This window comes from Poromitra crassiceps (assembly GCF_964638095.1).
Source record: "Poromitra crassiceps genome assembly, chromosome: 12".
NCBI lineage: Eukaryota > Metazoa > Chordata > Actinopteri > Beryciformes > Melamphaidae > Poromitra > Poromitra crassiceps.
Window position 1 is genome coordinate 47,735,240 of NC_139632.1, and position 144,179 is coordinate 47,879,418.

The following is a 144,179-nucleotide window of genomic DNA, read 5'->3' on the forward strand; positions in this document are numbered from 1 at the left end:
AAAATCCTGTGGGAAACAGTGAACAACCTCTGCCAGGAGCCCAAAGACAGAAGACCTGAAGACCTGGGGTATAGGGGCTTTACTGTACTCATATAAGTGAATCATAGTATATGTGAAATTCAAATGATTGAAATTTCATTCCATTTTATCAGTGCAGTGCATGGTTGAACACTTCAAACGTTGCTTGCAAATCAAGTTGGAATGGTGATAAGCCTGTTTTGCTGGAGGTGTCTGGATATAAAAAAATGACGCCCTTCAGCCAATCAGAATTGAGTATTTATCTATAATAGAGTATCTATATTGGGGCAGATAACAGGCTCCCCTGCTCAGGCATCATGTGGAAGCTAATCAGTGACCCTTGACTTCTTTATATGGCCTCTATCTCTCTTTCCATCAGTCTTTTGGCTTCTGTCTTCCTCTCCTGACTGAAGATCTATCAAAAGCAGAGAGCTGAATAGAGACTCGAAATATGATATCGCACGCTCCTTTCTAGCGTCCCTCGCTGCCTTTGCACGTGCTCGCTCGCTCAACTGGCAATGCTCATTTCTAGCGTGCTCATTTCTAGCGTGCCTCGTTGGTTTGCCCTCGAGGTGTTGCCCGTTTCGTGGGGGTTTCGGCAAGAAAGTTCACATATTAGCATGATAATCCTTACGGATTATCAAGAAGAACCCATTTCCCAATCTGCTAAAACAAAAGAAAGTTTGATTTAAACCCTGAAACTCAATAGCTAAAGCATCGGAGATTTGTTGGACTAGGGCAATATTGTGGGTGATATGTGATGGTCATTTCTTTCACAAATAGACATTTTTACACCAATATCCTTGTTTCCATGTTTGTTTTTGCACACAAACGCACAAAAGGGACAGGCGAAAGCTTTTGCTTGCTTTGTTTATGTGCTTTCTTTCTTTTCAAATTATTTGTTGTTGGTTTTAAAACTAATGCAGTGCAGAGTCTTAAGCCGCCTACAGACTGTAAGACTTTAGCAATCTTATAAGTTAATTGAGGCCACACTGTGTGACGTTGGATCCAATAAACTTGGGTACGACGTCAGGTTCGAGTTCGATTCTCGCCTGGGACACTGTGGGCGCTGTGCTTGTGTTCCCCCCCATATGTTCAGTGCCTACTGCCCAGGTGGGTTATCTCGTCGTAAGGGCCTTTCTCTCTGTGTGGAGTTTGCATGTTCTCCCCGTGCTCCCCCAGGGGGTTCCTCCGTATATAACCCCCCCACTAAAAACATGCAGAAGATCAGATCGTCATCGTCATCCGACCAGTGACGACATCCGAAGTTGGTCCCCGGGCGCTGTACGAGAAAGCGACCACTGCTCCTGGCCTGCCCCTCGGAGGAAAGGACATGCCTGGATGGGTTAAATGCAGAGGACACTTTTCACCGGCCACCGTCAGCATGAGTGTGTTGTGGCCGCATGCATGTATTGTGGTGTTCGTGTGACAATAAAAGACGGGCTTGTCCGTTACGAGAGAGGTTTGATGTGCGCAGCCTGTACGATGACGACGCACATGTCTGTCAATACCTGTCAATCAGCAGTCCATACACACGCAAGAATCAAACGTCAGCAGCGCACCGCAGCTACACATCAATAGAGACACTGCGTAACGCGTCATCATTCAGAAACCACGCCCAAGACGGGGGGGAAAACAGAAACCCCCCCTCCAATCCTGGCGTTCTCCTATGTCGTGTGCATGGTTGCGTGTTGCACAAAAAGATTGTATATACGGAAGATGAACACTCCAACTTACTTCTTGACAGCTAGATCCACATTTTTCTTCTCGCCAATTCTCAATGGCTTCCTTGTTTTGCTCAGGAGTACAAAAAAACTTGAACTGGTGATTTTTTACATTTCCACACACACAACAGCTTTTAGCTATGTTTAACTCATTCTCTGCCAAGGTCATTTCGGTCTGTGTGCTCCCAGTGCCAGGATTTTGAGCATATTTCCTGATCTTCCAGGACCCACAGAATATTCTGTGCTAGGAATAAAATTACACAACATATCTCACAATAAAGCAGAGACTCTCTTCTTACCCCTTGTAAAAAACTGAAACTCTACCATGTTTCCTTGTTTAGTTACAAGCAGTGGAAGTTAGCTTGTTTTCACTAAAAAATGCCCTCCTTGCAACAGAAATAGGAGAAAAAGAGGTTTTTAGTGAAGGACACCGTTTCAAGAAGAACTCTCTTTTGAGCCTTTTATTTTTTGCCTCAGTGACACATCAGACACATTATACAGTATTTGTTTTCCCAAATAAATAAATAAAAAATAAAAAATAAGAGAATGTATTTGAGGGAGCTGTGTCGGTCCATCCCGCCCAGTGAGCGGTTACAGAGAGAGAGAGAGAGAGAGTCTGGCCCCTGGGGTTTCTTGACAGATGAGGCTTGGCCGCAGTATTTATCAAAGTATGATAAATATGTGCACAAAATCAAATAAATAATTTACTTTTACAGTTGCCATGTGGATTTTTAGCTTAGCTTGATAAAAGCATAAACAAATGGAACGAACCCTTATGTGGTCACACTCACACACTCTCTCTCTCTCTCTCTCTCACACACACACACACACACACACACACACACAGGAATAACGAGTGCTGTAACGTTACCTGCTGTCACGTTACCTCTCATAACTAACGTTAGCACAGAAGATCACACAATAGCTACGTTAGTGCTGTAAACTTTGAAATGTTTATGTGACACATGTTTCGCCTTGGTTGCTGGGGACGGGTGTGTGACGCGGTTTGACGCATTTGACGTATCCATGTGATTCCCCCTCCCTTGAGTGTGACAGAGCTCTCCTCTCTCAAGAGGAAATGTGAAGCGAGTCATGCCGGCGGCATAAGTTATAAACAATGCGTGACAATTATACTCGAATGTTGTGTGTGTGATCATTTCATCTCAAACGCGATTTTACCATCGTCATCGCTCTCTCCAAGTGGCACCCATTTCTCCTCCTCCGATTCATCTGTGTCAGACGGATCAGAACGCTGTGAAGGGGAGCCTTCTCGCCCTGGCGCTCCGTCGTGGAGCAACAACAAAAACGCCGGCGTCTTCCTCGCCATCGTCGCCATCCGAGAACGACTGGGTCGGACTCTGTTTCGACCACAGGCTCCACCCATAAATACTAAACTAGCGGGTTCCTTTTATCAGTTTGACCTGAAACAATGTCACAGGCTGGGAAAGTGTCTGATGTAATGTAAACAGCCAAAACATGAAAGTACGTCCGAGTACGTCTTTGGCACAGAACGCCATTGGTAAAAGTACGTCCGGGTACGTCTTTGGCAGAGAATGAGTTAATTCAAGGAAAATGACGCTCATGTGTGGAAATGAACGGAGCTTTTCCCCTGTGATGGGCGTGGCCTATTTCATGCAGTGTCTCTATACTGATATGATCATGCAGCATTTCTATTGGTTGTTATCAGACATCATCGTAGCTGTCACCCTAAAGTTCTGACAGTGTCAGAATTCGTCCTAGGCTATCTTCGGTCGTAGGACTGTGACATCGGGCCGTCTTTGAACCTCTCTCACTGCGCGACACAAGACGAGACAGAGTAAGATGGTTGACAGTGGTAATAACATTATGACAGAGCAACCAATGATCTCCCCCTCCCCACCCCTGCTTTGCTTATGTGCTAATAACCACGTTGCTCTCCTATCACTACAGTTTCCCATTGGCGTGAGCTTCACTGGACCCAAACGATTTCAGGTCTGAATCAAGCTACAGAAACTGAACACTGATAGAAGCTGCAACTGGTCCACAGCCAGGTCAACTATTACTGAGCCGTGCTGGGAAGAGCACACATGCTGGGAATAGAAAGCAGTGCTGCTAATGTAACTTAACCCATTGATACCTGATGCAGCATTTGTGTGTGTATCCCTTTAAAGCCGCGAACCGCGTTAACGCGGTTCGCAGTCTTAAAGGGATACGCACACAAATGAGGGATATACACACAAATGCTGCATCAGGTATCAATGGGTTAAGGCTCGTTTTAGCCCAGAGCCACTGCATTAGCTACATCATGTGCCTTGATGCAAAATATGCACAAGGCTAGGGGTGGGGGGGGGAAATCGATACACCATAGTATCGCGATATTTTGCCTGACAATATTGTATCGATATTTGGACGCCAAGTATCGATATTGCAATTATTTTTATTTTTTTGCAGGCCATGCTATGCCAGGCCACCGGGCATCTGCCCGAAGCGCCTGATGGTGCAGTCCGCGCCTGCAGTGGCGTATTGAGTCCAGAAGCTTAATAATGTAGCCTACATGTGGGGCCAAAACAAAACAAAACAAAACAAAAAAACACTGCATGTTTTACTTCTGGTGAGGTCAAGGAAAAGGTAGGAAAACGAGTTAGGAGTGACAATATATCGCAATATCGCAATATTCAATATATCGCAATATCGGCGAAATCGCAATATCGCAATAATATCGTATCGTGACTCAAGTATCGTTTTAGTATCGTATCGTGGGCATCTGGTGATTCCCACGCCTAGACAAGGCCCATCTGAAAAGGTATGAAAGACACTGAGAACATAGCAGAGGCAATAGCTAAAGGTAAGGAAAATGCCAGCATATGTTTGCCCTTCTGCTGATGAATTATGGAAGAGCTACCCGTCGTCTTTGCTTTTGGGCGGGACCGGCCTTCTGAGAGCCAGGCCTGTGACAGCACACACAGGCCTTCTGAGAGCCAGGCCTGTGACAGCACACACAGGCCTTCTGAGAGCCAGGCCTGTGACAGCACACACAGGCCTTCTGAGAGCCAGGCCTGTGACAGCACACACAGGCCTTCTGAGAGCCAGGCCTGTGACAGCACACACAGGCCTTCTGAGAGCCAGGCCTGTGACAGCACACACAAACCTCATTTACAGAAACCAGAGGGATTGTATGACAGCACAGACACATATATTTTTAATGACCTATTATCACAGTGAAATTGCATCAGGCTGTTTGGCAGCAGGGAGTGTGGCTGCACCTTGGCACAGGCTGAGTACAGTCCATCAGGCCTCCATCTTGGTGAAGAACTCTCCTCTATGGATTGAGAGAAGGACTGGGCACTTCAAGAGAGAGGAGGAGGCAGAGAGGAGAGGAGAGGAGAGGAGAGGAGAGGAGAGGAGAGGAGAGGAGAGAGGAGGAGATGAGAGGAGAGGAGAGGAGGAGGAGAGGAGAGGAGGAGGAGAGGAGAGGTGAGGAGAGGAGAGGAGAGGAGAGGAGGAGGAGAGGAGGAGGAGAGGAGAGGAGAGGAGAGGAGAGGAGAGGAGAGGAGGAGGAGAGGAGAGGAGAGGAGAGGAGGAGGAGAGGAGAGCAGGGAGGAGAGGAGAGGAGAGGAGAGGAGAGGAGAGGAGAGGAGAGGAGGAGGAGAGGAGAGGAGAGGAGAGGAGAGGAGAGGAGAGGAGAGGGGGCTGGAGGAGATGATGTGTGATTGGCTTGTTTTTCTCCCACATTTTCGCTGCGTTGCTTCTTTTTTACTGCTTGTTTACATTCGACTCTGGTCTCTTTCATCATCTTTGCTTCTTGACTCTTACACTTCGAGGGCCTAATGTGACAACCACTAAAAGCCATTGTAGCCTGCCTACCCACACAATGGCTACCCAGAATTGCATCATACTCAAAGATTTAACTGCACATTGTTGAATCCTCTATGACTCCTAAAAGTACAAACAAATAGAAAACAACACTTAAAGGTCCTATCTGTAGAGGGGTCTGGTTAATCAATCCTAGTGCAATTGTAGGCTATTTTCAGTTTGTTTTTAGCAAGTAAGTTTGTTGTCTTCTTGTTTTTGTGCTTTGCATTACATTTTTTCGATCTCAAATCGTTTTTATTGACGTAGTAAATTGTAGGCTATTCACTCTAAAATGGGCTCCCTCATGACTGTGAGAAAAGGATCATGTTGCTCCCTCACTCATGTGGCGATGCTCAAACCCGTTCATTTTGCACTGATTTCGCCGGTCACTTGGTCAGCTTGTGGAGGCTTCTTCCCTATACAAACCATAGCAAACATTAGCCAATCATAGCCTCGGAATTGACTGCACGAGCTCGCGGCGGGCTCCGCGGAGTTACATTTTTTGAGAAGAGCGCGGAGCTCCGTGCAGTCCCTCCACAGAGCCTGTGCGGAGCGCCGTGCTCGCCGCACAGAGCCTCCGCTCCGCCAACACCGGACACTCCGCAGTTAGTATAAATTAGCTTTGAGGAGGACATTTGAGTTGCCCAACACGCACTGGCTCAGATATCTACAAGTCAGGAACCTATGTTCGATCCAAGATTCGTGATTTTGTAGTTCTCCCAAATGAACGTGCTTTTTTTTTATGTGATGTTAATCCTCCCTCAATTCAGGCATCTTATCTCTAGATTTGTGTGTCTGTTTGATGACTGTATCAGGGCCCCTACTGAAAGGATCAGGGAGGCGTGGCAGGAGGAACTTGATGTTGACTTGTCTGAAATTATATGGGACAGGAGTCTATCCAGCCCTGCTCAATTCACCTCAGACACCAACTGATCCAATTTAAGGTCACTCATCGTCTTCATTATTCAAAGTCCAGGTTGCACGAGATCTACCCTTCTGTCTCACCACTATGTGATAGGTGTCAGGTGTCAGAGGGTACACTACCCTTCTGTCTCACCACTATGTGATAGGTGTCAGGTGTCAGAGGGTACACTACCCTTCTGTCTCACCACTATGTGATAGGTGTCAGGTGTCAGAGGGTACACTACCCTTCTGTCTCACCACTATGTGATAGGTGTCAGGTGTCAGAGGGTACACTACCCTTCTGTCTCACCACTATGTGATAGGTGTCAGGTGTCAGAGGGTACACTACCCTTCTGTCTCACCACTATGTGATAGGTGTCAGGTGTCAGAGGGTACACTATCCCATGCTTTTTGGTTTTGTCCTTCACTATCTGGATTCTGGGCCAAAATATTTGATTGGTACTCTAAGGCTTATAAAATAACCCTTCAGCTGGAGGCAGAGCTCGCCATCTTCGGCTGCTCAGAATCCTCTCTGCTCCTCCCTACGGCTATACAACAGTCACTGACACAGGGGATGAATATCGCCAAGAGACTCATTCTGAAGGAGTGGAAGTCCCCCTCTCCACCTTCTTTTCAGCTGTGGCTGACAGACATGGTCTCAGTTATACATATGGAGAGACTCCGGTTCCTTAGGACCAATTCATTTAGGAAATTCACAATCATCTGGGACCCATTTCTAGACTACTTAGATGAGGTTAAGAGCGACAATTAACTTGCTCAGCTGACTTCTCATGGACCCCTTGCACGGGATTCCACGCACATTTCTTACAAGCACATAGGCACTTGATGCGGCTGGTAGTGCCATGTTGTAACATTAATGTTGATATATGTATGTATGTTGTTGTTGTTTTTGTCTGAGCCTGTTTTTGTTTTCTATGTTCTGAAAATTACAAAATAAAATATGGGGGGGGGGGGGGGGGGGGTCCTATCCATAAGTTCTAACTATTACTGACACCGGCGGCCATTAGAGTAACTGCAGGCAGCGTGTGAACGTGTGAACAGGCACCATACCCGGTGCACAAAACGGCAACCTGGACAATTTATCGGTCAGATCAGCCTCGAGATGCCACATATGGAATGAGCTCACAGAGCAGGTGAAAGCCATTAAGCCACAGGGAAGCATGCAATAAGTTAAAAGAAAGTGGTTTGATTTAAAACAGCACACTATATAGAACACTGTATACTGTACAGTATACAGTATACAGTGCATTGACGGCAACAAGACAATAATCTCTCCCCCGCTTCTCCCTTCCCTCCAAGTTCAGATTATTTGGAACGTTGCAGCATTTTAGCACCTAGAAACTTTGATAAATCCTAATTTCTATGTATACGCATGCATACAAGGGATTTACGAACAAATTTGCAGAAAAATAGCGCTTGTTAAATGAGGCCCATGACTGCAGTGTATATTAGGGCTGGCACGGATCACAGATAATCCGTGACCCGTACGGATCAGCCCCCACGGTTCGGAACGCGGTTCGGAATGTCAATGGTCCACGCCCACGCTGATCCGAATGCGATCAGCGTGTTGCGGGCTGCACAAGATAACGAGAGCCACAACACACACAGTCCAATTCCATGAAGAGAGCTGCATTTCATAGGTCTATTGTACTTTGGAATAGTCTTCCAAATGAGATTCGCAACACCAGAGAAAAAGCCTGTTTTAACACGTTCACTGCCATTGACGAGATATCTCGGCTTACAAAATCCAACGGTTGACTGCCAATGACGAGATATCTCGGCTTAAAAAAAAAAAAAAAAAATTTGACGGTGGGACGTGGATCCAACCCTTTTACGTCTCCTATACAAATATTGGAGGTATTGAATGTGTATAATCTATTTTACCGACCCACTGAGTGGCGACATGTCTCTCCAGAGTAGAAAGAGGCGAGCCAAAACTGCAGGGAAAAGCGCGAGGAAGCCGTTCTCATACTGTAAAATGGATGGCGAAAACGCTTTCGCTTTCGCACTGACGCACAGCGGTGGCAACGGTGGGGGGTTCCAAGAATAGACTGGGTGCACACTTTGAAACACGCAGCATAAATAAGCGCAGAATCGCAAGAGCTTCATCAGAGCTCTCAACCGAAATGCCAAGAAACGAGCGAGCCCCATCCAGCGAGCCCCATCCAGACTGCCAGGCAGCAGCCAGGCAGCAGCAACTTGTTTGTGACAGACCCGCTGCAGAGCCAAGGAGGGCGGAGGAGAACGCCCACGGAGGGAGGAGTTTGAAGCAGAGGGGGGGTTTCCTGCTGTTATGGAGGAAATTACTGTTCAAAACTATTGTTTAGATGTCTGACGTCTTACTGATGCCAAAAATGAATGGTTAAAGTGACTGTTCTATCGAATTTCACAAAAAGCCGTTTATCTCAGAATAAATTTTCAGATGCTGAAACCATGCTGTATTCAACTGCTAATGCTTACATAACTACTAACTCTACAAACTAACTCTTTTAGACAGAGAAAGCACACATTCTATTAGTTCTTTTGAGATATTGTGTGTTCACAAAATCCTAACAGAAACGAATCCTCGGCTCTTGAAAGATGAGCCAGAATCCTCAAAAAAAAACCTAGGCAGAAGCTAACTACAGTATTGAAAAATGGCTGGCAGTGAATGTGTTAAAAGGAAACTTCGGCTTCATATACTTAACACTCAACACTCAACTTAACACTCTTACATAACAGCTTGATAGTGCTTTTTTAATCTGTTGTATTCTTATTGTTGATTTTTTTTATGCAATACTAGAGTTTTGTAAAAATGTTTTTTTTTCAAATTTTTATTAGTTCTTTGTAATACACTGATAACGTTTTATTATTGTATTAAATGTATTTTAATGTCTTGGACCCCAGGAAGACTAGCTGACGTTACGGCGTCAGCTAATGGGGATCCGTTTAAATAAATAAACAAATAAACACACACATGCACACACGTTTCACGAACACATTATCACCGGACGATGAAATGTTGCCTTGGACACATAACAACAAAACAACACGTAGCTTAACGTAGCATCTGCATCAACGTTATGTTTCCAGACTCACCCGGTCTGGTCTGTACCCGTGTCAAGTGACTACGTTAGCAAGCAACAGCCAGGAAGTTAGGCGCAGTGCCACCTAAAACAGGAAGTTGGGATGTTCTGCCTTCAGAGTAAAAGCATAAATTGTGTCACTTATGAGAAAAAAATATTTTTTGAGCTGTGCAGGGCAACAAATGGTTAGAGAAGTATAATAGTATTAAACAATCAAATCGAAAATCTAATTTTGAGAGAAAAAATCTGATATATATATATTTTTTGCTGATCCGAAAAATCCGTGATCCGTGGCTCAAAATCCGTCAGGCAATCCGATCCGTGGGTTTTCTGATCCGTGCCAGCCCTAGTGTATATGCACTGCACACTGTTCCTGTCTGTGGGATGTACTGGATGTAATCAGGATGGCCCCAGGCTGCAGGCATATCGTACTCTCCACTGATCACCACTGATGAGTCAACACTCAGTTCCAGGAGGTCAAGGTTTTTATCATCACACTGTCTCTCTCCTTCTCGTTATCACCCTCTCTCAATCTCACTCCTTTTAACAAAGACCTTCAAACAGAGCCAAGCTCCATCTACCTCTCTCTCATACTTGACTCGTCTCTCTCTTGGTCTATATAGCATCTCTCTCTCTCTCTCTCTCTCTCTCTCTCTCTCTCTCTCTCTCTCTCTCTCTCTCTCTCTCTCTCTCTCTGTCTGACTCTCTCTCTCTCTCTGACTTGTTACAGCTCAGATGTATTACTGCAATCTGTCAGTGCTCCTGTCTCGCCCCCTGACACATTCTGTGGCAGCCATTATGTATATGGTGTTGTTAGAATAATGCACACACACATACCCTGCACCTATAAAAAGATAAAGAAATGACTGTGTTGTGGCTATGAAATCCTATTCGCCAAAGGCTCATTATAAGTAAGAGAGTGCCGTATGATGAAGTGCAGCTCCGGGGTAAAGTAAGCTGCAGTACATAGTAAGCACACACTTATGGGTCTCAGCCCCATTAAAAATAGGGCTGCAACTGTGAAAATGAAATATATGGTTATCTAGCAAACTGAAATCTACTATATAACCCAGTTAACATCAGGAGTAGAGTTTTATATAGTGCACTACAAATATATTGTTGCAGGGTTTTGCAAGGATGGCTTTTATTAGCGATGTGGTTCAACTTCCAACTTCAGGGGTTTAAATGGGTTTAAAAAAAAATCTGATTGTGACTTATCTGGATTTTAACGAGATCTTTACTGTATATCTTTATGGTGGCATTTACTCACGTTGTCTACAACGTTAATATTATTTAGAGTAAATGTTGCTGCATACAGTAGCATTGGCAATATTTCATGCATGGTCCAAATCTAACTAGAAAAACAAAACCTGCACATGAAACACTGTGTATGGCTGCCTGCTCGTGCTCCACTAATTGAGATAGTTTGGCTGAACCCCTGAAGCCATCAAACATTCACAAAGGGCGCCACAGGGTTAAGGAAAAGGGTAAAGTAAAGGTAAAGGTAAAGGGTTAATGCACGACGAGGTGTAGATTATCACTTTTTAAGGGACGACGCGAGAGGCGTGAACCGGTTGCCTCCGCAAAGTCCCTTGCCAACAAAACAATAAGACCAGTCATTTATATTTCCATGTGTAATAAATAAAGCAATCTAAATGGCTAAATGTCTGTTATTCATACTGTAAATCAGTCTTCCATGAAATAAAATAGTCCCTCCCACCTGCACCACCCTCTGTTTTAAAGCCGACTCAAACGTTAACTTTATCACAGGAATGCAGGTTTAACGATGTTTTGCGTTCTACATTAAATGAAGACATTACCGTTTGGCTGCTTGCTTTATTTTGTATGATAGATACGTATTGGCCAAGTATATTAACATTTAAGAGCGAAGAGTTTCAGGAAGTGACGAGAATGGATTCAAGTGAAATGCAGAGAGAGTTGTCTCTGTCTCTGTCTCTCTCTCTCTCTCTCTCTCTCTCTCTCTCTCTCTCTCTCTGTCAAAGGCCCGGCTCGCGCCGGGCTCGCCCCCGAGGGAAATCTCCTCTTTTTCGCCGAGAAGAGCCTGGTGACGCGAGGTTAGAAATCTCCGAAACGAAAATCAAAATTGTAAATAAGAGTTATTTTTGATAAACTGAGCACACAGGGGTGATTTAAATAGTTACTTTGACCGACTCCATTTTTTTCTCAACTTCCAAAATTGTCATATTAACCCTTAACGGGGGTATAGAGCTCAAACAGCTCTCTTGATAACACTGTTGAAACTATGGCGCATTGATATGAATGGTGAACAGACCATTTGACTGAATGACTTTACCAACTGTACATTATCACTTTTTAATGAACACCCTGCAGCCAATCAGAATCGAGTATTCACCCAGACCATGGTATAATTAAGCAATATAGCATGAGAGCTAGTGTGTTGTGGCAAATATATCCCGCTGATCAGTTGTTATCCCACGAGGCCGCAGGCCGAGTGGGATAACAACTGATCAGCGCTGCTCGAAAAACGGTTTCCAAGTATGATAATATAAATATAATAATAATACTATAAGTCCGACTGGCATGGTATTCTGATAGAGTCAGTTGAAACACTACTGTAAGGCGGGACCTCTAGCAAGAAGATAGACGTGCGGGTGATTTGATTGGATCGTTCTGGAGACTGAAGTTGACATTGGCCAATCCTGGCGCTTGCTGAGAAGCTGAGAGCTTTCTGGAAAGCCCGACAGGCAGCTCGAGCGCAGCGCTGCATTCTCAGCGCTTGCTGAGAAGCTGAGTGCTTTCTGCAAAGCCCGACACCAACTAACGTTACGGGGTTAAATGCGGGGTTAACAGCCTTTTTTTGCAAAGAAGACATTAGCCCGCATTTATTCTTGTACAAAACATAATTTTCTGCGAAGTATTAGTAAAGTTATAAGCGAAGATCGATTCACAAGGATCTGACAGCTGTCTCCGCCATTTGTTTTTTTTGAGGTAACCAAAGGCTTTTAGTAAGAGAGTTGCCATGGCAACTCAATAACCCATGGCCATGGGTTATTGGAGTGGGCTATTGGATTTATACAATGGCTGTGAACCAATCAGATTGCTTGATTTGAGAGAGCCGTTTTATAAGCAAAGATAAATTCTGTTGTAGTCAGCACATTATACACTTACAGTATTTCGCTGTAAAACTAGTCCAATAACAAGAACAGTGAAAACAATTGGCACATTTCTGTGCTGGCTGAATGAATGAATGAATGAATGAATATTCAACACCAGGGCTTACTGGTACAAAAAAGTAGAAAAAGATGTGGAAATCAGTGGGTACGGTTTTCTTACAATTTACTTCTAAACCTAAACGTTTACAGATCAGTAAACTGTGCACACAGGTCAGTAAACTGTGCCCACAGATCAGTAAACCGTGCCCATATATATATATATATATATATATATATATATATATATATATATATATATATATACATATATATATATATATATATATATATATATATACAGTATGTATATATACAGTATGTATATATATATATATATACAGTATGTATATATATATATACAGTATGTATATATATATATATATATATATATATACACACTGTATATATATATATATATATATATACAGTGAGCCAGAGCTGTTACACACAGCTTGGCATAGAGTACCGCAGGGATAACGTATTTTTGTAGTCGGAACGCAGAAATCCCGGACTTCCGGGTTCTTCACTGTTTCTGTCTATGGGATTTTTGAATGGGTTTTTGGCGCGATGCTTCAAATAAGGTCTGTGGGCAACGCAAGCTTATTCAAATGCGAACCAGTGTTCAGCGACATAATCTTCACACGTGAGGACCACTTTTATGAGTTTTGAAGCGTAAATGCGAGCCCTAGAAGTAAAAAGCTCATGCTAAGCTATTCCAGAACTACACAGAGTGTCGCATAGGCTTCCACATCACGTCACCACAGCCAAATTCAACCTGGAGTGTTGTTGATGTGTGCACTGCTGTGCACTGATAGCCCGGGCTGAACCAGGTGAGGGAAAGAGAATTTCCATATTCGTCCTTTGAAGTGATGATGTTATTGACGTATAATATCCCTGTCGACTCAACAGTGTAGTCTCATTTAGCCATTTGCTAGCTAGCCGCCCTCCATTGTTGAATCATACCGTTATTTAATTTGTAATCAATTATTCCTTAATTAGCCTATTGCAGACAGCGGACAGACTCACTTTTAGTTTCTGATTTCTGTGTGCTGCTGATGTACAGTTCCTTTTTCATTCAAATAAAGAAGTGCTCTGAGAAGGTATTATTTGGCCTCCGTACTGTTTGCGGTTGGATGTTGTCCGCAAACATTTTTGAGATTTATCTATCTATCTATCTATCTATCTATCTATCTATCTATCTATCTATCTATCTATTTCTCTTTCCCACCAGGGGGCACCTGCAGAGCTCTGTAGAGAACAGCCAAGACAAGGCCACATTTTGATGCTTAATGACGATGGTAGATTGTGAAAGTCAGAAATAGATCACGTTCCGGTCCGTCATAGCTGCTGGAGCGGAGCGGAGCGGCAGCTGTTAAGTGTGGCTCCCCGTGTGGTCAGATGGCAGTGTAGCATAGCAGCATTGCGTCCTGAGATATTCCTCATGTGGAAAGAACACTTTCTTTGTGCTGGCTGAGCACACAGTGCAGAACACACACACACACACACACACACACACACACACACACACACACACACACACACACACACACACCCTGTTTTTCCTTTAAGAAGCAAACCCTGTCTGAAGTATCCCCCCCCCCCCCCCCCCCACACACACACACACACACCCTGTTTTTCCTTTAAGAAGCAAACCCTGTCTGAAGTATACCCCCCCCCCCCCCACACACACACACACACACCTTTTTCCTTTAACCCATTGATACCTGATGCAGCATTTGTGTGTATATCCCTCATTTGTGTGTGTATCCCTTTAAAGTGATACGCACACAAATGCTGCATCAGGTATCAATGGGTTAAGAAGCAAAGTAAACCCTGTCGGAAGTATACCCCCCCCCCCCCTCACACACACACACACACACACACCCACACACACACACCAGCACCCCCAAACAGTTAGATATTAGCGAGTAGCGACTGAACTTGGTGTTAACAAGAGGGAGAATTCCTGTGGGCCAGTGTGTGCCTGTATGTTTACAAGCACTGACAAGCCTGCCACAAATAATTCATCTTTTCAGAAAGAAGCAGGGTTATGGTTTGAATATTATTTCTGACAGAATAATTAAACATTAAAGGGCAAGAGAGATGTGCATTGTACCTTAATGACATCTGAATGGCGCAAAAATAAGCATACTCATTAGGGGTGTCAAAAATAATCGGTTATAAGATGCATCGCGATGCGGACGTGCACGATTCTGCATCGATTCAAATGTCAAAAATCGATTATAAAAAATAAATTAATAATAATAATAATAATCAAATATAATGGAAGTACATGCAGTTGTTTATTTTAATTATGGATCATAATACAATGCAATTCCAAATGCACTTTTATTTTAAAAGTAGCCACACAGTGAGAAAAAAGAAAGTGAGAAAAAATAAATCATGTAGGCCTATTGGGGGAAAAAAGTGATGCATCGATTTAAGATGCATCGATAATCGTAATCGTAATCGAATCGTAGCCCTCTGAATCGTAATGGAATCGAATCGTGAGGCCAGTGAAGATTCACAGCCCTAATACTCATGTACGTATGTAGTATCAAGAACTGATGTCACAAATGACCCATTTGATCCACTACTGTAGCAGTGTGTTTACTGTCTGCTGCCAGCTCTTTATATGATCAACAGTAGCAGTATATGAATGCCCATCTTAACACTTATCAATCTCACTGATACGAGCAACAACCAAGTACCTCAAATATTAATATATGGGACAAAAACTAGAACTATGGGAAAAGGCCAAATGTATTTGTATGATAGAGGTGATGCTTGGGGCACAACTCTACTGGAATGCAATGTGCTGCATTATGATGCTATGGATGGCTGTTTATTATGTGCATTATGCATTAGGTGTGTATATCAGCTGTGAAATGTGCCATGGCAAAACCAGCTCCAAGGGGAAACAGACTCGTACAGTGAGCTTATAGCGCCTCACCCAAGGATTGCTTCAGCCAGTCAGGCAGCAACAGCAAACAGCTGGTATAGATATACAGTCAATCTATACAAACAGATGGGATATACAGTCAATCTATTCACCTTATTCTTTGCCCATACAAGGACGCTTCTGCATGACGTCATTTCGTAATCGTCTTTCCGGTTTTAAACACGGAAGTAGATTAAGCCTACCGCAGTCATTTAGACTTGCCAAAAAGCTGTTTTCAAGCTAAAAAAAACAACAAAACTGTTTTAAAGTTTTAATATTTTTCGGGTGAGAACCTAACATATATGTGACCAGTTTATCAGAATAACGCCTATTGGAAATCTTTAACGAGCAGCGAGGACTGGGAACGCTGACTGTGCTGACACCGGTCGGACTAGCTATCTGTCAAACCCTACTGTAGTTAGGCTACTGGCAGTGAGAAAACACTGTCGACGTGCTTTTGTAACTAACGTTAAATGCCGACCGGGTACAGCCATCGGCTCCTCGCAGCAGTAACGTTATGAACATGTCACTGAAGTTGGCCGCAGTGTAACTTCTGAATGTTGCCAAACTTCATTCATACTGACGTTTTATTTTGAAAATGGCCGCCAACTAGCTCTGAACCAGAAGAACAAATACGTTGCGTGTAACGCGGAAGAGAGAAAAAGTGGGCGTGGTGAATAAGGTGAATACAAACAGCTGGGATGGGTTATACAGTCAATCTATACAAACTCTACTGTGATGTCTATGCATGGGAAAAAAAACATGTGTTAGCATCCAACATAGCTAAGTGAAGGTGTGCACATTCCCAATACTGTTCACAGTCCTGACCAGGAATCTGAACTATGTCCACTGGTGTAAACCTGTGCTTTTACTTTCCGCAAAACGGGAAAAACTGACGGAATCATGGGATTTGGTAATAAAAATGGAATCAACTGTAAAACATGGAATATTGCAGATTTTTTCATAATTTGGCTGAAATTGATAAAAAAAGTAGGCCTAATGATCAAAATCAAAAGTAGACCTAATTATTGCGGTAACCTAAATGATTTCATAAAGTAAAATAGGCCTAGAGAAATTATTAAATTTTCGATTGAGGTGTTTTGAGAGGGGGTGGGTCTTGCGTGGGAGCCTTACGCGATCCCCTAAACCTATAATAAGCTAACCCCTAAATTTAAATTTAAATTTAAAAAATGGAATTTGGAAAAAAATAAAATGCTGCCAACAACCAATGTTGGATTCTTTGAATAGATCATAAATATTATATCTATAGATACAAGATTATTGTGATCCAAAAATATGACAGTCTTGACATACTGGCGCTTCATTTCAAATGCATTGCTTCCAGTTTTGAAGCTGCTCAATCTTCTGAGCAGTGATGCTGGCACCATTCTTGTAATATCCAAAGGTATTTTGAATATATCTTTGCCAAGGTCTGTCTAATCCCCCACAGCTGTACATTGACAGCAAAAGACATCCATCCATGTAAGGCTGTCCCCCCAGGTGTAAATCCCTCAGGAGTCATGAGATGATATATCCCACTGACCTTCTCCTGCCAGTTCAACCAGATTGACACAACATCTCAAAGGCACATCTATACTGGAGGTCATACAGAGGCAGACTTAGACACACGTTTGATACTCTACCCGAGGCAGACAAATTTCAATTACCTGTATACGAGACACGGATGTGATTTCGGCTATCGCATGGCCCACAGGTTAGACTCAGCTGCCAAGTTGCGGCAGAAAAATAGAAAAGAACTCACCCACACACACACTGTCTTATGTGGAGGTTAAAAGCACTGCTGTGCACCATCACACCATTTAGTTCTCTATAGAGACACTCCATGAAATAGGCCACACCCATCACGGGGGAAAAGCTCCGTTCATTTCCACACACCAGCGTCATTTTCCTTGAATTAAACATAGCTAAAAGCTGTTGTGTGGTGGGGCTGCGCAGACAACAAATGTAAAAAATCACCAGTTAAAGTTTTTTTGTACTCCTGAGCAAAACAAGGGAGCCATTGAGAATTGGCAAGAAGAAAAATGTGGATCTAGCTGTCAAGATGCAAGTTGGAGTGTTCATCTTGCGTATATACGATCTTTTTGTGCAACACGCAACCATGCACGCGACATATAGTCTAGGGAAAATAAGGTTTGACCTTAAACTAATTGCAACAGAATTTATTGTCACATTTTTATGTTTATATTGATACCCGAAACACTGTAGTAAAAATCCCAGAAAATCCCATTAGTGGAAGTATGTTAAAATGACGTTTTTTTTTAAATGGCTGCCATTATTAAAATTGTGGCCATATCTTGACTCCAACTAGACCTAGAATTACAAATTTGGTGTCTATTTCCACATTTTTGGGGGCAAGGAATCCACAGAAATGGTTGTTGAGTCTCTAAGTAGAACAGATTTTTTTTCCTCATGTAGTATGAAGTAGTCGTAATACAACATGGCATTTCTCACAATGTTAGCTACAACTTCGTATTTGTTAATCATACACATTTTGAGTGATACCCTTGAGCATATTGAAGTGCTTGCCATTGGAGAAAAAAAAATTGTTATTTCCAATTAAAAAAGTGTTACGGTAATGAATTTATTCCCTCAGTGTCTCTAAAAGTGTCTGGAAATACATAAGAAATGAGCACATCTATCTATCTAAGGGAGCTAGGGCTCTGTCTGTTTGTCTGTCTGTCCCACTGATGACATCATCAGTGATGTCATAAATCCACTCACTCTCACACACAAAATATCAGTGATGTCATCAGTGATGTCATAAATTGTGACATCATCAGTGATGTCAGAGGCACTGTGATATCAGTCATGTCATAAGAGGTTGTGATGTCATCAGTGATGTCATAAAAGCAGTTGTGACATCATCAGTGATGTTACTTGAGCAATTGTGATGTCATCAGTGATGTCATAAATCCTTCCTGGCTGAGGCTATATAAGTGGTGGAAAACACAGCATACAAGTCAGTGTGGTACAGTGACACATCTGAAGGAATGGCTGTTCAAGCAGGACATGGTGACAGGCTGCTCTATGATGCCGTCAGGGCAGGAGACCTGGACACACTGAGGAGCCTGCTGCAGGAAGACCACTTCAGAAGGCAGATCAATGAGCGGTGTATTTATGGGTGGAGGACCCCTCTGCAGCTCGCAGCCTGGTGGGGTCATGCTGCCTGTGTGGACTACCTGATCACACAGGGAGCACAGGTAGACCTAGCTGATAAGGATGACCTCACACCTCTCAACAGTGCCGTGTACTACGGTCACCTGGACTGTGTCCGGATCCTCCTGGAGGCCGGGGCCGACCCTAACAGAAGCATACACGGCATAGACACCCTGACCCCTCTCTACATCAGTGCTTCCTACAACCACCTGGACTGCTTCCACCTGCTGCTCCAGGCTGCTGGCGTTCTGACCCGTGATGTGGCTTCTGACCTGCTGGAGGTGGTGCTGCGTAACAGGTGCAACACGGCCTTCGTCCAGCTGCTGCTGGACCACGGTGCTGACCCGGCCCTGGTGACCACAGAGCAGGCACAGCTGGAGGAGAGGGCGGATCCTGAGGCTCTCAGGGTCTTTCTGGAGGCCAAGAGATGTCCTCGCAGTCTGGCCCACGTGTGTCGGATCCAGATCCGCCAAGCGCTGGGCACACATCGCCTGAACCAAGTCCACTCCCTACCACTAACACAAGTGATGAAGGACTTTGTGCTCCACCAAAACTGACTTGAAGGACTGTCGGTTTATTTATTTTCATTTATAGATTTAGTTCTTCAGTGACTGTTTCAAACAACTCCAGGAGCAGATATTACCAGCTATACCTAATGATGTGATGTCACTTGAGCAACGACAACATCAGTGATGTCATCAGTGATGTCATCAATGATGTCATCAGTGATTATGTCATCAATGATGTCATCCTTCCTGGCTGAGCAGACTGGGTGGGTGATGTCATAGTTGTTGCTGTCATGTCATCGGTAATGTCATACATGCCAAAGTATAAATAAACAATTTTTCTGTCTATCTCTGTCTGCCTCCACTGTCCCTACTCTCTCCGCTTCTATGTTCAACTGCCATGTACTTAACCTGCTGCCTTCTGCCCCAGCCCTGTCATGAACGGCAGTGTTCTAATCTAAGCAGACTGGATTGCATGCAGCAGATGATAGAAAGCTCATCCATAAGAGACTTGAGACTTGACTTGGACTTTTGACTAAAGACTTGAGACGCGACTTGGACTATAGCTAAAAGACTTGAGACTTGCCCGGCCACCACCCCTTGCTGCGCAGCAGCTATAAGTTATGTTTTGTTTTGTTATGTTACAGTATGTTTGGTAGGGCTTTTCCCTAGCCCCGCCCCTTTCCTGACCACACCCCCTCCCACCTCCCACATACACTCCCCCCCGATACACCTGTCCATGCCCCCTACCCACCTCTCGAATCCAGACTCTCTACGACCTTCCTATCCCTAGCAACGGACCCTTTTCCCTAGCCCCGCCCCCTCCATTGAGCCGATGTGATGGGGCCAGTTTTGTATATTTTTATCTGTTCAGTTTTACAGAGAACTGCCGTCTGACTGTCCCTGAAGGCCACAGCTGTGGCCTAATCACAGAAAGTACCCTCACCTGTGCAGGCAGCACAGGTGAGGGTATATAAGGAGCCACAGTCAATGAGAGAGGTGGAAAAAGAGAGCAGAGAGGAGAAAGATGGCTGACTGACAGGAGTCCAGACGGAGGAGCGGCGGAGATGGGGAGCAGCGTTCAGCCCTGCCTGCGGCTTGGGTGAGATGCAGGTGTGAGCGGCTTGGCCGCTGAGTACCCCTCTCTCCAGGCGTACCTATGGGCGCACCGTGGCGGATTCACGGGGGAGAAGGAGAGAGGGGGAAGGCCCGGAAGCCGCTCCACCTGGAACTGGGAGCCGCAGGCGGGGTGGGGCTCCCCAGTCTCTTACAGATGCCGTTCCTCGTCCAGACGAGAGGGACAGAGGAAAGGACACGGTCGAGAGCCAGAGAGAGGGAGGAGAAGCCGCCACCGAGAGACGAGACGTTGTGTGTGAGCCAGGTGACGCAGATCTGAGACAAGGGTCATCCCACAGAAGAGCGACACAGAGACCAAACACAGACCGGAGCCGAGCGGTGTAGCGGTGACCAGCGCTGATCGCCAGTGAAAGCCAGGGGGAAGCCAAGGACCCGCAGCAGAGGGGTAAACGTTTCGACGAGCCCCTCTGTCGAGTTAAGTACCTGTTTTACCCCTGGCTCCGTCCTCCCTGCTTGCACTTTATTCAATACGGCGATGGCCGGATTTTAATACCATTTTAGCCTTTTAATATTTGTCACTTCCCCCTTGTTTTGATCGCGCCCTTTTATCTCCAGCCAGTTTTTAATCGTCCACTGTCCCATTTTAATTCCCCCCTGTCAAGCCCACCGGGACTCTTTTTTGGCCGTTAGAACAGCTCACTAACTCCTCAACCTCAATCGGAGTGCCGTGTTTATATGCATGTTTTTGAGCTTAATACCTACGGGTTCGTTTTTATAAGAGTGCAGTGGCTGTTGAAACGGATATATTTTTTGATGTGGAACTATGTGCATTGAGTGACAGTTAGCTGACGCTATACTTTGGCCCCATCAAGGGAACCGGAGGACCAGGACGGGAGACCAGAGCCGGAAGCAGCGACGATTGGACTCTTTAGCATAGTACTGGACTTGGGGCCGGGCCGGGGAAATCATTTTAATATATTTTTGTAATAAACATGGTTAACTTTTTACCTTGGGTTTTTAGTGGTTTTTAACACGTTAACTGCCAGCGACGTATGCATACGTCAAAAAAAATCCAGCGCTTCACTGCCAAGGACGTATGGATACGTCAAAAAAATCATTTTTTTTTTTTTGACGGTGGGGCGTTGATCAATCCCTTTTACGTCTCCTGTACAATTATTGGAGGTATTGAATGTGTATAATCTATTTTACCGACCCACTAAGTGTTGACAGTGCTCCCCCAGACGAGCGAAATCAAAGAAAAAGGGAGCAAGCCATTCCAAGGAAATGGCGAGGCGATTTTACAGTATTACATTCTCATGAAAATGGTTGGGGGAAAACGCTCTCGTTTTCACGCTGATTGCTGGCGATGCGGGATTGCAAATTTACATAATACATTACAGGTGGAACACACTTTGAAACACGCAGCATAAATATGACCAGAATCGCAAAAGCTTCTCTCAACCAAAACTCCCAAGAAGCGAGCGAGTCCATGCCGACTTCCTCAAACAGCAGCCTGCAGACAGGCACTGGAGAGCAGCAAAAGCACTGAGACTGTGACGGCCGCTGCAGCCAAGAAGAGGGAGGAGTTGAACTCTGCCTCTCGCTCTCTCCCTCTCTCTCTCTCTCTCTCTCTCGCTCTCTCTCTCTCCCTCCCTCCCTCTCTCTCTCTCTCTCTCTCTCTCCCTCTCCCCCTCTCACTAGGATTAAACCTAGAGGGAGAGAGAGAGAGAGGGAGGGAGAGCGAGAGGGAGGGAGAGAGAGAGAGAGAGAGAGAGAGAGGGAGGGAGAGCGAGGGGAAGGGAGAGAGAGAGAGAGAGAGAGAGCGAGAGGGGGAGGGAGAGAGAGAGAGAGAGAGAGCCAAAAATGAATGGTTAAAGTGACAGCTCTATCGAATTTCACAAAAAGCCGTTTATCTCTGAATATTTGTTCTGATGCTAAAACCATGCTGTATTCAACTGATAATGCTTACATAACTACTAACTCTACAAACTAACTCTTTTAGACAGAGAAAGTACACATTCTATTAGTACTTTTGAGATATTGTATGTTCACAAACTCCAAGCAGAAAATAATCCTCGGCGCTTGTAAAATGAGCCACAATCCTCAAAAAAACGGCTTGGCAGAAGCTACCTACAGCAAGAAAAAAACGGCTGGCAGTCAATGTGTTAACTCTGCTCACTCCTGATTTTAAAGAACCTGTGTGACCACCTCTTTTATTCTTAATGAGTTCCTAGTCTCTTTTAAAACTAGGTGGCGTTGTCGGCAACACTTTTAGAATATTAACCAGGTTTTTTATGTGGTTTTAGCCACGTTACACCGACCCAGATCAGATCCGCCCCAAAATGTAATAGGTTCTTCCTTGGCCCATGCTACACCCTTCCACCAAGTCTCATGAAAACCGGCCCAGTAGTTTTGCCGTAATCCTCCTGCTAACAGACAAACGGTCAGACAAACGGCACCGAAAACATCACCTCCTTTGTGGAGACAATGCCAATTTTGACAATGTTCCACTACTGGGATTTTCTGGGATTTTCAGTATGTTAAATTGGAAGGTTTCAAGAGCTGAATACAACACAAATAATTTCTGTTGCAATTAGTTTAAGGTTGGGTCATTTTTTCTCACAGATTCCCTAGACTAATAGGAGAACGCCAGGATTGGAGGGGGGGGGGGGGGTTCTGTTTTCCCCCGTCTTGGGCGTGGTTTCTGAATGATGACGCGCTTTGCAGTGTCTCTATAAAGCACTGCTGTGCACCATCACACCATGTATTTATGTGTTTCTCTATAAATACAAACAAAAACAAAAAACAAACAGCTCTGCAAGGCAACCAATTTTTAGAGAAGTATAATAGTATAAAAAAATCGAAATCGAAAATCGAAAATCGAGTTTTGAGAGAAGAAATCGTCAATTAAATTTTTAGGCAAAATCGAACAGCCCTACGTGGAATATATTCCCTCCAGCCATGCCGCAGCAAACATCTTATTCATCATCAACAGGACCTTTCAATAGCCTCTGTGACTGCCCTCCATGAGCCTCTCTGGAATCATCTCACAGGCACAGGTGGGTTCTTCCACACATGACGCTTCTGCAGCTCATTTAAGCAGAGCCTGCTTTTGTAGGCCATATTTATGAAGTCAGTCACGTTCTTCAGCAACAGTATTTAGACCACCAAACCCCCATTCATTCATAGTCACGTTGTCAGATGCAGTAACGTCATCTATCGTGCCGTCAGTCACTGTAACAGCTGCCTCCATCACATACGTCAATCAAATCATAATAATCTAATCAATAATCATCTTTCAAATACCATTTAAGAACGTATTACTTAGCAGATGATCAATAGTCCAGTTTTTGGTTATGTGCAAATTCCAGGTTTTCCATATTCACAATTGTATGTACATTGTGTAATGCTCCACTAATTTGTATAGTACATTCTGTCACTTTGTCCTTAATATTTACTACTCAGCTAAAGTAACAACTCAAAGTGCAAATGTGTTCAATATTACACATAATATGATGTTTATGTATCTGATGAATAACATGTAAACGCTACACAAAATGTGATGGTGTATATATGTATATAATGCTTATGATGTATTGTATTTTGGACCGCAGGAAGATTAGATGGTGCCACAAGCATCAGCTAATGGGGATCCTTTTTTTCAATCAGAAGAAGAAGAAGAAGAAGAAGAAGAAGAAGAAGAAGAAGAAGAATCAAAAGAATCAGAAGAAGAAGAATCAGAAGAAGAAGAATCAGAAGAAGAAGAATCAGAAGAATCAGAATCAGCAGTGGGAGATGGCAGCAGCGGATGTAAACTGTGGGCCTGGATCATCACACAGGGGACACATTAAGCACAGGGCTTTGCCGGGGTAAAAACCTCTGCCTAGGATCTCCGCGGCTCTTTATGACTAACATGGAATATTGAGCAGAAGAAGTGCACGGTGGTCCTCTGAAGATCTAACTACTGAATTATGTATATTGGGGCACTTGTATAAACTGAGCAAACCATGTATTTGCCTGCTCCATCTATTCCCTACTGCACTCCGCTGCTTGACCTTCCTCTCCAGTACCTACGCTATAGACTCTATACCATCTAGTATAGAGCATTTTAATGTCAACACAATCCATTGTTGTTTGCCTCTGATCCATTCAGCTCTCACACCTCTTTGCTGGAGTCCGAATCCTGCATCTCCTCTGAGATGTTTCTACTCCTGTATAAGACTGAGGAGCTGCCAGAGAGAAGGTGCTGGTCTCCTCTGAGATGTTTCTACTCCTGTATAAGACTGAGGAGCTGCCAGAGAGAAGGTGCTGCTCTCCCAAATCACATGCTGGTGTGTGGAGTGCATGATGCATACTATATCACATGCTGGTGTGTGGAGTGCATGCATACTATATCTATTGAACGTCATTTCAGTGGACAAACAGCACAGTTAGCAATAAAGGTGGCCTTCAGTGACCTTGTGTATTTATTGCATTTTGTGCCAGTTCAATTGCCAGATGAAGTGTACAGGGAGCGCATACAGTACTAACACGACCGCATTACATGTAGACAACCGTTTCACCTGAGCCTCTATGGTTGTAACCTCGAAACAAACAATCTAAACTTACAAAACTCTGCAATGCATGCAATGGAAATGAAAAGACTGTTTTGTTTGGTAACATGTCAGCCATGAGCAGCTTTGTGAGTAAGCCTCCATTTCTTCAGAGACATAACTGTTTCTCCATCCTCATCATTAACCCAACAGAATAGTCTCTCTCCCAGTCTCACTTCCATGTTTGAACTCATATATTTCTGGATTGCCACACAACAAATAGACTATCGGTGGTTTCACTGCAATTCTGTTGCTAGGCAACAGTTTGGACCCTAGTTTATTCCCTGTCAGCTATTGTATTAGCAAACACGGCAACAGGAAATAAACTGGGCTCCATTTAGAATATTTATGTTGTTAAGTTGAACATGTCTATTATATATATATATATATATACTATATATACACATTTAGAATATTTATGTTGTTAAGTTGAATGTGTCTATTATATATATATACTATATACTATATATACACATTTAGAATATTTATGTTGTTAAGTTGAATGTGTCTATTATATACTATATACTATATATACACATTTAGAATATTTATGTTGTTAAGTTGAATGTGTCTATTATATATATATACTATATACTATATATACACATTTAGAATATTTATGTTGTTCAGTTGAACGTGTCTATTATATATATATACTATATACTATATATACACATTTAGAATATTTATGTTGTTAAGTTGAACGTGTCTATTATATATATATACTATATACTATATATACACATTTAGAATATTTATGTTGTTCAGTTGAACGTGTCTATTATATATATATATATATACTATATATACACAGCAGCTGAAAATAGACCACACGTAATCTTTCTCTGCAACGCGGTGGACATAATTAAAATGCTTACCAAAGTCCCCAGGGACAAAGATGTCGTAGATACAGCTCTGTCCTCTGGTGTAATTATGTGGGTAGTTTGGGGACAGCACGGTCCCCTCTGATCCTGTGGAGTGACCTCCGCATGGAGCTGTGGCCACAGGAGGGGGAGAAAACACACAAACACAGTTTACAACTGTGAAACAAGCAGGCTACAATACCTGGGGAAATGAGGCGATAAGAATAAAATCAGCAGATCCATTGTAACTGGCACAAGTGCACAGGTAAGCAGTTCATACTAGGAAATAAGATGGAAAAAAGTCACCTTTGAACTTCTAACTGCTGACAAATGCAATTTTGGCCAGCCTGCCAAAAAAGTTTGACGTTTGAGAGACACATTTGGGACCTTTTCAGAGTACTACTCAACAGTATCTGCAGCCCTCAAGGAGTACCTCCAAATACTGCAGGAGGTGCTTACCTCCAAATACTGCAGGAGGTGCTTATACCTCCAAATACTGCAGGATGTGCTTGCCTCCAAATACTGCAGGAGGTGCTTATACCTCCAAATACTGCAGGAGGTGCGTATACCTCCAAATACTGCAGGAGGTGCTTATACCTCCAAATACTGCAGGAGGTGCGTATACCTCCAAATACTGCAGGAGGTGCTTATACCTCCAAATACTGCAGGAGGTGCTTATACCTCCAAATACTGCAGGAGGTGCTTATACCTCCAAATACTGCAGGAGGTGCTTATACCTCCAAACACTGCAGGAGGTGCTTACCTCCAAATACTGCAGGAGGTGCTTATACCTCCAAATACTGCAGGAGGTGCTTATACCTCCAAATACTGCAGGAGGTGCTTATACCTCCAAATACTGCAGCAGGTGCTTACCTCCAAATACTGCAGGAGGTGCTTATACCTCCAAATACTGCAGGAGGTGCTTACCTCCAAATACTGCAGGAGGTGCTTGCCTCCAAATACTGCAGGAGGTGCTTATACCTCCAAATACTGCAGGAGGTGCTTATACCTCCAAATACTGCAGGAGGTGCTTATACCTCCAAATACTGCAGGAGGTGCTTATACCTCCAAATACTGCAGGAGGTGCTTATACCTCCAAATACTGCAGGAGGTGCTTATACCTCAAAATGGGAGGGCTGACGACCACCGCAACAGAGACTGACGGCTGGCAGAAGAAGCGGCTGGCAACTGTGCACGTGTCGGAGGAAGCATGGTGCTAGTCTTGGCTCTCCCCAGATCGGCAGAGGGTGGAGCAGCGACCGGGGCAGCCAATAGGACGGTAAGCCACTCTCACAAATCTGGGTCAGACCCCGGTGGCGCCCGCAATTTTTCCGCCAGAGAAAAATTTGCCTTTACTTTTTTGCTGGATCTTTTTTAGCCATATTTGGAGGAATATCTCATTTTAAACACACCAGTGTTATTGTCTATTGATTGAATTTATCTCTCTCTCTCTCACACACACACACACACACACACAGAAATTAGGATGTGTCAGCCACTAACAAATCAACACAAGGTAGCAGCTTACATATCAATAAGGATAAAACAAGAAATAGCCATCAAGAAAAGCACAGCAGCTCACAGTATGAATGAATGAATCACAGACTGGTGCACATTTTCCAACGTGACATAGACTACACTGCTCTATAGATGTAAATCACTGACAAGACTCCATAACAAAGAGAAACCCAACAGTTAAAGCTAGTAGTTACCCATTAGAAGTCCATGCCAGAGCCTTGCGCCGCTCCTATGAACTCCATTGTCAACATTACTACGTTAGCATTTGAGCTAAACGAGCTATCAAAGCCAACCAAAACCTAGAAGCCCTGGCACCCACTGCGCTGTAGTTTATTCAATAAACAGAGATTCTCCTCTTTTTACCCACACTTATTTTGCGCACAGAATGGCAACTATACCGGCTCCGGTGAGCTTACTTTCTTTTTACGGGCGGGTAAAATATCTCTTCCAGCAGCTGTTTGAGCTTTTCTCTCTGCACCAACATTTCCTGCTCTACTGGAGACATTTGCGCTTCTTTTGTCCATCACGTTGCCGCAAGTTCGGCCCTTATTTCTGCGCATTTCCGAGTTAATTGACGCGCGCTACTTTAAAGTAAATTCTGGCGATACAATTTTCACTGGAAAGGAAAGTTTCTTGTTCTCTTGTTGACATGAAACTACGGCAACTCACGAGGTCCATTACTCTCTGCCTTAAAGGGCCAGCGGCAACAAGGTGAATGTCTCTCTGTCTGATGTGGCACTGCAGATCCAGATTCATGTTAATGATGATCAATGTTCATTTTGATTTAAGACACTAGACAGGCTTATTTCTGACAATCAATAAAGCGTATAATGTTGTATTAAGGATGTATGAAAGACAGAAATTGAAGTAAAATTTAAGAAAAAAAATAAAAATAAGCACCAATTATTTACAGCTATTTAAAAAAGTGCAGCTGCCCCCCCCTTGTTGTCCTGTTAACTTGTCATTAAGTCATGTAACTGCTTGCTAAAAACTTGACATATGTATTGGCTTGTGTATGCACAGGCTTCTGTTTGTTTGTCAGTTGATACTGGGGAGACAGGCTGGAGGGTGTAGAAACTTTGTTAATAGGCTGTATTATGGTTTATTTCAGTCTGTTGATTACATCAATGAATACTACACAACTTTAAATGTGTTGTTGTTAGTGTGTGTTAGTGTTGTTTCATGAAATGGCCCCAAGTATCTGTAAATCAGCCATTCCCAACCTGTGGGCCACCAAATCATTTGCAAAACATTATCATCTCCATGAATAAAAGAAGAAGAAATTATTATTATTATTATTATTATTATTATTATTATTATCATTATCATTATTATCGATGAGAAATGCATTTCTCCATTGTCGAATGATATATATATATATATATATTTTGTAATCAATTATTCATTAAGCCTATTGCCTATTGACAGTCCCTCATTGTTAGCTTCTGATTTCTGTGTGGTGCTGAAGGACAGCTCCTTTTAGCGTGCTCTAAAAGTGCTCTGAGAAGGCATTGGCATCCGTACTGTTTCTGGTCGGATGTGGGTCATCTGTACTGTTTCTGGTCGGATGTGGGTCGCAGACATTTTTGAGATGTTCAAGTGGGCCATGAGTCAGAAGCGGTTGGGAACTGCTGCTGTAAATAGATGATGGGTAGGAGCATGCAGGAGATTTCTCACTGGAGTTGGTGGGCGGAAACTACTACATGGAGGTCACGCCCACTTGGAGGTGAGGCCCCGCCTATTTGAAGGTTTCAGAGGTGATCCAGGCTGCAGCCAGTCTCATGTGGTCATGTGACCCAACGACTTACGTCGGCAGTTGTGGGTTTTTCCAGAGGAAATCACGTGGCTCCAATAGAGACAGTCCGCATGTCTGGGAACGCCCACAAAATGTTAAACGGCTGGCGCGCGAGTGGGGTAAAACCGCCCATATATCTCATGGGGTGACTCACCAAAAGACGGTGCTGTGGCTCTAAACTACAGGTTTGGGGGTTCTAGAGCAGAACACAAGACGTCTGCTCAGATGTGCGTTTACTGCGGTGGTTAAATCCCCGATCGTGTCTGCCTGGGCTGGGCTATCAGCTAAATTCTAACTTTGCTGAATGGATAGAACGGGGGTTTTTACCCCACCCTGACCACGCCCCCAGCCAGGCTGAGCCAGCTAAACCAGCGTCTATGACGAGACCTCAACCTATAGTATCATGGCGGATGTCCGTCTCCATGTGTACATCGTTCAAAATATACCGTCCACGAGTTGCGTCACTCAAATAAAGAGGTCCGTGGTTGGTCAATTCATATGCCTGTCACGCATTTGTTTTTTTTGTCTTAAGGGCGGTCTTTAACCACTTAACAGACTTAGATCTACGGCTGGCTACTGTGAGACTAGGCATCTATACAGTACATATAGTGTACTTTCATTTTCAAAAGGAAAGTGAGACATACAGTAGAAAGACAAAGAAAAGCGTGAGTTGTCTTCTTCACAGGGTTAAAATTCTACAGGGAGCAAAAGCAACCAGGGAGGAAAAGTACTTTTTGCCTCGACACAAAGTAAAACAATCAAACAAGTCAATTTCCACAGGCCTGCAATTTAAATAAGTTATGAAATACATGGAGAACAACCAGCACTTTTGGGAGATTCAACAATTTCCACTACAACAGGCATCCAATCAGGAGATGGCCCCTCCATAATAAGAGAGAGAGTTCAGTGTAAGAAAATTTATTTTCAATAATAATAGGGAAGACTATTTTAAGGCAACATGCATAACAATGCTGCACTCTACTTCCAACCTCTCAACAGCAGACTATTAGTTCTTTCTTTTGTTTTCTGTGAAAGCCTGTGTTGCCAAAGCAACCGTTCTACATGGAGGCCATAGCAGCTCCACACTAAACTCATTCAACTTTCCTCCGTACCCTTGCATACTTTCATCTCCTAAACGTGTCCTTGCGACATCATCACAGTGTTCACAATGATTCAAATTGGCCACTGGGTCCATTAATAGCAAGTGCGGTCTGTCTGTACCTGCACCTGCGTCGTATCTCGCCATCCTATCTTAAGCCGTTAATGATCTGGCTAATTCGCCAAAGAGGCCCCGCTAATGCAGTTGCCTCAGACCTCACGGACTGAGCCAGCAGGTGCAGCAGCCTCCATTGTAAACCAGCTGCTCCTGAGCCCCATGTGGCCGACACAATGCACATGTCCCCGCTGTGCTGCTGAGCGACACAGCAGAAGCAGGCAGAGGCACTAGTGCAGAAAGATGGATCAGCAATGTGCGTTAGGCGTGTAATCAAACATACGTTCTGACAGCACAGGTGGGGGGGGGTCCAATGCAAAATGATGCATCAAACAGAACAGGAGCGAGAGTGCAGCGGTAGTTAAGGAGGTTGAGTGTATCTGCTGTGAGGAGGGGGCACACTGTGCTGTAGCAGGTGAGTGCAGTCTGCAATAGACTACTTGCACAACTCCACTACTTCCTGAAATGAGTAGGGATCTTAGTTTCCTGTCCTACACTATTGGATGAACTGATTAAAGGAGGACTTACCCCCTAGATATGTATCAGAACAGTGATTTGAAAATACCTATGGAAAAAAACAATAAATGACATATGCTCTTGTCTATACTAAACTCTTTGGCTGTGTTCAAGTCAAGATTTTTTTTCGGAAATCGACGCCATTACAGTTTGCCTACCGCCTCAAAAATAATTTATTTGAGAGGGGCAATATCTTTATAAATATCAACAACTAGCCAACGCTGGTGGTCTGTATGGAAACAGCGTTGTTTAAAATGGTTGAAAGTTATATCAATTTGGTAATTCAGTGGCGAACTAGAAATTTAATTATTTTTCTGCATGTATCTCTATGGCAGCGTGTCTAACTACGTTAGGAGAGCAAAGTGAGGCGAGGCTCGTTTACCGCGGCACACCGCACAATAGGACAAAGTCCGACAAACCCCCCGCTCTGGGGTAAGACAATGCGATATTTCTCCACGTAATTCCCTCGTCTAACTAGAGATAAACCGCGCAATGAAATCCGTTTTTAATTTGCGTTTTGGGGCTTTTCGTGATTCTTGTTAAAAGTTACAGCACCTCTGATTTTTCCTCACAGGGCGCAGGAGGAAGCGCAGGGCAGAGCTCTTCTCCTCAGTCAGCCCATTCAGTCTGTCCAAACAATACCGATATAATCTCAGTAGGAGGGATGCAGGGAAATATATGATAGTAGCCGATGTGTTTAGAGAAGCTTTGTCACGTTGTCACGTCGTAGTATAGCGTTATATTTTACATGTGCGCTAAACTGCACGAGATTTGTTTGCGAAAATGTCAGACTGTTCCCATGCAAATCCCCCCGAGGAGCACACACACACAGACAGAGAGTGTGCTGCTCCAGTCCCCAGTCGCCAGTCGCTCTGCTCTGCTGACTTCATTTCCTGAAAAGTTGGCGTTGCTTGTACACAGTGACGATATGATAGTAGCCGATGTGTTTAGACCAGCTTTGTCACGTTGTCACGTCGTAGTATAGCGTTATATTTTACATGTGCGCTAAACTGCGACGATATTTGTTTGCGGAAATGTCAGACTGTTCCCATGCAAAAGCCCCCGCCTCTCATGAGCTCAGCACTGCTGCGTACTACTGCTGCTGCTGCGCGCGCCCCCGCTTTCTCCTGGCCGGGAGAAAGTGCTTCCAAGTCGGACTGATAATATCAGAGTCAGAGTCAGTTTATTTACCATTTGCAGTCGAAACTACATTGGAATTGCGGTGCAAGAGCTTAAAACATAGACACAAATATGACAAGTCATGACAACATAACATAGCATATAAATAGACAGACAGTAAAAAGGTTTAAAAAGTAAATAAGATAAAATAAGAGAATAAAACAATAAAATAATAAAAGGAGACAGGTACATCTGTGGATAAAGGCCCGAGTCATCCAGCTCACTTATTAAAGTGCAGGAGCAAACAAAGTGCACAGTCAGACATAAAGTGCACAGTAGTAAAGTGCCTAAGCAAGGATTAATTGCATGAGAAGACAAGTATAAGACATCTTATACAAAAGAAAATAACAGAAAAAATAAAGGTCTAGGTGTGTCTAGGTGGTCTAGACAACAGAGATCTACCGTTTAGATTTGTGATCGTTCAAACTACGCACAGCACTCGGGTAAAAGCTTCTCGCAAAGCGAGTGGTGGAGCATTTAATGGAGCGGTAGCGTCTACCCAGAGGGAGTAACTCAAAAAGACTGGCGGCCGGGTGACCTGCAGGGTCCCTGATAATGCTGGAGGCCCGGGACAGAAGTCTGGAGCTATAGAGCTCTTCTAGTGCCGGCAGGTTGACACCAGTTATCTTGCGGGCAAAGCGCACTACCCTATTTAAAGATTTTCGCTCCTTAACAGTAAGGTTACCAAACCATACAGTGAAGGAACTAGTGAGAATGCTCTCAATAATACAGCGATAAAAGTTGACAAGGATCTGGCTGTTGTGGGTGAACTCCTTAAGTCTTCTTAAGAAGAAAAGACGTTGCTGAGACTTTTTAACAATCGCTTTGGTCGGGGTCACCAACTATTAGAAATTAGCAAAGTTGACCAATCAATTAGATGGAAAAAGGATTGCAATCAAAGATGACTCAATTTCCCGTGTTCGTTAATTCTGGTGGAGAGTGAAAGTGAAAAGAGAACAAACGACACCAAGTCTTGGACTGAAGTTCAGGTCTCCTCCAATGAAGAAGCAATCTTTATTTCATCAAGCAGTGGTTTATATACAATCAAATTAGAGGCTGGATCTTAATAGGGGAGTTTCCATGTGTGGGTATGCAGATTGCCAATTTCGCTATTCTCATTGGGTGCTTATCTTCCTGGGGGGTGTGCAAACAGGTGGCTCAAACTGTGTACGTGCACATACATACATATGCACACAGAACATCCTGCGCACACACATACACGCACACACTCAGAGAACATCCTGCGCACACACATACACGCACACACTCAGAGAACATCCTGCGCACACACATACACGCACACACTCAGAGAACATCCTGCACACACACCTACACACGCACACACTCAGAGAACATCCTGCGCACACACCTACACACACACACACATTCAGCATCTCATACGTCACAGGCGTCAGCTCTCAAAATGCATATCATGCGTCACAGGCGTATAACTAAACTAGTGGAAAAACCCTGTGGTTAAACCATGCATGCTTAACCTCTGTTCTTTATGTCTTCATGGGGACTAAAAGACGGCACCTTAACCACAACGCCTTTACTGAGACGGGAGACGACGCAACACCTCTTAACCACAATAGGCATGGAAATAAACGTCCATCTTACTTTTAGATAACTGAACTGTCGACACTTTTGTGTGGGACCTCAGCAGAAATGTCAAATGGGGACAGGGGACCTGTCTGCAAACCATTTTCCCCTCCTAATTCTATGAGGAGGATCTTTGACCTTAAGGAAACTTGGATCAATTCCAACAGTATATATAAACATCATCATTCGAGCTTATCCAGGTAAGATATTAATAAAGTAATGACACATTCAGCGGGAAACTAACTATAATTAAGACATGTGCCAACTTCGGACGTTTGGTTCAGTATTTTAAGAGCAAACTTCCTGAAAAGTTGCTGTTTTGGAGATTTATAAAAGGTTGGGAATGATTTTACAGCAACACAATGTCATGTCCTTCCTTTTATGATTTTAGTGGCGTTTATTGATAGTATTGTGTTACATAGGAGTTGGTAGGAAAATAACAGGCGATTGTAATAAATTAACAGGTCAAGTGACATCATGGGAATAGGCTTGGAGTTGTGAGGAGCCGAAAGGGTACAGGGGGAGTAGTGGAGTAACTATCTTGAAATCCCATAGTCTTTGGTTCACCGTGACGTCACGACGTGTCAAATATCCCATTAATTTGAGAAAAAAAAAGCAGTGTTCCACCCTTAGAGGGTGCTTATGCCAGATATGCTGCTGAAAAATGATACAAATGGTAAAATGGCAACAGTTTGGTGTCAAATGTGGAAGTTTTGACCAGAATTCTTCACACATCACCCCCAAAGTCATATATATTGGTTAAAAGCTGAAAAAAAGTGTTTTGGAGGCAAGTTCTCCTTTAATGTCAGGTGTGCCTGACATTAATCAGTTCATCCAATAGTGTAGGACAGGAAACCTCGGCCGTTTCTCAATAAGCGTTCTTGTGTGTTCTTGTGTCCCTGTGAAACGTCATCAGTCGCAGCCCAAATACTGTTCCAATACAAAGTTCACATTTCGCCAAGAACGCTTAAAATTCCCGGATGTGTTCTCGACACGCCCACTTTACCGAGGATGCTCTGGTTGGTGACTTGTGTCAACTTGGCAAGGCAGATATCTCAGCATGCATTTTGGCATAAGCAGAGGCAGAACGCAGCAGAGAAGACACCATAAGCTCCGGGAGGTTTTTTACAATTTAAAGTTTTATTTCATCACTAAATTAATTTCTGATGACTTTTGATGCCTAAAAGCAGGGTAGTAGGTTTCAATAAGTGCCACTTTACGAACATTTATGGTGAAAAATGGCAAAAAGTTCCAGAGCACAATTGGCTGCATCTACATCAGCTGAGCTTTATATTTGTGTAGTACTGCAGGCGGCCTCTGGGCTGGTATTGCGCAATACTCTCAAACTGCCAACAGCGTCATGTGCGCTTGTGACCTAGCAAGTTCATTCTTCCAAGAACGACTAGCAAGAACGTAGCAAGATTCCTACTCATTTCAGGAAGTAGTGGAGTTGTGCAAGTAGTCTATTGGCTTCAGGGCTAGGTGAGTCCTGTGCTATGGGGAAGCGGACGCACTGCAAAACCTTCCATATTGTGTAATATAATAAGCTGATGGGTGGGTATCTAATATATCTATCTATAGACATCCAACGTATTGAAAATACATCAAACGTGTTGAAGGATCAATATTTGAGATTCAATTCTCTTCAAATGTAGGTGGACAGATACTGGATTCAGTGGAACACAGTCCAACAGGACAAACCAAACCATGACCAAAGGGTTACAATGGTACATATATTGATATTTCATACCTATATGCAATGTTCAGCATGTCCAGGTATTACAAGGTGGTTGCTCTTGTGCACACAAACATGACATGAGGCTTTTAACACATTGACTGCCAGACGTTTTTTTTTGCTGTAGATAGCTTCTGCCAAGCCGTTTTTTGAGGATTATGGCTCATTTTATAAGAGCCGAGGATTCGTTTCAGCTTGGAGTTTGTGAACATACAATATCTCAAAAGTACTAATAGAATGTGTACTTTCTCTGTCTAAAAGAGTTAGTTTGTAGAGTTAGTAGTTATGTAAGCATTAGCAGTTGAATACAGCATGGTTTTAGCGTGAAAAAGAATATTCAGAGATAAACGGCTTTTTGTGAAATTGGATGGAACTGTCACTTTAACCATTCATTTTTGGCTCTCTCTCTCTCTCTCTCCCTCCCCCTCTCGCTCTCTCTCTCTCTCTCCCTCCCTCTCGCTCTCCCTCCCTCTCTCTCTCTCTCTCTCTCTCTCTCTCTCTCTCTCTCTCCCTCCCTCTCGAGTTGCTTCAACTCCGCCCTCCGTGGGCGGACAAGCTTGTCACCAGTCAGTGCTTTGCTGCTCTCCTGTGCCTGTCTGCACAGCCGCTGTTTGAGGAAGTCGGGATGGACTCACTCGTTTGGAGTTTTGGTTGAGAGAAGCTTTTGCGATTCTGGTCATATTTATGCTGCGTGTTTCAAAGTGTGTTCGTCCACCTGTAATCTATCACCCGATCATAGTAGATCGGCTGAATCTATTATGTAAATTTGCAATCCCGCATCGCCAGCAATCAGCGCGAAAAGGAGAATGGCTGGGCTGAGAATGGCTTGACAAGTTAAAAAAATGCTTTCCTTCCTCTAGCAAGGAGAGCACTGTTGCCACTTAGTGGGTCGGTGGAATGGGTTGTAAACGTTCGGTGGCTCCAATAATTATATAAGAGATGTAAAAGGCTTAGATGCACAACCCACCGTCAAAAAAAAAAATCGATGCCAAAAACGTGTAAACACGTTGTTGGCAGGGAACAGCTGGATTCTGAAAACGTGTTCATACGTTGTTGGCAGTGAATGAGTTAACAGCAAAAACAGAAATTAGTAATTTTTTACGAACCTGACATTCTAACCGATAACTCCATGTTTTGCTTGTTTAGGGTAGACTGCTAACCTAAGTACAGTAAAGTAATGTTAAATAACCTGAAGAGTGCTGGGGCAGCTGTAGCCGCTACTTGATTTAGCCTGGAGATGATCAGGTCACCAGTTCAAATCTAATCTTGGAGTGAGAGTTGCTGATATGCCCCTTAGCAAAGCACAGACGGAGTATAAAAGAATTATGTAAAACTAGTAGAGGGAGGAGTACTAGGTTGTTATCTTGAGACTCTTCATAGCTTCAGTTGCTTTTCTCCTTGACACCGTGATCACAAAGATAGCCAACAGCTCTGTGAAAAGCCTGCGCCGGGGAGCTTGCTGTGAAGTAGAGGTCTGCACGGGCCTGGAGATGAAGCTCGAGCTGGTGACGTACAGGGCTAGGCCCCACCCCAAACTAAGCCCCCGTTCACACCATACGCCGAAGCAACGCTAAGCTCAACCTACGCTGAACCCACAAGTGTCATTAGGCGTCCTTGTTATGTTAACAGGCGAGGCCGTTTCACAGTCACTCACACCACCCTGCGCGTGTGTCACGCTGAAGCCACGCTCACGCCTGGCTCAAGCGATCATTCAGGATTCAGTCCTATTTTCCAAGCATGACGCGTGAAGCTTGAAGCTGCCAGCAGGCATGAAGTCAATGGGAAGTTGTGGGCGGGTTCAAGGCACGCCGAGGAGGCGCTGAGAGGAAAAGAGAAGGTGTGAACACGGGCTAAAGCCTGGCTGCAATGCAACCTTTGAAGCCCAAACCCATCCCGAAACACAAAATCAAAACGTACCTATTTAAGTCATTTTTCGTCATTCTATTTTCTCTTCAGAAAGAGAAATAAAAAAATCCACATCAGAATCCACAAATGAAAAATGGGCATTAATAAAGAGTATTTTTCATTTTGCTGGTCAGATACGGCAGATATTTGTACTTATACTTGTACTTCAACATTTATAAAGGACTTGATTTCGCCTTCATCATTTGTCCAACAGAAAATTAAGTAGTAAAACACAAATGAAAAAAGCTCATGTTGGTACTGTGCCTGCTACTGTATGTGTCTTTCAGCACCTTTCAGTTTGCCCAGAGCTTCAGGAGAAAGTGAGGAGCAGAAACTTGGAGCTTTTCTCCATGTATGAAAAAACACACAGACGAGCCTGACCTCTGACCTCTGACCCCGCCTCCGGGCCCCTTCAGGTTACAGACCTCTACTGTGAATGCCAACAAACAAACAGTACACATGAGCACATCTTGGGCATTATGCTCTTTGCACTGGACCATATATTTGCAAATCTATAAACTGCCAACATCATCCTGTTGGCTTACTAAAGCATTGCACCATTATTAAAAATCAGTATTTTTGTTAACTTGGCCATGTATTAAGTAGATACTTTCATAAATCTTTTATTTCTCGGTTTCCTAGTAGACAACAATGCACATTGAACTCTGTATTATGGACAGAGTTCATTCAGAGGACAGCAACAGCTTGCAGTAAAGGAGAGGATGGTTACTCCATACATACAAGTACAACGCGTACAACTACAGCAAGTGAAAAATAAAAATCCCCGCTCAAGAACCCCCCAACATACTGTATAAATATTGCAATTTCACTCCTGAAAACCAAGCATCTTTTCATTCTAAGATACATCCTAGGACGCACTGGGACACCTCCACAGATGGAGGTTGTGGCCACCTCTGCACAATCCTAGTTCATGCACTGCATTTGCATTTATTATTCCCCTTGAACAGGGACATTATTCATATTTAATTGAGGTTATGTGACCAGTTGTGCCACATCTTTGATATATATACTATAGTTATAAAGGGTTCTTGACAACATGGATTTGTACCTTTTCAGACCATGCTTATGCAAAGTTGTTTTCCCCTCGACAATATGGGTGAATATGAATATGAATATGGGTTAATACAGATCATGAAAAGATGGTCCCACAAGGCCAGTGCCTCTAAATGTTTTTGACATCCTGTTTAGTGAACAGATGTTCCAGGTGGTAAAGAGTCTCCTGCTGAACTACTACCTGAAGAGAGCGAGCGTCATATCTCTCCTTCACGTGGTAAAGAGTCTCCTGCTGAACTACTGTCTGAAGAGAGCGAGCGTCATATCTCTCCTTCACGTGGTAAAGAGTCTCCTGCTGAACTACTGTCTGAAGAGAGTGAGCGTCATATCTCTCCTTCACGTGGTAAAGAGTCTCCTGCTGAACTACTGTCTGAAGAGAGTGAGCATCATATCTCTCCTTCACGTGGTAAAGAGTCTCCTGCTGAACTACTGTCTGAAGAGAGTGAGCGTCATATCTCTCCTTCACGTGGTAAAGAGTCTCCTGCTGAACTACTGTCTGAAGAGAGTGAGCGTCATATCTCACCTTCACGTGGTAAAGAGTCTCCTGCTGAACTACTGCCTGAAGAGAGCGAGCGTCATATCTCTCCTTCACGTGGTAAAGAGTCTCCTGCTGAACTACTGTCTGAAGAGAGCGAGCGTCATATCTCTCCTTCACATGGTAAAGAGTCTCCTGCTGAACTACTGCCTGAAGAGAGCGAGCGTCATATCTCTCCTTCACGTGGTAAAGAGTCTCCTGCTGAACTACTGTCTGAAGAGAGCGAGCGTCATACCTCACCTTCACGTGGTAAAGAGTCTCCTGCTGAACTACTGCCTGAAGAGAGTGAGCGTCATATCTCACCTTCACATGGTAAAGAGTCTCCTGCTGAACTACTGTCTGAAGAGAGTGAGCGTCATATCTCACCTTCATGTGGTAAAGAGTCTCCTGCTTAACTACTGTCTGAAGAGAGCGAGCGTCATATCTCACCTTCACGTGGTAAAGAGTCTCCTGCTTAACTACTGTCTGAAGAGCACGAGCGTCATATCTCTCCTTCACGTGGTAAAGAGTCTCCTGCTGAACTACTGTCTGAAGAGAGCGAGCGTCATATCTCACCTTCACGTGGTAAAGAGTCTCCTGCTTAACTACTGTCTGAAGAGCACGAGCGTCATATCTCTCCTTCACGTGGTAAAGAGTCTCCTGCTGAACTACTGCCTGAAGAGAGTGAGCGTCATATCTCACCTTCACGTGGTAAAGAGTCTCCTGCTGAACTACTGTCTGAAGAGAGCGAGCGTCATATCTCTCCTTCACGTGGTAAAGAGTCTCCTGCTGAACTACTGTCTGAAGAGAGCGAGCGTCATATCTCACCTTCACGTGGTAAAGAGTCTCCTGCTGAACTACTGTCTGAAGAGAGTGAGCGTCATATCTCTCCTTCATATGGTAAAGAGTCTCCTGCTGAACTACTGTCTGAAGAGAGCGAGCGTCATATCTCACCTTCATGTGGTAAAGAGTCTCCTGCTGAACTACTGTCTGAACAGAGCGAGCGTCATATCTCTCCTTCATATGGTAAAGAGTCTCCTGCTGAACTACTGTCTGAACAGAGCGAGCGTCATATCTCTCCTTCACGTGGTAAAGAGTCTCCTGCTGAACTACTGTCTGAAGAGAGTGAGCGTCATATCTCACCTTCACGTGGTAAAGAGTCTCCTGCTGAACTACTGTCTGAAGAGAGTGAGCGTCATATCTCTCCTTCACGTGGTAAAGAGTCTCCTGCTGAACTACTGTCTGAAGAGAGTGAGCGTCATATCTCACCTTCACGTGGTAAAGAGTCTCCTGCTGAACTACTGCCTGAAGAGAGCGAGCGTCATATCTCACCTTCACGTGGTAAAGAGTCTCCTGCTGAACTACTGTCTGAAGAGAGTGAGCGTCATATCTCACCTTCACGTGGTAAAGACTCTCCTGCTGAACTACTGCCTGAAGAGAGTGAGCGTCATATCTCACCTTCACGTGGTAAAGAGTCTCCTGCTGAACTACTGTCTGAAGAGCACGAGCGTCATATCTCACCTTCACGTGGTAAAGAGTCTCCTGCTGAACTACTGCCTGAAGAGAGTGAGCGTCATATCTCACCTTCACGTGGTAAAGAGTCTCCTGCTGAACTACTGTCTGAAGAGAGCGAGCGTCATATCTCTCCTTCACGTGGTAAAGAGTCTCCTGCTGAACTACTGTCTGAAGAGCACGAGTGTCATATCTCACCTTCACGTGGTAAAGAGTCTCCTGCTGAACTACTGCCTGAAGAGAGTGAGCGTCATATCTCACCTTCACGTGGTAAAGAGTCTCCTGCTGAACTACTGTCTGAAGAGAGCGAGCGTCATATCTCACCTTCACGTGGTAAAGAGTCTCCTGCTGAACTACTGTCTGAACAGAGCGAGCGTCATATCTCACCTTCACGTGGTAAAGAGTCTCCTGCTGAACTACTGCCTGAAGAGAGCGAGCGTCATATCTCACCTTCACGTGGTAAAAAGTCTCCTGCTGAACTACTGTCTGAAGAGAGCGAGCGTCATATCTCTCCTTCACGTGGTAAAGAGTCTCCTGCTGAACTACTGTCTGAAGAGAGTGAGCGTCATATCTCTCCTTCACGTGGTAAAGAGTCTCCTGCTGAACTACTGTCTGAAGAGAGTGAGCATCATATCTCTCCTTCACGTGGTAAAGAGTCTCCTGCTGAACTACTGCCTGAAGAGAGTGAGCGTCATATCTCACCTTCACGTGGTAAAGAGTCTCCTGCTGAACTACTGTCTGAAGAGAGCGAGCGTCATATCTCACCTTCACGTGGTAAAGAGTCTCCTGCTGAACTACTGTCTGAACAGAGCGAGCGTCATATCTCACCTTCACGTGGTAAAGAGTCTCCTGCTGAACTACTGCCTGAAGAGAGCGAGCGTCATATCTCACCTTCACGTGGTAAAAAGTCTCCTGCTGAACTACTGCCTGAAGAGAGTGAGCGTCATATCTCTCCTTCACGTGGTAAAGAGTCTCCTGCTGAACTACTGTCTGAAGAGAGCGAGCGTCATATCTCTCCTTCACGTGGTAAAAAGTCTCCTGCTGAACTACTGCCTGAAGAGAGTGAGCGTCATATCTCTCCTTCACGTGGTAAAGAGTCTCCTGCTGAACTACTGCCTGAAGAGAGCGAGCGTCATATCTCACCTTCATGTGGTAAAGAGTCTCCTGCTGAACTACTGTCTGAAGAGAGTGAGCGTCATATCTCACCTTCATGTGGTAAAGAGTCTCCTGCTGAACTACTGTCTGAACAGAGCGAGCGTCATATCTCTCCTTCACATGGTAAAGAGTCTCCTGCTGAACTACTGTCTGAACAGAGCGAGCGTCATATCTCACCTTGACAGCTGGGCTTGGCTCGGTCCCACTCGGGTCTCTTGCTGTTGCCCATGATACACGTCAGAGTGGAATATCCCTGCAGCACGTAACCAGCCTCGCAGTGGAACGTCACCATAGATCCCAGCTTGTAGTCGGCGCCCATTCGAGTGCCGTTCATCACGTTCCCCGGATCAAAACACGCCTCCCGCAGTTTTGCTGCCGAAAAACAACAGAGCATTTAGACAATTGTCCAAAAAGACTATTTTCTAATGAGGTGGAAATATCTAAAAATATGTCTAGGACACAAAGGTCGCTTTGATATAACAAAGCTGTGTTCATAAAAAGTCATAGATATCAGTGTTGGTGAAAATGGTGAAAATGGATTAGGGTGAATCTGAGGGCATTCTCCCCAAGGACCTCACCAACAACCCCCCCCCCCCCCCCCCCCCCACTCACTCACAAACTCACTACCTCCTCCTAAACTCAACTTAACTCCCCCTCCCCATAAAACTGGAACTCATATCTAATTTAATGCGTGTCTAACTGGGACTGTAAATTCATGTAAATTCCCTGCACATTAATGCCTATTTAACTTAGCCTGTAAATTTCATGTACATTCAATGTAAACTCTTATTTAACTCCGACTGTAAATTCATGTAAATCCACTGCCTATTTAACGTCTATTTAACTCAGTCTGTAAATCTCATGTAAATCCAACGTAAATTCATATTTATCATCCACAGAACACTTCACCACTCATGTACATATTGTATATATTTACTCAATTTGATTCGATTTGATTGCACTTGCAACTTTGTGATTGTCTTTAGTTATCTTCCTACTTCTTATCTCTGTATATTGATGTGACCGCTACGCTGCATACAGACACTAAGACAAATTCCTCGTATGTAACTTGCATACTGTGGCAATAAAAGTGATTCTGATCTGGCATCCACATCAGAGGAAGCAGCTGTGTGGCATACATCAAAAAGCATATTCGCAAATTCAACTAAATCCCACTGCCGCAACATGAGAAAAGTAAACTCTTTATTTGCTAACATGCATAATGATATTCTATGCAAATGCATAGAGAATCCCAGTACCTTTGTATTCCATATGGAAGCCGGCGTAGCTCACAGAGCCGTCGCTACGGAACGCCAAGTACATGAAGTTGGAAGTGCTCTCAATCTTGTCGGGAAGTTTGCTGTCTTGAAAACTGCCAATCAGATGTGTGTTGCTGTCTGGCCCATCGTAGATATACAAGAAATCATAGTTGGGCTCAATGCTGAAGCTGTGACAAGTGCAAACAAGCAGACAAACGAGAAGTCAAACAGTGATTAGTTTTGCCAAGTGTTAAGCACCAGATTGTACAGATTGTGTGAGTAGATTTAGACTGCATTAGGGGTTTTAAATTGTGCGTGTGCACCGCGGTGCTAGGAGTGATTCATGCCCAGCCGATTTGCTTCGCATCTCCAGACAAAGAGATAGAAAAAAAGATATCTCCCCGAAGAGGTGAGAAAGAGACTAAATTGTTGTGACACTGCAGTGGCACAAAATCTTTTCCAGGCGGCAACGGCAATGCAGTGTGAAAAGATGTTTCATATTGTTGCGCTGTATATCAAATCACATGCCGCAGTGAGAGGAGCGTTTGTTTTCAAAATAATGAGCTTGGTTTATGACAAAAATGTAAATCGCTTGGAGATAATTGCATTTGAGTTGGATCAAGGCAACTCCAATTTAGAATCATAACTCCATACTTTCATTTTGCATTCCTAAGGGAGAAAGTAGCATTTCGCTAACTCGATTAGATGTTTGTTTTGAAGGACAAAGTCTGAAAAGAAACACGCTGCATGTCCTTCACCTCCAGAAGAGGGAGAGTGCGTTCACCTTGGTTCCTCCACCCATCATGAAATGACTATGGAATTAATATTCATCAAGTCATTCAGTCAAAGAGAGGGGGCCGGGGCACGGTGGCGCAGTGGTAAGCGCTGTCGCCTCACAGCTAGAAGGTCCTGGGTTCGATTCCCACCTGGGACGCTGTGAGCGCTGAAGGAATGCGTGCCCGTCCGCATGTCCTCGAGTGCCCACTGCCCGGGTGGGGTCGTCAAAAGGGCCTTTCTGTGTGGAGTTTGCATGTTCTCCCCGTGCCCCCTGGGGGTTTTCTTCATATAGGAACCCCTTCACCAAAACATGCAATATCCTGGTCGCTGGAGTGGTGCCTCCTCTGGTCGTTCGGGGCGCCTGTTCGGACGGAGGGGAACTGGTTGGAATAGCGTGAACCTCCCACGTGCTATGTCCTACCGGTGAAGCCTCCCCTGTCAGGTGAAAAGAAGCGGCTGGCTAACTGCCCATGTCTCGGAGAAAGCATGGAGCCAGTTTCGGCTCTCCCCAGATCGGCAGAGGGTGGAGCAGCAACCAGGATAAATAAATTAAAATTTGCACTAATGGGGGATAAAAATAATAAAAAATAAAAAAAAATCAGGAAAAGAATATAGAGAGAAAAAAAGAGAGAATCCCCATGAACACATTACCTGATGAAAGCCAAGGAAATGACATAGTCCGAGTGGACAGCGATCAGCCAGTCACAGTCTTTGCTGTGCGGGTAGGGGTGTGGGTAGTTAGGAGACAGGATGAATCCTGAAGATCCTGTCACATTCCCGCCACACGGAGCTTGAGAGAGAAAGATGGGAAATATGAACATTTAGAAATAACAGTAATTACCAAGATTCTAAAGTTTATTCTTTATGGGCTTGGGCTGTTGCCAGCTCCTGTGGTCGAACTGGATTCTCTCCTGAATTCTTGTGCAGGCAAGGACTGAGCACTTGAAGATCGTTTAAGCTTTTAATTCTAATTAATTGGAATCTAACTTTTTGAATTCTTCTGCTGTTTATTGTAATTATTTCCTATCCGGCATTTAATTTGAACTAGATAGCTTTATATACTAGGCTTCTTATCCAAGTAGGAGTCAAGAAGACATCTTACTCAATTTGAGTAAGAAATGTCTTTCATTGCTATCATAACCAACATCATCTGGTGCTTTTGTTGCTTAACAACACAAAGCTTCACAGATTTGTTTAAACAGCTGTTGATTTACCTACTGTAGCATTAGCCTAGCTACTCTAGCTTGCTACATACCAAGATTGGTAACTAGTAGTTAATTCTAAGGCATTAGCATTACTATGACATTACTCCTCTAAACCTTGCCTACAATTGCCTTTTTTTCCCCCATAACACAAATCAGATACCCGTTGTCAGATCATATCATCATGTAGTCATCACATCATTGATATTTAGGCCGACTGTAGAGTATGTTTGCTATGGTATTGACAACACTTGTGTGAATGGCCTATACAGTGTCTCGTCATAGACACGTGGTCACTGGGTCAGCATGGGGGAAATCCTCCCATTCTCCCTATTCAGCATAGTTAGCATTCAGTTGCTAGCCCAGCGCAGGCAGACAGGATCAGGGAGTTAACCACCGCAGTAAACGTACATCTGAACAGACGTCTATGTACACTTGCCACCCAGAAATGCGCAACTCCACATATATATATATATATATATATATATATATATATATATATATATATATATATATATATATATATATATGAATATGAGGGATCAGCCGAGCAGCATTTTGGTAAACAAAGTCACTGGGTGGCAAAGGCAATGGAACCCTATGGAGCCCAAGTGGCACGAGGCTTGAATGTCTGACTCTAGCCGGCTAACTCTGTTTACATTTTAAAAACTGCGACAGTTCACACAACTTTAACACGACATGCATATATTATACATCAAACTCTTGAGGTAATTCTGCTCTCACTCAAAATGTCAAAATATAAGCGATGTGATGTATAGTTTTTGAGACATTAACGTTTGTTTGGCACAACTCATACTATTAACTGCCACGGGGTTCCGCATTTCTGGGTGGCAAGTGACGTCACACTGATTCCTCCTATATACATATATAATAATCACATCAAGTTGTCAAATGTACAATTAGTACAGTGTCCACACAAATGGATTTGGTCACGTCAGAGTTGGCAACGACTCTGACATCTGAAGTGCTCTGTTTACCCCACACATACATAAGACATCCATGAGAATCATGGTGTCTGCTGCAGCCAGTTAATAGAGAAACTCTCTGCCTGCCTCTCTCTTCCGCTCGCCATCTCTCTCTCTCTCTCTGTCACTCTCATCTCCAATATCTCCCTCCTCTTCTCCCTATCTCTCTCTCTGTCACTCATCCCCAATATCTCCCTCTCTCTCTCTCTCTCTCTCTCTCTCTCTGTCACTCTCATCCCAAATATCTCCCTCCCTCTCTATCTATCTCTCTCTGTCACTCTCATCCCCAATATCTCCCTCCCTCTCTCTCTCTCTCTCTCTCTCTCTCTCTCTCTCTCTCTGTCACTCTCATCCCCAATATCTCCCTCCTCTTCTCTCTCTCTCTCTCTCTGTCACTCTCATCTCCAATATCTCCCTCCCTCTCTCTCTCTCTCTCTCTATCTCTCTCTCTCTCTCTCTGTCACTCTCATCCCCAATATCTCCCTCCCTCTCTCTCTCTCTCTGTCACTCTCATCCCCCATATCTCCCTCCTTCTCTCTCCCTATCTCTCTCTCTCTCTCTCTCACCGATGCAGCTTGGTGGGCTGGGTTGCCAGTAGTATCTATTTTCCACTTGGATGCAGGTGATGCTGCTCTCCCCCTGCAGTTCGTATCCTGGATCACAGGAGAAGGTGACTGAATCAGCCGGCTCCCGCCCCTCCCCCACGCGACTGCCATTCATGGGGATGCCAGGATCTCTGCAGGCTGTCGCAAGCGAACCTGAAGGGCGGACGCACGCACGCACGCACGCACACACACACACACACACACACACACACACACACACACACACACACACACACACACACACACACACAGAATTTCATATCGTGCAGTAGACAGCTGTCAGGCTGGAGCTGGAGCTCTAAGACAGTTATAGAAAAGAACAGATTAACTGGCTGATCTCAGCAGTTAAAATCCTGCAGTGTTTTCCTAAAGCACAGCTGCCAAGCGGCCCAGGGCAACAAGACTCTGATGGACTCTTCAACTGTTCCTCTCTCCATAGACTTTATTAACACACCTGACTCACTTATGTATATTGATTCTTCTTCTTTTTCTTTTTTTTGCTGTTGCTGCTATTTTGCTTTTCTGTTTTCAAAGTCAAATACATCAAATACATCAAGCAAAAATGAAAAGAGAACGAATGACATCACATGACTGGAAGAAGAAAAGAAAAAAAACGATCATACAGTACATGGAATCAGGTGATTGATTACCAAATCAATGAGGACAATATATAATGGGGATAATGGATGGATAATCAATCGATAATATTGAATATCTGTGAGGATAAAAAACCACACCGACACTTAACACAACTGCTGCGTGACAAGGAAGAGGAGTCTGACTTTGTAGACCCCCTACAATTAGTGTTTAACAACAAATTAATATAAAAAATAATAATCACAGTACTGCAAACCCTTTTAAAACAGAGTTGTACATTTACGTGCAACACCACATTAAACTACCTATATGAATAATGTATTTTAACACTATGCACCGGACTCAGGGGATGTGTTGTCATTCTTTCTTATTGACCTCTTGGATAGTGATTTTTGTTTTGCTCCTATAAAACTAGCTAGCCATAAGCTAACACGCTCTTTAGACACACATCTCTGACTTCAACACCAGCTATGATCAGGTGCAGTCAGTCACAGATCATCTATTTGTGCGATGGATCACACTGGCTGAATAGCAAATAAAATAAATCTAGCAACATCATGAGTGGCTGAGTGGATGAGGTGTAAGACCCGTAGCTGGTGGAATGTGAGATAGCTCATCCAGTCGTGGCTAAAGATTACAGCAAATACTGAGAGATCAACATGGGCTGAATAGATATTGGAATTAAAAGCTACTATACTTCAATTTCATCACTTCCTGACTTGCAGATAATGAGAAATCCACAGTGGACCGAGCTAAGATGCTAACGAGCTAAGATGCTAATGCTGGAAGACACGCTGTTTTCTTAGGGCGTCTACGTTGCATACACTATACAGTAGTTACCAGTGGCGAACCGTGCCTATCAGAACCGGGCCTTCCTCATCACAACCCCATGCATGTCACAACCACATCATCATAAACTCCTCCCTCCTTGTCGTCCGTCTCTCGTCTCCTCGTTGGCTTGGATTCGCGATTCCCTCGACATATCCCACCCACAACTCAACTAATTGTGATTGGCTAACGCCACAACTAAATGATATTCTGATTGGTTATTCATGTCATGACTAGAGCCGGTCTTCGCGAAGGGTTGCTGTCAATCAATACCATTTGCCGGTGGAGGCTGGTCCAAATAATTAACCCCATATTTGCTGAAACAAAGTGAGTCCAAGATCTGAACAATTTAGCGACAATATTACTGTTATTTCAGTGAATAAAAACTAATAAATAACAAATACAAATAATTTATTAGGGGGAAATTATTTTCTTTTCAATTATTTTCTTCTTGGGTATTTAGTGAATACCTAGAAGGCTCTGACGGTTCGCCACTGGTAGTTATAACACCCATGTTCATTACCTGATACCTATCCTTATGCTGAAATAATCTGTGCCATATAAGGAAATAATGAGAGATTAACATGAGATCAAAAGCACAAATCGCTTGAGGGACAGTTTCTTCTCACAGGCCACGAGACTCCTTAACATATACAAATAGTGTAGTAGCCATACTGTACCGCCCTGTAGATGCTACCATTATGTATGACTAATGTTCAATAGTATGTTTAATTAGGTATACGCTATTTGCACCTAACAGAATGTTATTATGTTTAATTATGTTTAAAGTATGTTCATGCCATTTGCACTATGGGCAGTGAATACGCCACTGTCTGTGGCGTGTCTTACTGCTTTATTGCTTGTTGCCTCTTGTTTTTTATTTATTTATCTTTTATTTTTTTGCACTATGTTGTAACGGAGTCTACAGCACAAGAATTTCACACGTGATACTTGTACTACAGAGTGACAATAAAAATCTTGAATCTTGAAATAAATAAACTATCACATTCTCTTTGCATAGATAGAAACAGTGACTATACATAGACTTCTTCCACACACTCACGACATACATTTACAATTCAACATTATTTTTCCAAATCATTTTTCAAGTTACAGTACGAGCAAACACACCATCTACTTTCACCTCCTTGGAAGGAAAGAGGAAAACTCACTGGAGAAGTCGATGGTGAAGCCGGACTTGGTGATGTAGAAGTCTGTCTCGAACTGAATGGTGACGAGGTTGAGGGTGGAGTGGATCCCCTCGGGCAGCAGCGAGCCGCTCACCTCCTTCAGAGACATCTCGTTCTCCGGAGGCCCGTCCCACACCTTCAGGATGTCATGGGACGCCTCTGTGTCGAACGCCAGGAACTGGAGACTGGGAGACGGAGACAAGGGAGGCTGTCACCTCGGCTTAGTTCGGTTTGTTTGGTCCAGTTCGGTTCAAGTCGAATCAGAGTCAAGTCAAGTCAGTTTGTTACTTCCAATCAGTGGGACAGAGTTGAACTCAAGTCATTTGGCAGTTGGATTTACTCAAGTTCAGTTGAATTCATTTCACTGGGATGTGTTTACTTGTGCAATTTCTCCAAATTAAAGCAGCTACATGGAACTTGCAAACTGCCCCTGTGGACAAAAACAGTACGGTAGTTTTCCCAGAATCAAGACTGTATTTCCTGAACAGCATCCTCACGCTGTCACCAGCAGGCCGGCTTCTCCGAGCCTGGCCTGAACACTGAGCCTCCTTCCACTGTCCTAACCTGCGCACAGACATTTAGATTGATAAGTCTATATTAGAAGCGGCCAATCTTCTCGCTGATGGTCTTATTTCCTGATGTAGGTACTGTGATAGAGGTATCAGTATTAAATTGAGACATGCTACTTAAGTTACTTGAAATAATATTGTAATTGCTGTATACTATTTGAACCATTCTTTGAACACATATTGATCATCTTTATCTTTATCATGGCCATGCCATGGACCATGGCATGGCACTTTAATGTTTGAGAGATCTTGCAGTCAGCTGGAACATTCTCCCTCACAGAAGCAGAGGCCTGTGCACTAAAGTGCAGCCTTCTTGCACTTGGAACGCTTTCTGCAACCAGAGATCAGCTCATAGCAGGATTGTGATGCTATGCAACGCCCCAATATCCAGATGTCTTCTACATATATGTATTAAGCTATTTCTGTGCCAAATTTCGTACTTTTATCACAAAATGAACAATAGCCGCACTAATAGGCCTATAATGTACACACATAATATAATGAAATTACCAATTACCTTGTAAAAATTCATATAATTTTGATCGAGTGTTTTCATTTGGTTCTCAGGCTTACTAGCATCTATATTATGTCTGGTATTGCATGTGGGTCCAATGGGATAGGAAACGTTGACAAACCGCTGGTCGCCATTTTGAAAAATACCTGCCACGGCCACCAGGGGGCAAATTTGTGATGGCCCAATATCCAGTTTTGTCCAGAATATATTTATGTATAAACACATCTGCAAAATGTGGTGGTTGTATCACAAAATGAAGGATTGGCCTCATATGTTGAGCTACGGCTGGTGGCCATTTTGGAAAATGGTCATAGAAATGGCAATCTGCAATGCCCCAATATCCAGATGTCTTCTATATTAAGCTATTTCTGTGCCAAATTTGGCACTTTTAACACTAAATGAACAATAGCCACACTAATAGGCCTATTATGTGCACACATATAATGAAATGACCAATTATTTTATAAAAGTCCATATGATTTTGAATTACTATTTTTATTTGGTTCTCAAGCTTACTAGGATCTATATTATGTCTGGTATTGCATGTGGGTCCAATGGGATGGGAAATCTAGACAAATTGATGGTGGCCATTTTGAAAAATGTCTGCGACGGCCACCAGGGGGAAAATTTGCGATGCCCCAATATCCAGTTTTGTTCCGAATATATCTATAGACATATCTGAAAAATGTGGTGTTTTTATCACAAAATGAACGATATAGGTTAGCTATGCCACCCCACTAATATAGTAGTATAGTCATTTAATGTAAAATTAATGAAATGTTATGAATGGTTTGGACTTAGGTAAAAAAGAAAAGAAAAAAGATAATATTGTTTTTCATCCATACTACATGCATGAATAGATTTAAATATTTAATTTCAATACATCATTAAAATGTGGACAGAGGAAGTAGTTTGATGCTATTTGCGACACGTTCATCAAAAAATGAATATATACAGTAAATAAATGAAAATAGCTCGTCCAATTTCCATTTATGCTCAGCAGCTAGCTAGGATTCGTCTCGTTTGTTTTCCAGACTGAGCTATTAAGCGACTGCACAGGAGGCACAGAAGTGGGTAAATGAGCGAATATCCCACCTTATTTTGTACCGGATATCCCACCTTATTTTTTGACCAACTTTGAGAGCTGCTGAAGTACAGGCGGGTAGGCGGGAGCATTTGTAAATTGCAGGAGCCAACATGTCTGTCTTGAGAGACTAATATATCAGTGACTTGTGAGCTACCTGACGATGTTGCCAGAGTTGACCTCGATGGTCCAGGTGCATCTTAGGTTGTTGTCGTAAGGGAAGGGATACCCAGGCGAGAGGATGCGCCCTGTGGACTCACCCTTGAAACTGCCACCACACTCCGCTGCACACACACACACATACACACATACAGACAAATATACAAAACACTGATCAGTGAAAACCTCGAATCTTACACATAAATGAGCCATCCTATGTATCTCGGTATCGCTGTTTCCATTTTCTTGGCCAACGTCAGCCTGACAGCATTCATATTTGGCACGGGTACCGGCAATGTTCCCGACCAGACGGTGACAGGCCGGATATTTAAATTAGGTCATTATGGCCGAATAAATGGCCAAAAATGGCCAGTTACTGATAGCACTACCCCCAGCAGTCAGCAGGTGGCACACAATGTGTGGACACGCACACGCACGCACACACACACACACACACACCACACTAGGGCATTCACAGACTAGTCGACTAGTAAAACCACTAGTCGACACTGTGCTTAGTACAGTAGTCAACTAGTTTTTGTTTTTTGTTTTTTTTAATCTTTAAGAAAGAACACGAGGTATTTACACGACATACATGGACTATCATATCCCATATCCCTACCAAAGCCACAGACAGACATGTGCAATCTCCCAGCATGCATAGAGGCTAATACATTTTGACAAGAAATAGCAACCAAATCAGCCTAAGTAGGCTCAGTGGTAGATATAAATAATATTTATGTTAACACAACATGCAATTCTAGAACATTTCAATATTGGACAAAATAAAACATAAAAATCAAAACACAACCCTATGTGAAACATACATGTAATCCAGGTGGCATATATATCCCTCGCAAATACGTGATATAGACGAGTGACAACCGTAACACGGTTGTACTGTGATGTCTGCTCCCACAAGACTTAGCTTACTTGACACGTACTTTTCAATAAAGACACATTTATGCCATGACTTTACATAATGTAGGCTATATTTATGTCGCATCATTTAGCCTGTGCTGTGATGTGCAGGAGCAGCAGGTAGCCTACTAGTTATAAAACTAAGCCTGTCCTGAATGAGCCGAGTGGGGGTGCTTCATGTTCACTATTGTGAAAGTTATGTGTTTACAACATAAAGATCATGGAATTGGATGCTATCAGGAATGTCACCGATAGTTAACGTTCTATATTGTAGGCTACAGGGAGACCATCAGCCCAGCTGAACAGATCTGTATTTGCCTGGCTGTCAGTTGAATTGTTTTATTCAGGCTATGATCTGTGATGTGCTGAGATATCCAAATTGGCATGAAGAGATGACAGCATGCAGCCACAACCCGGACTGGATCGAGTGGATCGGAGCTTTGAAAGGAAGAATGTTATTGCCTAACCGGAGTTCACCAATGACCACAGTTGTGAATAATTCTACGCCTAAAAGGCGTGGTGGTTAAATGGTTAAGGCCGGGTTTAGCGCCGAGGGGAAAATAGGGACATGCGCTGACCACGCCCACTAATCAGCGCTGCGCCTGGCGTTAAACGCTAGTTTAAGGCCAGGGGGAAGATAGGGCCCAACGAGTCTTAATGAGCAGGAGTTTGAGTCTCTTCCTCTTTGTTTTGCACTAACAGGTAAATGGGTCTGAAACAAGGCCTTCCTGCCTGGCTGGAGATACTTAGGGATGCAAAACTGCTTTTGTCTGTAAGTATGCAGCTCCTAATGATGCCATTAATTCACTTTATAAAGACAGAATATAGAGGCTGGGCCGGGCACTGCAGGAAGGACACTGCTACAAATGTTAATGACTGAAGGAATATCTTATCATCCAATCTATGTTGTCACTCCCCTGGTTATCATCTAGCTATCTAGATTACAGAACAAACGCCACTTAATTAATGTGAATATTACATTAGCTGGCCACAGCGGTATACTATCATCAGTATCATGGAAGACTCCTCGACAGGAGCCTGGAGATGAGGCCCTGGAGAAATGGCTGGAGAGCCCATTTCACATGCAACTCACAGGACTATTAATATTGACCAATCGATGATCCAGCTCTGTTGAACAGCTAATCAATACAATGATTAAGGGCAGTTTTTCTGTGATCATACCAAACATGCCGCAGTGCCAAACTGACAGCCTTTTTCTGAACAGGAAGAAACACACGTTTCATTGGAAAAAGGCAACAGGACATGTTGGCATTTAAAGTGCAATTCTGCCCACGTCCGGAATTTGTAAATCATTTTTTACCCTAATCCATCACGGCGAGACATCGGGCGCGACAGACACCGCTTCAACAACACCTTCCAGACCCGAGCGATGTGCAGGTAATAGCTTTATCATTTCTCTGTGTCTCTGTCAAAAGCATGTGCTGAATATGAAAGAGCAACCTAAACTGTACATCATGTCCATAACTCCACCTGCTAACCTCTGTGAATAAGATGATCATTATGCAGCTTTCCGTCCAGAAAAAACACTGAGCAACGGCCTGCGAATAAAAAACGGTTCAATGACACAGAGCAGAAATGAAACAGAGCCGGGGCAAAATAACAACACAGTGAAAACCCAACAGTCTTCCAAATTGCTTCACCATAGAGGTCATTTACACCTGGCGCTAACATGCGTTTTCTGTGATCAGATTGCAATTAGATTGTATTTTATCACTTCAGCCTGGTTCCATTTACACCTGGCGTTAACATGCATTTTCTGCAATCTGATTGCAATCAGATTACAGAAATGGTTGTCCTCTCAATCCGCATAAAGTTGTTGTATCCAGATTGAGAGGACACATTGCATTTACACTTGTGTTCAATGTGTACACAATGCATCCCTGACCACCTCCGGAGGTGGTTTGGCCGATCAGATGCAATCCTTCTTCAATGTGTTTTGGGGGTGTTTACACCTGTACTTTCAAGTGATAAAACACAATCTGATTGCAATCTGATCACAGAAAACACATGTTAATGCCAGGTGTAAATGGCCTCATAGTGTTCTTCTTCAGTGGTTCTCAAAGTGGGGTCCGTGGACCCCCAGGGGGCCTTGAGGGGCTTCGTCAACAGAAAGACCAATCGTTTATTGTCACTATAATTCCATCCATAAGTAACACAATGGCAGAATGTATGACGAGTGGTTGTAGGTTTTATACACTTTCTGTAATAAAACATCTCAAAGCAAAACCTTATCAGATGGGGGGCGGGTTGTGTCAGTTTAGGGGTCCTTGACGTGAAGACGTTTGAGAACCTCTGCTCTTACTGAATGTATAAAGCTCTATATATTTATATATACATATCTATATATATAAAGCTCTGCATCAAGAACACACATGGGGATCAATGGTTTATAAAACATCAGAGGCATTTAGATTCTCTTACAAAATGACAGAAGCCACCGTGTGTTTTCTTTCATCACAGTTCAATTAGGTGTAAATCATGGAGGACTAAATCCTTAGGATTAACACTGAGCAGAGCACTGTTGACTATGTGCCTGGAGTGAATAATAACATAAGCTACCACAGAGAGAGAGAGAGAGAGAGAGAGAGAGAGAGAGAGAGAGAGAGAGAGAGAGAGGGGGGGGGCAGAGAGAGAGAGAGAGGGGGGGGGCTGCCAGAGAGAGGGGGGCAGAGAGAGAGAGAGGGGGGGGGGGGCTGCCAGAGAGAGGGGGGCAGAGAGAGAGAGGGGGGGGGGGGCTGCCAGAGAGAGGGGGGCAGAGAGAGAGAGAGGGGGGGGGCTGCCAGAGAGAGGGGGGGGGGCTGCCAGAGAGAGGGGGGCAGAGAGAGAGAGAGGGGGGGGGCTGCCAGAGAGAGGGGGGCAGAGAGATAGACAGAGAGGAGAGAGAGACATTTGATGTTCCTTTAATGAACAGTCAATTTATCTTAAAGGTCCCATTCCGTGCAAAAGCTGTTTTTACTTGTAAATGCATATATACTGCTGTCAGCCCTCCCTGTAATGAGTGGTCACACGCTCAGAACTGCCACAGTTGGATTTGTCCCTATCCAGCGTCCCCCTGCATTCTCCTCCAAGCCACACCCCCAAACGCTTCGTTTGGCCAGAGTGGAATTGGGACGTCACTAGCTTCCTCCTGCATACTGCGCGGGTCTCTCTCACACAAGCTACCTGCACCATTTAGTCTATAGCCACAAAATGAACACTTCTAGCTGGAGCGACGCCAACTGTACGTGATCCAGCAACTGCAGAGGTGCATTCGGTAAGTCTAGGCATTTTGAGATGTCCTCTTTAGCGTAGTACCGCTAAGTTAACGATAACTCGCAACCTAGCGTGCTGGTCCACAGACGCTAATCTGATTGGCCGCTGGGAGCCTGGGGCGGGCTCTCCCTCAGCGGCCAATGGGAACTGTTAGTTCTGAATATATTATAGAAACAGGCCATTCTTGGGAAGCGACGAGATGAGGAAGTGAGAACTCCGTCACAACAAACGGGGTTGCTATATTTTCGACAGATTAATCCAGAATCATGTTTTATGGACCAGAGACACACGTTTTTAAGAGGTTACAGCTGCACGAATTGGGACCTTTAAAAACACAGAGCGACCTAACAATGCCAAAAACTAAACAAACTCAATTGCCTCGCCACCCACACGCACACACACACACGCGCACACACACACGCACACACACACACCCACGCACACAGACAGAGAGAGAGAGAGAGAGAGAGAGACAGCAGTTTTGACATTGGAGACAGGATTACCTATGCATGATGGGAGGTGGTTGTCCCACGCCCTCCTCTCTCCAGTCATGCACTTTAGTATGCCACTGCCGTGCAGCGTGTAGCCTCGGTCACAGCCGTACGTGATGGCACTGCCAGCAAAGTGACCCTGGTCACTGACTTTGAAGCCGAACTGCGGCACGCCCGGAGCATCGCAGTGGGAGAGCTCAAAACCTGGAGGGAGCAGGAGGAGAGGATGGAGGAGGAGTCTGAGTTTACCAATGACTACCAAGTCAACTGGAGAGAGCAGCCATATTGTAAACCAACGCCATATTCCCATTCATGTCAACTGGAGAGCAGCCATATTGTAAACATATTCCCATTCATCCGCATTGTAAAGATTTTTATTTATTTATATATATTCCCCCCCCCCCCCATTTTTTATCACATTTTTATCCCCCATTAGTGCTAATTTAATTTATTTATCCTGGTTGTTGCTCCACCCTCTGCCGATCTGGGGAGAGCCGAAACTGGCTCCATGCTTCCTCCGAGACATGGGCAGTTAGCCAGGGATGAGGAAGTGAAATGAAAGTCAAATGTGGAAATTCTGACCAGAATTCTTCACACATCACCCCCAAAGTCATAAATATTGGTTAAAAGCTGAAAAAAAGTGTTTTGGAGGTAAGTTCTCCTTTAACACGTTCAGTGCCAGCGACGCCATATGGCGTCATTAGAAATTTACCGTACAGTGCCAGCGACGCCAAATGGCGTCATAACTCCAAATTGTTTTTTTGACGGGGGGGTGTCGATCTAAGCTTCTTACGTCGCCTCTAACAATATTGTAGCTATTGGAGGTCGATAACCTATTTTACAAACCCATTAGGTGGCGACAGCACTCTCCTGATCAGAGAAAAAGGAGCCAAACACACAGAAATAGTCACTGGTGAAAATGAGGAAATCGCATTGCATCCGTCCGTATGCATCGACGTGCCTCCATAAACGAGCACAACGCCAGCTGTGCCCCCAGCAGCAGCATCCGCTGTCACAACTGAGCACTTCCATGTACGCTGCAACAGCACATTCACATAATCAGCATTATTATTCCGAACTGGAAGCATGCCAGCCCGTGACAAACACACGCGGAACCAAAAAGCTGAATGTCGCGCACCATTCACTGTGTGTGCGCAGCAAACTCAGCAGAGACTGAGAGCCACCAGACACATAAGACACACCCAGGAGGCGTGTGCAGTTGAGGGGGGGGGGGGGGGGGGGAGCACGGAGAGCAGCAGAGCAGCATACACTTCACCCAGACAGACCCAGACATCAGAAAATTAGCTTCAGAGTCAGAGATGTGCTTGAAATGTTTAATTTCACAAAAGGCTCATTATCTCAGCTCGTAGAAAAAAAGGTATGTTTTTCGTTCAATCAAGCTATCTTCTCCGGCTCATAACTAAAGAACGGAAAATGGGATCAATAAACTTTTTTTTGCAGGTGATAGAAGAGAGTCTCATCGTTATTTGTGCGTGTTCAGTGTTTACATAGTAATTATTAAAAAAATTATATGACTGTTTTAAAATGCATTGCGGCCTATGTGGCACAGCAAGCAACCTTTTGCCCAAGGGCCGTGGCACTCAAAGTGTTAAACACCTCCAGCCAGGTGCCGGATTTCTGCCATATGGGCATTTTAGATGTACAAACGTTTTTTGTTGTTGTTTATTGTCCCCCCCCCCCAGATTTTTTATCCCATTTTTATCCCCCTTAGTGCTAATTTTACTTTTATTTATCCTGGTTGCTGCTCCACCCTCTGCCAATCTGGGGAGAGCCGAAACTGGCTCCATGCTTCCTCCGAGACATGGGCAGTTAGCCAGCCGCTTCTTTTCACCTGACAGGGGAAGCTTCACCGGTAGGACATAGCACGTGGGAGGATCACGCTATTCCAACCAGTTCCCCTCCCTCCGAACAGGCGCCCTTAACGACCAGAGGAGGAACCACATTAGCAACCAGGATATTGCATGTTTTGGTGAAGGGGGTTCCTATATGAAGGAAACCCCCGGGAGGCACGGGGAGAACATGCAAACTCCACACAGAAAGGCCCTTTTGACGACCCCACCCGGGCAGTGGGGACTCGAGGACATGCGGACGGGCACGCACTCCTTCAGCGTTCACAGCGTCCCGGGTGGGAATCGAACCCAGGACCTTCGAGCTGTGAGGCGACAGCGCTTACCACTGCACCACCGTACCCCCCTGTAAAGACATATTGATTGAGCTTTGGGAATTAATTTCAGGTTGAGTAGAGATGCGGATTGGGACTTAAAGTGCCATTATATTACGCAGCAGTAAAAGATTCTTTCTGGACAGAGAGCACCATAGACTTTCCACAATTAAGTGTTCAATTGAGGGTGGACGTTTACCAGGCTTGGGGAATAGCGCAGCCAGCCGCTCATAACAGTTTGGGGCGATACAAAAAAAAGAGGAATAAAATAAAATTAAATAAAATAAAATAAACAAGCCACAAACAAGAGTGTTCCAATAACTCTTATGTTTGATCTTGACCGTGGCCTTTGTCTGCTCTCTTCTCGTCTCAGGTAGTAAATGTAAGTGTGTTGCTATGCTGCAGCGGGGGGCTGATTTATGCCTCCTTCTCACAGCGAGGCCGGCCCCTCGGCCCCGGCTCCCTGCTCCGTGCCAGATGTTACGTTAGTATTACAAGAGTCAAGCCCGCTATAAATCTCCAACAGCTACGGCTCCACATTTAGAAAATTACCTCAGCACTTTTGCTACAAGAGTCATGAAAACACGGTCAGATTTCATGTTCCGACAAGATTTAAGCCGCCTGTTACCGCCCTGCGCAGCGCCCACCTCGCTGTTCACGCATCAATCAAACCTCTCCAGCTTCAAAAGGAAGATTCATTCTGGCTGAAAGGAGCACATAAAGACCATGAAGGCTGCTAGTTTATGTCCTGCTATTTACCTTGTGTACAAATCCTTGGAAAATTTGAAGCAGCAATCCAATGATGTGCTACTTAATTATGGGCAATTCTGGAATTCAAAAGGCAGCTTGTAATTAAGGCAACATTTCATCTGAATGAATTGGTTGCATTCAGAGGCAGACGGCAATTTATTGAGTTGTGTAGATGAGAGTACACACTCTCCTGATTACTGTACACTTTACTACAGTCTATTACTGTAGTATCAAAACCTCTCACGGTGATAACACTGAACTGCGGCGCATTAAAGGAACACTCCGCCAATTTTCAACCAGCTTTATATCATTACAAAATCAGTAGTATATCAGAAAACGGTAAACAGTTTTGCAGACATTCATTTAGTTTGACAGTTATTGAGAGTTGATTTGAGTGAAGTTGTGGACCAGTGATGTCATTCATGCACAAATGAAATCACTGGTCCACAACTTAAATAAAATCAACTGTCAATAACTGTCAAACTAAACAAATACCTGCGAAACTGTTGACAGTTTTCTGATATACTACTCATTTTGTAATGATACAAAGCTGGTTGAAAATCGGCGGAGTGTTCCTTTAACTAAACCATCATTGGCAGGGTTGTTAGGCCCGGTGGCAACTTATATTGACGGGGCCCGAGCGACTGATGGCAGGATTAAGGTAGGGCCCTATAGTTTCTGTGATAACAGAATCACTGACGAAATCGTGGAATTGAGAATTTTAAAAAGCTATGACATAGGGAAACGTAGGCAAAAAACAACAACAAAAACAAACAAAAATAATCTTAAAAACACAAAAAAAAATCCTGATGGATTATCTGTTTCAGAAATTTTACCCAAGACAAGAATCTGATACCTAAAGCCATGAGTAACATGTAAGAAATAAAAGCAATCTGTCTTGATGTTAGGTATGTGGCACATAGAAGTAGCCGAAAACACTTCAAACTATTTAAAAGGGCTTAATTTGATATAGATATGCTGAAGAGTTGCTGTGTTCACTAACAATAAAAAGGATTTAGGGGTGACACCATCAATGTGGATGATGCATGTAACCTGGTAACTCATCAGTGGGCTGGATACAGCATTCATATAAGGCAAGTACTGTATTGTCATATTGTCGATGTATCTTGCTGGCCAAGTTGAAATATATTGTCATGTCATGGTGTCTTTGGGTCATTTATAAACTAAATTAATTCTGTTCTTTTTCTATCGATTTTTTGTACTGCTATTTTACATTGAAGTCAACGGCGAGTGGCTTGTGTTTTCCCCCTAAAAGGGGTTGATGTTTTGCGAAGTAAGATGTGCCGGTCTTGTATATGGAAGTCTGTCTAAGATTTAGACCGATGGTGGGGAAAATTGATACATACATACTGTACATGGATACAGTTATCAATAATTGTATCCATTGACCTAAAACTAAGTCAAAGTAATGGATCAAAGCTTGGTATGGTATTTGCTGATACTTCAATTTTAGTATCAGTTTCAGTATTGAACTAGAATGATATATGCCTCCGCCAACAAGTGAGTCAGTCGACATCCACGTCTGTCGAGACGTTGACGTTTGTGCCAAATGTGAAGACATTTCGTCAAGGTGTTACTGAGATATGGCGTTACCGAGGTTGGAAATGGAGTTTGTGGGGTCACAGTGACCTTGACCTTTGACCACCAAAATGTAATCAGTTCATCCTTGAGTCCAACTGGACGTTTGAGGCAAATTGGAACAAAAAACAGTCCAGGCGTTCCTGAGATCTCGCGTTAACGAGCTTGAAAATGGCGTTTGTGAGGTCACAGCGACCTTTAACCTTTGACCACCAAAATCTACTCAGTTCATCCTTGAGTCCAAGACGACATTTGGGCCAAATTGGAAGAAATTACGTCAAGGCATTCCTGAGATATCAGGTTAAAGAGCTTGGAAATGGGGGTCGTGAGGTCACAGTGACCTTGAGGTTTGACCTTTGACCACCAAAATCTAATCAGTTCATTCTTGAGTCCAAGTGGACGTTTGAGGCAAATTAGAAGAAATTCCATCAAGGCGTTCCCGAGGTATCGTGTTAACGAACTTGGGAATGGCGTTTCATGAGGTCACAGTGACCTTGACGTTTAACCTTTGATCACCAAAATCTAATCAGTTCATCGTTGCTTCCAAGTCCACGTTTGTGCCAAATTGGAAGAAATTCTGTCGAGGCATTCCTGAGATATCGCGGTAACGAACTTGGTAATGGCGTTCGTGAGGTCACAGTGACCTTGAACTTTGACCTTGGACCACCAAAATGTAATCAGTTCATCCTTGAATCCAAGTCGACGTTTGAGGCAAATTTGATTAAATTCCATCAAGGTGTTCCTCAGATATTGCATTAACGAACATCGTATGGTCGTACGGATGTACGGACGGACGTACGTACGTACGGGCGGACGGACAGACAGACAGACAAGCCGAATCCATAATGCCTCCGGCCTGGCTATCGCCGGCAAAGAGCAAAGTAGATTTATTAGTACACAGTACTCACTGTTAGTACTGTAACTGTAAGTTAGATAATACTTTTAAGCTTCCACACAGGTCAAAACAGCATTTGCCATTATTTTAATACTAGGTTGAATTCTACTTTAGAAAAGTCACTGGAAGACGAACACAGTTCTTAGAGAGCTCAGTCACAGGTGAAAAACAAAAAGTCTTGAAATTGGACTGCAGAATGCAGCGTCGCCCAAAACAATTCTCTGCTCTCAGTAATGGATTAGAAACGGTTAGCAACAATACACAGTCAGCAAGCCAATTAGGGGGAGAAACAAAACCCATCTATTACTGGCCCACCCACTTACTGCAAACTCCCAATACGTACACATGGGGGCGCACTCATGCATATGTACAGTCACACGCTATATACATTGGACACGCAAACACATGCAAACACACACGCAGACACTCAACAGACTTCAAGCAATCCAAACAATAATTCACCTACTTTAACAACGTGCAGTTACAGCAAGCAGGCAAACATGCTAATTGCAGCAGAGGGAAGGAAATGAGGGAGGAGGGACTTACAGAGAGAGAGAGAGAGAGAGGGAGAGAGAGAGAGAGAGAGAGAGAAAGAGAGAGAGAGAGAGAGAGAGAGAGAGAGAGAGAGAGAGAGAGAGAGAGAGAGAGCAATATAGGAAAGAGAGCACATTTCCCTACAGGACTGGAGCAGAAGTGCGCCCTGCTGCGTTTAATAAATACCCTGACAGTGAGAGACACAGCGCAGCAGGGTGAGGGGGTCAGTCTGCCTCTTGGTACTGAAGCGGGGCGTAAAATCCACTCAGATGAAATGTAACTCACTGTGGTAGACGAGCTGGAACCCGGCCGCGGTCGCCTCCTGGTCAGAGAAGAACTCCAGCCACAGCTGGTTGGAGGTGCTGGTGAGGGACAGGCCCTGCATGGACGTGCCCGTGTACGTGCCGAGGAGCGCGGCCGCGCTGTCCCGCCCGTCATACACCTGGTCATCAGAGATGGAGGGGGAACGTACGCCGCGGGGGGTTTCAGAAGAAATCAAATAAAAATATTAATATTAGAGCCCGACCGATACTGGATTTTGGAGGCCGATGCCGATACTAGGAAGTAAAAAAATTCCAATATCGATATATCGGCCGATATTCTTATATTATATACACACATTATATTACACAATTATTTTGCAATGATCCCTCAAATATCAAACACTTGACAAAGATATGACTTGACATGACTTGAGATATGTAATGTAGGGAGGATATTTTACAGCTTATCAATAAACTTTATTGTCCAAAATGACATCTATGCAATTAAACAGTAAACTGAACTGGGAATTTAATAATGATCAATAACTAGAAATGCAAAAACACAAATAGAACAAATCTAAAATATAATTTGAGTTAAGAAAAAAGATCAAATATACACGACATGCTGTCTATAACTTCAAAAATACAAAAAAAAATACAAAAAAAAAATACAAAAAAAAATACAAAAATATCGGCATATCGGCCGATACCGATATATCGGTTATCGGCCGATAATATCGGTGGACCGATATATCGGTCGAGCTCTAGTTAATATAAGTGTAAAGTTGTAATACAGTTGCATGCAGGACTGTGGTGGTAAAAAAAAGAGAAAGGAAACAAAGGGAAAAACAGAAAAAACAGTAACCATAAATCAATGTTTGTGGCAGCTCTCTCTCACAGCGTTATAAAACGTGGATAAAATAACTTCAGTCGCCAATGGGACTAGATACAGTACATGAGACTAAAACAACTGAAAGTGTCACAATACACTCAGTTCACGATACGATACACGATATTGGGTTCACAATAACGATACGATACAATATTTTAACAATATTTTTTTGCGATCAATTTGTAGGTTGAGGGGGCATCCTCCACGCTAATTTGAGTCATTTCACCATTTTCAAACTCCGTGTCTGTAACGTCCCTCGTCTGTTCAAACAAAGCAATGAAAAGGAGAGCGAGCATGCAATCAGATGCAGATCAGTGCCACCATGTTCAGCTTCTTTTTCTCACGATATGAGATTTCATCTCAACGATACATATTGTCACGTTTTGATATCGCGATATATTGTGGGACGATATATTGTGACATCCCTAACTGAAACCAAATCATATCCCTATAAATACATATTTTATCATCATCATCATCATCATCACCTCTAACAGAGGAACCACATTCTCCAGGTTGGGTAGGCCTACCCATAGAACCCATTCTCATCCAGATATCTTGAGGTGAGAGGTCAAGAGACCACTTTGAAGATGAGCATGCCAGTTTTTCTCTGGCAAATATGTAGCCTGAATTTGGAGCGTTATTTAGCCCCCTTCCTAACAAGCTAGCATAACATAGTTAGTACCAATAGATGCCTTAGGTTCGTACTGTAGTCATTAGTTTAATATATTATCAGTAGCTTCACTCTAGCTTAAAGCGAGCCCGATACAGCCTCCAACTACGAAAGACAGTAATGTCGGCAGAGGACGCCTGCGATAAAAAGTCATGCATAAAGCATTATAAAAAAAGGTGACTAAAACACTGTATTCAAAACGATACCTAAATGGCGTTTATGTGCGCTTAGCCCCTGCTACAAGGTTTACACTCCCATTGATTCCATTTCATCACCTCTGACATGATGCTAGAGGATGAACTACCTACGCTACTAAAATGCTAAAGAATAGCACTATAAAGTAGTACATCAATACTGAAGAAGAAGAAGTGTATATTTATCGCTTTAATAAGCCACAACTAAAGAGCAGCTATGAGTACTGTATATTCTTTGTTTTATATGGCACCTTTATTGCAAGACTGATGCAAAATGAGCAAATTGAGATTGGATTGAGCATAATTCTTCCCATTGATTTGGCACTGTGCATCCGCAGAGTTGAATAAACAAGACAGATGGCGGGAGGTTTGTGAACTCCAACTGACAAAAGGAATAACTGCTCTTCTCACTTTATTTGTGTCTATTCATTTCATCCAATCTTATTCAACAAGAAAATGGGTTTAAGGACAAAGGGGAAGCAGCAAGTGTGAGATGGGACAGAAGCATGAAGAAATAACAAAAAGCTTCTGTCCTTTGTTCAATGTATATGCAGGAACCCTGCAGTTAAATTCAATACCTTTTAAGACCTTTTTAAGACCTTTTCAATAGGGCTGTGGCGATTCACTTATCTCCCGATTCGATACTATCACGATTCTTGCGATTCTACGATTATTGCGATTCGATATTGCGATTTATTGCGATTTTTGTTTATTTTTTTCTTTTCTTTTTTCAGTTTGTTTGCTTTTTTACACTAGATTAGAACATGGGAAAAGTTGAATCATACATTAGAGACTGTATATTATATATCATGAGTAGGGCTGGGTGATATAGTTAAAAACAGGGGCGGACTGGGATCATAATTCAGGCCGGGCATTAGATACCAAGCAGGCCAGGCCGATATGGGCCGAGGCGCGTGAAATTTGGGCCGTTTGAAGCCCAATTTGGGCCGTTTGAAGCCAGATTTGGGCCGTTTGAAGTCCAATTTTACAATGAGATGCACCCACTTTAACCCTGAAGTGTAATTATTACTTCAGACTAACTAATAAAGTAATAAAACCACTAGTAAACCAGTAGGCGGCGCCTGGCCTGCTGTTCAGTGAGTGACCTGACTGCAAGCACAAAAAAAAAAAAAAAAAAAAAATGTTTTTGCGATTATCGATTCTGGAATAAAAGATCGATTCAAAAAATCGTGACATTAAAAATCGCGATACTTAGGTGAATCGATTTTTTCCCCCACCCCTACTTTTCAATACCTAAGACATTTTTGTCACATCAGCGATCGGGTTGGAAATCACAAGTTTCATCTCGATATATGATATACGGTAGATCAAGGGTGCCGAACCTCTTTTGACCCAAGATCTACTTTTCAAGTAGCCAGCCTCTCGAGATCTACCAGTCCAGTTTCAACATCGCAAACGCACACACATCGTCTCCAGCCTGCAGTAACTAACCTCACAACACTTTCTCGTTGTCCCACAACCACTTGACATTAGGGCTGTGAATCTTCACTGGCCTCACGATTCGATTACGATTCAGAGGGCTACGATTAAATTACCATTATCGATGCATCTCGATGCATCTTCAATCGATGCATCACTTTTTTCCCCAATACATGATTTATTTTTTCTCACTTTCTTTTTTCTCACTGTGTGGCTACTTTTAAAATAAAAGTGCATTTGGAATTGCATTGTATTATGATCCATAATTAAAATAAACAACTGCATGTACTTCCATTATATTTTATTTGATTAAAAAAAAAAAAAAAAAGGACATTTGTGAATCGATGCAGACTCGTGCATGTCCGCATCGCGATGCATCTTATAATCGATTATTTTTGACACCCCTATACTGAATGTTCTTGATTCAGTAATTGGTTGTACTACCTTTTTCCTCACTTCTAAACCATGTGTTTCGGCCGATCAATCGTTGCATTTTGTCAGTCAGTCACGGACATTTGGGTATATATAAAGACAGAACACACAAGTTGTCACATAAATCCTTTCTTTTTTCTTTTCTGATTTTTCCACATTTTCTCCCCAATTATACTTGGCCAATTTATCCCCATGCTGCCCTATTGGCTGCTCCACCCTCTGCCGAGGTGGAGAGAGCCGAGACTAGCACCATGCTTCCTCCGACACATGCAGTTGCCAGCCGCTTCTTTTCACCTGACAGGGGGAGCTTCACCGGTAGGACGTTGCACGTGGGAGGATCACGCTACTCCTAGACCAGGCGCCCCGACCGACCAGAGGAGGTGGCGACGCTAGTGCAGCGACCAGGACACATTACGCCCAATCCGGCTTCCCACCCTCAGACACAGCCAATCGTGCCTGTATGGACGCCCGACCAAGCCGGAGATAACACGTGGATACGAACCTGCGACCCTCGTGTTTGGTAAAGCTGCGTTCACACCGACCTATTAAAGTTTTTCGCTGGCATCGAGTTTACGTACAAAGTCAATGCAAACGAGCGGTTGAGCGTATATTCGCCCGGGAGAAAAATCGCTGGGCGTCCGAGCGACAGAGACAGAGCGATAGGGAGAAAATTTGCTCGTCGCCCGAGATGAAATATCCCAACTCGAGCGAAATTATGCTGGCATCAGTCGCTCGCTGTTCAACGCTGATTGGCTGCCGTGTGAGAGTGAGTCAAGGATCACACTGGCTTGGAACAAACCGCTGGTTTATTGTGTGGCAACAAACCGCATTGACAGACTGACAGCTGACTGACATGAAGTGAAGTCTGTACTACCGGTATGGAGCTCACGTTAGGAGCACGCTGATAGGCTTAGCTTGTAAACAGCTACGGTGGCTCGTAGTGGACAAATATCATGACATTGACGTTATAGCCCCCAGATGTCCGTCAATTTGTGTGCCTGTTGATGAGCGATTTAAACAGAGCGACAGAGCGATTCCAAAGGGTTGAATCAAGCGACAGAGCGAAAAATAAATATATTGGTGTGGACACAGCTTAAGCAGGGAATCTACCGCTACACTACCCAGACGCCATAACATAACAAGCTATCTATTGTTGAAGCTCCAAATATGAAGCATGACTCTCCTAGGCTACATGTAACGTTCCTGAATGACATGAAATGAGGTCAAATCATGAGAAATGAAATACAAGGCGCCAGGCTCTTCCTTTGAAAACTGCTCTTCAAATATACTTAGCTTTCCAAGCATGTCTTCTCCCCATTTGAGATGTTCACAAAATGACCAAGTGCAACCGAGTCAAGGGCTTTGCCCTGAGATTAATGCTGATACGACTCCATTAGAAACAGGGGCATTAGTATGCTCCGTTAATTGGGAGGATTAGACCTAACAAGACATCTGCATTTAGAGAAGATTAGATTCCAGCTGTGAAGCCGTGACTGGGGAGTCATTTGTTTCACATCTGTGCTGCTCAGCACAACTGTTGAAATGCTCTTGATGATCGCTGACGTCCCAAAGCTGCTTCTGTTTGACCTTTGCTCTGACATCCTTGGCAAAACATCTGTATTCTGCCTGGTGCTTTACGTGCGTCCTTGTAGTATTTCAAAGACCCCCCAACCCCCCCCCACTCCCTTTTTTCTGTTTTCTCATGTTTATGTAATGAGAGGCACCAGAGCGCCTCATTTCTTTCCTCTTTAATTCTTAAAAAAGAGAAAAAAGCAGCCCAAATCTAATTCCACGTCGTTCTCAGCACAAGCTCTCTCTTTATTTGGTGCTAATCTATTTCCTGTTAATACAGAGGGGAGAGGTGCATTGTGCGTTTTACCTTGAGCACGTCACCGTGCGCCAGGTGGAAGGTGCTGGCGGTGATGTTGATGCCTTTGCCCGTCTGCACCTGGATGCTGTACACGCACTCGTGGCTGTCGTCGTAGTTGGTCGGGTAGTTGGGCGACAGAAGGGCCCCCTGGTGGTTGGAGACGGTGGAGCCGCACTCCGCTGCCAGAAGAAGAGAGACACAGAAATGAGACAGAATCAGCTACACAAACACAACGGCCAGGAATACCAAGAGCTGCGGCAATTAAGTTTGGAAAAACTGGAACTGAAATGAATATAATTTACAGGGTGCGTTAGCATGTTACTGAAGCGATAAAGATAATTGTAATGCCTTAGTTGGATAATCCTAATGACCAATTCGTCCAAGTGGTCCCTCACCTTCATTGTTTTAGTATCACGATAATAGTTATTAAAACTGGCACGGACATTGTGGAATGTTGAGCGCAGTATAAAATCATTACAGGCTTCATTTTGTAGATTTACCCCACTGGCTTTCTTTGCACCATGCCAGCACCAAACGGCAGAGGATTACTTTCCAAAATGAACTGTTCTGAGTCAACAAGCCAAAAGCAAATGATGCACTTAATAGTCCAGGAGGGAGATGGAGATAATAATACGTATTGTGCGCTTCCTTGCATGTTTTATGTGGACCACACACAACACGACACCACTGCCATGGATCTGTTCTCCCTCCAAACATGGGCATGCATTTGCATGCCCACTATGCAAGTGAGTCGCTACCATTTAGAAGCACTGCATCAATATATAATACATCTGTTTCCAAGCCCTATTTTCTTGTAATATTCATTCATTGAAACAGGAAGATACAGAGGGGTAGCTGAGGAGGATAGAATATGTGAATACTGTGAGTTGAATGAGGTGGAGAATGAAATTAATTTCATTTTATATTGTCCTTTGTATTATGACTTGAGAGAAACAATGTTTAAAAGAGTCCATACTCCTGAGCTAAATATGATAGAACGGAGTTCTACTCGAATTTCTTTTTGATAATATTTTTTGCATTCTCTGAATTTCTTTCTAAAGCATGGGACAGGAGGAGAAGGTTGACGTATAACTGATAAATTAAAGGAACACTCTGTCCATTTTCAACCAGCTTTGTATCATTAGAACATCAGTAGTATATCAGAAAACTGTAAACGGTTTTGAAGTCTGTCATTTAATTTGACAGTTATTAAGTGTTAAAGTGTGGACCAGTGACATCACTGGTCCACACTAACTCAAATTAATAACTCATTAACTCAAATCAACTCTCAATAACTGTCAAACTAGATGAATGATGAATAGTTTGACAGTTATTGAGAGTTGATTTGAGTTAATGAGTTATTCATTTGAGTTACTGTGGACCAGTGATGTCACTGGTCACTATTATATAATACAGTGGTTCCCAACCTTTTCCAACTCAGGGCCCACTTTTATGTCTCAAAAATGTTTGCGGCCCACCTCCGACCCCATAAATACAAAGGCCATATAATGCGTTCTCAGAGCACTTTTTTATTGAAAATTGAACATAAAGGACTGAACTGAATACAGGAGAAACATGTTGGAAGCTCCACAGTCACTAACACAGCACCTGTAACATGTTGCAACACCTTCAGTATTACAGTTTTCAAGGAGCTGTCCACACACACACACACACACATGCACACACACACACACACACACACACACACACACACACACACACACACACACACACACACACCAATCATTCAAGGAGCTGTCCATCAGCACCACACAGATGTCAGAAATGACAAGCAAGGGGCTGTCTGTAACAGGCTAATTAACAAATGATTAATAAATAACGGTATCCTTCAACAATGGAAAAATGCATTCTCATAACAATTTGACATCCAATATCAGATCCAAACAAAATCCAAATATCAGAAGAAAGCCCATTAAATCGATAGGGTTACAAATAAACACAAACCCAATATAAAGATGATGTAAAGATGAAACTTCAATTCAAGCAAAAGCAATAACATCAAATAAACAAAAATCATACTTTTTCAAGTATGATTTTTCAAAATCTTTCCAAAAAAAAAATTGATTTTTTTTTTTTTTTTTTTTTTTTCAAAAATCATACTTTTTTGGAAATGATTTGGCGGCCCACTTGCAATACCTTCGCGGCCCACCAGGGGGCCGCGGACCACAGGTTGGGAATCACTGATATAATATATTATGTATTATATATAGACAAAGAGGAGAGAAATCAGAATGAAAGCGGCTGACCACGTACCCACACACCTTGGCAGAGGGGCGCTCCACATGCGGCGGCCACCTCCCAAGCAGACGATCTCCCTGGCCCCCTGCAGGCGGTAGCCGGTGTTGCAGGAGAACGCCAGTGAGTCGCCTATTCCGAATTTGGCGCCCGTGTGCCATCCGAACTGTGGCGTCCCGGGGTCCTCGCAAGGTTCAAGATCATACTCTGGAAATAAACGAGAGCAAAAATATGATTCTGAGCAGAATTGGATCTAGTCATATCTAAGACAAATGTGTTCTGACCAAGGACAATATATAATGCACCATTATCATATTTATGTTGCGATAGTCCCTGGAAACCAGAAATTATTTTTTATTATTTAGCATTTTGAGTTCATCACATCACAGGAACCTATGTTAATAAGCCACCAGCCAAATTTGAACGATGATGAACGTCGCAAAGTATATAAATTTAGGTTTGACAGTCATGGCAAAAGTCATGAGAATCAATTAGATTTTAGACGGTCATTTCTCCCGCGGACTGTGTGGGCGTGTCCTGTGTGTGTGCGTGCAGCCAGGACTGCAGGTCTCCTCCGAGAGAGAGAGAGAGCGAGCGAGCGAGAGAGGGAGGGAAACGGAGAGAGAGAGGAGAGAGAGAAGGAAAGAGAGATGGTGTGTGTGTGTGTGTGTTTGCTCGGCGCATAGTGAGAGGAAGATCGACTGTCGCTGCGAGTGAACAGCGCTACTGTGTGTGTGTGTCTGTGTGTGTGTGTGTGTGCGCGTGCGTGCGTGTGTGTGTGTGATTCGATTAAATCTTATGACGTGATAAGATCATTCATTTTAGCACTGCGCGCACTGCTCTCTTCAATGAGGAAGTGGAAATCCAGACCTTGTTGAAAAGTGGCGATTTTTGGGGTTAGGGTTGAAACTAATGTCCCCTACTTTCTGAGGCACACAATTACTCACATACGACCCTAAATTTAATAGTTAGAAGGTTTTTGTGGATTTTGGTTTCCAGGGACTTTAACTTCCCTACCTCCTTCCATGGGAGGTCAGAGGTCAGGGTCAGCTACAGCACAGAATAGCGGAGCTGGTAGGTACGGATTAATCGTATTGCTCAAGGACACGTCAGCAGGGCGGTTACTTCAACTCAGAATGATGGATGAAGGACAGGCTCTCTACAAACTAGTCCATCCTGCCCCGCCATTTTGTTACACATTTTGGTAGCTTTGACATTTGGGATATAGAAGATTTTCGATAATATTGAATATCGCAATATTTGCAGAATATGGCGATATGACCATGTTTTATTTCATTTTGATTGATTGATTGAATTTTCGAAAAAACTGTGGGACAGTTTTCCAGAGTCTGTCCTGCTGCCGACCCTCATGTCACTGCTTACTGTACATTATTGGTACTGTTAAAGCAAAAGGAAGTGATCAGCATATCAACCTCAGTCCCTGATTTATTCATACTAGGGCTGGGTATTGGCAAGGATCTCACGATACGATACGTATCACGATACTTGGGACACGATACGATTGTATCACGATATATTGTGATGCGATACATATTGCGATATTCTACAGAATTCACTCAAAATTAAATAATAGAGCTAAAGATACAACACACTGTGTACCACCCAGGTAGTGTAATAATATGTACATCACTTTATACTGATAAGTTAGTGGACAAATTTAGTCAAAACTACTGAGTGTTGAGTGTTACTGAACGCATCGATATGGGAAATATCGATACAGTATCGATTAGGGGTGGGAATCACCAGATGCAGAGGCCTGGCATGGCAAGTATCATGATACTTGGCGTCCAAGTATCGATAGAGAATCGGGAAATAAAATATCGCGATATATTGCCGTATCGATTATATTGCCCAGCCCTAATTCATACTATTAAATAACATACACTAGTAAATAATAATATGTAATAATGCATTATTTAATATATTATGTATTTCTCTTTCAACATGACAGCGCCCCTCTATCTGGCATCATGCACAACTTCATATTGATTTGTACCACAGAGAACACTCACACCAGCACCCTTATCGCAGGGAGGAGCTTGACAAAATTGACAGTTTTTCGTCAAAAGTTCAATAAAAAGGTTAAGATCTGAATTATAATCAGGCAATCTATAGATGCTAATTACAGAGCACGCAAGCACCCACACCTACACAGTCTCACACACACACACACACGCGCACACAGTCACACACACACACACACACACAAACTATCGGATAATTTCATGAATATTCATGGCTACACAAGTTATGCTTCACTTCAGCGAACAGCAGGCAAACATTTATCCAGGCTGCTCGTGAACAGACCCCTCTTCTCTCACTCTTGCTACCTGACATGTTTCTCTCTCTCCGCCCTCTCTCTCCATTTCCCACCTGCTCACTCACCATCACCATCTGTCTCATCTCCCTGTACCTCCTCTCCCTCTGCCTCTCATCCCCACCTCCCTCTCTCTGTTCCTCTGCTCCTCGCTGCCTGCCTGTATGGGAGGGCTCATTCTTCTTGTAGCTCCACCACCACCACCCTCTCCCCTCCCCACACACACCTCTATCTCCCTCCCTCTCCACGTCCGTTGGATCTTCACCCACATGGCAGCTTTTGATCAGGCAGACAGCAGACAACCTCTCTACCTCAGTGACCTGGCTGTCTCTTAATGATCCTCCTCTGATCGGCACAGCCCGAGGCACGGTCTGCCTTAAGCCTGCTCCTGTTCTGAACGACAAATCACTCCTAGCATGTTCCTTTACTCACGCTTTAGAGAGGCTTAGCACTTCTGATCTCACCATCGAACGTGCTGCGCTCTCCTGATGTCTTTCACCTTTTCTTTCCGTGCCTTCGGTGATCCTTTACTCCTCCCCTTGCTGCCCCCGCCGCCCCCAGCACCTACCTCCCATCCCTCCCCTCCCTGCGTCTCACGTGGGGCTCTGCCGTCTCTCCCTACCCGAGAAGGAGATGTTGAATCCTTGCAGCGATATGGAGAAGTCAGAGATGAAGCGCAGCTGGGCCTTGAAGTTCCCATAGAGGCCAGCGTTAACGGGCGCGGGCCGCTCGGAGCCTGTGAGCCGGGCCAGTGGCTGGGCGAAGCTGCCGTTCTCCGTGATCAGAAGGTAGTCGTGGTGGTCCTCCAAGTGGAAGGAGTGGAACGTGAACTGGACACCTTGGAGAGGGGAAAATAGCCCCAGGGTTAGAAGGCGCTAAACATCTGCTGAATTCAAAACATGGATTCACTGAATAAATTGATTAAAAAAAAATATATATATATATATATATATATATATATATATATATATATATATATATATATATGGCACAATATGAAATGTAATGTGGTTATTAGTGAATTTAAGTTTTAAGACTTAATGAATCAAATTCAGTGTAAGTGAAGTGATCCAGAAGAGATGCTATCTAAATGCAAAAATGCATCCAAGGATAAGAAGGCATGACACTCAATATCCAAAAATAGCTCAGTATTTATCAGTGAAAACCCGTAAGGGTTCGGTCGAGGCAACCTTGATCAGATAATGAACAATAGAAAAGGACAACATGATGTACAATCCAACGGGAATTAAAATCCCCACAGGTGATTATGCTAAATGTAATTACAAGCAGACCAATATCTGTACAGGAAACAGTGCAAGGGCAGGAAAGGAGGCAGAGCAAAATCTAATGCGTTAAAAGAGTGGGCCTAAAAAAGGGAGGAGACTGATGAAAACAAATGCATCATCATACAACAGTTATAACATACACATGCTAGTGGGCTTTTACTAATTGCCATTTTCATTTTCAATTTTCAAGTTGTATGTAAATGAGGAGTCAATCAGTGCAAGCAGGGTCAGTGAGACTTCTCCCGTGTCCAAATCTGCCCTCTCGGTTCAACTTGTAACCCTGAAAACACCCCCATCAAACTAACTCAACGTTGCTTCTTGTTAACAAACTATTTTCTGCCATGATGGCCAGTTGGCCGTGCTTCAGCATGATAAGTGCAGCCATTTTCATTCCATCTGTTGAATCTGCATTGTTATAAGATTAGTTATAAGCAGTGGTGGCCCAACGGTTAGAGAAGCGAGCTTGTGACCAGAAGGTCGTCGGTTCAATCCCCAGGACTGGCAGGATAAATCTGGGTGGGGAAAGTGAAAAGGCAGCGCTTGCCCCTCCCTCATTACCACCACTGAGGTGCCCTTGAGCAAGGCCCTCAACCCCAACAGCTCCAGTGGAGCTGATCAGTGGGCAGCAGATCAGACTGTGGTTGTACTGGTCAGCTTCCAGGTATGAATGTGTGTGTGAATGTGAACAGGGCACTCCTGAAAAAGAGAGCATTGCTCTCAGTGAGACTCCCCCTGTATAAATAAAGGTTAAAAGAAAAAATAAATAAATATATATATATCATTTCCTGCAACACTTTGGGCTCTCTTTTTTTTTTTTTTTTTTCCCCCCTCCCCGATTTTTTTATCCCATTTTATCCCCCGTTTAGTGCTCATTTTGATTGCTCAATCCTGGTTGCTACTCCATCCTCTGCCGATCTGGGGAGAGCCGAGACTGGCTCCATGCTTCCTACGAGACATGGGCAGTCAGCCAGCCGCTTCTTTTCACCTGCCAGAGGAAGCTTCACCGGTAGGACATAGCACGTGGGAGGTTCACGCTATTCCATCCAGTTCCCCTCCCTCTGAACAGGCGCCCCTTAACGATCAGAGGAGGAACCACATTAGCAACCAGGATTTTTGTGAAGGGGGTTCCTATATGAAGGAGACCCCCGGGAGGCACGGGGAGAACATGCAAACTCCACACAGAAAGGCCATTTTGCCGACCCCACCCGGGCGGTGGGCACTCGAGGACATGCGGTGTGTGGACGGGCACGCATTCCTTCAGCGCTCACCTCGTCCCCAGGTGGGAATCGAACCCACGACCTTCGAGCTGTGAGGCGATAGTGCTAACCACTGCCCCACCGTACCTCCGCTTTGGGCTCTCTTAATAAGGAGAATGCCAAATGGAAAATAAATAACAAAAATATATCCACAAGTGGCGATAACGGGTCCGAACACAATTTGAAAAGACAGAGAAAACAGAAGGTAGGAAGACACACAAACACGGACAGGTTGTGAAGATCGGACACACACTCCGTTACAGCTTAGCAGCAGCGTTTGTGTTTGACTGCGACTATTGTAAAGTTAATCACTTCATACAACCACATTATGAACGAGCAGACGTTCTATCAGAACACAAACCCTTTGTACTTGACAACTAAAGACTTCAGAAAGAACAAGCTTGGATTTGAAGTCTTGCAACTAACTATCCACATGAGAGGCAGTCAAACGCTTTACCTAATGAGCTAAATGCCTGTTAGAGGTCTACAGAGGAGAAAATAACTTAAGGGAGAAGTATTGTGATATTGCCTATGATTGACAGACATTGACAGTGCTAATCACTTTATAAAACATTGGAGAACTCTCCCCAAACAATACTAAACTAGAAGTGCACTCTGAGAGTGCAGACCTCTAACAAAGGCCAATACTCCAGTCTGATATGCACATTTTGCGAGTCGGATCGGAACCCTAACCCAGACCCAGGCACATCCCCCCAACCGACCCAACCTACCCCTCGAACCCCGACTCTCTACAACTTTCCTGCCCTTAGCTACGTCCATTTTTCCCTAGTCCCGCCCCTTTCCTGACCACGTCCCCTCCCACCACCCAGGTACATCTAGTCACTTCCCCTTCCCGCCCCCTCCAATCCCAACTCTCTACGACCTTCCTATCCCTAGCTACGGCCCCTTTTTCCTAGCTCCGCCCCCTCTCTTGACTCGACCCAGATCAGATCCGCTCCAACATTGAATGGGTTCTTCCTTGGCCCTGCTGCTACACCCTCCCTGCTGCTACACCCTCCCTGCTGCTACACCCTCCCTGCTGCTACACCCTCCCACTCATTTTCATGAAAATCAGCCCAGTAGTTTTTCCATAATGCTGCTAACAGACAGACAAATGGCACCGGCGGAGGTCATCACATCTGGCCACACCCACAGTTCTCTGGCCACACCCACAGTCCTCTGGCCACACCCACACAGTGTGCCACACCCACACACACTGATGCCAATCAGCTACTCTGCCACTGGCAGATGATGTCAAACATCTTCTTTGAGTTTTCTACAGTCGGTGATTTAGTGTTGACTTCTTTTTCATGAAACTTCAGAATGCTCACAGTTCATCAGGGACTTGAACTCACAACCTTGTGATCCAAAGACCTGAGCTTAACCCCTCTGCCACTTCAGGCCCGCGGGCCGCATGCGGCCCTCGGGCGCCACCTGTGTGGCCAGCGATGGAATTGCAAAAAATATATATATAAATAAATATATATATATATATATATTTTTTTTTTTTTTCTTTACAGTGCACCTGAACGCAACATGCAAGATACCCGCTGAATAAGTGTCCAAATGTTCATGTCATTCTGGCCAATACTCCACTTCTGTTATTGCATTTCAGTCTGGAATATGGAATATCTTTCAATAATCTTTATGACTAAAAGGCTACATTGAAGTAGAAATTTAAATAATTAACTCATTGGTTTTGGATTTATTTAGCTTCAAGACTGCATTTTTGTTCGTGTGACCCTCAACACAGGCTTTGATTATCCCGGCCACTTACTGATACTTATGCTTAAATTAACCCACTCATATTCTGGTTTATTTCAAGAAAAACATTTCGGATAGTGGAAATTCTAATTGGCTGGTAACTTTAAAATCTAGCAGCCATATTGGCAGGTGGTCAAAAAAGTTAATTTCAAGCCCTGAGAGCAGGTGGTGACATAGGAGTGAGTGAGAAAAGGATCAAATATTGGTGGTTAAGACTGAATAATGACATCACAACTGTTAATTTAAAATGAGTTATTTCTCTACCTGGCTTCAAATGCCCAAAATGTTTCGCGCTGGCGCCGTTCGGCCCTCAGCAAGACCTGGTAGCGAGGACATTTTTTGTGGCCCTCTCTATCATCAAAGTTGCCCATCCATGGGTTACGGCATGACAATATTTGTTCGGCCCCCGGCAACAATCTGGGTTTCTCATGTGGCCCCCCATGAAAAATAGTTGCCCACCCCTGATGTAGATGATAGTCCAGCCATATTAAAAGGCTCAGAAAGAAGATAACTGTATTGGTGCTTCACATTAATCAGTTTACACATGGCTTTACTGACAGCATCTTGACAGACTTGCTATTATTTGTATTTAGTTTGATGAAGATTGATCAAATTACATTGAGTATGACATTGTCAATTTATCAAACTATTTGCAGCTGCACATTTCCATCTACTGTACGCTCAGTTTTGAAGATATTATAATTGTTTCGCTGGTTACTAATTAAGGTCTGACGATTTCATAAATCATGTTTTAACGTACATGTATGGTCTGTGGGATCACAGTCAGTTTTTGCTATAAACAGAGGGGGCTTAGTATACGAAAGATTTATCTCAATTCAGCAGACATGTCCTGAATCCATGAATTTCAGCTCTCTAGGACATACGGCTGAATATTTATGAATTTCTGAGGTTTTAATTTTAACGTCTATGGAAATTTGGTTAATATGCTACAAGCCCGGCACACTTTAATAAATTGTGACCAAATTTAATGGATTGACTTGGCCACCATCCAAGCATGTGTTAAAAAAAACCTAAAAATCTATGCAGTCAAGTATGAGATGTGAACTTTTTGCATTTGTAGCGCCCTCTAGCGGGAGAGTTCAAGAGTTAGTGTTAGTTTATTGGTTGATAAAAGCCAAACCATTTGACCATACATTTCAACTATCAATAACCTTTATGCAACTTTGAAAGAGGACAGTCCCAAGATTATCAACACAAAGTTACATGTAGATTAGATGAACACCCGAGTTGCAAAAAAAAGTGTTTATTAATTAATTCAAAATGGCGTACAATACTATGTGGTGGACATTGAAAGTGATGTATGGGTTGGACTCTGCACCTTCCAAAGAATATATGGCCATATGAATGTGCAGTCTACGACACAGTTTATAAGCTATTGGCCAAAATGTAAAGTTTCTTGTTATAGTGCCACCATCTGGCCAATATTAGGGCTGGGTATTGGCAAGGATCTCACGATACGACACGTATCACGATACTTGGGTCACGATACGATTGTGTCACGAAATATTGCGATGCGATACATATTGCGATATATTGCGATATTCTACAGAATTTACTCAAAATTAAATAATAGAGCTAAAGATACAACACACTGTGTACCACCCAGGTAGTGTAATAATATGTACATCACTCTATACTGATAAGTTAGTGGACAAATTTACTACTGAGTGTTGAGTGTTACTGAACGCATCGATATGGGAAATATCAATACAGTATCGATTAGGGGTGGGAATCACCAGATGCAGATGCAGAGGCCTGGCCTGCAAAAAAAAAAAAAAAAAAAAAAAAATTATATCGGGATACTTGGCGTCCAAGTATCGATACAGTATCGGAAAAGAATATATCGCAATATATTGCCGTATCGATTATATTGCCCAGCCCTAGCCAATATGGGCTGCCTTGCCTGAGTAGTGGTTGGCTATAGGAGCCCACGTGCTGTAGGGCTTACGGTTTCTGAGCTCCAGATACTTTTAGGCTGAGAAAAAGAAAATATTCCAGAAAAAAAGGCACTACGTGCATGGACCCCTAATCTCTACATTATTAGTGTCAGCTGATAAGCTTGCCTCACTGCGACAGCGTTGATTCAGGCTTGGTCATCGTTGGTTTAGACCAGGGCTATTCAACTCAATTGTTCAGAGGGCCACATTGTCAGAACCCTAAGGGGCCGGGGGCCGGACCGTTCCCCCAGCTATTAATCCCATTATATGTACACTTGACACAACGCGCCACCACAATTTTCAAAACTTGTATTTCACTACATTGCAAAAGTAGCTTAATTTTCATTTAAAAGTGCTTAGTTTCTGTGCAACAAAAGCTGTGTTAAAGCCCCAAAAGTAAACACATTTGAAACAAATCTAAGTATTCTACAACACATGTCAGCCATTTGAAATATAATTTGGTCAATTCTGACCTCTCTTAGCTAGCTACACCACAGCATTGTAAACATTTATAGTGCATCAGGAAAGGAAAACAACTGTAAACATTATTTCTTGTTTAGATCCTAGCTGCAGCACACATCTCCTGAAAAACCATTTATAATGCATGTTTCTTGATTAGCTACATCACATCGCCATCTCCTGAAAAACATTAATATTGCACCTTTCTTGTGGCTACATCACAGCATCTCCTGAAAAACATTTCTAGTGGATCTGACTTGTTTAGTTCACTTTAGCTAGATCACATCTGGAAAACAACCAGTCGGGTGTAATAAGTAAATGAGGTTTAATTGTAAAAAATAAAATAAAAAATAAAAAATAAAAATAAAATGTTTTTTTACATTTATTTATTTATTTATTTTTAGAACTCATCCGCGGGCCGGACTGACTTGATTGGCGGGCCGGATTCGGCCCGCGGGCCACTAGTTGAATAGCCCTGGTTTAGACAATGTGCCAATTTAAGATTTTTAAAAAGTAGACACATTCAAATGTGACTGTAACAGTGATTACAGGTAAATGATAAATTAATCAATAACCTTACTGAAATATTTAGGGGACATCAAATATTTCAATAAGCATTGGAGATTGGTGAGTGTAGAATGACTATTTGTCTTCCAGTCAGTAGCCACAGGGTAAGAAACAGCATATATCAGTGGCAATTATAAAGATTCATAATTCATTTTTCTACATGCATGTCAAGAGGTTTAGACATTTCTCCACAAAATGAAGAGAGCCAGTGATGTGGCTCCAAGTGCAGCGAATGAAGAAATTGACATAGTGAGAATCATGCATAATATAGAATACATAAATACTGTATAGAACGTATAATGTATAATGTATAACCCAAGTGAGTAACCTGCTATGTGCAGTGGTGAAAAGTATGTAATGGTATGACATGGTTCATTTGCTTTGTATGTGTGTGTGGGTGGGTGGGGGTTCTTTCTATCTTGTAATTGTATTGTTATTGTTGTTTTGGAGTTGTGTAGCAAAGTCATATTTGCATGTTATATAAACATCCAGCTGCTATTTAGCCACTAGTTAGCCAGTTGCTTCTGGACAACAGTTAGTGTTAGCTTGATCTGATCAATATTTTAAAATAAATAACAAGGTTTGCAGCTCTTTGACCAGGTGAGGATAGTCAGACTAGCTGAGGACATGAACCACCCACATGGCTAACTGAAGAGTGTTAGCCCTCTGTTGCTGTTGGTAGCTTCATTCTAGCCAACGCCGGGGAAATGAATCCCCTTGTCCCTGGATGTTTGTCTCAGGAAGCTGAAGCTGAATTAAGAAAACCACATTTTAACTGGGACAACCGACAGTATTTGAATTGGGGGGAAAGTTAGCAGAAAAATCCTCCTCGTAATAGTATGGCTCAACTTTCAATTTCAAATTAGAGCCTTACAAATTAAATTAATATTAAACTCATTCAAACAACTTTTTTGTTTAATTCTACAGATCAATATGAGCTTGACAAATTAAAATTTATTCGATTCAAATACCATCTCTAAAGGTGTTTGTCACTTTCTATAGACCCCTTATACGACTACGTCACACTGACATCACGCAGCGTCGATGCGCATGACGGAGGCAGAAAGACAGAGTCCGCGCAGCCCCAGCCGATCCGCGGCTAGAAAACCAGACGAGCCAGACACGTCCCCGTGCTGTGCAGTGGGACGCCAGAATCGGAAAGCCACTGCAGTGGAGCACCCGGGTCCGCATATTCACACTTGGTTAACAAAATAATAAACGACAGAGCCAGGATGTAACGTTACAACAAGCTTCACTTTCATTCTCCCCACATATCCTGTTCCACGGCAACCCCCGAGGGAACATACACAGCCTCGCATACACGCAATAGAACACAACACAACACTGAACAGTCTGTTACACTATCAACAAAGCAAGGACTAAAGTTTTACCGAATCCCGTCAACTCATACTGCTTTTAATGCTAACCGTAGGTGTCTTTGGTTGCAAGCCTTTAGAAGAACTGAAGAGGAAATCATTACAAATGCCCGACTTTGCAGTGCTCATTTCATATCAGGTAAGCTGTAGCCACATCGCTCGGTTAGTTAACAACCAAGTAACGTTAAATAATATCATTATTGAGTTGTGTGCATTATCAACATAACAATATATCTTTGCAAGTTACAGAATAACTCTACGCTATGTAGTCCCCAGCTGGCCACTCTAGGCTTGGCCATTTCGTCTTTTATCCATTGATATGCGTATGGGCCTGTAAGACATATCCCATTAACCAACGTTAATTTCGATGCATAACATTGCTTATCACTAGGTGATAAGCTGTGGTAGTAAGCCGAGAACTGCATTTTAAAACTAAAATCTAACTGTGTGTCGCAGATTGGCATAGAGCAGTCCTGACAGCGGGGCTTTTACACAGTTCTCTGTGTCTGTCAATGCTGGGCTCACGGCTTTTTGCCTACACGATGCGCGCGCAGCTCCAATGTTGACAGCTGTATAAGGGGTCTATATGGAACATTGTCTGACTGCAGAGACAGGAGCATGGAACGGGCTCGTGAATAAGAACGTTCGTGTTGCACACTTGAATGATGGAGCCTGAGGCCAGATCCAGGTGCACATATTTTAATACAGATTTGTCTGAAAAGACATGGAATATTGTTTTAACGTTCTTCACGAACAGTACTGTGCTTTCACCTCACGCAGCTCTCTTCTTCTATATCAAAGTCTTACAGCTAAAACATTTGTATTGATCAGAAAATGACTTTCACTGAAGAATAGGGGGTTCTTAATATGGCTGGTTCAGGAATAGGAGGATAGTACTCGCCCCCGGGTGTCCGTAAAAACACGAGGCAGGAGACAGATGGGAGTTCAACCGTTTAGTTGTCAGTTTTCTTCAGTACAGTACAGCAGTATAGACTCTTTACCGAATTATGACAGAAATAGGATTGTGTGGTATTGGGATCCACACTGAACGAACATCAAAAGGGACCCGCCCATCGTGGCCGAGTTACAGTGTTACAATTAACAACGCTATGAGGCCATTTACACCTGGCGTTAACATGTGGTTTCTGCCATCAGATTGAAATCAGATTGTATTTTATCACTTCTGCCTGATTCCATTTACACCTGGCGTTAACATGCATTTTCTGCAATCTGATTGCAGAAATGGTTGTCCTCTCAATCCGCATAAAGTTGTTGTATCCAGATTGAGAGGACACATTGCATTTACACTTGTGTTCAATGTGTACACAATGCATCCCTGACCACCTCCGGAGGTGGTTTGGCCGATCAGATTGCAATCCTTCTTCAATGCGTTTTGGGGGTGTTTACACCTGGCATTTCAAGTGATAAAACACAATCTGATTGCAATCTGATCACAGAAAACGCATGTTAACGCCAGGTGTAAATGGCCTCTATGATAGATAGATACTTTTTATTTCTGTGTCATGCACCATATTCAAGGTGCCCAACCCGCTTACAAGACACAAATCATTCAAGTTCAACAATACAAACAAATCAACAAACAAGCTACAAAACGCTCAAACATAAACAAGTCAAGACAGAGTTATATATTCAGATGAACAATTTCTCCATTCTGAGTTTCCAAGCCCTCCCAATAAACCTGAAGACTTCATCTCTGAACGATCATTCCAACTTCACATCATCTCCTGACTATGAGTGCGATGTACATAATAATGACAGGATTACATGACGGGAGAAGCAATAGAATGACTCTAAACTCCATCTCATTAGCGAAACCATTACAGCTCAAAATAACAAAAGCTCAAACATGACTCTGCTAAATGACCCGTTTGCTAGCAAACAGTAGCTAAACATGCTAGGCTAATCCTCATGCCAAGCTAGCAAACAACTGACCCTAACGTTACACAACAACCTTCAACATACTGACGAATTCACATAAAGATACAAACAGCATTAATTTTGACAACCTGGCCGATGACCATTGCTCACCTGAAAAGACGTTCATGAACAGTGATACTACTGTGCTACTGCGCTTTCACCTCACGCAGCTTTCTTCTTCTGTGAAAGTCTTACAGCGCGACCACATGTGGAATACCTCCCTGCGTAGCTACTGCCGCCTACTGGTTAAACCTGGTAATATTCCCCCAAAAAGCACTGAGATTACAGGCGCTCTGTTCAGTCACACAATACCGCTTGAATAACCAAAGAAATATGAAAATAACACAAAAAAAATTATTATGGGGGGTCTCATTAATTCTGAACTAACTTATAAATGTACCATAATAATCATGGCCCAACATTTGCACTACATTTTTTTTTCTCTTTCTTATTACATTACATTACATTACATTATGTCATTTGGCAGACGCTTTTATCCAAAGCGACTTACAATAACAGATTTTTGTCAGCAATAGAGCAATCAACTATGGAGCACAGTCTATGATAACTACAACTTCTGAAGGAACAGTGGTACAAGTTTAGGTTAGTGGTACAAGTTTAGGTTAGTTATTTATTTTTTTGAAAGAGAGAGAAACAAAGTTAGATCAAGAAGGGCCCAGATGGAGCCTGAAAAGGTGTGTCTTTAGTCTTTTCCGAAAGATCGGCAGTGATTCAGCTGTCCTGACCGAAGGTGGAAGCTCGTTCCACCATTGAGGTGCCAGGGACGAGAAGAGTCGAGATCGGGATGAGCGACTTTTGAGCCCCCGTAGCGAAGGAGGGGCGAGGCGTCCTGCACTGGTGGAGGAGCGAAGGGAGCGCTGAGAGGTTTGGAACCTGACCATAGATTGCAGGTACAGGGGAGCTGACTGGTGTACAGCCCTGTAGGCCAGTACCAGTGTCTTGAATTTGATGCGGGCCGAGATGGGAAGCCAGTGGAGGTCTTATTTTCTTTGCTTTGACGATTTACACAGGCCTTTATGTGCTGGCTGTTTCACGATTTCAGAGTCTCAGAGCACCATCCAAAACATTTTGTCCTTCAGAGAACAAGTTAATTTTCTACATTTGGAATTGATGTGAAAATACAAGGTACAACGCCACTTTTTTCTGACCAAGGGTATAGAATTGTCCTTCAGCCTCACATTAGAAGCCTTTGGAGGAAGAAACAGTTTATGTAATCTGAAATTGGTATTGACTGACTGGGAGTAGTATTTGTGTTGTCAGAGTGCTCAGAGTGATAGGGATCGCTGATAGGCCAGCTGGATAAAGAACAACTTCAACAACCAAAAGTGTAAAATCGTCTTAAACTTTACCCGCCAATCCAAGATAGCAATACGTCAGTTTGCACGTTGCTTTGTCTCTCTGCGTCTGTTTGTTTTTTCATCTCTGAATACGTTTGCGCACCTTGGAAGTTGCATTTTAACTCTACCAATTTTAGATGTAACTGGACTACTTGGACATTTGAACATTTTAAAATACATCTACCATGCGTGCCGTCGGTGCTCTCTGGGCCCAGCTGTTGGTCTGCTCCTCCTCTGTCTGGTTCCCCCAGCCTGCAGGCCGAGCCCAGGCCCTAACAGCACCCGGGCTGACCAGAATAGCAGTGACTGCAAATACTCTGTTATGGTGGATCTCTGTTAACTACTCAAAGCAAACTCCTGGTCCTAATTATGATGTCTAAAGCCACTTTGACACTTGTCCTCTTTGTTGGCTTTATGGTCAGATTACATTACAACACTGCACACAGCTTGCCTTCATGTGATCATTTTGACCACTCGGATCATGTCACTTCTGGACAACTGGACTCTACTGGCTATCTTTATAACCCTAACCCAAATATTTAATGGTATAAAAAGTACTGCCCCCCCCCCATGCACTTTTAAATCTAGATTCACTCCTCTCAAAGGACTTGTGTGGTCCAGCTCCTCTCAAAGGACTTGTGTGGTCCAGCTCCTCACTCCTCTCAAAGGACTTGTGTGGTCCAGCTCCTCACTCCTCTCAAAGGACTTGTGTGGTCCAGCTCCTCTCAAAGGACTTGTGTGGTCCAGATCCTCACTCCTCTCAAAGGACTTGTGTGGTCCAGCTCCTCACTCCTCTGTGGTCCAGCTCCTCACTCCTCTCAAAGGACTTGTGTGGTCCAGCTCCTCACTCCTCTCAAAGGACTTGTGTGGTCCAGCTCCTCACTCCTCTCAAAGGACTTGTGTGGTCCAGCTGCTCACAATACTAGCTCACTAGCTTAATAGCTGCCTTCCAAATCTTCTTCTCTTCCTGCACTAGGCACTTCACCACTTAAGTGTAGCACTTAAGAGAGAGTAGAGTAGCCTTCATATGGTATCTATGTATTGTTATCATGTAACCTGTCGAATGTAAGGTGTAGTATTCTTCTTTTAGCACTGACATGCTGCATGTACATCCTGTCTGAGTTTTGTTGTAATTTTGATGTCTGTAATGTTGTGGTATCTCTTGCGATGACACGTTACATGTATATCGGTTTGTGCGTTGAATGATTGTAATGAGTGATTGTTTTGATATTTATTGGGGACTACGGATGTAAATTAGCATTAGCTAACTCCGGCATATTTACATGTTTTCGTATGTACAGGCTTCTGTATTTCTGAACATGTTCATTAATGTGCATTGTCCCGTCACAATAAACCAATAAAGTAAAGTAAAGTAATACTGATCCTCATTCACTTGAGGATCCATCCAACATCCTGCTTCTAGTTGTTGTTGTAACAGCAACCCAGGCCCAGAGCCTTTCTCAGAGAAACTGCATCAACTCTCAACTCCTCATTAATTTACTGTAGCAACAGGCACGGTCTGGGTTTTATTCATATTAATGCTAGAAGTCTTGTACCTAAATTGGATATCTTTAAGACTTGTTTTTTGATTGCAAAGCTTGATGTTGTCGTAGTTTCTGAAACCCAGTTAAAACCCACAACTGACAAAGTTATTCATATTGCTGGCTATAATCTTTTTAGAACAGATCCGCAAGGGTAGGGCTGGAGGTGTTACAATATATATTTCTGAGAAACTTCAGGGTATTGTTCTCCATTCTATATCAATTCCAAAGCAATTTGAGATTTGAGCTGCCTTTACAGGTAATGCTAGAAAATGCTCCAATTACTGTTATCAGTTGTTAGGCCTCCATCAGCCAACAGATCCATTACGAGCTTGACTGAAGGACTGCCCAATTTACACCTGAATTGATTTTGATTGGTGATTTAAACTGGGATTGGTTGAGTGACAAACCTTACAATTTTAAGCAGGTTTGTGATTCCATGAACCTATCTCAGCTTATTGACAGCCCCCCTAGAATAAACACTGCTAAACCTGACAATGATACTGTAATTGACATCATTTTAACTACTGGTAATGCAGACCACAAGTATGCAGTCTGGCTGCATGGAAACAGGCTGCTGGTATAAGCTCTGCCATTGGTGCCGTCCATTTCAAATCCCTTTCCGCTCCCTGCAAACTCTGCCATTGGCTCCCCGGCTGCGACCATATATGGATTTCCTTTCCACTCCCTCCGTGACAAATCTGTCTATCTCAAATGCCTCTGCCACTGTGCGTGTCGAATCTGTCGATCTCAAACCCCTCCTGCGCCGCTGTGAAACAACATCATCAACAATGCTAGCTTGTTGCTACACGCTGAAAACGATCAGATCTGGAATGTGCCTGCTTGGCATCATAATAGGCAATGGTCCTTAGCCAGAACGTCACATGCTGTCCTGTAGATGAGTGGCTGCTCTTTTGATACCTCAGAAATGAATGCAAATCTCTTATCAAATCTCCAAAGCAGAATAGTATCTGACATTAAGATAGTCTTAATGACCACTTAAATGAAATGTAAGCCCTGCAAGTCCACAAGGGGGTGCCACAAGGTTTGGTTTTTGGTCCACTATTATTTACTATGTATATAAATTGTATTGGACAAAATATTCCAAATGCAGCCTTTCACTTTTATGCTGATGACACCGTCATCTACTGCTTTGCACCCACTCCTGCCAGGGCTTTTGCGCACCTTCAGTTTGCTTTTGATAGGGTACAAGAACAGCTAAAGTGCAGCTTGTCCTAAATGCAGACAAAACCAAACCTATGTTCTTTACTCCTAAAATGGTAAGATCAGCATTGTCTGATAGAATTGTTACCCAAAATGATCAACAAATTGAGTTGGTATCTACTTTTAAGTACCTTGGGTTTTTAATTGATGACCACTTGTCTTTTAAGGCGCATATTCAGTATGTTTCAAAGAAGCTGAAACTTTTATTAGGATTTTACTTCAGAAACACGTCTTGCTTTTATTTTTGTGTGAAGCGGAATCTGGTTGAGTCTACCTTTCTACCTGTTACTGACTATGGTGATGTGTTGTATATGAATGTCTCTGCTCACTGTCTCCACATGCTGGACCTTTCTACCTGTTACTGATGTGTTGTATATGAATGTCTCTGCTCAGTGTCTCCACATGCTGTACCTTTCTACCTGTTACTGACTATGGTGATGTGTTGTATATGAATGTCTCTGCTCAGTGTCTCCACATGCTGTACCTTTCTACCTGTTACTGACTATGGTGATGTGTTGTATATGAATGTCTCTGCTCAGTGTCTCCACATGCTGTACCTTTCTACCTGTTACTGACTATGGTGATGTGTTGTATATGAATGTCTCTGCTCAGTGTCTCCACAAGCTGGACCTTTCTACCTGTTACTGACTATAGTGATGTGTTGTATATGAATGTCTCTGCTCAGTATCTCCACATGCTGGACCTTTCTACCTGTTACTGACTATGGTGATGTGTTGTATATGAATGTCTCTGCTCAGTGTCTCCACAAGCTGGACCTTTCTACCTGTTACTGACTATAGTGATGTGTTGTATATGAATGTCTCTGCTCAGTGTCTCCACATGCTGTACCTTTCTACCTGTTACTGACTATGATGATGTGTTGTATATGAATGTCTCTGCTCAGTGTCTCCACATGCTGGACCTTTCTACCTGCTACTGACTATAGTGATGTGTTGTATATGAATGTCTCTGCTCAGTGTCTCCACAAGCTGGACCTTTCTACCTGTTACTGATGTGTTGTATATGAATGTCTCTGCTCAGTGTCTCCACATGCTGTACCTTTCTACCTGTTACTGACTATGGTGATGTGTTGTATATGAATGTCTCTGCTCAGTGTCTCCACATGCTGGACCTTTCTACCTGTTACTGACTATAGTGATGTGTTGTATATGAATGTCTCTGCTCAGTGTCTCCACAAGCTGGACCTTTCTACCTGTTACTGACTATAGTGATGTGTTGTATATGAATGTCTCTGCTCAGTGTCTCCACATGCTGGACCTTTCTACCGGTTACTGACTATAGTGATGTGTTGTATATGAATGTCTCTGCTCAGTGTCTCCACATGCTGGACCTTTCTACCTGTTACTGACTATGGTGATGTGTTGATGAATGTCTCTGCTCAGTGTCTCCACATGCTGGACCTTTCTACCTGTTACTGACTATAGTGATGTGTTGTATATGAATGTCTCTGCTCAGTGTCTCCACATGCTGGACCTTTCTACCTGTTACTGATGTGTTGTATATGAATGTCTCTGCTCAGTGTCTCCACATGCTGTACCTTTCTACCTGTTACTGACTATGGTGATGTGTTGTATATGAATGTCTCTGCTCAGTGTCTCCACATGCTGGACCTTTCTACCTGTTACTGACTATGGTGATGTGTTGTATATGAATGTCTCTGCTCAGTGTCTCCACATGCTGGACCTTTCTACCTGTTACTGACTATAGTGATGTGTTGTATATGAATGTCTCTGCTCAGTGTCTCCACATGCTGGACCTTTCTACCTGTTACTGACTATGGTGATGTGTTGTATATGAATGTCTCTGCTCAGTGTCTCCACATGCTGTACCTTTCTACCTGTTACTGACTATAGTGATGTGTTGTATATGAATGTCTCTGCTCAGTGTCTCCACATGCTGTACCTTTCTACCTGTTACTGACTATGGTGATGTGTTGTATATGAATGTCTCTGCTCAGTGTCTCCACAAGCTGGACCTTTCTACCTGTTACTGACTATAGTGATGTGTTGTATATGAATGTCTCTGCTCAGTATCTCCACATGCTGGACCTTTCTACCTGTTACTGACTATGGTGATGTGTTGTATATGAATGTCTCTGCTCAGTGTCTCCACAAGCTGGACCTTTCTACCTGTTACTGACTATAGTGATGTGTTGTATATGAATGTCTCTGCTCAGTGTCTCCACATGCTGTACCTTTCTACCTGTTACTGACTATGATGATGTGTTGTATATGAATGTCTCTGCTCAGTGTCTCCACATGCTGGACCTTTCTACCTGTTACTGACTATAGTGATGTGTTGTATATGAATGTCTCTGCTCAGTGTCTCCACAAGCTGGACCTTTCTACCTGTTACTGATGTGTTGTATATGAATGTCTCTGCTCAGTGTCTCCACATGCTGTACCTTTCTACCTGTTACTGACTATGGTGATGTGTTGTATATGAATGCCTCTGCTCAGTGTCTCCACATGCTGGATAGCATGCATCATGGGGCTCTGAGGTTCATTACAAACTGTGGATCTCTTACTCACCATTGTGTATTATACTCAAAAGTGAATTGGCCTGCTTTATGTAGATGCTGCCTTAGTCATTGGTATGTTTTAATTGACAAAGCCATTCTTGGCAATGTTCCTACCTACTTGTCGTCTCTCTTAAGCATGAAATGTGGCAATTACAACCTCCGTTCTCAGGACACACTGCAATTTTCTGTTCCCAAAATCCGAACTGAACTAGGGAAGAAAAGCCTTTAGGTTTTTGCACCCACCGCATGGAACAATCTACAGTCTGATCTTAAACTTCATAGCTTAGTAACCCTGAACGCTTTTAAAGCTATGGTGAAATCTATTGAAAACAGGCAAATGTTTTATCTGATCATTTTAATGTTATTCAAATGTATGTGTTTATGTGATTTATGTTGAAACTTTGTGTTGCTGTTGTTCTTGGCCAGGTCTCTCTTGTAAAAGAGATCTTTGATCTCAATGGGACAAACCTGGTTGAATAAAGGCTAAATAAAAATAAATAAATAAACAAAACGAGGAGGTTTCCGGTTTTCTGCAAAAATTGAAAGTCAGTGATACTTTTATTTCTGACATCAAGGATATGTCAAATACTTGAAAAAGGCTGGTCATATATCTGATGAACAAAGTCATGAGTCTCAACAAGGTGAAAATACAGTCTATGGTCAATTGACAGCTAATTCTACGCAGCCTGTTTTTGATGTTACACCCTTTGTGTTTTCTGAAGTCTTGCAAACAATTGATCCAAAGAAGGCTGTCAGGCCTGATTGCATTGATCATTGATTGTAGCCAAACCAGTCACTGACATTTTTCATCTTTCAACTTCCACTCACAAACTGCCAGTCTTATGGAAACAAGCCTTTGTCACGCCTCTACTGAAAGCTACATGGGGACCCTACTGAATTGAATAATTCACTTTTTTATATAAAAAAAAAAATCACAGTTTTTATTTATGCTAGGTTCTCAGATGCAGGTACATGTATAAACAGCATGTGCTAAACATGAAAAATATCCCATTGACACTTTCATATCGCCTCCCAACACGTTACAACTGCTCTCCCGGAGTGGGCACTTCAGTGGATAAACTCACTCACAGGCTGCAGGTGACCTGGACACTTAAACCAGTAGATTGACCTGACATTGTCTCAAATACATCAATTGTGGCCAGCGCCACGATATGGTCATGGATGGATAAACAGTTAATCAATATAATCAATGTATAGAAATTTTAACTAACATTACCTTTCTGAAATACGCGACAGTAATCTTTGGGTTGTGTCAAGACAGTGACAGTTAGCCAGACTAGCAATGGAAATACCGCCATTTACTTTCAGAAAAAAGGCTTTCAAATTCTCACCTTTGGAGAAAAAAAAGAAGGTATTTCAATGAATGAAACAGAAACCTTGTATCAAAATACTCATTGTGATGTTAGGATTACATATGGAGTGAAACTGTGGCTTTAATGAATCACTCAAAATGTATATTATGGTTAACGTTACAATACAGATTTTATTTTGAAAGCCCTAAAGTGGAAGACCTACTTTTACATTCTGGCTGACTTGACACCTGCTGCTCATGCATGCTTTTTGCTTTCTTCTGTTGGCATATATTCCGTCATTGTGGTTCCATTGGACACAATGTAAAGACAATTTAAAGTAATTAACAGTTAAGAAAGTCAGATTTCAGCCTGTGGGAAGCACTGATGTCGTTATCAAGGTGCAAAATATACCATTTCCAGTGTGCTATTTATATCGCATGCCGTTCACAGCTGATCCAATAAATAGCCATGTCGTTTGGAGATCTGTCTAATTGGCTATCACTAACGCCTTTGTAACTTCTAGAGTGAAGAAAAAGCCAGTAGTTTGTGGATATTATTGGGCTTTATAGACCTATTTAAAATCTCTCTGCTTTAGCTAAGATCTTCGAATCCTTAGTGTCAAATCAGCTGAAACCATTTCTAGACTCGCACAATATCCTAAATCCCATGTCATCTGGATTCAGATCTATACCATACTGTGACTACTTTGAAAGTCGTAGATGACATACTGTACAGTAAAGGCTGCTATTGATAAGAAATCATTATGTTTGTAGATCTAACCAAAGCATTTGATACAGTAGAACATCACTTGCTAAGTGACACCCTGGTGGTCTGGAAAAGGGAGTTCCCCAACCCAACTGTTCATTCGTGGACGGTAGTTTTTTTAATGTAATGTATTGTTTTGTATTTTACTGTATGTATGTAATTGATGTGTAACTTTGCTGCCTTCTTGGGCAGGAAAAACAGATTTTTTTGTACATCTCAATTTGGTTTTTATCTGGTTGAATAAAGGTGAAGTAAAAAAAAAAAAAAAATCACCTTAGGACCCCAGGAGGAAACAGAGTTGTTAAAGGGGCCATATTATGCATTTCTTAATTTTGTATCATATATACTGTATGTTGTTACAATCTTGGGGGGTCATATTAAACATGGGCTAGGCTTCAAATAAATAGGTGAAGGTGTTTGAATGTTACCCCCATGAACCCCCCCTCCCGCCCATGAAGTCTCGTAGACGAGAGGAGATAGATTTGTGCGAGAGCCATAGTCCTAGGTGATGTCAGGTAGGACTTGTTACCATGGTGATGCCAAGCATAGCCCGGGCCGGCGAACCAGTAAAACTATTTTTATACCCATTTTACAAATGTGTATGGGAAAATAAATGGTGGATGAAAATCTCTGCTGCCGCAGCAAAACGCAGGAGAAGACTAAAATTCTCTGCCATAGCAAAACGCAGAAGAAGACTAAAACAGAGCGTTTCAGACAGAGGGTGAACTGAAGGGGGCAGTGAGAGCCAGTACAAGATAAACAATTAGTTTTTTTTTAACTATGAATGATGCAATAAGCTATTCTAGTGGAGGCCAACAATACAATAATAATACATTATATTAGCCAAATATGGGCCCTTTAAATTATCATCATAGATCGTAGAGTAAAATATGGTATTTTACTACAAACTACAAAAAATATGGTAGGGGAAATACAGTATAGCAAATAGGCTACCGCTACAGTACATTATATAACATAGCACAGGCACTAAAATAAGACCAGTTAAAAGAATACTACACAAATAAAACTAAAATCTGTTGGCATATGTTTCGGTTCCATTGGACACAATGTAAAGACAATGCTTACCAGAGCAAATACAATTTCAGAGCTGTTCATTCCATGAAAAAAACCACATATAGAATATATATATATATAGAATATATATATATATATAGAATATATATATATATAGAATATATATATATATATATATATATATATATATATATATATATATATATATATATATATATATATATATATATGTGTGTGTGTGTGTGTGTGTGTGTGTGTGTGTGTGTGTGTGTGTGTGTGTGTGTGTGAAAAAACATAGAATGCTAATAGGATAAAATGATATACCATCCAAGTGCAGCGTAAACCATTCGCTCAACGAACTGAAGCAGAAAGTGGATGATGCACTGCAGATAAAAAAAGAGCTTCAGCTGAGACTGAGCTCTCAGATCCTGCAGGGGATGATACACAGTGACTTCTCCAATAACTGCCTTCAGAGGGTATTATATTATATATTATTATTATCCATGCTTATATTATGTATTATCCATGCTTATATTATGTATTATCCATGCTTATATTTAAGCAATATAGCATGAGAGCCAGTGTGTTGTGGCAAATATATCCCGCTGATCAGCTGTTATCGCACGAGGCCGCAGGCCGAGTGGGATAACTGCTGAGCAGCGGGATATATGCCACAACACACGCTGCTCGAGTGCTATATTGCTTTTATAAAACGGTTTCCAAGTATGATAATATAATAATAATAATAGTAATACTATAAGTCCGACTGCCATGCCATTCTGGTAGAGTCAGTTGAAACACTACTGTAAGGCGGGACCGCAAGAACGTGTGGGTGATTTGATTGGATCGTTCTGGAGACTGAAATTGACATTGGCCAATCCTGGCGCTTGCTGAGAAGCTGAGAGCTTTCTGGAAACCCCGACAGGCAGCTCCACCGCAGCGTTGCATTCTCAGCGCTCGCTGAGAAGCTGAGAGCTTTCTGGAAAGCCCGACACCAACTAACGTTACGGGGTTAAATGCGGGGTTAAATGCGGGGTTAACAGCCTTTTTTTTGCAAAGAAGACATTAGCCTGCATCTATTCTTGTACAAAACATAATTTTCTGCGAAGTATTAGTAAAGTTATAAGCGAAGATCGATTCACAAGGATCTGACAGCTGTCTCCGCCATTTGTTTTTTCTACACTGTCATTTGAGGTAACCAAAGCCTTTTAGTAAGAGAGTTGCCATGGCAACTCAATAACCCATGGCCATGGGTTATTGGAGTGGGTTACTGGATTTATACAATGGCTGTGAACCAATCAGATTGCTTGATTTGAGAGAGCCATTTTATAATATGTATTATCCATGCTTATATTATGGCCACTTGCCAAAGATAAAGAAACACCAGTGCTGTTAATTTGTCTTTCCTAAAGCAAAGTCACATTTCTGCTTGGCACACTGTAATGAGGACAGTCCCTCTGTAAGTAGCAGCTTTCTGGGGGACTGTGGGTGCCTGGAGGCGGTCTTTTCATTTATGTTTGATAATGTGGGCATTGGAAAACTCCCTGAGACTCCCCTTGATTAGGGACTATACACATAAACTTTATTTGACTGATGTGGGTAATAATTAGGGCTGGGTATTGGCAAGAATCTCACGATACGATACGTATCACGATACTTGGGTCACGATACGATTCTATCACGATATATTGCGATGCGATACATATTGCGATATATTGCGATATTGTACAGAATTTACTCAAAATTAAATAATAGAGCTAAAGATACAACACACTGTGTACCACCCAGGTAGTGTAATAATATGTACATCACTTTATACTGATGAGTTAGTGGACAAATTGAGTCAAAACTACTGAACGCATCGATATGGGACATATCGATACAGTATCGATTAGGGGTGGGAATCACCAGATGCAGAGGCCTGGCATGGCATTGCCTGCAATTTATTTTTATTTTTTATATCGCGATACTTGGCGTCCAAGTATCGATACAGTATCGGGAAATAAAATATCACGATATGTTGCCGTATCGATTATATTGCCCAGCCCTAGTAATAATACAGTATATGAATGGGCCAAGCAGGGGGGAGGGGCACAAAACTAAACAAAGAAAAACACATTTCTTAATAAAGTTAATAATTTGAGGGGTTCTTAAAATTACTCTATTGCTATTACTTCTTTCCTCCTGACACATATTAGGCTACTTCTCTTGTTCTGCATGGACTTCTTGTTATGCAATAGGCCCCACAATCCATTTGGGCTCCCCAGCCCACAGTTTGAAAGACCTACCTTTTCCGTGGCTGACCTCCACGCTCCAGGTGCAGTTCAGGGAGCTGGGGTACAGCTCTGGGAAGCCGGGAGATAGGATGATCCCTCCAGGCCCTCTGATATCCCCACCGCACGACGCTGAGCAGAGAGAGGGGGAAAGAATGAACGATAATTGCTACTGAAACAAGAAAAAAAAGAAAAGAAAATTGAAACTAGCCAATAAATCCTTCACCTGGAGACAGAGGAGTGATTTTAATGAATAATGTATCCGAGTCATATCATATCCTGTCTTGCTATTCATATGAAGTACCTGTAATTCTGCCAACGCCATGTCATCCACTCCCCCCCCCCCCACACCCCGCCCCCATCTCTTTTTGTTCTCTGCCCAACAGCCCGGGCTCCCTGCCTCCCTACAGGCCAATAAATTATTCATTCTTCCAGGCGTCCATTCCTGGCGCCTGTGCTATCTCAAACTAGAGAAGACAGCGTCCGTGTTTACAGAAAACCTCATAAACCATTCAATTTACTTTTATTACAAAACACCTGAGCCAAGCGCGTTAAGCGGATTAGAACGTCTGGTTCCATTTCGACCCAGACTTCAAAGTGATTTGGAGTTTCTTGTCGCACGTGTAAACGTGTGGCTCACTACTCTTCAGTCAGGTTGTCTAAATAATCCTGTTACAGCTTCACTATGTGAAGAGAGGCACTGATTGGCTGACAAGGAATGGCGTCATGAGGGGATTAATGCAAAATCTCCACCTCATTGATATGCCTCTCCTGCATGTTGAATATTGACATAATTTACTGGCAGGAAGCTCCTTATCGCATCACAGGAAGTTAATGAGATCAAACTCTCTCCTCATTGGCTGCTGGGGGCCCGGGAGGTTAACGGTGGATCCGTCCTGAAAGCTAACTGGTCTTAATTGGATATTGTTCAAACCTGCTACCATTTTTTCATGCTGTCATTGTGCTTCGCCCCAAAAAGGTCATTTCACATAAAGGGCACCACTTTGTAAATACAGCATTCATAAAATGTGACACGCTTTGTGTGCGCACGTGCGTGTGTGTGTGTGTGTGTGTGTGTGCGTGCGCGTGCGTGTTCTTGCCCCTGAAAGCGCAGAGGGTGGCATTACATCCAAACGTCTGCATGCCTTCATCAAAACAGCTGTCGTTGACAAATATTTTCAGTAGAACTCTTGTACGTACATATTTTCAAAGAAAGGAATGTCAGGCAATATTTTGGAGGATCACTACAATGCCTGAGGCACCACAGCTGTACACGCTCCACCCCCTTCCTCTCTCTCCTGCCACCCTTGGGGGCCTTCCAGCTAGCGCAACACATCAAGGCCTGAATCCACCAACAACAGAATTATATCTAATATTTTATTAATGAGCCCAAATTACATAAAGTCATTAAAAGTGTATGAGCACACTCTTGGTGAAGGAGGCTGCGTGGGCATAGGGCCAAGGTGTTTGGTGCCTGCCTGGCACGACACACCTAGGCACAAAATGCACCAAGATTTAAGATGAATTTTCAGAGAAACTGCTGGGATGATTAAAGATGCATTGCATAACACTACATCATGGGGTGGGTGTGTGAGTGTGTGTGCGTGTGTCTTGTTTAGATGTGTGTGTGTGTGTGTGTGTGTGTGTGTGTGTGTGTGTGTGTGTGTGTGTGTGTGTGTGTGTGTGTGTGTGTGTGTGTGTGTGTGTGCCGTGTGTGTATGTAGGATAGATGGATGTTGCCAGTGTAATTGACTAAGTGTGAGAGTGGATGGGTGTGAGAGTGGATAAAACTCCCCATTTTAAGTTGCTAATCTTATGTTGCTTTCCTTGATGTTATTAATGTATTACATTAACACACTAATGCATATTTACTACATATCTTGTATACTGTACATAACAGATGTATATTTGTTTTATGTTTTATATTTTGTGTAACCTAACAGCTGTATTCTATAGTCTGTATTCTGTACCCTGTTTTTATATATAACATCTAGGGACAAACATTGCAAACTAGCTTAGGCTATAAATGTCAGGATATATAACAAAGACTGTTTCCTGTGAATGCTCTATGTTTATGTATCTGTCCCTATAGAAATAAACTTTTCAATCAATGCAGACAGTCACTTCTGGTGCTTTCCACCAGCCCTTGCACGCCTTTTCTTAGTTATAATCCTGCAACTGTGGAGAAGATCGTTTACCCTTTGGTTTGTTTGTTTGTATGTTTGTTTTCCACACCGCTGGAGTAATCACCACAATTGTCCTCGCTGTATTCCTGAACACCGTAAAAAAAAAAGAAGCAAGACTAGAGGGAGATTATGGGGGATACCGCTCACATCGGGGACATGCACCAAACTGCTTTGTCAGGTTACAAACTGCTTTGACACTGCCGAATCAGCTGTTCAGACACGGAGTGGAATCAGCTGTTCAGACACGGAGTGGGCGTGTCTACTCTGTTCACAGTCAGACCTGCTGTGCCTGCCCGTGGCAGTTTAAGGCCTTAAAGGAACACTCTGCCCATTTTCAACCAGCTTTGTATCATTAGAACATCAGTAGTATATCAGAAAACTGTAAACGGTTTTGAAGTCTGTCATTTAATTTGACAGTTATTGAGTGTTAAAGTGTGCACCAGTGACATCACTGGTCCACACTAACTCAAATTAATAACTCATTAACTCAAATCAACTCTCAAACTGTAAACGGTTTTGAAGTCATTCATCTAGTTTGACAGTTATTGAGAGTTGATTTGAGTTAAATCAACTGTGCATTACAACTTCACCCAAAGCCTGAGAAGGGTTGCCACTGCATGCTGTAATCTTCCAATCTTATATTCTATTGTATTCTAAACTATTTTATTCTATATTCTATTCTCCATTCACTAGCCTGTCCCCGGCGCACTGAATAACGGCTGGTTTTGAAAAGCGCTTAAGAGCAACGTCCTTGGGGTTCTCCTGTATGGTGCAGAATCATGGAAAGTGACAAAGACTATCTGTCACAAGCTAGATGTATTCCAGACAAGAAGCCTTAGGAGGATACTGAGGATATTTTGGCCTAGGACAATCTTAAATGCAGACCTTTACAGGAGAACGGGCACGACCCCACTGTCAAATGTGATCAAAAACAGAAGGTGGATATGGATCGGACATGTTTGCAGAATGGACCCAAGTGCTATCCCAGGGGTGGCCATGAGATGGACACCACCTGGAAAAAGAAAACGAGGCCGACCCAAAGAGACATGGAGAAGATCTGTGGAAAAGGAAATGAAACAACTGGGATGGACCTGGGGCCAAGTGCAGCATTGGGCAGCAGACAGGCAGCATTGGCGTTCGTTGGTAAAGACCTTATGTGCTATCGAGCACGAAGAGGATTAATGTAATAAAAATAATTTGAAAAGTGCTAACCGCAAAATTAACGCCAGTTGGGAAGATAGCTTTAGGCGGGTATTTAAGGCCGAAACGCCCATTCTGGCCTATTCTGGCACTGCGCCACGCCTCTTCAGCGTAAATCGCATTTCGAGGGGTAAAAACATGATGCTATCTTCCCGAGTCACGGGTAGGCAGGCGCAAAGTGTGTTTTTTTGCGTTTAACGCCAGTTTAGCACCTAAGGCCAGGGGGAAGATAGAGCCCTAAAGGTTCAAAAGCTCTTGTTTTTCGTATTTCTTTTAAGTAAAACAAGCAAAAATATGGCGCTGTGCAGTATAAAATGTAATCAGCACATCCATCCAATCAACCTGAGTTGATTGCCTGAGTTCGATTCTTGCCTGGGACACTGTGGGCGCTGGAGTTGTGACCCCCCCATATCTTCAGTGCCTACTGCCCAGGTGGGCTATCTCGTCGAAAGGGCCTTTCTGTGTGGAGTTTGCATGTTCTCCCCGCAGGGCCGTAGCCAGGGGGGGAAAAGTGTGGACGATTCCAAGGGCCCTTGACTGACAGGGGCCCCAAATGGCCAAAATTTTCCGCCGCCGCCCTTCGGACATCCCTGGCTACGGCCCTGTCTCCCCGTACCCCCCAGGGGGTTCCTCCGTACATAACCCCCCACTAAAAACATGCAAAAGATCGTCTCCGACCAGTGACGACAACATCTGAAGTTGGTCCAATGATGGTCCAATGATGGTCCCTGGGCGCTGGAAAGAAAAAGCGACCACTGCTCCTGGCCTGCCCCCCGGAGGAAAGGACAAGCCTGGATGGGTCAAATGCAGAGGACATATTTCACCGGCCAACGTCAGCATGAGTGTGTGGTGTGGCCGCATGCATGTGTTGTAGTGTGTTCGTGTGACAATAAAGACGGGCTTCCGTCTGAAACCGTGTTTCAACCAATCAATTATGACATTTAGGGTGTATTCACACCTGTAGGTCGTTTGCTTTGTTCCGATTCAGGTACTTAATTGATACAATTGTTGCATTTGTGCCTTGGTTCGTTTGTGTTCACACAGCCACAAATGAAACGGTCCAAATAGTATTGTCAAACTTCCTGGATTGGCCAGCAGAGACTCTGATAGGCTAATAGCCTCTCGGGATGGACAAAATAATTCCCAGAGATTTTCCTATATGATTATAAAAATGCGTTTTGTTAGACCTACATTTTAGGCTATGTCGGGCGTCCACCGTGCGAGGAGAGAGAGAGAGAGAGAGAGAGAGAGAGAGAGAGAGAGAGAAAGAAAGAAAGAGGGATCGGGAGAGAGAGAGAGAGAGAGGGAGAAAGTTCTTTATTTATTTATTAATGTATGCTATGTAGCCTATGTAAGCCTATGTATTTATTTAGCCTATTTAGGCTATTGGGAATTTGGAGATAGAAGATCAAAGACCCTCGCAAATTCTGCTATTAGGCTACTATCACGGAGATGAGGATTAGCCGAGACATAGGCTATATGAACACCTGTCCTGTCAGGAATAAAATATTAATAAATAATTTAATAATAACGGACATTTCGAGGAAGACATGCAATCAGTCTGATTGTCTGATTGAACCAGACAATCTTATCACAAAGAAGGCTGGCTCTGATTACCACGATTTGTTTTCATTTATTGAATGGAGACCAGAGAGAGCGAGAGAGAGGGAGAGAGAGGGCACACCGCACGCAAAATCCGTAGAGATTCAACACATTAACGTTGCTTCCCATGGTCCGAGGTAAGTTGATTGAGTTCAAACTGCTGATGTGATGATCCAAAAATCCCCCAAAGTTTATCGATGCAAGTCACAAGTCGCCAAAACAGGATCTGAAAGATGTTGTTTTTAAACGATAAAAATGTTCGTTCTTCAGGCCATTACGCACAGCGCAGCTGACTACGGCAGCTGGTTTATCCAAAAATGCGCACCGTTTACTGCTGTTGTGGCGGATCGAGGTCGGCTCACGTTCTCACCACAAACGAACCGCACCAGAGTTCGTTTGGAAGCGGACCGAGACCACCCTTTCTTGGCGATCTCGGTCCGCTTGTTTTGTCCCGCATCCGAGTGCGATTGCTGTGTTCACACTCCCCCAAACGAACCGCACCAAGGGGGAAAATGCTCTCCGTTTCGGAACAACTGCTCCAAACGAGATAGGTGTGAATACACCCTTATATAATTGCAATACTTTGAATATTCATATTAGAATGCCCCAAGTACAAAGGTGGATTTACACTTCACATTTGCGCTGGGGTCAATTCAATTGATTTTAGTTTTCTGGAATAGATCAAACAATTAGGGAGATTTCTGACCAAATAAATTGATTATTATAGTGCCGTCAATCACAATAATAGGAAGATAATAAATAGATCAAACAAATACATGTTAGGTGTTGGAATCAAGAAAAGCATGACAAACTGGTGAGAGGAATTAGTGTTTGTCTTTCACTTTCTTATGCTAAATGGAAAATGGACTGTATTTATAGAGTGCATTCTAACAGCTCAGCTTAGTTTTGATGCTTTCTGAATTAGAATTAGATTCTCTGAATTAGAATGAGGTTCTCTTAATTTGCAGAGTGAAACAGTGTCAGGGAGTGCTGCTTGGCATTGCCCACGACATCCATAATGAATAGCAGACATAATTGGCAGACAACCATATAAAGAAGTGAACAGTTACAAAGTAACGTCTGCCACAAAGTCATTGCAAACAGCTTGCCTGTAAATTGCATGAAAATCAGACTTCAGACTTGTTGTGCTTTGGTGGAAAGACGCATCACTGCAATTAGTGTGCAACACAACTTTGTTTTGATCTCAACCTCCATCTGGAAGCTTTATAAAGGAAATGTGCCGTTTAGCCGGGGATGTCTCTTCAGTCATCATGTTATCTGCGTTTGCCACGGCTTTCAGTGAATCAGCAGTGTTGGGGGTTCTAAAGCCACCTATTTCTGAAGAAAATGGTGAAAACAACATACCCAAACTAAAATGCTTACTGTGGCTGAACCGCTAGGGTTACAGACAACTGCCTGACCTTTTCTGAAAGGTAAGACTTTGACGTTTCTGTTCCACATGTCAGAATGACTCTATGTATTACTGACCCTGAGTAACACCAGCTCAAATACAGTGGTTGATTCTCGCCTAGAATAAAAAACACTTTTAGAGTGTAAACAGTTACCTGTGGTTGTTGTATTTATGGCTAGAAACCCAATGGAGACATAGCCACAGGCGTTACCACATCCCAACTCGAAGAAGATGAAAAAATACCAAAACATGAGTATTTGGCAGTGGTTTTTGTAGGGAGATACCTAGGCGGATTTCCAAAAAGCCATTATAAAAAGCCAAATAATCTGAAATGTTGTCTTTGTCTTTGTACAAAGACGGCTATAACTTCCGCTGTGTTGATCTGATCCGAAAAAGGAAGACATGGTTCGATGCGCAAGATTCAGACGATTAATTTGGTATGTAGCATGAACAGTATTGTTCAGAATTAACCACCTAATTCATCACGTTAATGACAGATGAACAGCAAAAAATCTGAAACGTTACGCCCGTGTTACGGTGCAATGCAAGAGGTTAATTAATCACATTACATTTGTCTGTAACGAGTAGTGCAAGGCATTACTGTTCCTAAATCCAGTATTCGCATTACAGTTACTAATCAAAGACGTTCTTCGTTACACAAGTTCTTCAATTATCTGCAGGATCTGGATTGAATCTGCAGGATTATCCAGAAAACATCCAACGTGCGGTGCTTTCCTGCGTAACACAACAGCTGACTGTAAAATAAGTTAACTGATCAAATGGATGGGCTGGAGGGACGGGGAGGAGGGGCAATTGGTTAGGTTTTAGGCATGAGGAGTGATGATTCGTTGGTTCAGGCCAATCAGAGGCAGAGTTGTCCCTCTGGCCGAACCATTGTAGCACCAACTTTCATAGGAGATTGAGCCGGGAGATGGAGAGGAATTGGCAGCGGGTGGATATATACACATACTTCTGCCAGAAGCGCTGTGAACACAACATCAAATCTCTCTATGAAGCACCTGAACACAACATCAAATCTCTCTATTAAGCACATGAACACAACATCAAATCTCTCTATTAAGCACATGAACACAACATCAAATCTCTCTATTAACACGTTCACTGCCATTTGACGGTGGGACCCTTTTACATCTCCTATATAAATATGGGAGCCACCGAACGTGTACAACCCATTCCACCGACCCACTAAGTGGCGACAGTGCTCTCCAGACTAGAAAAAGCCGAGCCAAAACTGCAGGGGAACGCGCGAGGAAACCATTCTCATACTGTAAAATGGATTGGCGAAAACGCTTTCGCTTTCGCGCATTATCGCGCTGGGAGCTGGCGGTGGGGGATTGCAAATTTGCATAATAGATTATGGGTGCAACACACTTTGAAACACCGGCAGAAAGCCCACAATCGCACGCAGCTTCATTCCAGCTGAGCTCACAACCGAAACGAACGAGCCCCATACAGACTCGCCCAAAGAGCAGCCGCCAGCAGCCAGGCAGCACAGACAGGCAGAGCCTCGCTTGTACCGCTGCAGCCACGGAGGGAGGAGAACACACACGGAGGGAGGAGTTTGAAGGAGAGGGGGGTTTCCTGCTGCTATGGAGGAAATTACTGTTCAAAACTATTGTTTAGATGTCTGACGTCTTACGCCAAAAATAAATGGTTAAAGTGACTGTTCTATCAAATTTCACAAAAAGCCATTTATCTCAGCTTAAATTTTCAGACGCTGAAACCATGCTGTATTCTACTGCTAATGCCTACATAACTACTAACTCTACAAACTAACTCTTTTAGACAGAGAAAGCACACATTCTATTAGTTCTTTTGAGATAATTTGTGTTCACAAAATCTTAGCAGAAAAGAATCCTCGGCTCTTGAAAGATGAGCCAGAATCCTTAAAAAAAAAACCTTGGCAGAACCTACCTACAGTATTGAAAAAACGGCTGGCAGTGAATGTGTTAAGCACCTGAACACAACATCAAATCTCTCTATTAAGCAACATGTTACAGTGTTTACTTAATTAGTTTGACCACTTTGCTGTAGTACTACAGTACTGCCACATTTTGTTCTTTACAAAAGCACCATCCCCCCCCCACCCTCACTGCTGCCATGGAAGCTCAGCAGCGCCCCCTCACTGCTGCCACAGCAGCGCCTTGGGAATGTGGCAGTAGACGGCCAAGTTAAGCTGCGTTCACACCGACCTATTAAAGTTTTTCGCTGGCATCGAGTTTTCATACAAAGTCAACGCAAACGAGCGATTGAGCGTATATTCGCCCGGGAGAAAAATCGCTGGCCGTCCGAGCGACAGAGACAGAGCGATAGGGAGAAAATACGCTCGTCGCCCAAGATGAAATATCCCAACTCGAGCGAAATTACGCTGGCATCAGTCGCTCGCTGTTCAACGCTGATTGGCTGCCGTGTGAGAGTGAGTCAAGGATCACACTGGCTTGGAACAAACCGCTGGTTTATTGTGTGGCAACAAACCGCATTGACAGCTGATTGACAGCCTGACAGCTGACATGAAGTGAAGTCTGTACTACCGGTATAGAACTCACGTTAGGAGCACGCTGATAGGCTTAGCTTCTAAACAACTACGGTGGCTCGTAGTGGACAAACATCATGACATTGCGTAACGTTATAGCCCCCACATGTCCGTCAATTCGTGTGCCTGTTGACGAGCGATTTAGAGAGGGTTGAATTAAGCGACAGAGAGAAAAATAAATATCTTGGTGTGAACACAGCTTTAGTTGAGTAACATCCAGATGTTACTCAGCTACTATTGCCGTCTTCAATCAATGTAGGATCAAACATACAGAGGATGTGCAGATGGTTGATAGACACGTACCATCACAGGTGGGCAGCGGGTGGCTCCAGAAGTGGTTCTTCTCACACAGCAGTGGCTCTTCGTGGCTCAGCCGGTACCCTGGGTCACACTGGAAGGACACGGTGGAGCCGATGGACAGGTCATGTCCCAACCGAACCCCGTTCACTGGGATGCCAGGGTCCATACAGGAGTATGTGTCCAACGTGACAACTGCAGAGAGGACAAGCAAATGAGATAATGAGATATGTAGAATAATGTATTTATTTGGGGATGGAATGGGTTCAGGTTGATTTTTCAGGAGTCTAGTCCTAGTGGTTTAAAGGAATTTTGAAATAGTTGACATACTCCCCCCCCCCCCCCAAACTGGGCCATACTTTCATAATGTTTGCCATTGCGACAAAAAATTGTCATTTCATCTGTCCAATAACATACACAACCAAAAGGCCAAAGCAAGACTGCAGTTTGAAAGTTTATTTATTTAAAAAAGGGACAATGGACATTAATTGCAGGTGGGTGCTACACATCGGTGGTGGATGAGTTGAGTTCCCTCCCCCTCCTGATATGTGAAACGCTTTGAGTATCTAGAAAGGCGTTACATAAATCCAATCAATTATTATTATTATTATTATTGTTATTATTATTATTATTGTTAATAATAATAATAATAATAATTAATGTGAGCACCTAAATCCATCATGTACTGGTGCCAGATTAGCCATAGAGGCTAATTTTCAATCGTCATGATGGCAAAAACTAGGAAAATAATCAGATAGAAAAATAAGGCGCAGGTTCAAAATAAACAGAATTATCCTTTATATGCTCAATTGTTTATATAGTGCGGCCATACAGAAAGTCTTCTACAGTATTCATGAAATGTGAAATGTGAAATGGCAATTCTATTTTTCAATTACATTTCTATCTAGGCCACATTCATACAAACAAGAAATGCTGACAGAGCCTTTGATGTCATTATGATCACCATAACAAAGGTAGGTTACTGGTTGCACACATAATCGAGAAAGATGGCCAAAGTGACTTGACTTTGACTTCAACTTTAATAAAGCACACTCACCACTCAGCTTAATAAATCACACTCACCGCTCAGCTTAATAACTCACACTCACCGCTCAGCTTAATAAGTCACTCACTGCTCAGCTTAATAAGTCACACTCACCACTCAGCTTAATAAATCACACTCACCGCTCAGCTTAATAACTCACACTCACCGCTCAGCTTAATAAATCACACTCACCTTTTTACGCAGTAAAAAATAAAATAAAATAAATTACATTTTAAAACGGACAAAACATACAGCACAGAGAGAAGGAGGCATTTCACACAACTAGGCATATATACCTAGGCTGGCCTAGGTATATATGCAGCCTGCAGCTTGCCCGCTGCGCGGGCTCGCGTACACACCTCGGCCACTGCGCGGCCTCGCCCGCAGCTCAGCTGCTGCATGGCCTCGCCTGCCCTATTATGATGATAGCACAGCTGACATTTGAGACGTTCAAGGAAAGTTCACTGTCTGTTTATAGAAGTAAACAGAGTGGAACTCTGTACAAGCCCTTTGGGCTTCGTTCCCTCCTTGCACTGTTTTTTAAATTGTGCTAAATAAAATCAAATAAAATCAAATTTATGATTGAGAGTCTGGCTGCTGTGATGTTTGACAGTTTCTGTCTCACCAACCTTGTTAGAGCCACCGGTTCTTCTGAGAATGGTATTACAGAAAACATGGTTTCACTTCCCCACTATTCCCCTGTGTTAATGTAACCAAATGGGCCACTGGCAGAAGGTCAAACAGTCGATGCAGTAGGTGGTGAGAGGAGGTACTGCCTCTCTCTCCATCACTGCAGACAGATGGCCTCGTTTTTCCTTCTCATTTCCACGACTGCTTTTTGGACATCTTCCAAGTAGGGTTGCTTGTTCTTGAACAAGCCTCCCTCCTACCCGGGGAATCGCTCCAGCTCTGATAAACATCTTTCATATTATTATACATTTAGAAAGAAATGCTCATTCAGAATGCTTATTAAGCAAAGCTGTATGAGCAACTGCTGTAGCACATCAGCCTTTCCTTCCTGCGGTGTAGCTGTCAAAGAAGTCAACCTGCGGGTCCAGGTGATTGACCCAGGCAAAGGCTTTGGAAATATCAGCAAATCCTATCCTGTCCATTGTGGGGGGTCTGTCTGGTATCAGCGGCTGTGAGCCCAGCGTGAGTGTTATTAAAGGTACAGTATATGATGTAAGATGTATGTACAACAACACCTTCTGCAGGGGCAAAGAGAGATGGCATCACTAAATACAGAACCTGCCCCCCAAACCCCCCCTTCCAAACAGCGCCCCATTAACACCCCCTTAACACCACTGAGTGAAACATGCAGAAACATTTCTCAAACAGTTACATTGATTCTGATGACTTCTAACAACACAAGTCAGATGTGGCATCATGACTTCTATCCTAATGTTACACCTGGTGCAAAGTGCAACAGCTAAAAGTGAAACGTACTGGCCAGGGATCAGAGTGGGTTAGCCTGGTAAACCAGCCGGTCAGGTGAACTACCAGACCGTCTGGCCTTCAAGCTTTCACGCAGTGTTTGCAGTGAGCGGAAGTTGGGCGGGTGCACTTGCCTTGACAGACAACTCCTTCAGCCAATCAGCGTTGGATCCAGTCAAACCCAAATCCACTCGGGACAATGGCAAAAACATATTTTCCGCAAGAAACTCTGCTGTTGCAGCGATACTCCTGTACTTGTTTAATTGTTGTTATTGTGTCTATTTCTGCAATAACCAACTGCACTTTATGGCTGTTTAAACTTGATGAACGTTGACGTTACTCCTCGAGGCGGACAAGCAAGGAGGCAGCCATTACTGTTTTCCCAGTAGCGTTCCTGATTGGCCGGTTATGATGTCAACTACGATGCGGGTCGCTGATTGGCTCGTACGGTTTGCAGTTTCTGCGAAAGCCCTCCCAGGGTTCTACCAGACGGTCTGGTAGAACAAAATGAAATGTGAGCTCATGCACGTGGCTACGGGCAGGTTACACTCTGGGGGCCCTATCGTCGTACAGGCGCTATCGCTTACGCACCGGTTTGCGCGCGTCTTATGCTATCTTCCCTGCGTCTTATGCTATCGTCTGCGTCCTGCAAGTGTCATTTTGCACTTTGGCCAATGGCCACGATACCATCCAGTTTTGTTGCCGGGATCTGAGTGCAGACACAAGTGTGGGTGTGCCCCATGCCAAACCAGGCGTGTCCCCACAAAATGCTTGCCTTCTGCTATCGTCAGCATGCCGCAAATTCTTTGCATGCATGCAATTTTAAGAGCATCTAAAAGCAGCTCTCAAACAGCTCTTAGCGCAAAAATACTATACTAGCAGAAAATACTATCCTCCGTGCTCCGCAGTGCAGTGCGGTGCAGGGGAATTCCTTTTGGATACGTCATTACGCACGATGTTCCATTCAAATACAAACGCCAGGACATCAAATTCTGCTGCTAAAATTGGGTAACAGCAGATTATTGAGTGAGGCAATCAACTATTATTCACTGAAAAACTTTGATCACATGTCAAGAGCCACAAACATGCTGCCTACTTGCAATATTATTGTCAATCAAAGTTTCCCCCGGTGCAAACACGTTTCTATTTTCCAGTCAACAAAAGAACACAAATTGCATCAAATCACAGATGTTTTTAACAGGTATATCATGCGATGGTTGTTGTGAGATCTCCAAATTACGCATGGAGAGAATTACAGCACGCATCGCGCAAACTGTGTTAAAGGGAATGCAAGACGGGAATCTGATTGTTTGATTGTTGTAACGCCCAGGCATTGCCAGGCCATACCTGTGAATAATTCAGGTGGTTAAGACCGCCCAAAACCCATTTGCACCGCGTGCAGGTGAAATTCTGCGGGGCACGGAGAATAGCAGATGACTTGGGAACGCCCATTAATTTAAACTAAATGACCGCTTTTGCCAGATAGGGCCCTAGGTCTTGTGAAGTATACACTCACCATCAAAGTTAATACTGTACATTTCATAGCAGACTATACTGACCCATTACCGAAGTGCTCTGGTAAGGCTTTTACCAGAAGACCAGATGAAGCATAAAACATAAACTACACCAAATCTTAATTTTCAAATAATAAAATCTCAGCAAATAGGTCAGCTACTGTAAACACAGCCACAGTAGCAGAACAGACGAAAAGTTAAGAACGTTAGTACAGTGCACTCCTCTTATAGTAATCACCTTGGGATGGGTCAAATTCATCTCTATAAGTGGATGATCATTATAACTGTTTTTTTTCTTTATTTTACTTTATTTCATATGAAGTAAAGGAATGTTATTGACTTTAAAAATCCATACAGTAAGTTAGGCCTCCAGCTGTTTCAAATAGGGATGCACCGATTGCCATTTTCTTGGCCGATTCCGATTTCCGATTTTTGAATAGTCTGACTTGCCGATACCGATTTTTGCCGATTCCGATTTTTTTTTCTAAAAACAACAATTGACAGCTTACACAAACGTTTTTGTAACTTTGTTTGAAAATTAAGATTCAAAGAACAATTCTTACATCTAATGGGGATCCAAATAAACAAATAAACTATTCTTATCATTTGCATGAAGTAGGACCATCTCACTCAAACACATCTCAAAATAAAAGTGTTCCAGGTTAGGCTACTTGACAGAGCTTTTTGTGCAAATACAATGAATACAAAAATTAAATTAAATCCAATAGCCTATATCCCACAGCTATCATGCATTTACTTTTCCAAAAGAAAACAGGTGCAACAGAACATCAAAATGATCCATGGACAAGGAGTTTATAGACTGGCTCCAGACCAGTCCTCTTGAGTAGAGGGGAAATGAGTTTATGAGTTACAGTAACGATCTTCAGTCTGAATATCAGGCGGAGTTTACACTAGGGCATTCACAGACTAGTCGACTAGTCGACTAGTCGACTAGTAAAACCACTAGTCGACACTGTGCATAGTAGTCGACTAGTCGGCATTTTGGGGTTTCCCCCGTTTCTCAGTGCAAGTTAATCAAGCAATACAGCAGACCCGTTTCTCAGTGCAAGTTAATCAAGCAATACAGCAGACATGCCACTGGGGGGCGCCGTGGGAGTGTTGACTGCCAAAGCAGCAGAAATAGGAGAGCACTGAGCAGAAGAAGAGCGGAAACATGAAACACAAGCAACATGGCGGATTCACAACAAGCAACACCTGGACGTTCTTCTGATGGACAACCTGGACGTTCTGATGGGCGACAGACTAGTACAGTGTGGAAATACTTTAGCAGAACAGACAAAACGGTCACCTGCAAAATATGCAAGGTTACTCTTAAGTACAACAACAGTACAACCGCGATGCACAACCATCTAAAGCTACACCCGGTGCAGGCTACGGCTAGTGGTCCCGCAAGCACCAGCAACAGTGTTGGCGACAAACGCAAGCTGAGTGAAACCACTACACAAACCACAATCGGAGAATTCTCCAGACGCCCGATCAACACCCAGAAGAGAAGGAAAATAACAGAGCTCTTAGCCAACTTCATTGTGAAGGATTGCCGACCGCTTGCTGCAGTGTCTGGAGCCGGCTTTAAGGATATCGTCCATTTTTTTGAACCTGGCTACGTTATCCCTTCACACACCACACTGTGGAACAGCATCACTCGCCAGTACGATACACTCCGAGCACAAATACAAGACGAGATCAAAGACCAGGATGTTTCACTCACCACAGACCTTTGGACTTCACCCACGATGGATGCATACATCACCGTGACAGCGCATTATCTCACCGACACATGGGAGATAAAAGCAAAAGTCCTCCGGACCACCTTGATGCCAGAGAGGCACACCTCTGTCAATATCGCCCAGAGGCTGACTGATATAATTGGAGAGTGGAGCCTGCAGGTCTTCTGCGTTGTACATGACAATGCAAGCAGCATGAATCTGGCAATGTCTTTGTGTGAAGATTTCGTGCACGACCTTGGCTGCACTGGACATACGTTGCAGTTGGCGATCAAGGCAGGGCTGGATTTACCAGAAGTGACAAAGGCCATTGAAGCGGCGAGGCGAGTGGTGGCTCATTTCCGCAAGTCAACAGTGGCAACGTCTGCACTGAAGAAGCGTCAAACCCAGCTGCAGCCCACTGCTGACGGCAAAAAAAAGCCAGAGTTGAGGCTCCAGAACGACTGTTCCACACGTTGGAATTCAACGTTTACCATGCTGGAGCGACTTCACCAGCTGCGTATCCCTGTACAAGCCGTACTCGAAGACGATAGCGTTACCAAATCCGCCACCAGAAAAGCCCTGGCAATGAGAGCCTCAAAATGGGAGCTGATCCAGCAGCTGCTCCCTGTACTCAGACCACTGGCAAAGGCAACTACAATTATGTGCGGGGAATTTCACGTCGGGCTTTCATTCATTTACCCTGTTATCATCAACCTGGTAGATGGTGTGCTGAGCGAAGAGTCTGATATACCAGCAGCTCGCAACTTCAAGATTGCTGTCCGACAACAGCTGAAAACCAGGTTCAAGCTGGAGGAGAAAGACGACTTGGCAGGGTCGGTTCCTATCATGGCCTGCATGCTCGACCCCAGGTTTAAAGACCTCCAATTCCTCGCGGAGACTACCAGATTGGAGGTCAAAAGCCACCTGATCAGGCTACTGCGAGATGCAGATGCAGACGAGCCAGGTAAATATGTGTGGTGGGGGTGGGGTGTAATTTCATTGATTCAGTGAATGGTGGGGGCTTTCATTCACTAAAACCTTGAACTGAAACGGTATCTTTCTGATTTAAGTTGCAGCTGCACAGGGTGACGTCTCCACAGACACAGAGAGCGACGAGGAGGAGGTGGATGACAACAACAACAACACAGACGAGCGAGAGCCAGAGAAGAAGAAAACACGACTCGAGGCTGATTATGAGGAACTGTTTGGGCCTCACTATACCAGTAAAAAAGTAGCGAGTGCCAGCACCTGCCCAGAGGAGGTACAGCAATATCTCCAGATGACCCGCATCCCCACGACCTGCAACCCTCTGGAGTGGTGGGCCCGCAAGGAGAAGCAGCTTCCCCGTCTGGCCAAGCTGGCTAAATGCTACCTGGCTATCCCAGCCACCAGCACCCCGAGCGAGAGAGTGTTTTCCCTGGCTGGGAACACGATCACTCGGCAGAGAGCAAGCTTACACCCAGCTCATGTTGATTCCCTTGTTTTTCTGAACGCTAACCAGAAGTGCAGAGCGAGGATTGTAAACGAGGATGACTTTTGCGACAGCGAGAGCGAGCCGGAGGAGATAGCCTAAAACGTTGGATATTTGCCTGGTGACGTAGTGAGTGGCTAGCTATACTATTTGACTTTGCAGTTTGCACTTTACTTTATGGAGTATAATACTGGAATTTGCACTTTACTTTATGGAGTATAATACTGGAATTTGCACTTTACTTTATGGAGTATACTGGAATTACCAGCATGCACTTTTCGTTATGGTGAGTAAGTTTTGAATTTGCGTTTATATTTTGTCTTACTATAGCCAGTAGCCACTATTTATTTTCCAAGTGTAAACCCATTATAATAGAGAATGGCGATGTTACAGTTACACAAGTTCTACAGTATGTTTCACGCACTGGTTATGTCTCAATAATCGTCATCATGGGCAGCTCATTCCTCCGCAAAAATGTTTTTGTGAAGTGTTTATTTAAAATAAACCATTCGTAAACGTTATGCAATTGTGTGGACATTCATGTTTATTGGCGAGATTACTATACTATAGTAGTTTCACAAATGATATCTGAAGTTGATCTCTATTTGGGCATAACGTTATTTTAGTGCATAGCGTATGATGCGCTATTCAGAGCTTTTGAGATGGCTTTTTAATGACCGAAGGTGGACATAACTTTGGTTGTTGTTGAACATAGAATGATTTGTTTTAACAATCATTTTCTATCTATTTTCTTTCTTATGCCATGTTAACTAAACAGAATTTAAACTATTTGGAGTTGCGTTGCAGTCAGCATCTCAGTTCAGACAAGCGTGCTCGCCGTGCTGGGTTTAGTCCAATCAGATCGCGGTTAATTTGTAAACAACCTCTCAGAGCCAATCGAGGGCTCTGCTTTTCACATACCTCCAGGTTGGTCCCACCTACACCATTGTTACTGTAGGCCTGCATCTCAATAGCCCTGCTGCCTGGTTGTATTTGAGACCTTTTGACGTGAGTTGAGCATTGTTATTTGCGGGGGCGGGGGAACTCCGACTAGTCGACTAGTCGACTACCATTAGGGGCGACTAGTCGACTAGCAAAATTCACTAGTCGTGAATGCCCTAGTTTACACACAGTCCGAAGTTTGGTATGCGTATTTTTATCTGCCATCCGAAAAAATATCGTCACGCACAGAAAACGTTGCACACTTGTGAGTCCGATGCATTTTTATTATTATGTCCGTCGTTCTCATGTCGTTCTATTTGCAATACGAAACAAATAGTCTCTTCCACGTTACAACATGAGTGACAGGCTGAGGCAGCAGCGCTGATGTGGAATGGAGAATGCAGGTCGGGGAATGGTTATACTGGACACAATGCTCATGTTCACCTGGCCAAGCCGGCTGTGTGCGGTGGCCGGGTGCAGCAGCACTGCTTCCCGGGTAGAGAGAGCAGAGAGAGAGGGGCCAGTGAGGTGAAGCGAGGCGCTCAGACGACTCCAGCCGAGCGGGACTCGGCCGCACCTCTGTCTCCACGGCTTATTTTCGACTTGCATGTGTGACAAACTGCGAGCTTTGTCTACTTCACTGACGGTGAAAAAAATCCACAACGAGGAAGGTATGCTGGCGTGTGTGGTGTGGTGGCTGGGTGCCTGTCTCGGTGCTTTGGGGTGCGCGCACGTCTTGTGAAAATCGGCTCACAGAATCGGCTATTTAGAGTGACCGGCGCAGATCACCGATCGAGGCCGATCACGTGAAAATCGGCCATTTCCGGTCACGTGCCGATCGATCGGTGCATCCCTAGTTTCAAACACAGCGGTCTCACGTAGACAGAGACGCTGCCATCTCTCCACAGACAGAGATACTGTGATCTCTCTATATACAGACAGACATGCACCGAGTATCGCTGCTGTATCTCGTTGGCTCATTTTTGGCAGTTTGTAAGTAAAAAAATGAATAAAATTACAGTATTTTTAATTTTTTTCCCATTGTTCACAGTAGGGACAAGGCCCAAAATGATCACTGTAAGCGCAATATTGATCACTATAAGCAAATGCTTTAAATAGCATGTGTATAGGAATGATTCGGGACCAAGCTTTTTGATCAATATAAGCGGTTGATCACTATAAATGTGATCACTATGAGCGGATTCCACTGTAGCATCCTGCCACTACACTGGCACAGCATAGCAACAAACATACAGCATGGGAGAATATTAAAATACATAAATAATATAAATATAAAAATACACTGAGCTAAATAAAGGGCACAACAACAACTTTGGTGTAGGAGTCACCTATGGACAGGTTACATATCCAATGCTCTGTGATGTCCATATCAAATCAACTTAACCTAACCTAACAAAACAAATTGGAAATGAGAACAGATAAGAAGTTCATCACCTCCACCGTAGCTGTTAACCTACCAAGAAGATTGTTGGTTAGATTCAATTAGAGACCACTTTTTTCTTTCTTCTTCTTCTTTTTTCTTTTTGAAAGAAAAGTCATTTGAATTTTGTTTTATTAATGTTAGAGAAATAGAGCATTCATTGCTGCTGGTCCTGGAATTTAGGGCACCGGAATTTGGAATTAAATAAAGAATTCCAAGAAGCCCCAGTCAACAAGGGTCTTTCATCCCCTTCATCCCTTTCAACCCAAAAAATATAATTTCTGTCTTTTTGGAAGGAAAAGAGGTCGTCGGCCATGTTTGGAAAGTAGTGCCGGCTACCTCTTTTCCTTCCTAAAAGACAGATTATGTGCATTTTGGATTAATATTTCATCATGTGGTGAGTACCCAAAGCACAACATGTATTTTGGCGCAGTGAGATGTGAGTTTTGGCAGATTTTTAACAGCTGTACCATTAGCCTCCATTCTATGGCGATAATGACTAACTTCGCGACTGTAGCTCACTGTAAACTGAGCGGACAGTGCCACTAAGGCATGGTGTATCTTGGTTATGTAGGGGGGATGTGGCATATGAGCTAAACTTCCAAAAAAGTGGTGTATCCCTTTAAAGTAGAGGGCCATCAGTGACATGATAGAAAACCACTTCAATAGAATATGTAGACATGTGATTGGATTACAGGTTGATCTATGCATTGCAATTTGATATGCTGCTTATATTTTACATACAAAAGAAATGATGGAAAGTTTCTCTGCCTCGGTTAATTCAAAACATAATTCACAATAGCACTATTTTGTAAGACCAATTTTACAAATGAACTAACTGCCCTGGGAATTTCCCCAAAGCCTTTGAGCAATAGATTGTAGATTGCAATGGAAGAAGCTAATATGATTGTACGGTTATTGCTTTTCGATATGTGTGTGTGTGTGTGTGTGTGTGTGTGTGTGTGTGTGTGTGTGTGTGTGTATGTACGTGTGTGTGTGTGTGTGTGTGTGTGTGTGTGTGTGTGTGTGTGTGTGTGTATGTACGTGTGTGTGTGTGTGTGTGTGTGTGTGTGTGTGTGTGTGTGTGTGTGTGTGTGTGTGTATGTACGTGTGTGTGTGTGTGTGTGTGTGTGTGTGTGTGTGTGTGTGTGTGTGTGTGTGTGTGTGTGTGTGTATGTACGTGTGTGTGTGTGTGTGTGTGGGTGTGTGTGTGTGTGTGTGTGTGTGTGTGTGGGCTCATCAACAAAAGAGAAATGCACTTGAGAGTGAAACATAATAAGACAAAAGGCACTTTGAGTCAATAATACAGATCTAATAACCAAGTCTGTCTTATGAGTCACGACTGAGTGACAGGGCGAGTGGTGCTGGTGCAAACAATGGTGGAAATGGATCACTCTAACATCCAGAATACTTTTCTCTTTGATATTTCAAAGACTACCGCTCCATGCATGATCATTTAGATCCCCCCGAGAACATAGCTCTCAGCCAGACGGTAGCTATTCAGCGTGTTTGTTTCTATACTGCTGAGAGCTAACAGTCCTCTTCTCCTCGCCAATTTTCCCAGCCCAGTGTGAACGCTGGAAGCCAGCCTTCCTCCATGGAAGCTCAGCTTCTCTAACCTTCAAGCTGCAGCGGCCCCCCGACAAAGTGCAGCAAAAGGGGCAAGAAGGGGTACAGGTAGCAGAGGGAGCTCGCGGGCCTGGGGAGCGCGAGTAATGAGCGTGATTTGGGACAAGTCCATACCTCAGGTGAGGTGCATCACCCGGGCAGGTCGTCTTCTGGGATCAGGGCTCCTGGCAACCTGCTCTGGGCTCTTTGTCGACAAAAATCTTCTTCCTTCAGCTTTTGTCTTTGTTTATAGTTCAAGTCCTGAATCACTTCTTTGTTTTGGATTTTTCTCCATTCAGCTGTTTTCACTAAACCTAGATTAAATCTATGCTTGGCACAAGATTTATGCGATAGCTTACATTAATTAAGATCTAATGGTTATTTTATGTCCTAAGGTTGGGCTTTTCCTTCCCTTGGAAGCCATCCTCAAACCTCTCACACAACAGGCCTCGCTAACAGCGAGGTTTTAAAGCTACTGCTGAAACGGCAACAATTCTGGATCCACTTGTATTTAGTAACCTACTTTAACATCAGAGCCAGCTTTAAGTCTGTTTGTACTGAAGTTAAAACACTCTGTCATACAACTCATTTAGAGATGATGAACATTTCTACCAACACAAGCTTCAGACTAGCAGTGATGACCTTGGTCTCACCCCAAAGAAAGCTTTGCTGAAACGTCTGCCGTGGACTTCTTTAGTTTCTTAGTCCAGGACCCAAATCAAATAAATGTACCCTGGGAAGCCAGGCCCGTTAAAACACCAGCCAAGCTGTTAGAATAAGATGGGTGCTCTTGTCATGTCAGCCACTCAAAGCAGGCCCTCAACACAGTTTTGCTCCTGACACGGTTTAACAAACACTACAACTTGTGTTGTTGTTCTTTGTATCAGGCTCTAGCTAATGTAATCTCGCCGCGTCAAGCTAACGGCAACAAATAAGTTGTTTTTGCGCACTTGTTTCCGGTATTGTTTCCTGTTTCCTTGGTTTACGTCCCCATGGCCAAAAGCGGTGTAAAGCGTGCCCAGACTAGCGCCGCTCTCTCAGGTGGAAACACAGCCACAGCCAGAAAGATACCTCAGATCAGTAGAAAGTAGCCCTTTTCCCAGTATATGTTTGTGTGTTTTTCCTATTTTGATCTCACTTTTGGGATGGCCTTGAAAGAGGAGAAGTGAAGTGTCTCCTCACAGTTCATATAGCTTGAAAGAGGAGAAGTGTCTCCTCAGTTCATATAGCTTGAAAGAGGAGAAGTGTCTCCTCAGTTCATATAGCTTGAAAGAGGAGAAGTGAAGTGTCTCCTCAGTTCATATAGCTTGAAAGAGGAGAAGTGTCTCCTCAGTTCATATAGCTTGAAAGAGGAGAAGTGTCTCCTCAGTTCATATAGCTTGGGCTGGCCAGAGAAGTAACACGGCCTCAGGGCATCAGCCACACCAGAAGCTCGGTGAGTTCACGCCTCTCATAGTAACAATTCAGCCCACAGTGAATGTCATGTTCTTGCTCATTCTATGGACAGTTTGGCTGGTAGCCTAGACAATGCGATAAACATGAGCGACAGTACTTTGGTACCAGCGATCTGCTACACTACTCTGACACTACTCTGACACTACTCTGACACTACTCTGACACGGACAATACCTGTCTGACACGCTTTAACAAACACTACTCGATATACATTTTACAAGAAGAGGATCAAAAGTGGCTTTTGATCTCTGGTGTCATTAGTTGGCACCCACTTGGATGTGTGCCCTGTTTCTTTCCTTTCTTTGACACTTCCAGTTTAAAATTAAAATAAAATTCTCCTGCTCCCCCAGATAAATACTTTAAAATCTTTTAAATATCATTGAAAAAAAGCATTGCATTATCATGCATTATCATTGCATTGCATTGCAACTTCTCTGTAGGCCCTATGTTTTGTAGTTAATACAGGTTAATAATAGTATGCAGATACTCTTACCTTCGTAGAAGATCTTGAAGCCACTATTGGACCGGCTGTTATCGGTGGTGAAGAGCAGATACAGGAAGTTACTGCTACTGAACAGGAACTGAGGAACATGGGTGCCGTTGAACGAGCCAATCAGAGGGGAGAGCAGGTTGGGGCCGTCGTGCACTTCCAGGAAGTCATAGCTAAGCTCAGTCTGAAACCTGGAGAGAGAGAGAGAGAGAGAGAGACAGAGAGAGAGAGAGAGAGAGAGAGAGTGAGAGAGAGAGAGAGAGAGAGAGAGAGAGAGAGAGAGAGAGAGAGAGAGAGAGAGAGAGAGAGAATGAGAGGGTGAGAAAGAGTTGCAGAGCCACCACACACAATTTATTTGTATTCAGATTCAATACCTCTAATTTGGCAGATTGGACAGTTGGAAGCCACTCTGCCTGTTCTGCCCACAGTGGCAGTGTTCTAATTGATCACGGTGGTAAATGAGGAGAAATAGCTCACACAGCAAATTGCTCCAATTATTGTGAAAAGAGACCAGATCAATGTGTTTCTTAGAGATGTGACATGGTGGCATAGATCTGCTCTGGCCCTCAGGTCTCTACATCATCAACTTCCAATATCTCTATCAATAACATGGGGCGATCAGACCTGTTAATGAGGGAGAGAAGTCACACCTCTCTATGTCATCAATGCAAAGAAGACCCTAAACAAATAAACTACCTGGAAGGGGGGGGAGTAGGGCTGCACAATATATAGTTTCAGCTAGTGTCCTCTAGAGCAGTGTTTCTCAAACAGTGGTCCGCCAACCACTGGTGGTCCGCGGGCGCTCCCTAGTGGTCCGCGAGTAGATTAATATTTTTTTCCTTTTTTTTTTTACCTCCCAGTATCCAATCAGAGAAATGTTTACATTTTCTGGGAAACTCAAGGTCAGATCACGTTGCCTAAAAAGGACTATATGTATTTTTTCACCCCGAATCCAACGCCACCACCACTGACTCTCTATGACTTACGGTTGTGGAGATACGTCCACTCTGCCTGCAGGGCTACAGGAGAGAATATAGAGCCATTTAACACTTATTTGAACACAAAACATCACTGAATGCAACTTGAAGATGGCAAAAGATAGCCTATTTGACTTTGGCAACATTGTGCATTTATTGAACTTGAAAAAACTTTCTTTGAACTTTGAATATATTTGAACTGAACAGGAGAAATAAATGTAAAAAAAAAAAAAGTAAATGGACTAACTAAAATAAATTATATATATATTTTTTATATCGGTTATCTTGTTTTCATAATTGTGGGAAGCCAAAAATTGATTAATTGTACTGCTATTTGTCATTTAATTAGCCTGTAATTTGTAATTTACAGTTGAAGTAGTAGGCCTATTATTTTGGGGGATATTTTGGGAGTTAGGTGGCCCCCGAGTTTTTTTCATTGGTTTAAGTGGTCCTTGGTCTGAAAAAGTTTGAGAAACACTGCTCTAGAGAGTGGCGTCAGTGGACGAGCAAAATGCGTGACTCATTAGCCAATGAACAGCCAGGAAGGGGTCTCGCGCTACTTTTGAATGCTAAAATAAAGCTGAAAATGTACAATTTGATAAAAAATAAAAAATAAACTTTCAAAGTACAAGGCAAACTTTTGCTGCAACTCGACAGTGCTGAGTCTAAGCTCTTTTCCTAGTACCTTTACTCACTTGGCATCCTCCAACTCACCTTGGCGGCGGCTAAAAACACACTTCCTACTACGTCAACCATGCAGGTTACCCACTAGGCCACCCTCTTAAACGGGCAAGGCTTGATAGACCTAGTGGGCAAGCCCACCCCCTTGAGGATGCGGAAGTGAATTGCAAAGCTGTAGTTCCTCGAATGGCCACTAGGCATCAGGGGCAGTAGGCATTCCACCCCCATGTTAAAATGCCCGACTTTGTAACATGATTAAACATATTTTCAGTGAGGGGTGAAACACGGTTTTGGTCTATAGAGCTAATTTCACCTTTTCATAACAACATAGGGGGGTCATTTTTATATAACTCGCTCGTTTGGAGTAAAATAGATGATAGAAAAGGGGGTGATTGACAGATCGCCTGTCCAGTGATCACACAGCTTGCCGATCACGGACCAATAGCAGGCGGAGCTGCGGCTCTGGGAAACTCCCATCTCACGTGAGGTGCAGAAGGACTCAACCCATTCCCTCCTACTCTGCTGACGAAAAATCAAGATGGTGACGGCCAACGTTTGAACTCCGCCAGGGAGAAGAAATTGAATGGGATAGATACGTCAACATTATTTATGTCTATGGATAGGCCTCAAGTCTTTTGGTGAAAATTCCTGTATTTTTTCATATCGCAATATATATCACAGAAGAAGAAAAATATTGCAATGTCAGTTTTGTTCCAATAACGTGCAGCCCTAGGGGGAAAGGGGGGGGGGCTCACAAGCAAAGCAGTGTGTCACAGCAGCGAGAAAGCAATGAGTATAAAAAATGAACACTTTCTTTTTAGGTTAAGAAATATAAATACTCTTCTTTTTTTTTTTAGCTCGCAGTTCTCCAGGAAAGTGGGCGGGAGTCGTTAAGAGGACTAAAGAATTACTTGAGGCTTTCAACATTTTTGGAAACTAGGTCCAGCAGGTCTGTATTCCACCTCCTCTGACTTCTAAAGTTTCCAAGGGTGACTGTTTTGTGTGCGTGTGTGTGTGTGTGTGTGTGTGTGTGTGTGTGTGTGTGTGTGTGTGTGTGTGTGTGTGTGTGTGTGTGTGTGTGTGTGTGTACAAGTATACTGTAAGTGCATAATGTACATTTTGTGTGCGTCTCTGTGTCTGCCGGTGCAGACACAAGTAGGCTACATGTGCGCTAACATCCTTTTTTTTGTGTGCATGCATCTGATCCGTGTGTCTGCTATCTGCTGCTTTTGTCTGTATCTGTTTTTTTGCGGGGGCTTCAGTGCAGCTTTATTTCTCCACGGTTGAGTTGTTGCAGAGGTTGTCACGCCGACCTGTCAAAGCTGATCTTGACAGAGCGTCCAGGCTCGGCCTCGACGACCCACTCGCAACTCAGGGAGTCTTTGTAGTAGCCCGGCCACCCCGGGGACAGGATGACACCAGACGGCCCCGAGTAGTGGCCCCCGCACGGAGCTGCAGGGGCAGAGGGGTGGGAGGAGGAGGGAGCATAGGGATGGAGAGGATGAAGACATAAATAGGTCGAAGAGAGAGGGAGAGAGGAGAGGAGAGGCGGTTGCATTCCAGACACAGAAACTCAGTAATCTTTTCGCACCAACAACAAAATGAAAAAGCGCACTGAAAGAAAAGAGCTGTCTGGATGAGTCCAAAAAGGGTTGAGGTTAAATAAATAGCTGCTACTGTAATGACACAGCCAGAGAAATGTAGGACTCAAACCTGATGTGAATTGGGGAAAAAAACATCATTAAATTTCAGTTAAAATGTGCATCTATTCACCTCGGTCAGGTATGAGGAAACACACACGCACACACACATTCTGTATCTTCACAGTCAGACCTGCGCTAACCTGCACCGCTACACCTGGGCGTGATTTGTTTTTAATAATCTGCTAATAATTTGGCATAAGCTATTGATATCTATATTACTTTGACTGTAATACCGTTATTCAATTTCATGCAAGGGCAGGCACATGTGTTCCACCCAGAGATGCTCACAAGTCATTTTTTGCAAGTCCAAGTCAAGTCTCAAGTCTTTGAGCTCAAGTCCAAGTCAAGTCTGAAGTCTCTTATGAATGAATGTTCTATCATCTGTTGCATGCCATCTGGTCTGCTTAGAACACTGCATAGCTAAAACTAAGGAATTCAAAGCATGTACTGTATATGCTCACTCCTTGATCTATTAGAATACAATATCAGAATTGATTAGATGACATTAGTAAACATTTCCTTAATGTTAATGCACCAAAAAAAATTGAAATAAAAAATAAATATTGTTCACAAGTCCCAAACATCAAGTCCAAGTCAAGTCTCAAGTCTTTGAGGACAAGTCTCAAGTCTTTGAGGACAAGTCTCAAGTCAAGTCTCAAGTCACTGTGAGTGAGACTTAAGTGCGACTCAAGTCCAAGTCTCAAGTCCAAGTCCCCATCTCTGGTTCCACCTACATTTGGATTCACGCTCAGGTAACGGACTCGCTCTGGGACTCAGACTCAGGTGATGGGGACTGGACTTGGATTGGACTCAAGACTCTTCTTTGGTGACTGGGACTCAGACACTGGGGAGTGGAGACTTGACTTGACTCCAGATAATATATAGTGACTTGATTACAACGCTGGTTCTGCAATATTCTTCTAAACGTGTATGCCAATAAAGCTTATAGGTTTTGTTTGAACATTGTTGGTACACATTATATCATCGCTGTCTATTTTTTCAAATTTTTATTTGTTGTCATAAATCAATGCCATTGGTCACCCTTCATGTCTGTGGGTTTTACAAAATGTAAGCAGTGGAAAAAAGCATTAAAATGATCTTGTGAGTAAGTCTTGTAACTCCATTGGCCCTCAAACTGTCCCTCAAACCTTGAAGCTCCTCCCCTACCTCCATCTGAAGCTCCTCCCCTACCTTCATCTGAAGCTCCTCCCCTACATCCATCTGAAGCTCCTCCCCTACCTCCATCTGAAGCTCCTCCCCTACCTCCATCTGAAGCTCCTCCCCTTACCTCCATCTCGAGGCCCCCAGGCAGGCGTATATAACCCGGAAAACAGACACGGGCAGACCAGAACCGAACGGTGCATGTCTTTCGGACTTTGTTTTGTTTATTTCTGGCTTCGTCTGACGTAAATAGATAAATAAAATGTTTTTGAATTCTCCCTGGGCTGCAAACTCATTTAAACTATGCAGATGGAAGTGGTTTGTGACTAGACTAATGTTAGCATTACTGAGAGGCTGTGTTCCCCCGAGACGTTGCCTCTAACTCGGCGTGGGGCTGGAGGTCGCTGCTGGAGGAGCCACCTGGAGATGTCTGTGCACGCCTGTGTGGTGTGCTCCAGAAGGTATCTGCACATGCCTGTGTGGTGTGCTCCAGAAGGTATCTGCACATGCCTGTGTGGTGTGCTCCAGAAGGTATCTGCACACGCCTGTGTGGTGTGCTCCAGAAGGTATCTGCACACGCCTGTGTGGTGTGCTCCAGAAGGTATCTGCGCACGCCTGTGTGGTGAGCTCCAGAAGGTATCTGCGCATGCCTGTGTGGTGTGCTCCAGAAGGTATCTGCGCACGCCTGTGTGGTGTGCTCCAGAAGGTATCTGCACACGCCTGTGTGGTGTGCTCCAGAAGGTATCTGCGCACGCCTGTGTGGTGTGCTCCAGAAGGTATCTGCGCATGCCTGTGTGGTGTGCTCCAGAAGGTATCTGCGCATGCCTGTGTGGTGTGCTCCAGAAGGTATCTGCGCATGCCTGTGTGGTGTGCTCCAGAAGGTATCTGCGCATGCCTGTGTGGTGTGCTCCAGAAGGTATCTGCGCATGCCTGTGTGGTGTGCTCCAGAAGGGGTGCAGCTACGCGAGGCTGCTCGCCCCGGAGAAAGTCCCTCAAAGTCGGAATGATCTTCTTTTCTTTCTTTCTTCTAGGATTTTCTTTTATTGCTGTATTTAACACGTTCACTGCCAATGACGTGTTTTTACGTCAAACAAAATCCAACGGTTGACTGTCGATTTTTTTTTTTTGACGGTGGGACGTTGATCTAACCCTTTTACGTCTCCTATACCAATATTGGAGGTATTGAATGTGTATAATCTATTTTACCGACCCACTGAGTGGCGACATGTCTCTCCAGAGTAGAAAGAGGCGAGCCAAAACTGGAGGGAAAAGTGCGAGGAAGCCGTTCTCATACTGTAAAATGGATGGCGAAAACGCTTTCACTTTTGCGCTGACGCACAGCGGTGGCAACGGTGGGGGGTTCCAAGAATAGACTGGATGCACATTTTGAAACACGCACCATAAATAAGCCCAGAATCGCAAGAGCTTCATCAGAGCTCTCAACCGAAATGCCAAGAAACGAGCGAAACCCATCCAGCGAGCCATATCCAGACTGCCAGGCAGCAGCAACTCGTTTGTCACAGACCCGCTGCAGAGCCAAGGAGGGCGGAGGAGAACGCCCACGGAGGGAGGAGTTGGAAGCAGAGGGGGGTTTCCTGCTGTTATGGAGGAAATTACTGTTCAAAACTATTGTTTAGATGTCTGACGTCTTACTGATGCCAAAAATGAATGGTTAAAGTGACTGTTCTATCGAATTTCACAAAAAGCCGTTTATCTCAGAATAAATTTTCAGACGCTGAAACCATGCTGTATTCAACTGCTAATGCTTACATAACTACTAACTCTACAAACTAACTCTTTTAGACAGAGAAAGCACACATTCTATTAGTTCTTTTGAGATATTGTGTGTTCACAAAATCCTAACAGAAACGAATCCTCGGCTCTTGAAAGATGAGCCAAAATCCTCAAAAAAAAACCTTGGCAGAAGCTAACTACAGTATTGAAAAACGGCTGGCAGTGAATGTGTTAATATGTACTGTGTGCACAGGACTCTGTGCGTCCAGGGACTATAGATGCAAATGAGCTCTTAGCTATCTCTGGTGCAATATGTTTATTGTGTACTGTCCCTGCTCAAATAAACAATAAAGATAAAGATAAAGATAATCCTGTAACATCATTTGAGCTTATTCAGGTAAGATATTAATAATGTAATGAGTTGACACATCCAGTGAGAAACTGATATGAAGACTGCTATGAGCCATTCACATGCTGCTATGAGCCATTCACACGCTGCTATGAGCCATTCACACGCTGCTATGAGCCATTCACACGCTGCTATGAGCCATTCCGGTGCAAAATACCTTCACACTTGGGTATGAGGCCGCTCCACATCACCTTGCCCTCCTCCGGAGTGCAGGTGATGGTGTCGGCCCCCTGCGTCTTGATGAAGCCCTCCTCGCACACCACGGAGATGGAGCTTCCCAGCTGGAAACTGTCCCCGAAGCGCCTGGCGTTCAGAGGGACGCCCGGGTCGGGGCACTCGTTACGCCCAAACGCTTTGAGAAGAAAAGACAGAAGATCTAAGTGAAGAACTCTCCCCTTTTTGTGAATGAGAAATGGGGTCTTGGAGGGGGAGGGAGATAAGGGGAATGGATGTAGCGTCTATGGCAGAGAAAGAAAAGGGAAAAACATCTCACGCAGGCCTGAGGGTGACAATAACTTCTGTCTCGCCGGCTGCGTGTGCCTTTGCAGGGACGATGGGGAATTGCTTTGCTGTTTGAAATAGGTCTTTTTGTTGTTTTCAGGCACTTGAGCTTGACATGCTAGAATGGCTCTTAAGGAATCATTTGAAATGGAGAAGCCCTCACCATGGAAAGCACTAGACTACAGTATGCTTTTTGACCAAGCTTAACACGTACTATATGCATTCAGACAAATGATTGGTATAGAGCAGGGGTCAGGCGCGGACTGCATAATCGGGGACGTCGGGCAAATGCCCGGTGGCCTGCTTATCCTTTCGGTGCCGTTTGTTTGTCTGTCTGTTTGCCAGGTAGTTGAAAAACTACCGGTCCGATTTTCATAAAACTTTGTGGAAAGGTGTAACATGGGCCAAGGAAGAACCCATTACATTTTGGAGCGGATCCAGATCCGACTCACAAACAAGCAATAATAATCTGATAATAATATAATTATATTATTTTATTAAATTGTATTTATATTAATTATTAAAATAATAATCTGAATAATAGAACACACCTTGGTGGAGGTCTGTGCTCTCCGAATGCCCTTCTATTTTTGTTTGTTACCATTGCTGAACGTGTGTGCTTTCATTTCGTAAAACATCTTAAAGTTCAAAATAAAGGTAAATCTGACTATTTTGGTGTTTTGGTAAAATTATGTTTTGTAGCTTTGATAAATATTTCATTGTTTAGCAGTAAAAAATAAAGTAGCAAAGGTGCTGGTGCATGATATTAGTCAATACAATAATAATAATAATAAGTTATAATAAGTTATAATAATAATAATAATAATAATAATAATAATAATAATAATACATAATAATAATAATACATAATAATAAGGTGTAGCTTTAATGTGACATTCTAGACAGTTTTAATTGAATTGTGAATGATGTTGCAACTGTTTTCTTTCTTCATAGTTTAACTTGCTTTTATGAATCACTGAATGTGTGTGTGTGTGTGTACCATGTAGTGTTGTAATGTTATGAGATGTTTGTTGTGGCGTCTGCAACTTGTGTAATTGTATGCTGCTTTTCTTGGCCAGGTCCCTCTTGAAAAAGAGATTCTTAATCTCAATGAGGCTAACCCTGATAAATAAAGGTTAAATAAAAATAAAATAAAAATGTTGCTCTTGAATGTGAGGCATTATGTTGCATCATGTCCTTCCTTTTCATCAAATAAACAAATGAAACAATCTCTCACTGCTGTAGGTGATGTTGAACCCTCGGCCAGACATGGAATGATCTGCCTGGAACTCCAGCTGCAGAACGTTGCTGTTGGACGTCAGGTGGGAGGGAACCTCGGCACCGGAGAAGCGGCCCAGCATGGTGGCTCCCGCCTGGTCCCCGTCTCTGATGGTGAGGAAGTCGTAGGGCGGCTCCAGGTCAAAGTCGTTGAAGGCCAGGTGGATTCTGGACCCGGGCTCGGAGATGATCAACCAAACGCAGTTGAGGTTGTTCCCGTAGCCTTCAGGGTAGTCGGGAGATAACACCGTCCCCATGGGCGCCGTGAAGTTGGAGAAACATGGGACTGTGTGTGAGAGATAGAGAAGGAGAGAAAGAGATTAGATTTGACTAAAAAATATATAATATTCCCACTGAGGCAATTTGCTTTACAGCACCTCGCAGCTCTGGCGTGACAATCTACACCGTAGATTCTGCCATAACAAGATCAGATGCAAAGATCAGTATAGAACAGTGTCACTATCTCAGCAATCAGGAGACATCACCGTCTCCCATGGGTGCTGAGTAGTTGGAGAAACATGAGACTGTAAGGCAGAGAGAGTTCAAGAGTTAGCGTACAAAAACTACAGAAATATAGCAGTACAGAACACTGCACAGCATCCCCATGGACACAGTTAGGTTGGAGAAACGGAAGACTCAAGATTTGTTGTTATGAATATGGGTTAGGTATATTTTGCAGGTGAAACTCAGAGGAGGGATTTAGACTACTATGAAAAAAATAAGTATAATACGTTTTCCCTCTCTCTCGAGTATCTGTGCTCTTCTTTCACATCAAGCCAAACATACTGTAACAAGGGGACCATATGCCATCAACTTCCCATTTGAGATGAGGTGTACGCCTGTTTACAGACATACAATATGCCGTATGGCCATTTGAAAACGGTGTAATTAATCCTCCGATGATAACGTGGTGTCATTGTGAACTTTCCAGGGAGCATAAGTAATGGCTTGGTGTGCTGCTGGCACGTGGAAGAGAAAAGCACCACGCTTCAACTCACATATGCACATAGGGATATTAGCCGACCACTGATTGTTGTTCTGGCACGTTATCATCCTCTCCCCGATCAGCTCGAATCCAAACTGGCATTCGAAGCGCAGAACGTTCCCGTTTAAATAGCCACTGCCCTCCTGGTAGCCGTACAGCGGCGTGCCCGGGTCACCGCAACTCTCTTTGTCGATTTCTGTGGGGGAGTGGAGGGAAAAAGTAGAGGATTAAGTCCAGCCAAGTACTTTGAGGGAGTTTTATGTATTTTATATTTTACAGTATTTAAGGATTATCTAAAAAAAAGTCCGGGCAAAGAGTTTTGGGGGTGGTTCAGGACAGAGAGAGAGAGAGAGAGACAGGGAGAGAGAGAGAGAGAGGGATAGAGAGAGGGATAGAGAGAGAGAGAGAGAGAGACAGGGAGAGAGGGAGAGAGAGGGAGACAGAGAGAGAGAGAGAGAGGGAGACAGGGAGCGAGAGAGAGAGAGAGAGAGAGAGACAGGGAGAGACAGGGAGAGAGAGAGAGAGAGAGAGAGAGGGAGAGAGAGAGACAGGGAGAGAGAGAGAGAGAGACAGGGAGAGACAGAGAGAGAGACAGTGAGAGAGACAGGGAGAGAGAGAGAGAGAGAGAGAGAGGGAGAGAGAGAGAGACAGGGAGAGAGAGAGAGAGAGACAGGGAGAGAGAGAGAGAGAGAGACAGGGAGAGACGGAGAGAGAGAGAGAGAGAGAGAGAGAGACAGTGAGAGACAGGGAGAGAGAGAGACAGGGAGAGAGAGAGAGAGAGAGAGATACAGGCAGACAGAGAGACATACGAACGGGCAGAAAAAGAATGTCACGACTCACTGCCCGGCTGACAGTCACAGGCAGAGTCACCGATTGAGACAGTGAAAGATGGTATCACCATTAAAGGCCTAAAGGTATATAACTATAATAACTAAGGTGTATATATAAAGGTGTACCTTTACCTTTGTAGTTGATCTTGAAGCCGATGGAGCCCACACTCTCATCAGACTGGAGATGGAGCCACATCTGATGGGACATGCTGACAATCAGGTCTGGAACAAAGCTCCCCGTCAGCCTGCAGAAGATAGAAGAGCCACAGTAGAAAGTCAGCCTGCAGAAGATAGAAGAGCCACAGTAGAAAGTCAGCAGAAGATAGAAGAGCCACAGTAGAAAGTCAGCAGAAGATAGAAGAGCCACAGTAGAAAGTCAGCAGAAGATAGAAGAGCCACAGTAGAAAGTCAGCAGAAGATAGAAGGGCCACAGTAGAAAGTCAACCCTGCAAACACTCCCTCATCACATACAGTGGTGTTACCCTGAGATGTCTAACGTCACATCAAATATGAATCAGACACATCAACTGTGAATTTAACTGTCAAATAAGCAGGTGACATCCACCATGTAGAAAAGCCAAGGTCAAAACAACAAAATGCTATGTACTTTACTAGGGATGCACCGATATGAACATTTTGGCCGATGCCGATAACCGATATTAACATTGCTGTTATGGCCGATAACCGATATTTACCGATGTCGATATGATCTGTATAAAACCAAATTTTTATGATCATCACATTTTGTACATACTGAAAAACACATGTTAACACTGAATTTGAAAAAGTTATGCATTTCTTTATTTGCAAAGCCTTTGGAAAAGCCCATAAATCATAGATTTACTGAATTATTTCATATCAATGTGAAGAATTTGGCTGATAATGATAACCGATATTAACATTGCAACATCTGACCGATACCGATATGACCGATATGTTAAAAAATGACTAACATCGGCCGATACCGATATGATTGCCGATATATCGTGCATCCCTATACTTTACATCAGTGATTCTCAGCCCTTTGCATATCAAGAACCCTTAAAGTCCCTGGAAACCAAAATCCACAAAAACCTTCTAACTATTACATTTAGGGTCTTATGTGAGTAATTGTGTGCCTCAGAAAGTAGGAGACATTAGTTTCAACCCTAACCCCAAAATCGCCACTTCTCTACAAGGTCTAGATTTGCACTTCCTCATTGAAGAGAACGGTGCACGCGGTGCTAAAATGCATGATCTTATCTTATAAGATTTAATCGAATCACACACACACACGCACACACACTGACACACACACAGTAGCGCTGTGCACTCGCAGCGGCAGAGATCTCTTCCTCTCTGTCAGCGCCGAGCAACCAGCGAAAACACACACACACACACACGCACACACACACACACACACACGCACACAAACACACACACTCCGTCTCTCGGAGGAGACCTGCTGCAGACGGGACACGCTCACACAGTCCGCGGGAGAAAAGACGGTCTAAAATCTAATTCATTCTCATGACTTTTGTCATGACTGTCAAACCTAAATTTATATACTTATAACTCATCATCGTTCAAATTTGGTTGGTGGCTTATTAACATATAGGTTCCTGTGATGTGATGAACTCAAAATGCTAAATAATAATAAAAATATTTCTGGTTTCCAGGGACTTTAATTTAGCACACATTAGGGCCACCATTTGTTTTGATTTGGTCTCTTGCACCACATTTACACCTGGTTTTTAAATGTGACCTGTATTATCTGGATAAGGAAAAACACATCTTAATGCAAGGTGTAAATGCATCATGATCAGGATTTGATCAGATCTGCCTGACCACACCTGGAGGTAGTCTGGCTCACATTGTGTTCAGATCTCTTTCACCGCATTTACACCTGGTTTTTAAATGCGACCTGTATCCGGATAACTGATCTGGATACTGGATACAGCATTTAAAGCGTTGATATACTAGGGGGTACGGTGGTGCAGTGGTAGAGCTGTCGCCTCACAGCTCGAAGGTCCTGGGTTCGATTCCCACCTGGGACGCTGTGAACACTGAAGGAATGCGTGCCCGTCCGCATGTCCTCGAGTGCCCACCGCCCGGGTGGGGTCATCAAAAGGGCCTTTCTGTGTGGAGTTTGCATGTTCTCCCCGTGCCTCCCGGGGGCTTCCTTCCTATAGGAACCCCCTTCACCAAAACATGCAATATCCTGGTTGCTAATGTGGTTCCTCCTCTGGTCGTTCGGGGCGCCTGTTCGGAGGGAGGGGAACTGGTTGGAATAGCGTGATTCTCCCACGTGCTATGTCCTACCGGTGAAGCTTCCCCTGTCAGGTGAAAAGAAGCGGCTGGCTAACTGCCCATGTCTCGGAGGAAGCATGGAGCCAGTTTCGGCTCTCCCCAGATCGGCAGAGGGTGGAGCAGCAACCAGGATAAATAAATTAAATTTGCACTAAAAGGGGGATAAAATGGGATAAAAAAATCGGGGGGAAAAATAATAAAGCCTTGATATACTTCCTCATCAAACCGTGACGGCGAGCCTGTCGGTGCAGCCTGGAAAATGTGACTTGACGCAGCTGACGCGAACAGCCCGAGTATAATATAATATAGATGGGGAGATAACAGGAGAGAGTGAAAGCTATTACCAAGTATATGCACTACATTCTCTCCTTGGACTAACTTCTAGTCATTGAAATCCTAGTGAAATCACACAATTGACTCATTTTGCTGGGGACTCCTCCCCCTGCGACCCCTCGTCAAGCTGACGTTCGAGTGTATAGGTAAAAGAGATAAAAATGCAACTATGATCAAAACAGTCACTCTTCTTACATTCTCCAATTGTGTTATAATGGTGAAGTTGAACAATTCATAAATTTGCATGGGGACATTTGCATGGTGATCCTCTGGAACCCCCTTAAAGTCGAGCTGAAGAATTACTTTTCTTTTAGTTCAAATACCTGGGTATGCAGTGCACCTATTTAATAATGTATGCAAAACAAATCACAAAATGTAATTTCTTTAGTTTTTCACACTTTTTCACATCAAAAGTTAGTTTTCAAGATTTCATTGATAACAGTAATTTACAGTTTGCTGACGTCACCCAGTACTATCAAATTTCTACCCCATTTCAACCAATCATATCACGACATGCAGCTGTCAATCAAATCTTCATTTCGCCTAGTGCCTGTCATCTGGCAGAATTCCTATCCCATAAACTAACTGCCAATTGTTAGAAACATGGATAAAAAACAAAAACTATAATCTCTAAGAATGCAAAGAAATGTAACTGGCTCATTAAAACACGCATTCCAGGGATATCGTATCGTTATAGCAGTGATAATGGCGTGCGCATCCGAGAGCTTGGTTGTCAGGGGTCGCACTTCGGAGATTCCAGGCCGACGTGCTGCACTCTCCGCTCGGCAACACGAAGGCAGCTGGCTGCCTTCGGGTCGCTGAGCTCCACTCAGCCACTAACCTCCAGTCAAAAGGCTCTTCCCGAGGGGAGCGCCACAACACACTGAATCCCACTCGATTTGGAGGCGGAACACGCCAGGATTGGCCAGAGCCCAATCCAGTCCCCAGAATTGTCAAATAAAATCATCGACATGATACTATGACCCGCCTCTCAACCTGTCATCTTAGACAAACTATGTTTTCAGTCTGAAACGGACTCATATGCACGTGACGAACGGGTTCAGTTCGACTTTAAGGACCGCTGGTGGTCCGCGGACCGCACGTCAAGTACCACATCTTTAAATGTGCACTAGTAGTACACTTGTTTCTACAAAGAACGCATTCATTTCAATGATGCAGTCACTGAATTCATTCGGGGTACTTTGCATTGAGTTCTGTCACAGCTCAGAATACATGAGACAAGCTGTAGACACAATGTGTATCCAATCAAGTATAGCACCAAACAGCACGCGTGCCGTGCAGTACTTACACTTGTATGATTGTTTTAGAGTCGCCTACTTCCCCTCCGTCTCCGATGGTTAGTGAATCGTAGCCGATCTCCAAGTCAAATTCCTCAAAGTTGATCTGGATCACCTGTTGTGAAAGATAGGCTGCTGTTAGAGTCCATCCTTTAATCAGGTTTTGTTTGCACTGAGTTATGCAGACAGTGCTAATAAGACGTAATAAAACCTAGGCACGTTCCCGCCAAAGCAATTATATCCCAGTCTGTTAATGTACCGTGCAGATGCTTTGCATATATTTGTTGACACGGTAAATAATTTGTTTCTAAGGAATAAAGCAATGAATAAATTCAATATTAAAAAAATTATGTTGCCTGACATCCAGTCAACTAACCGCCTCCCAAACCACCAAAAACATGTCATTAAAAATGGTATAAAGCTAAACGCACTCAGATGAGTAGCAATTCCAAATGATTCTCAAGTTCTATTATTGAATCATCCAGCATTTAGTTTACGTGAAATTCATAACATACAAAACAGCTGCTCATTTCCATAAGCTGCCCTTAGAGAGAGTGTTTTGGCAGCAGCTTCACTGTGAGGGAGGCTATGTACTAGCCTGTGTCATGTAATACCTTATACATGTACATATTTCAATGATATATTACACAACATTCTATTACTTTTCTTTTATGAATTATGCAGAAAGTATTCCTGAATCTCAAATCATGAATGCCACGAGAGAAAACGGGAACCAAACATAAAAGACAAATCCACTCATACGCCACATCTCTTTCCACTGCTCACAGAGATAGGCGGATACTCTACGGATACTGTTGGAGAAAAATATAAGTTCCATTGGCATTTCCTAATCAAATAAGCGAATAGTTGCATACGCATAATTGTTGATGCTATGAGTTAACATGACATGACATCTCACACATATAGATTCACCCCAGTGGCATTGAGGACTTCTACTTTTGCTGAAACCTTGGACAGTGCATCATGTACCATAACAATTGATAACAGTCTCCCTGTCAGACTGGAGCAGAGCACACACATTTATCCCCCCCTCCTCTCTGCCTTTTCCTCTGTCCTGCCTTTCAGTATAAAGCATATGTCAAACTGTCAGTCATGGCTGAATATTGGGACTCTGTATGACATTTCAGATGTATACATTGAGATTCAGTCTCTTCTATAACACAGTGTATAGGAGAATGTATGGTATTAAATATACTTTTATAAGACATCTTTCTGGCTCCTGGTTTCAAGTTAATTTGGTTTATATAAGCTGTTATAGTTATCATAGCGGATGAGGAGTGGTAATTCCATTCTCTAACAGATACTGTAGACCCTGTCCCATAACCCCGTCCCGTACACCCCGTCCCATATACCCCCACAACCGACGCGCATAACAAACATTCTTTGGAGAGGAAAGTGAATAGCTGCACATCAGCTTAGAGCACAAATCACACATTGAGAATCAGTCATGGTGAGATGCAATTTTAAAGCCCTAAATAATTAATTGCCTGTCCATATATCCCCTTTATATATCTCTGTCAGCTGTGTTTATATATCTCTGTCAGCTGTCACCTTTATATAGCTCTGTCAGCTGTCACCTTTATATAGCTCTGTCAGCTGTGTTTATATAGCTCTGTCAGCTGTCACCTTTATATAGCTCTGTCAGCTGTCACCTTTATATAGCTCTGTCAGCTGTCACCTTTATATAGCTCTGTCAGCTGTCACCTTTATATAGCTCTGTCAGCTGTCACCGGCCTATTCACGAATGTACATAACATCACAAACGATGTAATTCAGTGATTACTGGCAACAGCTTACGCTCATTTCAATGATGTCACATTGAGGGTGTCTGGGTAGTGCAGCAGTAGATTCCCTGCCTACCAACACGATGGCAGGTTTGTGCCCCCCGTGTTACGTCCGGCTTGGTCGGGCGTCCACACAGGCACTATTGGCTGTGTCTGTGGGTGGGAAGCCGGATTAAAGCTATGCGTTTCCTGGTCGCTGCACTAGCGCCTCCTCTTGTCGGTCGGGGCGGAAAGGAACTGGTGGGGAATAGCGTGATCCTCCCACGTGCTATGTGCTGCCGGTGAAGCTCCCCGCTGTCAGGTGAAAAGAAGCGGCTGGCAATTGCACATGTGTTGGACGAAGCATGGTGGTAGTCTCCAACATATGCTGAGGATGTTGTACTGACATGTGTGTCACATAATGCTGATGAGTGGCACATGATGGCTGCTCCCTGCTCAGCTTGGGCATCCGTTCCTCCAGCCATGCATGTGGAGGTTAAAGGGACACTCCACCGATTTTCAATGCTGATTTATTTTGCACAGAATCTCACACATATCCGAAAAGTGTCAACCGTTTTGCAGACAATCATTTAGTTTGACAGTTATTGAGAGTTGCTTTGAGTAAAGTTGTGGACCAGTGATGTCATTCATGCAGAAATTCCATCACTGGTCCACAACTTTACTCAAATCAATTCTCAATAACTGTCAAACTAAATGATTGTCTGCAAAACGGTTTACACTTTTCGGATATGTGTGAGATTATGTGCAAAATAAATCAACATTGAAAATTGGTGGCGTGTTCCTTTAATGTGTGCATAACTACCTCATTACAATGCACGTGTAAGAATAATTGTCATAATAACACTAATGGACAAAAATTGGGTGCCAAGTCGGTGTCTTGTTTGCAGAGTAGAGGGCATCGCAGTGCTCGACTACAGTATGCCACTTGCCAGTCCTAGTGAGTTCTGAATGAGCGTTTGTTCGTGGTTTATTATTAGCAGGATTGCAGGATGAGTTGATAGCAGAGTGAATATGATTCAGCCAGATGGGATGAGGCAGAGTACTAATGACTATTAGCACAACAGCTTTGACCTTTGACCCCTCCGTCACTTTGGGGAATAGCTGATCACATTCAATCATTATTTCTCTCAATTTGTTGTTGTCCCAGATGAATGGAGGACCGCTCACAAATGCCAACAACAGTAATCAGACTGGCAGCGTAGCCACAACTGAAATACAATCCAGTGCACGACGCATAGGGAGTAATAAGCAATGTTAAAGGGATAGTTCACACTTTTTTAATGTCCAGCCCTATTTGCCTCTTAGCAATGATGATGTTGATCGGTAGAGTTCTTTCTCAGCTGTTCCTCATAGCAGCTCTGGAAAGCTGGGCAAAATCGAATGCAAGGTCAATGGGGTCACGCTCCTGTATGAACCAGCTGACTGAAGCTCACTGAAATGTACTTTGTCTGCACTGTGGATGAAATATGAGTGAGCCAAAGTCAGCTTCAAACCCCTCAAACCCCAACTCTCTATCACCTTCCTATCCTTAGCTATGCCCCCCCCCCCCACCCCCCAAACACCCTCCTGCCACCCACATTCCCCTCACTGCTCTACCTACCCACCACTCGAATCCTGACTCTCTACCACCTTCTTATCCCTACCTAGGGGCCCTATTCACTAAACATCCATGACTGACTGACTGACTGTGTGTGTGTGTGTGTGTGTGTGTGTGTGTGTGTGTGTGTGTGTGTGTGTGTGAGAGAGAGAGAGTGTGACTGAGTGAGTGAGTGAGTGAGTGAGTGAGTGTGTGTGTGTGTGTGAGAGAGAGAGAGAGAGAGAGAGAGTGTGACTGAGTGAGTGAGTGAGTGAGTGTCCTGACTTTGTCATCCTCTGACCCCGGCGGGGCAAGCGGCGTGGGAAAAAGAGCTAAACCTACATTTGCTAAGCAGCTCCTGACAACAGATTAGTTGTGCACTAGTTAGTTGTTAGTTTTGTCAGATACAGCAACAATAGAGGAACCCTATGATGGCTGTAGCTGTGTATTTGGCTACATATCTTGTTGATTGTGCCTCCTGCGGGCTAACTGGCCCCTGGGATAAGTGGCCAATTGAGATGTGTGAAGATGAGATAAACAAGGCTCTGTGTGTGGGGATCCAAAATGGGACACAGACCTGTTTCTGGTGGGTTCCCACATGACAACAGTTAGCAATGTGTTTTCATTAGACTGGTCCCAGAGTGAGACTATACTAAGTAAGTCATATTATGTGATCATATGTAATATGTGTCCCAGGCTGTTAAGAGCTGAACAAACCCCCCTGGCTGTAATATGTGTCCCAGGCTGTTAAGAGCTGAAGAAACCCCCCTGGCTCTGTTACCTTGTTGGGATCGCTGGCAGTGATGATCCAGACGCACTGGGAGTTACTCTCGTACTGGATGGGGAAGTTGGGGGACGTGAAAGTCCCTGATGGGCCCTGGAGATTGGACCCGCAGGTTTTCACTGCAACAGGGGAAAAGAGAAGCGCGCATAAATAGCAGATATAAACCAATGTTTCCATTATGCACACTAATGTGCATTTTATCAACTTAACTGCGGCAGTTAAAAGAGACACTGAAAATATATATCTGATCTGTTTTTCTTTGCATTCACTAAAGTGTATGTATAAATCATCCACAGATTTTTACACTACCACGGGTAGTAAACGACGATCAGTAAAGAACAGGAGCAAATGCTACAGTGGAAAGACATAGCTAGTAGGGCTGTGCAATAAAATCAATACGGCAATATATATATATATATATTTTTTGCCGCAATACTATAGATATTTCAGAAAAATATTGTGATATATCGCCATATAAATGTTTTGCACAGCCGTGTGTTCAGTGACACAACAAGAATACTTTTTATTTCAGTGCGTTCAGTAACACACTCAACACTCGTCGTTTTGACAAAAAATTTCCACTGCTATCAATATAAAGTGATGTACATATTGTTACACTACCTGGGTGGTACACAGCGAGTCGTATTTTCAGCTAAAAAAAAATATTTTCAGTAAATTATGTAGAGTATTGCAATATATCTCAATATATCGTAATGTATCGTGATACGTATTGTATTGTGAGGTCCTTGCCAATACCCAGCCCTAATAGCTAGGGAGGGAGTGGTAAATTCACAATATTATAGACTGATGGAAAACGTGCTGTTCAGAAGGCAAAGTAATACTCATGCACCATATTATAACAGAAAGGAAAGGTAATAATGTATTGTGTGCCCGAATAGAGAGAAGGTATATTAGTGGCGTTTCCATTCATTGATTTTTTTAAGTTTTTTTTATTTTACATTTTAACATTTTACAGAACAACACACGAAGAAGGAAAACAAAAACAGGCTCAGACACAGAGGGGAAAAAAAGAAGAAAAAAACAACAATATATATATATATATATATATATATATATATATATATATATATATATATATATATATATATATATACTAAGGACATTCAGTGTTACAATATAGTGCTACCAGCCACATACAGTGCTTATATGCTTCTAGGAGATGCTGTGCGTGGGGCCCCACGCAAAGGGTCCGCAAGTCACCCGTCACCCCTGACCTCGTCAAGATATAGGCCAGAAACGGGTCCCAGACGACTGAGAACTTTTCGAGAGAGTTGGTCCTCAGGAACCTGAGTCTCTCCATCTGTATAACAGAGACCATGGTCCCTATCGTTGCATCGGCGCTGTTTCTAGGCCGAGCGCCTGGCGCAGCCCAAATCAGTGGGCGTGGACCAGCGCACTTGATATCTTGGTCTTGGCGCTAGACGCAGCCTCAACCATTACAACCATGCCTTTTAAGCGTAAAATTATGCACCGTCAGTTCATTGGATGAGTGCAATAAACGAATCGCATGCTTGCCTTTTAAGCTCCATTCCAGTGGTCCAGCAAAACCAGACGAAACCCAAGCCTCTGATCCCCCCCCCCCCCCCCACCTCCCTTCATCCCGTCTGTCTCCATATATCGGCTATTATTCCATATTATGATGCTTCTCAAACCAATATAACTGCAGTTGAAATACTGCAAGCATGTAAAAACGCTACACTATAGCAAGATCAAAGTGAAAATAATGTTCTAAACGCATCAGCTAGAAAAATATAGCCTATTAGATTGGTGAAAGTTTGTCCAGAAAGATATCATTTTCTCTCGCCTGCTGCAGGAAGGATGATGCACATAAATATAGCCTACATTATGTAAAGTCATTGCATAAATGTGTTTTTATTGTAAAACTAAATGTGGAGTAGGGCCAAGTTATTGGAGCGGACATCACAGTATAGCAGATGACAGTAGAAGCTTCCGAAGCGCGTTCCGCTGTCACTTACCTAAATCACGTTAAATCGACAAGGGATATTTATAGCCCCAGTAGGACATATATGTTTCAAATAGGGTGGTGTTTTCATTTCGATGTTTTATTTGGTCCAATATTGAAATGTTCTACAATTGGAGGTTGTCTTACCATTACACATTATTTAGATCCTCCCTTAATATAGGTTTTCGGCTAATTTTGGTTGCTATTTAGTAGCGAAATGGAGAAACACAATGCATCTTGGGACATTCACATTGCAGTGAAGTTACAGCTTATTTTTTCTATGGGACTCTGAGCGAGGGAGTCAGAGACAGTCGGTATTGTGCCTGTCAGACTGAGGAGAGAGGCAGAGAGGTGACACAGAGAAGGGTGAAAGAGGAGAGAGCCAGAGGGGAGGGAGAGAGCCAGAGGGGAGCGCTCCGCACAACTGGCCCACTGAATAGGCCTGCTTTTCAAAGGCGCAAGGCGCTAAATTAACGCCAGGTCGGAAGATAGCAGTACGCCGGTATTTAGCGCCGACACGCCCACTTTGGCCCATTCTGGGACTGCGCCACGCCCATTCGGCCTAAAGCGCATTTGGCAGCCTAAAGCCATATTGATATCGTCCCAAAACAGGCGCAAGGCACGTTTTTTTGCGTTTAAAGGTCCCATTCCGTGCAAAAGCTGTTTTTACTTGTAAATGCATATATACTGCTGTCAGCCCTCCCTGTAATGAGTGGTCACACGCTCAGAACTGCCACAGTTGGATTTGTCCCTATCCAGCGTCCCCCTGCAGTCTCCTCCAAGCCACACCCCCAAACGCGTCGTTTGCCCAGAGAGGAATCTGGAGAGAATTACGACGTCACTAGCTTCCTCCTGCATACTGCGCGGGTCCCTCTCACACAAGCTACCTGCACCATTTAGTCTATAGCCACAAAATTAACACTTCTAGCTGGAGCGACGCCAACTGTACGTGATCCAGCAACTGCAGAGGTGCATTCGGTAAGTCTAGGCATTTTGAGATGTCCTCTTTAGCGTATTACCGTTAAGTTAACGATAACTCGCAACCTAGCGTGCTGGTCCACAGACGCTAATCTGATTGGCCGCTGGGAGCCTGGGGCGGGCTCTCCCTTAGCGGCCAATGGGAACTGTTAGTTCTGAATATATTATAGAAACAGGCCGTTCTTGGGAAGCGACCAGATGAGGAAGTGAGAACTCCGTCACAACAAACGGGTTTGCTATATTTTCGACAGATTAATCCAGAATCATGTTTTATGGACCAGAGACACACGTTTTTAAGAGGTTACAGCTGCACGAATTGGGACCTTTAAGGCCCGTTTTAGCGCCGAAGGCTTGTGGGAGAATAGGGCCCCATGTCCGTTAACCACGACTGAAATGAAGGTGAAGAGGGAGACTTTCATTCCTTCAGAATTTGTCTTTTGGTGACAGTTGTCCCCAGTGTCAAAGACTGTTGCACAGCTGCAGGGAAGTTCAGAGAGGTCTCCGAGCAGCCAAAGATGGCGAGTTCTGCCTCCGGCTGCAGGGTGATTTTGTAGGCCTTAGAGTACCAGTCAAATATCCTGGCCCAGAATCCCGCTAGAGAAGGACAGAACCAAAAGGCATGAGATAACGTGCCCTCTGACACCTGACACCTATCGCACAGTGTTCAGAAGGGTGGATCTTATGCAACTTATGCTTAGAATAGTGAAGACAATGAGCGACTTTAAATTGGATCAGCTGGTGTCTACTATTAACTGAGCAGAGTTGTATCATAGACAGACTCCTATCCCATATAATATCAGATAACTCAATACCAAGTTCCCCCTGCATGCTTCTCTAATCCTCTCAGTAGAGGCCATGGTGCAGCTATCAAACAGACATACAAATCTGGAAATGAGATGCTTGGAGTGAGGAGGGCTCAGCAAAACATCAAAAAAAGCATGCTCATCTGGAAGCGCTACAAAGTCATGAATCCTGGATCAAACATAATTTCTGACTTGCAGGTATCTAAAGCAGTGTGTGGTCCATTCATCACATCCTAAAAGCTGCTCTGGCTCTTATGAAACGTAACAAAACAGGAAGGGCATTTATGAAATGAGAACTAGAGTGCTGCAGCACACACAGGCGTTCATACATAATGAACAGAACTGAACCTTCCTCTATCTGCACAGAGCGCATATCCAGAGGCACTGCCTTCATCAAGCAGCTTTATTAGCACTTCAGAAGCTCCACCCTCTCTCTCTCTATCTCTCTCTCTCTCTCTCTCTCTCTCTCTCTCTCTCTCTCTCTCTCTCTCTCTCTCTCTCTCTCTCTCTCTCTCTCTCTCTCTCTCTCTCTCTCTCTCTCTCTCTCTCTCTCTCTCTCTCTCTCTCTCTCACCCTTGCACACAGGCCGGTGGTCGCTCCAAGCAGCAAAGACCTCGGCTACTCGCTGGCAGGTAATGGTTTTGGAACCCTGCAGCACATGGTCTTCATCACAGGTGAATTGAGCAGTGGCTCCAATGCTGAAAAGAGAAACATAATTAAAATGTGAAAAGCAATCAATTAAAAAAAAAAATGACACGTGAGGCACTTCACATCCATTATTACATCAATGACAATGAATGAATGAATGAAAGAAATGCATTCATTATCAAAACAATACAGTTGTCCTTCCTATAAAAATGTATTGTCTTCATAAGTGTCAAATAAGTGCTATGATAATTTGAATGAGGTGAATAACAAAATTGAAGGTGCTACAAATGTGAATAAGACATTTCTCATTTCAGAGTGACTTTAATGCAATAAGCACCCTTTTTACATCAGCTGAGAAATGTGTTATATATATAATATAATGCCAAATTACACTGTATTGCAAAACAGAACTAGTAGTGGCGCGTGAGAGTGATCTCTCACATGAACATGAAAAAAACAACAGGATCTCCCAATCTAATCTCTAATCTAGCAGATTGAGAATGGAGGTAATTGTGGCAGCTAACTAAATCTAACTGCCTCCTTCCCAGAGCTTTAGCCAGTTCTCAATCAAAAGTTGGAAGACAAACCCTGGGGCTCTGCTTTCTCTGAATAGCAATCAGCTTGGATAAAATGCTATATCTCACCACACTGAGGACTAGCTTGGATAAAATGCTATCTCTCGCCACACTGAGGACTAGCTTGGATAAAATGCTATCTCTCACCACACTGAGGACTAGCTTGGATAAAATGCTATCTCTCACCACACTGAGGACTAACTTGGATAAAATGCTATCTCTCACCACACTGAGGACTAACTTGGATAAAATGCTATCTCTCACCACACTGAGGACTAGCTTGGATAAAATGCTATCTCTCACCACACTGAGGACTAGCTTGGATAAAATGCTATATCTCACCACACTGAGGACTAGCTTGGATAAAATGCTATCTCTCACCACACTGAGGACTAACTTGGATAAAATGCTATCTCTCGCCACACTGAGGACTAGCTTGGATAAAATGCTATCTCTCACCACATTGAGGACTAACTTGGATAAAAACGTCCCCCCATTTTCTCCCAAATTGTACTTGTGATTGTTCCCCCTGCTGCCCCGGTCGCTGCTTCACCCTCTGCCAATCTGGGGAGAGCCGTAGACTAGCCTCCGATACATGCGCAGTTGTCAGCCGCTTCTTTTCACCTGTCAGCGTGGAGCTTCACCGGCAGGATGTAGCATGTGGGAGGATCACGCTATTCCCACCAGTTCCCTTCCGCCCTGACCAGGCACCCCGACCGACCAGAGGAGGCGCTAGTGCAGCGACCAGGACACAGACCCTCAATCCGGCTTCCCACCCGCAGACACAGCCAATCGTGCCTGAATGGGCGCCCGACCAAGCCGGAGGTAACACAGGGGCGCGAACCCGTGACCCTCGTGTTGGTAGGCAGCTTGGAGCTGGGTTGATATTTCTATGGATGTTCCTCTTAGCCAGTGTCTCTGGATTCATGCATCAAATTGGTCGTGTTTCTGCCGCAGTCCCACGTGATGAAAATAAAAGTGCTGTATATGTTATTACGCTTGGGTTGCAAGGTGACACTGAATTTATGAATATCTAACTTTTTGGTGTTGAGCTGAAAAGTTTTAACAGCCCCTGCATACAGTATTATAATCGTATTTGTAGCACCTGTCTTAACAAAATATGTAGTGCACGTGTTGTGTGACAGTTTTCAAAACTATCAGCTGCACAAGGTCACTTTCGTAGCATTCTCTAAATTGCATCAGACAAAAAAAAGTATTCAAAATATGAAAATATGCGACATGTCAAAGAAGGTTGACTAAAACAGAACATTTATCTCCTCCTTTCCTGAAAGGGCTGATATGGTTATGTGATATGAATATTACATTTTGTTGAATGTGTCTGGTGCACGACAAACTAGATTGTCTAAATTACTGAATATTTTATTGTGAGCATGCAAATTCTCCACTACCGTTATAAGCTACTGTCATAAGCTACTCTCAAAAGCGCTCCTTTTACTTTACACGTGCCACGCTTGTCAAGTGGAACGTGTAAAGTTTTAAATATGCTGTGTGATGATGTGACAGCTGGATGGAAAACGGCCCAACTCTCCCCTATAGAGACAGTCTGCATGTCTGGGAACGCCCATACAGGCTCTAGGAACGCCCACAATAGACGCTGGGTTAGCTGGCTCAGCCTGGCTGGGGGCGTGGTCAGGGTGGGGTAAAAAACCCTGTTCTATCCATTCAGCAAAGTTAGAATTTAGCTGATAGCCCAGCCCAGGCAGACACGATCGGGGATTTAACCACCGCAGTAAACGCACATCTGAGCAGACGTCTTGTGTTCTGCTCTAGAACCCCCAAACCTGTAGTTTAGAGCCGCAGCACCGTCTTTTGGTGAGTCAGCCCATGAGATATATGGGCGGTTTTACCCCACTCGCTCGCCAGCCGTTTAACATTTTGTGGGCGTTCCCACTGTCTCTATGGATCGGCGTTTCAAAATCTCAGCTCCTTCACTTCGGTTCTGGTTCTGGGCGCACTTTGACTCACCTGAAGTCGGAGCCACTCCGTTTGCCGTTCTCCGGCTCCCCTGGGTCTGGGCAGTAATTAGACAACTGTTTGATGCCGCCTTCATTCACTGAGTGAGAGAAGACAATGAGAGAGACACAATCACCTGCATGCTTCCATCCAGACGCAGCCAATGTAGACAATGAGTTGAATTATCTAGCAGATCAAATATGTCCTGTTTGAATCTTCCACAGTGAACGTCTGGTAACAAAATGTTGTCAGTAGTTAGACAAACTGACCCCGCCTCTCAGTGCCAGATGACTTTCACTACCAATTATTTGCCGTTGCGTTTGCGATGACACACTGTTACTGTTGAGCGCTACGCTATCAAAGGGAATGTTAAGGGTAAACGCAACCGTACGCGAGCTCGAACAAAATGGGGGAATCTATCTGAGCCCAACAGGGACCAAGAGGCTTAAGTAACCTTCAACAACATCACAGGCACTACAGTGATCACTCAGTGGGACTCTCCATACATACTAATAGTTGAAGTAGCCTCGATAAAGCTTTGCGGAGAGGATGAAATATATAGCCTTTGCTACTGTGGGAAAGTAGAGAAGTGGGCTTGGAAATAGGATAAAAGTTCACTGTGTGTGTGTGTGTGTGTGTGTGTGTGTGTGTGTGTGTGTGTGTGTGTGTGCGCGCGCGCGCGTGTGTGTGTGTGTGTGTGTGTGTGTGTGTGTGTGTGTGTGTGTGTGTGCGCGTGTGTGTGTGTGTGCAAGCAGACATTAAACAAGCTCTTGCAGTATATTGTGGGAATCACATAAAGCATGCATCGGAAATGAAATTCATGAAATATGTAAAATCGTAACTTGGCAATAAGATATCACACACTTTGGTTTTTAACGCGAGAAGCTCTAGAGGCGTTCGTTCTGCTCTCACTTACGAAGTTCATTAGCTTTGAAGTTAATTGCGGCACGTTATAACATTGCTATGGGTTAAATTATGCGCCATGGATGCACAAGGCATACAGTACTATGCACCATCGACTTGTCTTTTTAAATGATACATTAATTGTCTTGTAGAAAAGATTATAGCCGCCTACATTATTCATGTCACCATGCAATGGCAAGAATATGAAACACAAGGTAATAAAGATTACAACCTGTTACCGCTAAAGTGTTGAGCACATTGTGGAGTTAAAGGAAATTAAAGGTTGCGAATAGCTTATGTTAATGACAGAGCTCAGCCAGCTATTAGAATGTATTCACTCACTTCAGTCTGAAGTGCACACAACTCATCTGCCACTCAGCCTCGACTACTGCTGTGTGTGTATGAACTCCAGTCAATCTGATGTATTGCTTAGGTAGGATAGAACCAAAGAGGGACTTTTGATGGCTGCAACAGATCAAATTTGGGAGTTTTGCTGCAATGTAGGCTACAGTCTATGACTAGGTCTGATATAGCT